Genomic DNA, 144,179 nt, shown 5'->3' with positions numbered 1-144,179 from the left:
GAAAGCCTACCCGGGAATATGCTTGGCATTCTCTTGTTACCAGCTTGTGGTTTGTTCCCTCACCCCACCCCTGCAACCCAAAATAATTTTTCAAAGCCGACTTCTTGCCTGGAGTGCTGACGGAGTGGTGGGCCCTGGAAAGAGCCAGTTGTGTGGGAAGACCTATGCATGACCCCATCCTTGGTTCTTTGGACAGCCTGAGCCTTTCCTTCGGTGAATTCATTTAGGGCTGAACTTTCTGTGAACCGGAGCTCAAGGGGAAGAGGAGCTAGCAGGGCAAAGCAGACAGAAGAGTGAAGCTCTAGGCAAACCTATCAACCTGAGTAAATATTGAACAAGCCCAAGTGAGAGGTAGAGCTTGAAAATGGAGCTGTCAGACCAGTGTACAAACTGAGGAAGGGACAGGTAAGCAGCAAAGGGGCCATCTATTCATTCAAAAAGAATGGGGGCTACAGCTAGAACCTACATGAGAGTTATTTCCTCCTTCCCCCCCCCCCCCACAGACACACACATCTGTGTATCAGGAATGAACAGAGATTATCTTGATAATAACGGCAGTAGCAACAAACAAAACAGCTTGAAAATGTTGCTTATTTAGAGCACCACTTTTAGACCCTAGCCATCATAGGCTATGTTTTCTGGAGGATTCAGGGAATAGTTAGGAGGGGGGAGGAGAATAACATAAAAGATACAATCCAACATCCCCTCAACAGAAATATGATATGCCAGGACTACACAATCTCCTGCAGAATACCAACATTGTGTAACACATGTCACTGACCTAGTGCCATTGTGAAATGCATAAATGCAGTGCACAATGTGCAACCACAATACACTACATTGATGTAGGGACAGCTCCACTTCTGCCACTGTCAGCAGAATATGTCCCTTATAGTATTCTGAATAATTAATCCCACATGCATAATGTGACTTATGCTGCATTATGAAGCCAGCATGGTGTAGTTGTTTGAGCTACAACTCTAGAGATCAGGGTTTGATTCCATGCTCAGCCATGAAAATCCACTGAGTGACTTTAGGCAAGTCACTCACTCTCTGCTCCAGCAAACCACGTCATAGTTTCACCTTAGGATTGCCATTAGTTGGAAATGACTTGAACACACATAACAATAAAATCACCAACAGGATGCCAGCTACTGTCATTTTCCTGCAATGTTTCTGAAGTCAGAGGTACAAGGGCCAAAGCATGTCTAAATGCCACCCAGAAGCCAGGCCCAGCTCTTCTAGTTGGCAGAGTGATGGCAGATGGGTGGGGGGATTGGTGGAAATGTCTTGGAGGAAGACATTTGGCACATCCCACACTAGAACTGGGGTATACCAAGGTTAAAACAAGAGTAAAAAAATCTTATCTGTTGCTCCTGATTTTATAGCAAGATCTGGAGCCCTCTGTTTCTGCGCCACCTTGGTTGTCTGTGTGGGGGTCCCATTGAACCACCCAGTATATCTGCCACCACCAAGGGTTTCTTGTTCTGATGTCAGAACAAGGTTTCCAACATGTGACTATTGCTGAGTACCTCATTCTGACCTCAGAAGTGAGTGATCTGCAGTCATGGCAGACACTCTGATCAGCTCAACAGGACGTACATGCAGACAGCTGTCATGGCACAGATATGGAGGCAAAGGTAATGGGGTTAGCATGGGACACTGTGGGGCCAGGATACTCTGGGCTGCCCCTGGAGCATCCTGGTCCATGCAGACAAGGCCTCAGTCAACAGAATGTCTTGGGTGAGCCTCCCTAGGAATTTATCCCTCTAATTCTATGTGAAATACACTCTCCAAATGCCTACTTTTTAGTACTAAACTTTGGAAATGAAACCTAGGGCAGAAGTGCATAAATACATATGGTTAGAGAAGCTTTAGAGGAAACAGTTGTGCTGTGGAGATAAAATAATGACCAATTTTTCTTTTTTAATCAAGAAATATGTGACAACAGAAAAAGGATTAATAAAATAAAACATGAACCACATATTCCTTCCACTAGGGTTTTGTTATTGTGTGCCTTCAAGTCATTTCTAACTTATGGCAACCCTAAGGTACCATAACGTTTTTTCTTAGCAAGTGTCTTCAGAGGGGGTTTGCCATTAGTGTAATCCAAGGCAGAGAGTATGTGACTTGTTCAAGGTTACCCAGTGGGTTTCCATGGCTGAGCTGGGATTCAGACCCTGGTCTCCAGAGTCATATTCTCATGCTCAAGCTACTACATCACACAGGGTAAATTTCCAATAAATTATGCTAAATATTCTCAAAATGAGAAAGTGCTACTGCAAAGAGATTTTTTTTTCTTACTAGAGTGGTCCTGACCTTGAGTGGAATGGCAAGGGCATGTTCATCTTCTTAAAATGTCTTCTTCATCCAAGTGCCTGGGACACCTCGACAACCACATATCCTCCAAGTTTCCCAATTTGGCAGGGACTGTCGTGATTAATCTTGTCATCCCACTTTTTAAACTGCAGTTAAAATGTCTCAGGTTTTTGCTCCTCTCCCACCTTCTCCCTTTGTCCTCAGTTTACATCTTTGCACTTCAAATTCAATTTGCAACAATTCAGTAAAGTGCTTTGCAATTGCAGAGAGAAGAGGAGATGCTGAATCATGCCATTCCCAGTAGGTGTAGACAAAGTAAATTGCTGCAATGTCTCCTAGCTTATGTGTCCTTCTCATTAATTTCTTTTGCCAATACCACTCCAAGTCTCTGTGAGGGGAGGCTGCTGCCCATTTTCCAGTGTTTCCAGGCATTTCTGGCCTTCCATTACTTTGTAATGGCTTTTTCAGCCCATACAAAGAGCTTTTAAAAGAGGAAATGCAATCACTCCCTGGCTTTTTTCAGGGAGGACTAAAAGAAAAGTAAGAGAGGGGATGCAAATGTCCCTCATATCTGTCCATATTCTGGTTTGGTCAGGCCTCACCTGGAATACTGTGTCCAGTTCTGGGCACCACAGTTCAACAAGGATGTTGACAAGTTGGAGAGTGTCCAGAAGAGGGCCATCAAAATGTTGAAGAGTCTGGAAACCATGCTTTATGAGAAAAGACTTAGGGAGCTGAGTATGTTTAGCCTGGAGAAGAGACAGTTAAGATGTGATATGATCATCTGTTTAAGTATTTGAAGGGGTGTCACATTGAGGATTGAGCAAGCTTGTTTTCTGCTGCTCCAGAGACTAGAACATGAAACAATGGATGCAAACTACAGGAAAAGTGATTTCACCTCAACATTAGGAGGAACCTCTTGACAGTAAAAGCTGTTTAACAGTGGAACACATTCCCTCAGAGTGTGGTGGAGTCTCCTTCTTTGGAAGTCTTTAAACAGAGGCTGGATGCTTTGATTGTGAGTTCCTGCATGGGAGGGGGGTTGGACTGGATGGCCGCTGTCGCGGCATAGAGACGCAGAGACAGGAATGGGGGTGCACAAGCTTCCTCAGAAGCTTGCCTCCCAGCCAGGCTTCTGGCTGGGCCTTTTATTGTCATCTTGCTTACTTCCGTCCATTGTCTTCCTTACAATCATTGATGATAGCCTTGCTCCTAGGTCATCTGACTGGCATGACAGGTGCGTGATCAGTGCATGCTTGGTGCATGCTCTTGAGGCAAGGAAGCAGGATATGGAGACCAGCTAAGCCAGCCAAATCAACATGGGCTTATCTATCTAATTATGGATAAAGCATTGTCATCTTGAGAGAGGGTCGAAGTCCTATGGTTTGCCAATAGAACTGCCACGTTTCAATCTTGATGAGCATTGCTATCCTGAGAGAGGGTCGCGACCCCACGGTTTTGCCCATGGGGTTGCCACAGGCCATTGTGGTCTCTTCCAACTCTATGATTCTATGATTCAAAGGACCAGATGTTGAACATCTCCATGTGCCCCTTTTATGTGTGTGCCATTGGGTTTAGAGGCCCAGCATGAGGCAACAGACAAGAGGACCTTCTCAGTCATAGAGTTGCCAGATTGAAAACTGTAGAGGGCTCTTGTCCCTTTAACACAATCAGATAATGAGCAATACCTGCTGAAATTCCTTTTTCTACACAACCATTAAAAGTACAGGAGCTGTTTCCTGTTTTTAATCTGGTAACCTAAGGTGACACTGCAAATAAAATCAGGGAAATATAGAGTTGATCCACTTCATGCCATGCAGGAATCCCCTACCAAGTATCCCTGAGATGTGGGCATCCAAGCCCACCTCCAAACCTCTAGTGAAGAAGAGTCCATCACCTTCCAATGTAGTATATTCCACTGCTGAACAGCCATTACTATCCAGAAGTTATTCCTAATATTTAGTTAGAATCTCTTAATCTCTTTTTTTGTAATTTGAATCCATTGCTTCATATTCAGGAGAAAAGCTTACCCCATCATCCATGTGACAGCTCTTCAGATGGTGAAGATGCCTGCCATACTGTATCAACTTGCTGTCCTCTCTTGCATGGTAGAGGATTCAGTTAGATAGTCCTTGTGGTCCCTTCCAACTGTAATTCTATGGTTCTGTGATTCTTCTACAGACTAAACATACCCAGCTATCTCAATCATCCCTCATAGAGTTTGGCTTCCAGACCTTTTTACCATGTTATTCTCCCAAGATGTGGGACTCCGTATCCAAAGGTCATGTTCCTCATCTTCTACATCCTCACATTCTTTAAACCAGCATTTTACTCTATTGTGACTTAATTTTATGCACTGATGGTCAGTTTTGTCTTTTGTCTTTCCTGATGCATTCACCTTTTATCTACCTTTAGCTTGTTTTAATATATAACCTCCAGCTTGTGTTTTAATGAATCATATAGTTGGAAGAGACCTCAGGGGCCATTACATCAACCTCCTGTCATGCAGGAATACACAATCAAAGCACCCCTGACAGATGGCCATCCAGTCTCTGTTTAAAAACCTCCAGAAAAGAAGACTCCACCACTCTCCAAGGAAGTATGTTCCACTGTCAAACACCATTTACTGTCAGGAAGTTCCTCCTAATGTTGAGATGGAATCTCTTTTCCATTTGTGTCCATTGCTCTTGGTCCTATTCTTTGGAACTGCAGAAAACAAACTTGCTCCATCTTCAGTATGACATCCTTTCAAATATTTAAACAGGGTTATCATATCACCTCTTAACCTTCTCTTCTCCTGGTTAAACATACCCAGCTTCTTAAGTTTCTCAATAGGGCATGATCTCCAGACTAGTTATTGTCTTTATGGTTTTTAGTATTTTATAAGCTGCTTTGAGTGACTCCTTTTATTCAGAAGGTAAAAGCGGTGTATAAATTCCTTAAATAAACATTTTTTTAAAATCTTGAATATAATGCCATGTAGTAAATGCCAAGGAATGCAAATGTATGGAAATAGGAAGAGGCAAGGTTTTTGCCCCAGAAAATGTTGCAACCAAGTAGTTTAGCAGCACTGCAACAGCCAAAAAATGGGGAATGACAGTTTGTTCCCAACCTCTGCCCTGGTAATACTGGTATTATTTTCATTTATAGTCTGTTTTTTCCCGTTAAGGAGACTCAAGGAGGCTCATGACACATTGAAACACAGATTTTTGCATAGATTAAAAAACCATACAAAAATGTTGATAAATAAATGTTATTTTAAAACAATCAATAAATTTTTAAAAACATTAACATTTGTTGTTTTTTTTTAAAAAAAAAACTATACACAAATATTTTTAATAGTAATGGATAGCATTAAAAGCCCATCCCAATCACTTTTTAAAAGCCTGATGCCATAAAAAATATTTTAACTTGTTGGCAGAAAGAGAACAAGGATGGACCATTCCTGGGCCCCCAGTTGAGGGCATCCCAAAGGCTAGAAGAAGCCACCAAGAAGGCCCTCCCCCTTGATCCCTGCAAACAACTAGTTATTTGGAGAGATATTTGTATGTATTGACCCAAATTGTCCCAGATCCAGAGAAATTTAGATACATATCCTATTCATATGGATCCCTGGGTAAAAAGAGTCTTACATCATTTCTGGAAGATTTGTTTTAGAAAAGCCACTAATCAGTTTCAGCTGGTGATTTCTGTGGCTACATCTGCACTGCAGAAATAATCCAGGTCGACACCACTTTAACTGCCGTCACTCAATGCTATGGAATTCTGGGAATGGTAGTTTTATGAGACACTTAGCTTTCTTGGTCAGAGAGGTCTAGTGTCACAACAAATTACAATTTCTAGAATTCCCTAGCATTGAAACGTGGCAGGTAAAGTGGTGTCAACCTGGATTATTTCTGCAGTAATAAACTTCATCAGGGGAGTGGTGAACTTAAAATGAATGATTAAAGGTGATGAACCCAGCTTCCAAAACATGTTCAGCACCACAGATAGTTCTTTTCAAAGTTTATACTAAAATACAGACTGGATTCAGTGCCCCAACTAATATCAGAGCCACCAACTATCCCTGCTGATGGGTCGGGGGGAGTTTTATATATGGTGGGAATATCTAGCAAGCAAACCGCTCTTACGTGTCTTATAATTAAGTTGATGTGTAGATGACTCTATCAAGAAGTCACTCAAGCTATGAGGGTGGGCTGATGATAATTCAATGGTGGAGAAAATGAATTACTTTGTACATGCCCAGAGGCAAGTATATATTTATGTTCCCTCATTATATTTGCTGACCGTCTGATCATTGGTGAATTGCATTAAAACTCTGAAGGGGTTCACTAATGGGGGGGGGGAATACTATTGCTTAAGTGGAGAAAGAAAACAACAAAAAAAATTCATTGCAGTATAGCCTGGGCCTATTATTCAGACAAGCTGCTGCAGATGGCACAAAACCAAAACAAAACCGTAACCTACAAAATGATGAGTCAGTTAGAGGAAAGGTTACAAGGAATTCTAAAGTCTTCTCTTTCTTTCCTTTAAATAGAAAGTGGTTTTTGAAGATCAAAAGAACTCATGTTGTGGGAACAAATGCTTTAAGGTGCAAAGCGAGGGGGGGATCACACCAAGGGGTAAGAACAGATGGCACGGACATTTTTGCCATGGAGCCAAAGGGACTCCTGACTCTATCCCCTCCTTTGCCACCAATTTGTTGCTTTTGATCACAGGCAGAAGATGGGGAGAATTTCTTCAGTGTATCTTCTGAATAAATTCACTTCGAGACCGAGAATGAGCAGTATAATAAATTATTTCAAAGCCCTTCTTCAAAACACTCACTCACTCACACACACTACAAAAAGCTGGGAATTCCCCTTTGTTTGTGATAAGGAATCCCGGCTGATTTCAGAGACTCTAAGAGAGACTGTGGTCTTGATAATTTGCCTGAAGATCTGTGCTGGGTATATGTGGCATAGATATACAGCAGTTACCTACTACAAAGAGCAAGTGAATAGATTAGACAGACCGATATCACTATTGAGCTACATGTCTTGACCACAAAGCAAAGTATAGCAAAATCTACCCAAAACATATTACAGCATTACCTTTGTTAGGCCAACCCAAAGGCACAAAATAGATTATGGAAGTTTTCAAGGCTTGTTTATCAGGCATGAATGTTAAAAGTCATTTCAGTGGGAGAAATGTGACAATGGAGGATCACAAAACTGATTTTTTCCTGAAGAGTTAAAGTTGATTTTTAGATGGTGATGGAGGGAGGTTTGATGAAGATAACGCTCCCACCCTTTGCTTGCCATGAGGTATCTGGTACACAAAAGCAAGGCAAGACTGTAAACTTTCTTTTTCTTTGATAGCAACCAAGGTAATTCCTTTGAGATCTAGACTCATATGTCTGTCTTCTGTCAGGCTACAAGTCACTTTATGGGTGGAATACAGACATACGTGCTCACTTTACCTCCTAGGAAGGAAGGAAAGAAATAGTGAGACATCATGGTGTAAATGGAAGGGAAGAAACAAATGGGAGAGGGAGGACAGGGTAAATCTATGGGTGAAACTGAAGGAATAGTAGGGAAGAAGAACCGTATGAGGAAAGTTGAATAGACATAGGCGCTCCAAGACTTCTTTTCCATCTTTATTTATTTTACTTTAATATTGAAACAGACTAACATTGCTTTCTCGGTCAAAGGTACTACCATGATTTCCTCTGTTTTCTTTTTCTATCTATCTATCTATCTATCTATCTATCTATCTATCTATCTATCATCTATCTATCTATCAATCATCTGTCTATCTATCCATATTTAGACAGGAAAAAAGAAATGCAGAAATATAGGCTGGGGGGACACCTGGCTTCAAAGTAGTTAGTACCTGTGAAAAGGATCTGGGGTCCTTAGTAGACCACAAACTAAATATGAGCCAATTGTGTGATGCAGTGATCAACATAGTCAAGGCAATTCTAGACTGTCCAGACTGAGGGAGGTAGTAGTGCCACTCTGCTCTTCCTTCATCAGACCGCACCTATAATACTGTGTCCAGTTCTGGGCATCAGAGTTTAAGAAGGGTATTGAAAAGCTAGAATGTGTCCAGAGGAAGGTAACCAGGATGGCCAAAGGTCTGGAGGCCAAGTCTTCTGGGGAATGACCCAGGGAGCTGGGTATGTTTAGCCTGGAGAAGAAAACATTGAGAGGTGACATGATAGCCATATTTAAATATCTGAAGGAATGTCATCACATGCAAGATGGAGTGAGTTTGTTTTCAGTTGCTCTAGAGTTTAGAATCTGAACCAATGGACTCGAATTACAAGAAAAGAGATACCAGCTAAACATTAGGAATAAATTATTTACTGTAAGGACTGTTGAACAGTGGAATAGAATGCCTTGGACGGTGATGAACTCATGGGTCTTTAAACAGAGGTTGGGTGGGCATCTTTAAGGGGTCCTTAGTAGTGCATTATTGCACGGCAGGAGATTGGACTTTGGGATCTTTGTAGTCCCTTCCAAATCTGATTCTGCAAATCTATGTGTATCTTCCAGACCTTACTTTCTATTTTTTTTTCTTCAACCAGGTTGCTAGTTTTTCTTTTCTTTTCAACAATGATCATGTTCTTTCTTCATGTTTTAGGACATTCCTCCCTTAAACCCCCCCCTCCATTTTTATAGCAATGCAAACCTTAGTATTACTGCAAGTCTGTAAATAATTCCTTCTTGCATATGGTGGGTGCCATTACTGGCTACTGTTAAGCACAGGAAGATGCAGGGTGTCATAGATAGTGAATTGGCAGGATTAAGTTCAAATTGTTCCTCATCCATGTCTTCTGCTACCCCAGTCATGTGCTGCTCTTAGAATAGCCATTTGCACAGCTAGGAAAACGTTTCTTTTGGACTACATCTCCCAGAATGTCCCAGCTACTGGCCATGGCAACTGGAGGATTATGGGAATTTTACATGCAAAAAAAGATATCCTTTCCCAAGCTCAGGATATTTGGGTTGGGAACCTGAGTTGTAGAGCTCTATTACAGGTCAACCTTCCAGCCCTACTGGAGCCACCCTGACCCTGAGATCAAGTAGAAAAATACAAAGGGAATAAAAAAGGAGCTGCTTGGATCCTGCTGTGTAAGGAACCAAAGGCTTTAGACATGCAGAATAACCAGGAAGCATGAGCTTCACAAGCTTTTCCAGGATCTCCCTTTGAATTTCAGAGGGAGCCCAGAAGAGTTTTTGTTATCTGGACAAGCTGACACAAAAATGACCTTTTCCTGGCCACCTGACTCTATTGGTGTGCATCAGAAGGCACTTTTCCAACACAAGCCTTCCCTTGATGCGATCTCCCCTGAGACCAAACTTGCCAGTCAGTCCTTATCTGTAAAGTAACCTGTAAGTGAAATTCAAACCAAGGATGGGGATCTCCTATGATCAGAAGAGGAACATAATACATGACCAGAAAAAAGAAAGAAAAGGAAAGGTAAACAATACACAGAAGAGCTATATTTAAAAACATGTGAAAGGATGAATGACACATGGAAGAAGAAACTTATGAAGATGAACCCGAGATTTTGGAAAGTGAAGTGAAAACTGCACTAAAACTGGCAGCAAATATGGAAACCAAAGCAGTGACCCAAAATTGGACGCAATCAATACACATTCATAAACAAACACAAAAACAGACACAAAAGATTGCAGCAACTATAGGACCATTGCATTAATTTCCCATACAAGCAAAGTAATGGTCAAAATTCTGCAGCAGACTTCTACCATGTATGGAGAGAGGAATCCCAGAGGTGCAAGTTGGATTCAGGAAAAGAAGAGACACTGGGGATCCCATTGCAAACATACAATGGTTAATGGAGTGCATCAGAGAATTTAAAAAAAAAATCTACTTGTGTTGTATTGGTTACAGCAAAGCCTTTGACTGCATAGATCACAAAAAGCTTTGGATGGCTCTTAAAGAAATGGGAGTGCCACTACATTTGATAATTCTGATGAAGAATCTATACTTAGGACAAGAGACAACTGTTAGAACAAAATATGGAAAAATAGAGTGGTTCCCCATTGACAATGGAGTAAAACAAGGCTGCATTCTATCACCCTATTTGTTCAACATGTATGTAGAAAGTATCATATGAAGAGCAGGTTTAGAATTAGAAGAAGGAGGGGTGCAAATTGGAGGAAAAAAATATTAACAGCCTAAGATATGAAGATGACACCATACTACTAGCAGAAACCAACCAAAATGTGGATCAATTACTGAAGAAGGTCAAGGAGAAAACTGCCATGGTAGGCTTAATTTTGAACATTAAGAAAACAAAAATAATGACCATGGAAGATCTACAAGAATTCATCCTAGATAATGAGAGCATCAAAATAGTCAAAGAGTTCCCATATCTTGGATCAAATATTGATTGGAATGGCAGCTGCAGTCAATAAATAAGAAGAAGACTAGGGAAAGAGAACTATGAAATAACTTAGAGTGTAAAGATATAACTGAACACTAAAGTGAGGCTCGTCCAAGCCATTGTATTCCTCATCACCATGTATGGATGTGAGAGCTGGAAAATGAAGAAAGCTGAGAGAAAGAAAATCAACTAATCTGAGATGTTGTGCTGGAGAAGAGTACTGAGGATACAGTGGATGGCCAAGAAGACAAACAAATTGGTTCCAGGAAGCTGGGATGACTAAATTGAGGCTGTTGTATTTAGGCCATATTATGAGAAGGCATGAATCACTGCAAATGGCAATGATGCTAACAAACTTAGAGGGCAGTAGAAAGAGGGGAAAACCACATGCCAGAAGGTTGGATTCAGTTAGAGAGAGCCTGCAGGACTTGAGCAGGGAGTTGAGGACAGAAGGTCTTGGAGATGTCTCATCCACAGGGCTGCCATGAGCTGAAGTCAACTCAAGGGCAGTTAATAACAAAAACCTGAACATGGAAATGTTACTTTTTGTACAACCGTTTCTAGAATTCCCCATTTACCATATATATCTTGGTGGTTCTGGGAGCTATAGTACCAAAAATATGTTGTTTACAAGCTCTGATAGTAATAGGGATTTCCTGAGATATGTCTTACTAGAGAGAGAAGAATTTGGGGAGAAAAACAGAGAATGGCAGATATGAACGGAGGGAGAACCAGATTACAGTAGAGTCTTGATTATCTGACATTCAGTAATCTGACATTCCAGATTATCCGACGTCGGATAGTCCGTGGGCGTGGCTTGGAGCCCTTACCATGCCCCCAGCCAAAAAGGGCTCCAAGCGCGGCAGTGAGCACCACCAGGCCCCAAGCGCACTTTTTATAGTGATTGCAAGGCTTTTCATAGAGATTGCTAGGGTTTTCATAGTGATTCAAGGCTTTTCATAGTGATTGCTAGGCTTTTCCTATGACCCTCCGGATTATCCAACATTTTTGGCTATCCGACCATGGGACCGCCTGTTTACGTTGGATAATCGAGACTCTACTGTATATAGACCACAGAATTACTACAGGAGACATTTCCTAAACTGTATCAACTGCAGTTGCAGATTGCTGGTCCTCAGGCAAGGGTGGAAATTGTGTGGTTCTCTAGATCTTGTTGAACTTCTGCTCTCAATAGCTCTGGTGATGTATGCTAGAAGAACCACACAATTCTGATTGTGGCATTAGGGGTGGGAAGTCGCTTTTTTGAGGTAGCACAGTAGCAAGTATCAAAGGATGATTCACTCCCTAACAATCTTCCCATATGCAGAGATTTTCATGGCTTTCAGGAGAGTTTCCAAAGTGCTTTCCTTTGATTTGTTGCCAAAAGTAGTACAATCCATGAACAGAGAGACCATTTTGAAGGGCATAGATTTGAATCAATTAAACCATGAAACTTTCCAACACCTTTTCTATTCTTTGAGTTTCTGTTTCATCTGGCCTAATTTTCACAAAAACAAACCTGTGGGACAAAGGTACCAGTTCAGAAGGTAGGTGGAAGTATACACAATGGAATGTTCTTGTGTGTAACAACAAAACCCTAATCATAGAAACCTTGCCTATCAAGGAGAAGGCTCTTTTAAGCATTCCGTGCCCAAGGAATGAAAGAGAGTGGGAGGAAGAGATTATTTTAAATCCAGAAGTTTGGACAATTGTGTGCTAGATCAAAGAAACATATGGTTAAAAAGAGTACAATGTAAGTAGTAAAACAGAAAGACATTTCAGCTTCCTCCTCCAGTTACAGAAGGAAGAAGGCAGAAATCAAACTGCCTTGCCATAAGATGTAAATATTTCTGGTTTGGCAGACTTTCTCTCTATCTCTCTATACCTTCACACACACACACACAGAGTTTATATGAGAATATATATGTGCATATACATATATGTGTGTGTATCTGTTTGCGTATGAGAAATATATGGTGTATGTATACAGTATGTGCATATGAGATGAGTAAATGAGTATATATATATATATTATATATGGGTGAATGTGTGTGTGCATGTATAATGTGTATGTGTGTGTGAGAGAGTGTATACATAGATATAGATATATAAACGATAAGAGTGTATTATATATATGTATATATGTACATATGAGACGAAACATATGCCCTCACTAGTAGTGTGGAATTGGTACAGTCCAACCACTAATTTATCATCTTGGCAAAAAGCAGGGCATGGAAGGGGTGAGTTGGGAGAACTGTCTTTACTTAGGTCAAATTCTGGAAATACATAGTTGTCTAATGTCTTTGATAAGTGGCTGAGTGTCTTGCATTGGTGAAAGTGAAAGACACATTTTCTTTTTCTTCTTTTTAAAGTAATAATGGCTGGTGCATTTTTAATTGGGTTTTGTCTCCTTTACAAGTGCTTATTTCACTTTATTGCTGTTTTTAATGATATGTGGCTGGATCTGGGAAAAGTTGAGCACTTTTGGGTTACATTGATTTCAGTAAGAGGACGAACTGTGTGCTACTCACTTAAATTCATGAGTGTTTAGAAGTGCTTATTTTTGGCTAGACCAAGTGTCTGTATCACAGATGGCATGGTCCTCCATATGTTAAACTGCAATTCCTATCCTCCTTCACCATTCTCTAGCATGATTAGGACTGTTGGGAGTTGTAGTCCAATATCTGGATGGCCACAAATGACCCACCCTTACTTTATGGTTTATTACACCAATTCAGGCCTTAAGATGCTTAGGGGAGGGTTCTCAGTCCCACCACTATTCCTGGTCCATGTTGTAAGGAGGTGTGACAGGGCCTTCTCAGTGGCTGCTCCTAGCTTCTGGAATTCTTCCTGTGGGAGACTAGGCTCTCCTTCTCTCTACTTTCCTTCCACTGGCAGGTAAAGACCTTTTCATTTAAACAAACATTTGGTGAATACCTAGTTGTTTTAGTGGTGTGTGTGTGTGTGTGTGTGTGTGTGTGTGTGTGTGTCGGGGGTTGGTGTTCTGTACTTTTATCCTTTATTTTTTCAAATGATTTTATACTCTTTCCAGTTACTGACATTTTAACATTACAACTAAATTATTATTTTCTAAACTCCTCTATCATCAGGTTTTTGGTTGTGTCTTGTTTTAATCCAGATTACAACAAGTTTAAATAAATAAAATAAATGTTTACTGACCTTCCTTGAGGATATGATGGGCTGGAAAAGTAGGCCAAATTTATTTTTAAGACCCCAACGAAATATTTTAAATAGTCTTGAAAGAAATGCTTGGGAATCTTCAATGTGTCTCTACAGTCCAATTGGCATTATACAGAAAAATGAGGAATGGAACAAGAAAGGAAAAAGAGACCAAGCCACAAGTTACAGAAACTTGGAGGGGGAAACTAAAACTTTATTTAGGCTGAGGTAGTTTTGGTTCAAAGTATAAAGCAGGAGGAAAAGAGAATGTCTCCAGCTTAACATACTAGCTTATTTTCTTAAAATCTAAATAACTATAATAATTAAGAATGATAAAAACAAATTCAACAAAGTTTGCACTTTTAAAAGTTCTGTTCTAGGCTAATCTTCCTGGGAAAGCTTGCACAGTCTATGCCAGGTTGCCCCACTTTTATGGGGAGAAGGAGTTGACCTGTGGGAGAGGAATAATAAATACAATATAGGGGAAATTGTAGGCATAGTTCAGCATGATTGTTTGCTGACCAATTCATTCACTATGCCAATGCAGCCTTAAACACATTCAAATGTCATTTTTTCAATGATTAACTTAAATTCCATGGATTTCAGTGAGTCGAATATGAACCTAATCTAATTCAGTTCATTATGTTTTTTAAAGCAACCTGGAACTGATTTAGATGTAGAGGTTGAACAAGATACTTTGCTGGACTCTAACTTTCAAAATCCTTGAATTAAAGGACAGTAAGGCCTGTCACCCAAAGTAGCTTATCCCATGTAGTATAAATAGGTTGAGAATCCAGGATAGATTGTATTTAGTTGTTTCCAGTGAATTTTAAGCAAAGTTATTGATTCCCCATCCCCAAGTTTAAAACACATCTTATTCAAACATTTGAAATGTTTGGGGATCAAATTTGATCAATACTACAGATACCAATATTCTGCTTCTTAGTTTCATAAACCTTTCTGGCTTGTTCAAATAGGAATGGTCTTCCTGGAGAAGAAAAATCTGGATGTGTCCTAGGCTGCTGCCACATTGCAAAATTAATGTGGTTTGACACCACTTTAACTGTCACGGCTCTATCCTATGGAATCCTGGAATTTGTAGTTTTTTGAGGCACCAGATCTCTTTGACAGGGAAGGCTAAATATCTCACAAAACTAGAAACCCCAGAATTCCATAGCATTTAGCCATGGCAGTTGAAGTGATGCCAAACCATTAATTCTGCAGTGCAGATGCAGCCCTAGAAAACTGTGGGGCTTGCAAGTCTAAATAATATTGTGATATTAATCTAAATCCTTCCTTCCTTTGTTTTTTCACTTTGTTTTATCCTGAAATACAACTTCAAACTAATGCTTTGAAAAGGATTGATGAATTGAAGGGTGGATTAATACACAGCTCAGGCACTTTCAAGATAGCAGCAGCAGCAGCACTACCAGCATCACCACTGTCCTCCTCAGCATCAAGAACTTTGCAATTTTTGCTGTTCTTGGTGACTGAAAATAATTCAATATTGATGTCAAGAACTCAGAAAAGACCTGTCTCCCATGTCTTTAACACAGGAGTGGACAAGCGTGGGAAGTTGGGATAATTTGAGGTGTATATACAGTGCATAGTTATACCTGTTTAATATTATTTCAACTGCCTATGGAATCTTGGGACTTACAGTTTGGTGAAGGATTTGACATTCTCTGTGAGAGAATGCTAGTCCACTACTCCAAACTACAATTCCAAAGGTAATGAGTGTCTATCTACACTACAGAATTAAACTGATGTAATCCTCAGCCTCTCTCTTTGCAGGGTACCTTCTAAATAGCTCACCAAAGGAAAGATCCTAGGATTCTTGAGGATGACGCCATGGCAACTAAAGTGGTATCAAACTGGTATAATTATGCAATGTAGATGCACCCTTTGGAAGGCCACACCCTCCATGAAATTATTTTTGTCCCCAAATGTCTTCTAAAAGTTATGAAGCATAATAACTTTTTAGAGACCCTCACCACCACCTTTTTGTTCCAAGAGAGATCTTTTGTACAACAGGAAGGGACTAGAAGTCTCTTTGTATTCACTTCTTGGTTTGGGAAAAAAGGCCTCTCCATAAGGTGGCAAAAATGTTCCCCAGAGTCTAAAGTCTTTACCAAACTATAAGTCCCAAGGTTCCATAGGCAAAATTGGGACAAAATTGAACCCTGAGGGCACAAAAAATGCAACCCACAGCCCAATCTTTCCTATACTGGCTTTACATATTGCATTTCCACAACCAGAAAGTATATTAACATTAAGCTATAGCTGATCTGTAAAACATTACCCTGCAATGAAACTCTTTGAGGCTAGCAGTAGTTAGCAGGTGGAGAAACTGTTCTCTTCTAGTGGAAAACTGAAGCTGGGAGGAAATGATTCTCCAAGGCCTCTGGTGTTAATAAAACTAAGGGATGTTTCCACTCCAACACATTTGAATATATTATACATTTTAACACACTTTTTTTTTTTACAATCAGCTGTTAAAGTTCCTGCTGAGAATCTAGCAGAAGCAAATGTCCAAAAGCTAAACAAAAAAGCAGCCTAAGAGAAATCCACGCATCATATCTTGTGTCCCAAGTCACTGGAAGAACAGAAAAACCGAAACCCTTCCCGACCCCATTTTCTGGTGTTGAAAGTGCGTCTTTGAGTTTGGGGGAGGGAGAGTAGAAAATGGGCCAAGGAAAATGGTTGTCCCTGAGATAAATTTGTATTGCTAGCATGGTCACCCCAGGAGACAGGCACTGGCAGTTCCTAGGAAATGGGGTGTTCTAAAAGAAGAACAGGAATCAACTCCTTGCCCCCAAGTTGTTGAGATGCAGCTGCCCCCCACAGCATAGACAGTGCTGGCTAGGACTGCTGGGTGGTGCAGTCCAACATTATATGGACAGCTCCATGAGTGTCACCCCAGTTATAAAACAAGGGGCAGTGGGAAAAGAAAGGGGGGGTCATCTCACTGCTGTCCAATTCTTTGGGTCTCAGATCTTTTTGATTCCACGCAATTATAGCACTTTGATACTTCTCTGACTGTAATGGCTCCATCCTGAGCAATCTTGGGATTTGTAGTTTCGCAAGGCATTGAGAATTCTTTGTCAGAAAGCTGCACTACAAACTGCAACTACAAAATGATGTAATCCTGGAGTGCGAAAGAGATGAAAGTTGGTGGGGCTAAGCCCACCAGTGGTGGAAAATTCCCACCCCACTCCCCCAAGGTGGAGGCCCTATGAATTGTATTTCTGCTCCATGGAGTACAAAGTAGTGGTCTAGGCAGTGTATTCAGACTCAGGCAGCCAGGGTTCCAGTCCCAATTCAGCCATGGAAACCTACTGGGTGAGTCATACTGTCTCAGCCTCAGAAGGCTTTTGAGCATGACGAAGCAGCATGAATTTCTATGAGTGCTGTTAGCTTTGATTTGGGAAGGTCCTGCATTTTTCTTGGATGTCCCCAATTTTTCAGTGTATCTACATTTTGCAGGTAGGACATCGGGTCTCCTTGTCTATGGGACTTCTAGGGGGCATTTGGGTTGGAGGAAGAGCTGCTGCCTCTCTGGGGGAGTGGGATGGAAGAAGGGGGTGGTGGGGTAGGGAGAAGGACCCTGTCTGGTCGAGATCCACCTTGCCCTGCCTTTCAAGAAGACACCGACCCAGGAGAAGCATCAGGGGTGGAGGACCCACTGGACCCATCCGAGGCAACCTCGCTGCTGGCTTCCTTCACGGAGTTGTGGGTGCCAAGGGAGGGTCCAGCCAACAGGCCCTCTTTCTCCCGCTTCTTCTGCTTCATCCTCCGGTTCTGGAACCAGATCTTGACCTGGGTCTCGTTGAGTTCCAAGGTGGCCGCGATCTCCACTCGCCTGGCCCGGGTCAGGTATTTGCTGAAGTGGAACTCCTTCTCCAGCTCCGTCAGCTGCTTGGTGGTGAAGTTGGTCCGGATGGCACTGGCGCTGGGCACCGGCAGCCCGTAGTCGGAGAGCTTGGCTGGGGGAAGGAGAGGAGGAGACAACGGGGATCGCGCATTAGTAGGCTTCTCCTTTCTGTCTGCACAGGGATCTTGTCACAGGGACGTATGCCCATAGAGACGCCATACTTGCCCATAGAGAATAATTGGGAAATACTTGCCCACAGCAAGGATTCTCCACTGATTTCCTATGGGCAAGTATGGTTTCTCTATGGGGAAGTATTCTCCAATGATTCCCTATGGGCAAGTATTCTCCAATTATTCTCTATGGGCAAGTATTCTCCAGTGATTTCCTATGGGCAAGGGTTCCCCAATTAAGGCGAAAGGTGTTGTTGTTGTTTTGTTGTTGTTATACTAATTTGTATCTAACTTCTCTCCCCCGCCCCCCCCCCGCGAACTGGGACCCAAAGCGACTGACAGTCTAAAAACACAGTCCAATTAAAAAAACTTACAAAAGTGACAATTAAAATGGAGTTAAGCCATTGCAATATTAAAATAGACCATTTGTTATTCGTCGCAGAAGCCTTCCTAGACTTGGTCCACTTCGTCTGATTGCATGACCGCTGGGCATCTGTCCACTCCATGCATCTGAGGAAGTAGGCTGCATCCACACTGCAGAAATCATCCGGTTTGACATCGCTTTAACTGCCAAGGCTCAAAGCTCTGGAATTCTGGGAACTGCAGTTTGTTGTGGCACCAGAGCTTTGCAGTTCCCAGAATTCCAGAGCATTGAGCCATGGCAGTTAAAGCGGTGTCAAACCAGATGATAGCTTTGCTCGGGTGCCAGTCCGCTCTGGGCCACACAACAAATTCCAGCTCCCAGAATTCCATAGCCTTGAACCAGGGCAGTTAAAGCGGTGCCGTTACTTCTCCAGTGTGGATGCAGCCTCGGACACAAAGCAGAACTTGGAAAAAGTGCTGGCATTGCAGGAAGAAAGACTTGGAGAAGCGTTCCCAGGTAGAGAGAGAGCTCTGATATTTGCTGGGTTCGCATTCCCCTCTTGATCACTTTGTATATGTTTCTTTGCATATGTAAAGGACCTCTCTTAGCTGCTCGAGATTTTAAAATCACTGCAGTGCTAGAAATCTGGGGACTGAAGGAATACTTCATGGGGGTGTCAGAAATGCTTATTTGGAAGGGCCATGCTGCACCTCTAGTTTGCTTGGGAAACCCACTCCCCTTCCCTTTCTTTCTTAACCCAAAATCCCTGCAAGGTTGTGTTGAAGCTATTACACTTACCAGGATCCTTGCCATCGCCCTCTGACCGTAATCCCTCCCATCCCTCTTTGTGTGCTCCGCCTTTCATCCCTACCAAGATCACAAAAGGCAAGTTACATTGGCCTAAAACCGATTGTTAATCCCAAACGGAACAGATTGGCTCAGCGAACAGAGAAACTGGGTGAATCGACACATAGGTAGGTTCCACTAATTCAGTCGGTCTTCTCTAAGTGGAACAAACAATCGGACTTGCCTTATTAACAAATCTCCCTAATAGTTTCATGTCCTGCCACAGTTTGATGTTAACACCACAAATCCGTGCCTGGCCTTGCGTGTTTTGTTGCATAAATAGGCGATTCGCCCTTTGGATTAAGTTATAACCAAATAAACAAGTTGATATGGTAAGGAAACAAAATCTGCGACTAGCACTGGATGAACTCAGTTTGGGCTCGGACACATCCTGATGAGGAGACCTTCTCTCCCCATAGAAACATCCCAGGCAATGCTAATATTACAGAAGAGGATACATTGAGATTCTAACTTCAGACCTGTTTGGAAACATCAGACTATATTGGGGAAATTTTGCTCCATGATCCGTGTATTTAGTGGTGAGGGAAATACACTCTGCACCCGCTTAGAGGCATCTTTTACTTTCCTTCAATCTTCAGTTTCACCTTTTAATTCCTTCAGTCTTCCATTACTTTCTCCTGTTTGCCTGATGAAGAAGCCAGTGTGGTTTCGAAAGCTTGCAGCATGTAATTGTGCATTTTGGTTGGCCCAATAAAAATATCATTGTTCGGATGTCATTGGGCTTTTCCTTACAGAGTTACAGTATACCTTCATCTCCTTATAGAGTTATAGTATACCTTCCGGGACTGAAGCTTGGCATTAGAAAGGGGTCCAATGAATCGGACCTGAGCTCAGTGAAACCTTAACATTTAGTCCTACTTCTCCAGTTTAAATTAGTTTCCCACTCAGTCAATACCAGGGACCTTCTTGTCCTTAACCTAACCCTACATTTCTTAATTCAGGGTGCCTCCCAACCATAAGTGTGATTGCAAATCCTTCTTCCCCGTATTGGAAGTGAGTGTTGTTTGTTCTGTGTAGAGTTTAAATAAAGCCAGAAGTTTAAGTCCTTTCAGTTGCTAATCCCAACTAGAGTAGATCCATTGAATCAAAGCGATTGATTTAAATGCCATCGTCTGTCTAGGAGGAGCAACTGAACTGAAACTAGAAAGTTGGGTCCAACTGAAAGACATGGCAAGGCCTGAGAACATTATTAGGCTACAGTTGAAGTGACGTTGTCCTTCCTAAATCCCAGCCAGTCCCCATCGAAAGAGCTGCGCAAGAAGGGCAAGAGAGAGAAATCAGTATGCAAAGGGATCTTGTAGCACCTTTGAGACGAACTAAATAAAAAGAGTTCAAAGATATAGCCCTGTTAGTCTGTATAATCAGTACGTAGAGAGATCTTGCAGCACCTTTGAGACTCATTGAAAGAAAGAAATTGGCATCATGTGCTTTCCTAGACTTCAGTCTACGCAGTGCATCTGAGGAAGTAGACTGAAGTCTAGGAAAGCTCGTGCTAGTATTCCAAAACTCATGCTACCAATGTCTTTCTTTCAGTTCGTCTCAAAGGTGGTGCAAGATCCCTCTGTAGAGAAAAACTGGGCAAAGTAGCATCCAGGGACTCAGGGGGCATTTGCCCAAATATGAAACTCGCTCCCTCTGCCCCATATTCAGGATCGCGTTGAAAGTAGAAACACTTAAAAGAGAAAAACCAGCGCTGGAACCGACCTTCCTTTAAAGTCAGGGCTTCCTACTTAAGGAAAGCCAGAAATAGAAATCTGGGATATGTTTGTGGGAGGTGTTTGTTGGTGTTCCATTTATGGACCTTGAATTGATTGTAGCAAAAGTAAGGCTCTTTTAGGATTGGGGCCACTCAGAGCTGGAAAACTTTGTTCTTCTGAACTCCAACTATTTTGCCTGGCTGGGGATTCTGGGATCCCTAGTCTGAAAAGTAACTTCCCTGGGCTCTCAGCTCCATATATACCATCGTGCCCATCCTTTTATTACTCTGGACTCGTGAATGACTTGTTGGAGACACAATAACATCTAAAGTCCACAAAACAGGGACACCTTTATGGGACCAACTAAAATATACAAAAAAAGAAACGTTTCAAAGTTCCACTTTGTGGATTTTGGAAGTGATGGTTCTTTGCTATATGGCCAACAGGGCTACCCTTGGATATGTTTTCTGTAAAAGATCGTTCTGATTCCTTAGAGATGGAAGTAACACCATTTCAACTCCTTCACCTTAGCTCACCTCAGACCGAACAATACACCCATGGACTCCATTATCAGGAGTGAGGAAAAGGCTGAGCCGAACCACAGAATGAGGGAAATTCTGGTCTTGGTCCTGGTGGGAGCTGTGGGGGAAAGAGAGCCCTACTTTTCCTCTAAGAGCCAACTCCTGTCTCATGCTTTGATTGATGTGAGAGCTTTCTTTTCCGTTTGTTTGAAGAGGGAGCTCTCTCCATCAAGCGCAAGAAAGACGATACATACTGTACATAATAAATACTGTAAAAGATACTTTGTGGAACTAAACTTGCTTACGCCCCCCCCCCCCCCCCGTTCCGAGGCTACATTGCTTTTCTTCTGAGATGAACCCTATTTTCTGGCCTGTTTCATCCCCACCCTCCTTTCCTGCCATTTGATCCCTTTGCCTCTGATCCTCCTATCCCAAGAATGTGAGGGAAAGGATGCTGGTTCTCTCTCTTCCTTCTGCCATTCTTGGAAACTGGGCAGCATCCTCACCATCCCACCCTCTCTTCTACTCAATCCCTACTCGCAGCCCAACTTCTTACCTTAAAGCAGTTGTGCTGACAAAGGGAGAGTAGGGAAGACTCTTATACACTGGACACAGAACTAGTCTTGGAAGTCCATCTAAGCAGGGAAGCTTACTTTTGGAGAAAGGGGGATTGTTGTTGTTTGTGGTGGTGGTGGTGGTGCCTTCAAATCGTTTCCAACTTAGGGCGACTCTAATGCCCCACCTGGCATGGTTATTCTGAGGGTGAGAGTCTGTGACAGGCCCAAGGTCACCCAGTGTGTTTCCAGGGCCCAGCTAGGATTCGAACCCTGGGCCCTCCTCGTCCAATGCTCGAATCACCAGGCTGGACTCCTCAGATCCCCTATTTCAAGGATCTGTACCCTGCCTTTCTCCCACAATAGGGTTCCAGGCGGGTTACAATGAAGTGTTGTGTAGTCCAAAAGAAAGAACCTCCCCAAGCTCCCTTCACACCAGTCCAACAAAAGCCAGATAGACAGATGCTTTTCCTGGGAGGCTCAGAGACAGGACATCTGGAGATGGCTTCCGAAAGCCACGTGAACCCTAAGCTTCTTTCCTTTTCCTCCTTGGAAAGGTCATGCTGGGAATAGCAAGAGCACTTCCATTGCTACACCGCTTTCTAGTGCTGAGCATCAGGGATTCCCAAACTGTGGTTCTCCAGATGTTTTGAACTTCAGCCCCCAATATCCCTGACTGTTGGCCAAGCTGGCTGGGGCTTCTGGGAGCTGAAGTCCAAAACTCCTGGAGGAGAACCAAGGTCTGGGAATTATTACAAACGTGTTAACCATGGAAGCCAAGGGTGGCGGGGGCTTTACCTGTTTTCGGGGGATTCCTTTTCACTTTCATCCAGTCGAAAGTGGGGCTCCCAGCGTTGGTACCGACCGCCTCGGTGGGGCATCGCTGGCCCAAGGAGACTGCCCTGGGGTCTTTGTTCTCAGGCAAAGGTGGGGACAGGTTGCCAAAAGCCCCTTGCAGATAGCCACCCTGTTCAGGTCCATAGAGGTGGGAGGGCTGGAAGTGTCCCGTGGGGCCACAGAAGCCTTCAGGTAGACTTCCCAGGCTGGAAGAAGAAGGAGGAGACGATGAAGCTGGGGCGGCCAGAGCCACCGCTGCTGCTGCCGAGCTGGCTGGGTAGGCCGAAGGCTGGGAGAAGTAGGCACCATCCGTCTCTGGGGGGCTGAGATAGAACTGCTGGGGGAGGAAGCTGGGGGAGATGGTGGAGGAGAAGCCACCACCACTACCACCACCTCCTTCTTCTGGATGAGAAGACCCTGAGAAGGAGATGCCAAGGCCAGCTGGGTGGGATGGAGGATGCTGAGGATGCTGGTGATAGCTCTGTGGGTCCTGCTGGGGATGGGGATGATGGGGATGCTGGTGGGCGTTGGGCTCAGCAGCAGGGGCCCCATAGCGTCCATCTGAAGGGTAGCTGTCACAGCCAGGAGTGGTCCCTGAGCTAGCTGGGAAAGAAGTGGCTCCTGGGTCGAATTGCTGCTGATGGTGGTGGTGATGGTGGTGATGAAGAAACTCCTTGGGCGCGTAGACGTTGGTCCCTCGGTTACAAATTGCATAGTCTAAGAAGAAGTTCATTCTAGGTATTGTTCCTTTGCCAATGATGGAAGAGGGGCGCCCTGTTTTACGGGGATTTCTTCTGCCCTACAACCTTTCGGTAGTATGTCAAAGTTAAACGGGGGGGAAGAGAGAGAGAGAAGAAGAGAGGGAGAGAGAGGGACCCTTCCCATCTATGGACCTCTTGCCCAGGAGCCCCCATCTCCCCACCCCTCCTTCCCAGGGCCTTCAGAATGGGACTTGGGGGTGGGGTGGGGGAATAGAGTGGGGGGGGGAATAGGGTGGAAGGGGGTCCGGACCACGTGGTGGCTTTGGAGCCCAATGAGCAAAGGCCTCCCGAAGTTGGTCAGATATCTACCATCATCCATCAAGCCCTTGACATTTGCATGACAAAGGAACTTCAATCAAACTTTTCCCCATCGATCTGATTAACAACACCGAGGTGTCAAAGGGGGGGCAGAGAGAGAGAAAGAGTTCTTCTCCCCTTCCCCCTTCTCAAAGCCTTTGGAAGCAAAAGAAGAAGAAGGAGAGAAAAGGAAGTGAGAGAAGAAGGCCAGGGAAAGGGAAAGGGAGGGCGGAAAAAAATAGAGTCCAACGAGGAGAAAAGTTAGCACTATCCAAGGTTTATTTCTAGTTCTTTCTTTCAAGGATCTCTCTCCCGCCTTTCATTGTGGGAGTCGAGGCTGGTTATAACGATTTCAAAAGGACAGAACTAAAACATGGATTACAAACGTTAAAAAATATAATTAAATATTTGCCAACATGAAAGCATATCAGTTCAAAACAGCCTAGTAAAAACAAGCAAAAACCATGATGCATCTGAGGAAGAAGAGTTTAGTCTAGGAAAGCTCCTGCTGCCCACTTCTTTCTTTCAGGGAGTCTCAAGTATGCTACAAGAGCTCTCTAAATAATAATAATAATAATAATAATAATAATAATAATAATACCAAATGCATCTGAGGAAGTAGACTAAAGTCTAGGAAAGCTCATGCTGCCCATTTCTTTCTTTCAGTGAGTGTCAAAGTTGCTGCAAGATCTCCCTAGATACTGATTTCTGCAGACGAACAGGGCTAAATCCAAAGATATAACCCTGTTAGCCTGCAGAATCAGTATGTAGAGAGATCTTGTAGTCTCTTTTGAGACTCACTGAGAGAAAGCATTAAGACAGCACACCACTGACACAAGGAAAATCCACCCACCAAATGCCTGCCTAAATAAAAATTTTAAAAATGTCTTCAGCTGTGAAAATGTGTTAAAAAGTCGTTTCTTCCCTCCCCCCCCCCCGCTTCCAATTCATCAGAAAGTGGCAAAAATCATCCCAAAATTCCCATCCTTTCTTGGGGGGGGGGAGAAGGCAAAGAGGAGATCTGGGCCCCTTCCCAGCTTTAGGCGACCCATAAAAGGCAGAGGAGAGGACTCGAGTGGCTGCTCTTCCTCCTCTCGTTACAAGAAATTAATCACCGAACGATAACGTTTTTTATGGAGTTTGCTTAAAAGCGCTTCTTGCTGTCCCTTCAAGGGAGAAAATAATAATAATAATAATAATAATAATAATAATACCACCAGAAGCCAGTCCTCCGAATAGATTCTTCGCCTTTGTGTCTGGGAGCGGAGTGCTTAAGAGCCATTTAATTCAATCAGCATTCTAATGAGTTGTGAAATAAAGTTAGAAAGGCAATTTGCCTTTTTTTGGAGGAAAGCGGGGGGGAGGGGAGGGAGGCCCACGTGAAATTGAAACGCGATCTGCCCTATCCATCTCGCCATGCTTTTGGGGCTGGGGGCTCGAGTTAGTACCGCGATCCCTCTTCTGTTTCCCTCCTTCTTATTTTTCACATCTTTATGGCTTTCATTGTGCTTCCTCTTCTCATCAGAAGCGATTGCGACTTTTGGTTTTTCGCCTGCCGTTGGAGCTGGGAGGCTGTGAATCGGTGCAAAACGTGCTTTAAATGGAAATTTGACTGCATCCCGTTTTGGCACTGATTTAACTCTTTGTCTGGCTCAAGGCTATGGAATTCTGGGAGTTGGAGTTTGTTGTGGGCCCAGAGCGGAGAGGCAAAGAGTTAAATCAGTGCCAAAACGGGTTATTGTTCCAGTGTGAATGCAGGCAAAGAGGATCAAGGAAACTAGCCAACCAAAGAACCAACGAAGGCCACTGGATCAGTCCTGGGAGAGCTCACTTTGCAAAAGCAGAGCTCAAAGAGCCCTGTGATTTAAAACCCACATGTCGGGGATACGCAAAAAGGATGCTTTCGTTCCTTTGCGCCGGTTGGTTTTGTCGCCTTTCCTTTTGCCTCCCTAGCAAATGTTCCTCAGAGCCAAACTGGCTGAGCTGGAGAGAAACTCCTCCTCAGAAGAAGAAGGAAACCCAAACAAAACAGCATTCCCCCTGTGAACTTTTGGCCTGCTTCCACCCTCCGCTTGCTCTCTCCGTGGGCTGAGCGGCCAGTAAATATCCTGACAAGTAACAAATGACCGTGGGCGTCGGGTTGGAAGTTACTCTTGTCCTGGGCCGGCTAACAAGTAAATAAATGTTGCTGGCCTGCTTCTCCCTTCTGTTTAGGGCCAGCCTGGTGGGCTCTAGTCGCCTTTTGACAAGAGGCATACAGGAGCGGGAAGGGAAGGGAGGAGAGGAGGTAGTCTGCTATTTAGAGAGGACTGAACCCCAAACTGAAGTCTTGAGATTTGGAAGATGCTAGCCCTTGGAGGACTGAACCCCAAAGAAGGACAAGAGAGAGAGAGAGAGAGAGAGGCAGGACTGAAAACGAATATGGTCCCCCTGCAGGAATTTAAAGAGGTCGTCTGGCACCAAAAGAGGGAGTGGACCAAAATCCAAAGACAAAACACATGCACCTGAGGAAGTGAACTTAAGTCTACCAAAGCTCATGTGGCCAACTTCTTTCTTTCAGTTAGTCTCAAAGATGCTACAGGATCGGCTTAACATACCGATTTTATGGACTCTAATAGGGCTATATCTTTGAATTCGACCATTCAGAATCATAGAAGCACAGAGTTGAAAGAGACTACAAGGGTCATAAAGTCAGCCTTCTGCCATGCAGAAAGACACAATCAAATACACTTCCTTCTCTCTCCCTCTCCCTCTCCCTCTCCCACTCCCCCCCCCTCTCTCTCTCCCTCTTGAGATTTGGAAGAGACTCAACCCAACCCAATCCACCGATTTGCTATCCGATATGGAGTCTGCCCAGGATGCTAAACCAAGAAGAAGAAGGAAGGAGGCTGAACAGGCAGAGAACTGCTGCTGGCAGTTTATACCTGAGATGTAAATGATTTGGAGTAGCTGGGGGGGGGGGACTCTTGTGGGATAAGGAGGGGGGAAATAAAGTGATGGACAGAAAGAACAAAAGGGGGAAAAGAAGAGGAAGGGGGAGGGAAGACGAATTAAGAAAGGGGAAAAGAAGAAAGGAAAAGTTAGGTCGTTCCCATTGGGGCATATATTTATTACTGGCGTTGAATAAGGGACTGGGTTTCTTTCGATTCCTTCCAATATTGTGGATATTCTATGGGGTTTGCTTGACAATTTTCATCAAAGGGGGGTTACATAGCTGTAAAAAATATTCTGAATATTTGAGTAGGAGGCAGGGCCTTAGAGATCCCCTGGGGATTGTGGCAGCTGGACACGCATGTTGGAAAACACAGGTTTCCCCGTTTCCATGTGTTATTTTTGTTTAGGTCCACAGCTAAGTCGATGCCTTTAAAAACCCTAGCCCAGGACCCATAGAGAACCCCCTTTTGATGAAATGATGGGTCAATCTCCCCTCAGACTTTTTAATACCTTTAGGTACCCTTGACCTTAATGGTTAGGATCTAAAAATGGATTAAATTGGTTAGGAAGAAGTTTAGCAGGCTTAGTTTAGGGCTGGCTCAAGTCCAGAAGACTTTCTATATTCTTCAATTCTCTCTATTATGAGGTTCCTGGGTTTAAAGGGTGGAGAGAATAATGGACTTTTTAAAAATGTCCTAAATAAAAAGCTCTTCTAAAGAAGAATCCAGGTTAGAGAAGGCTTCCTCGTTTTCTTCCTTTCCACGTTGGGGATGAATTTGCCTTGTTAAGAAGAGACATCAAAGTGTAGTCTAATAAGGACTAATAAATAACAAGGACTAATAAATAACTCTCCCAGCTTAGAGCCCCAATGAACAACAAGGAGAACAACCCGATGGTATTCATCAAGTCCAATCAATGCTTCTGACTTTGAGGAGGAAAGAGAGGCTGAACAGGGAGATGTGGCAGTCTTCAGAAATATTTGTCAAAGGCTTGTTAGGGAAGGCTGAGGCTTACCAAGAAAAGTCACCAGGATCTAGAAGGGAAAAGTACAACCCCAAAAACACAGCCCTGTTTAATACATGGATGGGAGACCACCAAGCAGAGAATAGCTGGAAAGAGAAACTGTAATATGAAAACGAAAATGCTTCAAATATGCACCCCATCGTTTAAGTAACCAATATGGGAGGGATTTTCTCATTGAAACTTTGGCTATGTTTCCCCTGCTCCAAAGCAGGCACATCTCTCCATGTCCTGGCAAGCATCAGGTCCTCTCAATTCAACTCTCATAGCGCCTTGACTACTTCATACTGGTGATATTTTATAAGCATCTATATTTTGGTTTATTTTGAGGTGCTATCTCTCTGTGGCCTTCAGTTCTCTCTGAACTTGGCACCTTTCTATTTGACTACAATCCTCATCTTCAGAGGTGTGGCTACAGTAAAGGCAAAATGAGGCCTCCCAAATAGGAATTCTGATCCCCATAAACGAAATGTTCCTCCAGTGCCCAAACTTCTAGCAGTGCAGAAACTTCACTCACTGACAATATCATTCTTTTATTATAAGACTTCAATCAGGCCACTCCAAAAGGCAGAAAAGGCCATGCATTTTAAAGGCAGTATTTAAATACAGCTAGAGTATACCCACTTAATCAGCATAATGTATATATAAGTAATGTTGAGCTGTAGTTTGGCCTAGAAATTTAGGTCTACCATCTAAATGTCTCTATTGGTGAATTTTTCTACAAACCTTATTTTATTTTTTGATGATTACATACATTTACAGATACACACAAAACATTTATACATGTATAAATACATGTATTTTTTTTTAGTTAATGGCTTTTTAGAAGGAAAGGCACCCGATCCTGTTTGATCTTGGAAGCTAAGCAAGGTCAGCCCTGTTTAGTATAGGGATGGGAGGCCCGCAATGAAATTCAGGTGCTGTAGGCTATATTTCAGAAGGAACTGGCAAAACCCCTTCTGAGTATTCCTTGCCTAAAAACACCCTATGAAATTCATGGGGTCACCATAAGTTGACAGGCGACTTGAAGGCACACACACTGGAGAAATGGCTTCCTGCCAGATTGTCTTTTTTTGCATTCCTCTTTGGAACTCATTGGCCGCTCACCATCTGCTCTTCAATGGAGATGACTTACAGGAGGATGCATTGCCCACACTCCCCGCCCAGCCCCTTTGCCTTGCAAAAGATTTTCTCTCACCAGAAGATTGGTGTCTCTCTGCGTATATGACTGCCTATGAATGTGCCAGAATGAACAAGAGAGATCTAATTGCTTCTCAAGGGAAGGTTTAAAGCCCCCTAGTAAGGCTATAGTTCTATAAGGGCATAGAACTCTTGTAGAGCAGAATGATATTGATGTGCCCATTCTGCACCCATTTGATGATATATTAAAATATTTTTACCCCTCCCTCTATGGTGGGATTGCTGGGAGATACACAAAAATTTAAAACACTCCCAGATGAAAACAAATAAATAGCTTAAACAGGTTTGAAGAATAGTAAACATGGCAACAAGTTAAAACAGCTTCAAAAGTTACACCAATTAAAACCAAGTCGTTGTTGTAGTTGTGTGCCTTCAAGTTGTTTCCCACTTATGGCAACCCTAAAGTAAACCTATCACTGGGGTATACTTGGAAATATTCATTCAGATGAGGTTTGTCATTGCCTTCCTCTGAGGCAGAGAGCATGGCAAACTAGGTAAATGTATTTTTAAAGCAGTTAAGAGAAGTCTCAAATGTTTTAATAAAAAATAGTGTCTTGACTTGGTACCAGAAAATTGGCAGCAATTGGCAGCAATCAGACCTCCAGTTGTAACAGCGAAGAAGGCCATCGCTCATACTTCCACCCAATCTTACCTCCACTGCTGGGACACAGAGGAGGGCTCCTCCTGTAGATATCAAATCTTGGGCAGATATACATGTATATAGGGAGAGGTGCTCCTTCCATTATCAAGGATCCAAGCCATTTAACACCTCTTTTGAAAAGTGTCTATTGAAACTGAGATTTGAGCAATGGGGGGGGAGTGGGATTATGCCCCCACCCCAGAAGAATGGAATTGTATAGCAACTAGATCCTATATGCAATTAGAGCTAAATAAAGTTATTTTTGGATCACAACTCCCAGAATCCCCCCTCCAGTATGACACATTGACATATTGGAGGGGGGATTCTGGGATCATATCATATAAAGTATCAATGTGCCATTTTTACCATATTTTTTAATCCTTGGCCTTCAAAGCCGGTAAAATAACTGTATGTATATCTGAGTATTAAGAGAGTAATCAATGTGAGGATTGGCAAGACAACTTTATTTAGGAGATGTTGCTTCCAAGCTGGTAAAAAAGCCAAGAGGCCATGATTGCAAATGGCAAGGAGGTGAAGAGTGTAATCCTATACACAGCTGCTCAAAGGTTCAATGAATTCAATGTGGCTTACTCCCAGATAAATGACTATAGGATTTTAGTTTTAATGCTAAAACTAGGGGCAATGTTAGAAAAAGCTTGCTAGTTTGTGTAGCTTCCTCCATGCAACCAGCTGCAGAGGAAGGGTATTTCTCCCCACCTCCCCATGCCCTATTGACTTTTTGCCATCATAAAGGGCAATTTGAGTCACAGTATGATGGATTTTATTAGCCTTCTCCAACGTGGTGCCTTTCTGGTATTTTAGATCAGTGCTACTCAAACTGATAGTCCACAGATTGATGCTGGTCCACAAGCCATTGGCTGCCAGTCCCTGGTGAGTTTCCAGGGCAGAAAGAAACAATTATAGCCAATGGACGCAAATACAATGCTAATCCCTGGTACAGTGTGTGTGTGTGTGTGTGTGTGTGTGTGTGTGTGTGTGTGTGTGTGTGAATAATTTCTGATCCGTCACATCAGGTAGGTTGGCTGCAACATGCTCTAAATTACAAGTCCAGTTTTGTCTGATCATTAGCCATTTCATCTGGGACTGTAGTTCACAAAAAGCTTGGAGGCATACTCCAAACAGGTCCAGCCAAGTACAGTATTTTGCTCTCCTTTCCCCTCCCAGTCCCAAGTACATAAATAAACTGGTCTGGTGGTTTAATCTTGGGAACAGGACTGCTTTTTTCATCACAAAACAACCTTTTATTAAGGTGGGGCACTGAAAGTGATACCAAAGAGCTCCACCTTTGGTATCACTTTCAGTCCTCTATCATTTACTGCCCAAGGATGTTGTTCTCACTTTCTGTAACAGTAGGGCTGACCTTTAGTCCTAAATATCTGGAGGGCATCATGATGGAGAAGACGGGTTTACTGCCCAGCTGTTTGCAAGGGTTAACCTTTCCCATCCCTTAAATGTGAAGAAAGAGCCCCCTTAAGGGTGGGAGACAGTTATGGGTTTAGCAAGCCCAACAATGTCCCATGGAGTAGTCCATGTGGAGAATGTGCTCCTGTTGCTTTATAGCTGCAGTGTTTCTAAATTGAGACTTGGAGTTCAAGCCTACATGAAAGCTACCTTCTACTAAGATGAAATCATTTCCTGCCTATGAAAGCTTGGGCAATGATGCATTGGTTTGTCTTCAAAGGGGTCAGGAGACTCTTTAATTTGCTTTTTAAAAAATCTCATCACTTGGCATTCCAGATAATTATGGGGAGAAATCTAGAATTCCACAGTTATGATGAAAAACAACTTGTATGATTTTATAAGCATTTCCTTCTTTGGCTGTGACCTTAGCACAGTGGCAGAGGACCTACTTTACAGCAGAAAGTTCCAGGTAAATCTCCCTTTCTTTCTATGTAGGACTGAAAGGAAACCCCAGGATAAACCAACAATGATTTAGTACATATATACCAGATTGTGGATAGTGACTTCCATGTCTGTGAGGCAGTAAATTCATCCTGTTTTGTTTGTTTTTTAATCTGAATGATAAAGAAAATCTATACTGTGCTGAATCTGTCGGGAAGGGTAGGGATCAAAACTTGGAAGGCTCATTTGAAGTTCAGATTGAAACCTGGAATATGTTCACCAGTCCATTGACATAGAAGCCACCAAATGCCTCTGCTAGGCACCTTCTGATGCATCCAAATGCATCAGAAGCTGCAAAATCCAAGCTTTCCAGATTGTGTTCTAGAGCTGGTTCTGAATGAACCCTTTAGCATCTATTTACACCTGCACTTATTGGTGGCTTGCAACTAGTGTTGTTTGTGTCTCCTAATAAGGAAGGAAATATGTTTTGAGTCCCTTCCCCCAGGGGATTAGCTGCTTTCCCTGATACTGGATTCATCCTGAGGGAGTGCTGTGGGAACAGCATTCTGAAAATGTTATGAAAGTAGCCCAGTCCAGACAGCAGGAGTTGCTCACAACTGGACCTTCATTTCTGGACCAGACCACTTTCTTGCTCAGCACACCATGCCCTCACCAAGCTCTATACATCTGCAAAAAACTCCAGCCATCATTTCTCTCTTTCTCCCTCTCTCCCAGATGCTGGTTCAGCAGCCTCCCACAGCTTGGCACCCCCCAGATGTGTTAGAAAATAGCTTCCATCATCTCCAGCCAGCTTATTCATTAGTCATGCTGGCCAAGTAGTATGACTGTTCATAGCATTTATCCTCACTGTATGAAATGAAATGGTTGTTATTAGCCAAGTGCCTGTTAACTGGACATTGATTACATAGAGAGCTGGGTTACACAGTGGCCCTCCCTAACCCAGTGTTGCAGGGATGGTTGCAGGGGTACGGTTGACAGGGAAAGTGAAGGAAAAGAGGTAAAACCAGCTAACTACCTCAGAAGGTTATATTGGTGATGGCAGGACAAGTAGCAATCTGTAGGTGCAACTGTACTGTAGAAATAATGTAGTTTGACACCACTTTAACTGTCATTGTTCCATCCTACAGACTCCTAGAATTCGTAGTTTTGTGAGTCACCAGCACTCTTTGGCAAATCTAAACTTCCATAGGGTACAGCATTTAAAGTGGTATCAAGCTGCTGCTCCTCCTGAGCTACTCTGTAATCTTAAACTGGCCTGGGACCCTCAGATGTGGTGGACCCTCAGTTGTGTATGCCCTTGCTGGTATTCAACAGGCAGTCCAATTCATTCCCCTTTGTAGAATGGAGGAGGGAGCACCATCTTGTTCTTCAAACAGCAAAACATCTTGGCTGTTCTTGGCAGACACAATGGTTTCCTCTTCCTCCAAGATCTTTGTTGCCATTGCTTCTGGGGCAGTGAGGGCAGAGCAGTGGACTTTCGCCTCTTTTGCTAATTCTGTCCCAACACCAAAGCCTGAAGGAAGGGGAGGCAATCCATGCAGACACACATTGCTTATTCTGCAGCATGCAGAGAAACATTTCCTCCCACAGTTACCATGAAGCACAGAAATAAACATTACATCCTCCAATTCCATGGTTGTGGCAGATCTTCCATTGTATCTCTGCTACTCTGGAAGGGCCACAATGGAGAGGAATCAGATACTGGGAATCCATGTTGCTGTTGTTGCTGTGAGCCTTCAATTTGTTTCCAACTTATGGTGACCCTACCATGGGGTTTTCTGGACAAGTTTATTCAGAGGGGGTTTGCCATCCCTTCCTCTGAGGCTGAAAGAGTGTAACTTGCCCAAGATCACCCAGTGAGTTTCCATGGCCAAGCCCGGAGTTGAACCATGGTCTCCCAGAGTCATAGCCCAACACTCAAACCACTACACCACGTTGGCTCTCACAGGAATCTATATATACCTTATTAATATCATCTTCTTTTTTGTGTCTACCCTGCATCCCCAGAGCATCGCCATGCGTTTCAATAAAGCTCTTTAGCAAGAAGAGACAGAGTTGCCGCGACACAGTTGGTGTCACCCTTGCTTTATATTTCTTTCAGTCTTTCAAATTAGCAATTTTCTTTTTGGCTAGTGTACACAACAAAATCTTCAAGGTTCCTAAAAACAAAATAATAATGGGATCCCATCAGGGTACTGCAATTAAAAGAGATGGCAAATTCCATCAAGTATCAGGGTGGGTTTTTTTTTCCTTGCTTCCTAAAAAATATTTAATTAGACATTAGCCTTTAATTATATTTACTGCTTCATTTTCACTTGTGTATTTAGAGAGGCGATAGTGTCACTAATTATTCTTATCCCCTAAAGCGCAACCGATAAAAGCTTCTCTCTTTAATACTCACTTCGACTTGATGAGGCTTTCCCTCCCTTCCCTATCCCCAGTTTTATTCTGAAGAAAAGCAATCAGAGGGACATTTTTATTATTAGTGGTGTAACACTCTGGAACAGTCTCTCTGGAAAAGTTGTGGGAGCAAAGAATCTCACCAGGTTTAAGACACGTAGGAAGATTATCTTGCATTATCTCCTGTTTGCGCTTCAATAACTTGTGTGACCAAGGAAAATATACTTCCATGTAATCTAAGATTTTATTCCCCTTCATATTTCATGAGGAGACCCCTGGTATTCCTGACAAACAGTGAGCAGAGGTTCATCATATCTGCATTGTTACTGTTGTTATTTGCCATCAAGATGACTTTGTCTTATGCTGACCTGCTGAGTGAGAGGCTTCCAAGATCCCCAGTCATCATCTGCCTTGCTCCTTTAATCTCAGGGCTGAGCCTTCCTCGATTTAATCAATCCACCTGTAATGCAATCTTGCCCTTTCTCCTAATGCTTCCCACTTTACCAAATATAATCATCTTTTCCAATGAGTACTGTCTTCTCATGATCCTTAAGAAGCAGAACCCTCCCTCCACTCCATCTGCTTTGTGCCAGGCCTCAGAATGAGCGAAGAACTGCTGGACCTGATCCCCTTCCCCACCACCATTCCCTTCTCCTTTTGTGTCATGTCTTTTTAGATTGTAAGCCTGAGGGCAGGGAACCGTCTTATTAAAAATAATAATTGTAAGCTGCTCTGATAGCCTTTAGGACTGAAGAGTGAGGTATAAATACTATAATAAAATTAAAAAATAAAATAAAATGATACGCTCAAAGTACAACAACTTTGGTTTAATCATTTGGCTTCTAGTGAGAGTTCAGACCTGGTTTGTGCTAGGACTCATTCATTTGCCTTTTTAGCAGGCCATGATACCCATATAACTCTCCTCCAAGATCACAGTTCAGCTTTTTGTCAGCTTTCTGCATCACCCAGCTCTCAAAACCATACATAGAAGTTGGAAATACAATAGCATGGATGATTCTGACTTTGGTGTTTAATTATATATCTTTACACTTGAACGTCTTCCATAGTTCTTTCATAGCTGCCCTCCCAAATCTTAATCTTCTTCTGATTTCTTGATTGCAGCTTCCACTGTGAGTAATGACTGAGCCAAAGTACAGAAAACTATTTTTCTTTCACTGTGTCAATATCTTTATTACCCACTTATGTATGTAGTTATAATAAACTATCTGTGGTCATTTGTAAGCTTGTTTTTACACTTTCTCAGTTTTCACATTTGCATATCTTATTGAAATCTGTGGAAGCAAAAGAGTATTAGCATGCTTCTCATTTGGAAAGATGCATACTATTGTGGTGGGTTTGAATGCATACTATCTGGATGGATGAATTATAAGTGGTTTCTTGCATTTACTAAATGGAGGCCATCCTAATGTTGTTGATGGAGTTAAGTAAAGCTGAGAGATAATACCCTGCTCAAATGACAGGTTGGCTGTGCTAAGATTTCAAATAGAAGTTCAGAACATGTTGCGCATGTTTTTTACCATGACAGCAACCAAAAGACATCTGAGAGGCCAGCTCTACTATTAAACAGGGTGAAATGGCTGCCTCAGGGAACAGATTTAGGAGGTCGTGAAATGACAATAAATTGTTGGGTATTCAATTTGTTATTGTATTTTTATTGACAGGAATGAGGAAAAGTTATTTGTGGGAGTATCTCCATGGCTGGGTTTGTACATCATGCACATTGACTTGAATGGATGATTTGTTGTTGTTACTGTTGTGTCTCAAATGGCAACAAAATAATTTGGGCTACCTATGAAAGGGAGTTCAAGTGAGAAAGCAGAAGTAACTTTAAGAGGACTCCTAAACTTTAACCTTAGAATCACAGAATCATAGAGTTGGAAGAGATCACAAGGGCCATCCAACCCAAACTCCTGTCATGCTGGAAGACACTCTTGAGTACTCTTGATAGATGTCCATCCAGCCTCTGTTTAAAAACCTCCAAAGAAGGAGATTCCACCACATTCCAAGCCAATGTGTTTCATTGTCAAACAGCTTTTATGGTCAAGAAGTGCTTCCTAATGTTTAAATGGAATCTCTTTTCCTGTAGTGTGAATCCATTCTTCCATGTCCTATCTAGTCTCTGGAGCAGTAGAAAACAAGCTTCCTCCATCTTTAATATGACATCCTTATTGAACTATTCATTCATGTGAATGTTACCAGAATCACACCCCTGTTCTCTACCTTTCCAGGGTTCCTTTAGCCCTAATAGAGAAAAGAACTCCTTTCTACCAAGGAGGTGAATGCTTGGGTGTTTTCCCATGTGTTCATTAAAGACAAATCAGGGAGATGCCCCCCCCCCCCGCCAATCTTCTTCTTCACGGCCAGTTTTCAAAGTCAGGGGTTTTGACTCAAGAGAATTATTTCAGGTCATGAAAGGGACAATTCTCCAATCATGATGAAGCCAAATCTTACAGGAGGGGTGAAAAAGGCATTTTGTGAATGACTTGAAAGCACACTACTACTACTACTACTACTACTACTACAGCAACTGGGAACTTGTACAATACAGTTGATGGAAGGGATTCAAATCTTTGAAAAGGAAGGCTGGGGGGAAAGGAGATAACCTTCTCTTTCAAGAAACACTAGAATTTTATCAACTTCTTTTTGGTTCCACACTACATCACAGTACTTATTCACATGGTTATCCACTCACCTTGGCTTTAGGCAACATCTTCCCTGCTGTCTTGTCCCCCAACAACCATTGTTGAAACTGAACTTGCCACCTAATCTCCACACCCACAAAGTTTTGCATTCCTGTGGGCATTCCCATACACAGACTGCTTATATAGGCCTGTCCCTGGACTTTCCACTCTACCCATGCATCTGAAGAAGTAGTCTCAAGCCTACAAAAGCTCATGCTACTAAATTCTTTCTTTCAGTTACTCTCAAAGATGCTATAAGATCCCTCTGCATACCCACTTACATGTAGACATTCCCAAAACATGTAGCAATATCATTTTTGAGCTAATCCTCCACCTTCTCCCTGACTCCATTTTGGGTGAGATCCTCAGCTTTTTCAGTGACACAAGAACTGTAAATCATGCTGTTTTTCAAATTGTGATATAGCTAGCAGATCCACAGGAGTATATCTGCACTACCCAGTTATAGAACTTGCTGCTACTTTGATGCCATGGTTTCACCCTATGGAATCGTGGGGTCTGTACTTTGATGAGCTACTTGGGATTTCAGGACTCTAGCAGAACATTCTATGTCCCACAGCAAACTACAAATCCTAAGATTCCAGTAAATGAAGCCATGGCAGTTAAAGTGGAATCAAAGTGCTATTATTCTGCGTATAACTCTACATTCTTGGTCTGGCAAGGCAAAGATTGCTTTGATGACTTTATAGCACATATGATTGCCTTGTTTGTATTTGCAGTTCATAATCTCCATTCTCAAGCAGACACAATGATTGGATGCTTAATGTATGCCCTCCAGTTGTTAAGAATGTCGGGTGAAAGCTTTTGAAAAGGTGATGTGTTTCCTCTGGCATTTGACGTTTTGAAGAAAGTAAAGAATGGGCTGAACAAATAGTGGGATCTTTCAGTCATTCAATAATTTAGATTTTATTGAATATGCTCCCTTCTTTCATCTGACACTTGGGTCTTGCTAATTAGGACAAATAAGAAGGGTTTGCTGTGAGCAAGGATAATAACTGGCAAGGAACACCCCTCCTTCCTGCATTTATTAAGTCACTTTCTGTGGGTGGAGAATTGATTGGTGCTGGTGAGTGGCATGCAGACTGGACCTGCAGTGACTTGGAAGAGTCATTATGATCTGCAGAAGGGCCCTAGCTAGAGATTTGTATTGATAAGGTGTCAGTTGTTTTGCATTGGTCTTGTAGAATTAAACCTTCTTGCTTTTTCTCTCTACCCAGAATTGAGTTATCCCCTCCCCCACCAGTGCTGGCTGCTGGCTCCCAAGTCAATAGGGCTGTGAATCCATTCCAAGGTGTAATCCAGGCTTTAAAAGAAGGTCTCCAAGGTACTGAATCCTGGATAGCTCCTCCAACCTGGAATGGCATCAGGGAAGCCACCAGACACCACTGCCACCCTTAGGTCCTATTTTCAGGGATAAATCAACACCATGAAAACCATACATTCCTACACAAAGTGCAGATCTTGGAAAAATTGAGATCATGGGATGGGCGCGAGGTGGGCTTATGAATGACAGAATCCTTCATGTTATCTTGGGAGTTTCCAAGCTCTGCAAGGGGCTGCAGTCCAAATGTTATCCGATTGACATTACCATAGTGTCAACAATAGACTGAACATAGTCTGAATGCTAATCAATTCTAGACAGAGAATGTTTTCATCATAAAGAAATGACATTAGTAGTGTGGTCATGGAGTCATGACTCAGAGGTTCAAACAACCAGGATTTTTTTTAATTAGTAAAGATGACGGTATCATCTGTTAACTCCACCCCACTCAATTTAACTTCAGACCTCACAGTAGCTAAGTGGATCTCTATAACCAGCTCCATTCAGCAGCCTGGCCACAGCATTTTGGAGCTACTGAAGTTTCCAAACAGTTTTCAAAGGTAGCCCCACACAGAGTATGTTACAGTAATCCAAACAGGATGTAATCAAGGCACATGTCACCAAAGTTAGATCTGATTTCTTGAAGAACAGGCACAGCTGGCACACTGGTTTTAACTTGAAATTCACTCTTGGCTGCATCAAAACCATACCATCCTGGCTCAGGTATGAGTCTAGCAAACCACTGAAGCTCCAAATCTGAGATTTCAGGGAGATTGTAATTCCACCCATCTCAGGCTAAATGTTTGTTCTCTGATGACTGACCAGAATCATCTTTGACTTGTCTGGATGAAGTTTCATTTTGTTCACCTTCAGTCCATTGCTAACAACAGGCAGAAATTTAGCACAGAATCAGCTTCCTTGGAATTAGATGGGAAGGAGAGATAGAGTTGAGTGTCATCAGCATATTGCTGACACTGAACCCCAAAACTCTGGATTGCCTCTACCAGCAGTACCAAGCCCTGAGGTACACCACAAGTCAACGGTCAAGGTGTTGAACAAGCATCTTCCAGTACAAGGAGGATACCCCTCAAAGATGAACTCAAACCACTGTAGAACAGTGCCCCCAAGTACCATCCCAAAAGGATACTGTGGTTGATGGTATTGAACACTGCTGAGAAGTCCAGCAGAACCAACAGGGACACACTCCTCTGTGCACTTTCCAGCATAGGTTATGTAGGCAGCTAACCATAACCAGTCCTGAAGCCAGATTAAAATGGATCTAGATAATCCATTTCATCCAGGAAACCATGGGAGCAAGGGAGGCTACTGCATGCTCTAGAAATTGCAGAAGAAATGGATATTAGAGATTGGTCAATAATTGTCAAGTATGATGGAATTCAGGATTTTTCCCCCCAGTAATGACCTCAGTACACCCTGAAGATGCCAGCCACAGATGCTGGCGAAAGATCAGGAAGAAACTCTGCTAGAACATGGCCATTTAGCCTGAAAGCCCCACAAAAAAACTATGGATGCCGGCCATGAAAGCCTTCGACTTTGCCAAGTCTACTGACTTGCACTGTACTGTCAGAGAATATTTTTTTTCACTGCCACCACAACAATGACATAGGCTTTTTAGTGAGCTCTAGGCCACATTTGGTCAGACTTCCTCCAAGTCTCCTACCATCATAACTCTAGTCCCTGTCCCACTCAATTCATCACTGCCAGTTCCCTAGAAAATCAGGGGGCTCACTTGTCTCCACACTGTAAAAGGGGACACCCAAGGGCAATCATATCCACTGCCCTGGCAAGAGAAAACTCCCCAAGATCCATCAGGAATTCATTCAGATTCATAAGCTGCTTAAGGTAAATTATCTTAATTGATTCCCCACCCCTGCAGAGGCGCCAAGTCCCAACTGTTAACTATAAAACACTATAACACTTAGGTCCAGGCTATCAGAAGAATTTATCTCCCCTGAGCTTGCTCAGGGACAATGGACCCAAACAGACAGGGCAAAATAAAGCTGCTTTGGGTCACTTTGGAGGTATGCTGTTTAAATGACACACGCATCTTAGGAGGCCAGAAGCTGCGCCAAAGCAGCGCTCCAGTCTTTAGGACTGGAGCGTGGCTTTGGCATGACTTCCAGCCTCTTAGGACACATGTATTATTTAAACAGCATACCTCCAACGTAACCCAAAGCAGCTTTATTTTGGCCTGTCTGTTTGGGCCCTAAGAAATTCAAGGGAGGCCACTTTTCAGTCCCACCGACTTCTTATACTGTATTCATTTGGTGGAGACATGAGAGCGGATTTCTTGGTGTTTGGCTCCCAGGCTTTGAACTTCCTCTCTAGGGAGGCTCCTTTTTGGCATTTCATCAGCAAGTAAAAACTTTTCTGTTCTGACAGGCTCTCTAGGAATTGACTGTGAGGGCTTTTAATAGTGTGCTGATTATGGTGTGTTCTGTTGATTTTTATCTTTTGTCTCGTAATGTCTCTGTTTTACAGAGTTCTAATTCTAGGTATGGTTTAACTGTTTTTTAATAATAATTGCTATACATTTTTGCTTCCCCTTTTGCCACAGTTGTAACTATATGTGCTTTCCCTATCTAAGGAAAATATGAGAAATAAATGAATTGGTGGTGGTGGTGGCAGTGGCAGTGGCAGGCTTGTTATTCCACTGCTGGTACCAGCAGATCAAAACTATGTGTCTAGTTCTAAAATCTAGTCTAACTCAGACTTCACTGTCCTTTCAATGATGTCAATGCTTCATGAAATGAATCTGTTTCTTGTCAGATGACCTGTTGGACAAGGAAAAATAGGTGCCACATATCAAATCCTTGAACTTCAAACTGGAATGAAAGGACATGAATTGGATGGGGGGAGATGGGGCTAAATGGTGGGACGTTGGCATAGTATGTCACTAGCTATACACAGAAAACCACCATGTCTGCTCAGTTAGCAATAACCTGGAGGTGTAGAACCTATTTTAGGTTCTTGTTTAGGGATTGGGTTAAGAATCTTGGATAGCTCCTTTCAAGTGGAGATGAAAACCCAGAGCAGATTCCTTGCCGCACTGACATCTGAGCCACTAGGCGCCACTGTCAAAATGCTTCCCTCTGAATATTATGTATCCTTATTACCTTGATTGAGGTCTAGAAATTCTGTGTGACCCACACATGAGCTGTGTATTGGCTCACAAAGAGTTTCAAGTTCATTTCTGTGGCCTGGTAATGTGGACTGTGTTTATCAGAGTCAGGCAGCCTATTCTGAGATACAGAAGAATTTTGATTGCTCAGCAGCCTTTCCCCCACCCTCACATAACTATCAGAGACGAGGGCTTTCAATATTATTATAATGATGCTTAGGACATTATTTAGTCATCTCAGGGCCACAGAACCATCAGTCCTGAACAAAATTAAGGAGATCCCCATATATCTAGGACTGGAGGACCCAGAAATCATCACTGAGTCTGCTCTACAGCTCATCCAGATTGCATACAAATGTGGGTAACAATGCTCTGGGTTTCTCCCCCATTGTTCCTGTTGTTGTTTTATTTTTTAATGAAAAGCAACCTTGGGAGGGTGCTATGTTGATTCGAACACTGGTGTGGGGAGGGAGTGCTTCATCCTTTCCCCACTGGCCCTTTTCCCACTCCAAATCATCCCCTCACAGCTGCCTCCAGCCCCCATGGGAGTAGCAGATGGGTGTTTATGCTTGCCTCTTAACAATGTTACTTAGCTTAACAAGGAATCTGGCAAGGGCCGACAAAAATGCTCCTCTCTGGCATCCTGCCTATAATTTTATTTAATTTTTTTGAATTTCTTCCACTGCAATAAATGTATTTCTCTTTCGAGTAGCACTCATCTCTTCCCAGGATAGTCTCTCTTGGGGTCAGTCATGTCCAAAGTACCAAGGAAAGCTATTCATTATCCACAATTTTATTTAATATTACTGACTTCTGGAATATGCTCAAGTATGGCAGAGAAATGCCAGACACTGTCCAGAAATAAGCTATTTATTCATATGTGTCTGTAGCCTTGCAGAGGGGAAAAGAGAACGATATACTTATTTCAGCTCTTGTGGCACGCTGATATTTCTTTCCTGCCTAAACCTACTCTCCAATATACTGTGAGAAAATTAAGGCCATGTCTGCTGAAGAGTGCTCTGTTTTTTTGTAGAGAATAGAACCTATGTGATCCAAACCTTGACCAAAAATCATGGGTTTTATTATCTAATATTTAAAAAACTGAAATGCTGATCCTTAAGCAGAGCTTGAGAAAGTTACTTTGCAGGACTGTAACTCCCAGAATCCCCATGGCTAAGGGATTCTGGGTGTCATAATCTAAAATGTAACTTTTTGAAGCTTTTCCCTCAAGGCTGCCAGGAAACTACGGTTCCCAATCTACATATCTTTGCCTTGAATTCAACATATGTACATACATGTCAGATGTAAATACAAGCTGGTAATAACCCTGCGCACATTTTTAAAGATATGTCCACATGTCCAAGTTCTACACTCTACACAGTACAGAGGAGTTCCAGGTTTTAGCACTTCTGAGCGTTCTCTTATGGGGCTCAAATTTTTTAAAATTGCTTCCTTTTTCTGGGACACCGGAGACTCCATGATTAGATACAGGCAGTAATATTGTTGTTCTGTGAAATTTCTTGTGCATGAATTTTGGTTTATGCTCAGGGTCTAACTCAGCCTTCCCAAAATGTGTTGGACTCCCATCAGTGTGTTTTGGGGCTTGTTGCCACCCAACACGTCTGGAAGGAGTGTTTACCATGTTTGATGAGGCTGGTTTAATGTCACTGCATTTGAGATTAAGAAGAAAAACCTCTCATCTGTTCAACAAAATTGGCTGATGAGATCGGGAATGGCTTGATGAATCTGGTTTTCTGCTGGAAGCACATGATGGTCGGATGGAGTCTGTGTGAGAGGGAACATGGCCTCTGGAACTGTTTTAAAGGTTGGGGATGGCTCAAGACTGGCAGGTAATTATGTATTTTTTGTAGTTCCATGTATGTTTTAACAGAACAGTAAAACGATGATGATGATGATGATGATGATGATGATGATGATGATGATGATGATGATGATGGTGATGGTGATATAATACCAGCTAGAGGAATGAATGATGTGACTTTTATGAAGGCAATGACAAAATGATATGTGAAATATTATAAAATTGCTTAAGGCATAAAAATAATATTAATAAATCAACAAAAGGGGGAAAGGAAGGAAGGAAGGAAGGAAGGAAGGAAGGAAGGAAGGAAGGAGATATAAAGTGTGGTAGATTCTACCTTAATTTAGACAAAGGAGTTGCCAGTCTGAGAGTTTTCAAAGGCAATTGGCTTATACCAAGCCACACAGTGTTCATTTAGCCAAGTATTGCCTACTGGCACTGGCAGTATTGCTCACACATGAAGTGTTTCCTGTTATCTAGTTACTGACCCTGTTAACTGGAGATGTTAGGTATTGCACCTAAAAAATTATCCCTTTTCTCCCAAGTAAGTGGGCATGACATCTCAGCCCAAATAAATGACTAAAGTCAATAAAATTCTCCATGTGCCAGCACATGGAATTGTATGAGGTGGGCCATCCTCATCATACAGTTTCAGATTTATATGAATTCAGGACACAAAGTGAGTGTGGCATAAGGATCAGAAGGGCATGGGATACTTCAAGGGAAGTTCATCTTAGGGTCTCCATGTACCTTCATTAGGATTGCCAACTAAGGGTGGGTGTTCCTCACACTTTGCTATGTTGGGGAGAGCTGGTATAGTCCAACAACATTTGGAGGGCCATACATTGCTCCTCCTGCTTTAACAACCAGGGGCAGAAATCAGCGGGCTACTGTTGCTGCTGCTGTTGTTTTGCAAGCTGGAGATAAAACATAGTCATTCAGTTATTGTTGATAGATGAAGTTGCTGTTAATAGAACACAAGGATCAGAAGTTGCATAAATTATAGATAAAAGATGGATGGATGGATGGATGGATGGATGGATGGATGGATGGATGGATGGATGGAGAGATAGCCCACTTATGAGCCCATAACAGCTCTAAGCTCATCTGGAGAGGCCCTTCTCCCTGTCCCATCAACTTCCCAGGATCCTCTGGTGGAAAAAGGGAGAAGGCCTTTTGGGGTGGGATCTCTCAGACTTCAAAACTCTCTTCCAAGAGAGGCCTGGATGGCCCCTTCATTGCCTTCCTTCAGTCAGCAAGATAAGACACTTTTAATCCATCAAGCTTTTGGAAACTGACTGGGGTGGGCTTTTAATGCTGTGTGGATTTAGCACGTACACTGAACACAGGCTTCTGAACTTAAGTCTTATTTTAAGCCCTTGAAAGAGTTGTCTTCTTAAATGCTATAGACTGATATAGACAGATAGGAGTCATTATGTATTATCAGGGATCAGCTTGAGCCAAGTTGACCAGACAATAGTCTATGCACTGTTTCCAATGCCAGGGCAAAGTGAATAGTATGATGCTGCAAGAAACTTAAAATACAGTATTATGCATGGCTACTCTGAAGTACCTCCTGCAAAATTGTATGGGCCGTATTCCCAAGTATTTACACTGTATGTTAACTGCCCTAGGAATTTAAATAAAGGTAATGTAAGGAATAATTAATAAGTACACAGACACACAGATAAATGCATAAGACTAGAGGCTAAGTCTGATTTATTATTAAGTCCTATTGAGCGCAATAGAGTGTTTACTCTTGAGGACATATACATGAGAACAGACTGCATGGGTCACAATACTATATGTAATATATCTGATTTTTGGGTGCCCACTGTATGTCACATGTAGAGCTCTATACTGTCTGAAGGGGAATCCTGTGTTTTTAAAGCCATGGGAAGTGTGATGGGCTGCAGCATAATATGCCACCTCAGTATATATATCAAGATAGGTCTGGAGGCCTCCTCTTCCTTGCAAATACTGTATCACCTATCATGCAACAAATAGCTGGGAAAGGTACCCCTAAACGATAGTGGTTGCTTTTGAGGAACCTTGGGAAAGTTACTTTTGGGGCTCTCTGAGCCAGCAGTGGCCATTAGCTTTACAAAAGACCTGCTCCTGACAATGATGGAAACTACAACAATTGGCTTGTAGAAATTGATTATTTATTTATTTATTTATTTATTTATTTATTTATTTATTTAGGTATTTATATCCCGCCCTTCAGCCCTAATGGCTCTCAGGGCGGCTTACAATTATTATTTTTAATCAGACAGTTCCCTGCCCTCAGGCTTACAATCTAAAAGACACGAAACAAAAGGAGAAGGGAATGGTGGAGGGAAAGGGGATGAAGTCCAGTGATTCTTCTCTCCCTCTGAGGCCTGGACCAAGCCTCATGGATTAACATGGCCTTTTGCAATTTTTGGGCTCCCTTTGAGGGCATGTCTATAGGGACTCACTGTAGTAGATCATCATTGCCTGAATCAGGAAAAAAAATATTTAAAATGTATTAATAAGTGTATGCATTCTCTGCATGGGATTTACTAAACCGAGAGACAAATGGTTCATTGAAGAAAAAAAGAAAAAGAAAAAAATGAGAACATTTACATTTGTTCTCATCTTGCCAAAAATATTACTTTGACTAGCATGTGATTAATTAGTATGGCGAGGAATGTGGAACGAATGAATAAAAAAATTCTGCAATCCTGTGTAACTTTACTCAAAAGTAAATCCCATTGTGCTCAATGGGATATATGTTCCATAGTATTGCAGCTTCACCCGCATAATCCCATGCATGTTTACTCACTGGTAAGTTTCCCTTGTGTTCCATGAGGTTTACTCCCATTAATTTGGCACATAATTACAACCTCATGTGCAAGGCTGTGCAAGCCTGCTCAGAAAGAAGCTCCAGTGATGTAAATGGGCCTTCCTCCTTGGTAAATGCACTATATTAACTATATTTTATATGATTTTTATATTACATTTTATAAAATATATTTTATGCGATTTTTTTATATAGATGTTTTAAATGTTCGAATTTTATAATAATGTTAAAGGCTTTATCTGTGAGCCACCGTGGGTCTCACTGGGATATAAATGAAATAAATGAATAAATAAATAGAGGACTGCAGCCTAAATAGATATATATTTGCTGGATTTCTTGTCTGCAGATTTCTGTTTTATTGCATGGAAGCTTGGCTTCCCTGTAGTCTGTGGATTTCCAAAAATAAAATCCCCTCCTCTGTGTGTGTCTTGGAGTGCCTTTAACAATATGGAGTACATTCAACCATGTCTGTGTGTGCTGGGAGTGTCTTTCACAATATCTTTATGGGAGGAAGGTATCAATACGCAAGAGGAGCCTTTTGGACCAGAAACACACCTGGTTTGTTTTCTTTCTTCCGTAAGGATGGATCCTTCTGCAGCATCCTGAGTTCCTTCCATCCTTCTAGGAGGTGATTCTTTCAAGCAAGGAGTGGGGGGAATAAGGGAAAGAAACACAGTGTGTGTGTGTGGGTGTGTGTTTCTGGGAGGGGGGCTTGCATCAGTCAGTCTGCCAATGCCTTTCATAAAAGATCCCTCGGATGAAGGGCGCATCAAGAGAATTGTCAGTTCTTGCTGGATTCAGATCTGACTCTGAGAGGCTGGGGGGCTTTCAGGAGCCTTTTCAGGAGGAGAGGCAGCATTCCGCCAGCCTACGCTCGCCCCTCTTCCCCACCCACTCGCCCCCAGGAAGAATAGAAGGGTTTCTTCCATCTATAATGGCTGCCTGGCCTGCATTCCCCCCCTCCGGCTTGTGCAGTCTTTGCTCCCTGCGCCATTTTGAACTTCTTCTCTCCTCTCCCCCCCAACCTTATCCACAATCTTCCAAGCTCCAGATCCCCCCCCCCATCCTGCCCTCCCTGTTGTTCTTTTGGCCCTCTCTAATGCGAATTGAAACCCTCCCCAAATCCTGCCATGTTGGGGGGGGGGACCAGTGATTTAGCAAAGATGGAATATGATTCATTTGTGTGCCTTGCCGGTGTGAACATTGTGGATTGTCACCTCGCCCCTGATCCCTTTCTCTGACCATTTCCCGGTCCCCTCTCTTCATTTTCCACCTCTGGACACAAACCTAAGTGAAAAAATCTGTCTGGATCTTATGATTATTGTTTTTAAAATAATAAATAGGAGTGCTGGGTGAAAAGGCATCAGTGTATTAGACTTGTTCATTATGATATTATTCGTTCACCCCAGCCTCCTCTGAGCCTCCAAAGAGAGAAAGAGAGAGAGAGAGAGAGGAGACAACGAAAACATCTTCTTCCATCTTATATTTCGCCTGTTTGTTGCCTAGATCGGAAGGTTGAAGATTATCGTCTAGAGATGGAAAGCTGCCCCTGAGTTCTCCTTGTCTTTTCCGTCTTAAAATGCTCCCTCCTTTGCCTATATTTGCCCCTAATTTGGAGAGTCGCTTTTTTTTTCCAGATCGTTGAGATTTTGAGATAAGTGACTTTTGTTTTCCCTATGAGACTGTCTTCTACATTATTTTAATCTCTGGAAAGAGAAATAAATTCTGAAGTCTCTAATGTAGCCTCCTAACAATAAGATAGAATAAACACCTTTAAAAAAATCCTGCCTCTATCCTTCCTTCCTTGCTTGCTTCCTTCCTGTCTTTTTCTCTCTCTCTCTCTCTCTCTCTCCCTCCTTCCTCCCTTCCTTTGTTCTTATTAGTCGTTATTCTCAGCCATTATGGATACTTCAATAAAGTGAGAGTTTTATACGAAAACAAATTAAAATTCTTCCTTCTCATAATGACGTTTCTCCTTGTACCTTTTTTTCTTTTTCGTTCAGATTTACCCAGAATTTTGTCTCTCTTATTCAGATATTTTGGTGATCCGACTCTGCTTTCCGTGGGAAAGGAGGGAAGTGTTAAAAACGATTCCAACCCGAGAAGTCACCAGCATTTTAAAAAGGTCTCTATTTTGTTTTAAATAGGCAGAATTCACTGATAGTGATATAGTAAAATATTATTTGAAAATAGCCGGCAAATAAAATGATGGCATAATATATTCCAGTTCGGTAAATCCTTCGGCGGCGGCAACGATCCTTTCTTTTCCCTGGGAAAGATGTTTAATAGGAACAAAACCTCCGTGAGTTTTGAACGGAACACAATGGAATTAGACTTTTTAAAAAGAGAGAGAAATGCATACCAAACGGGTGTAGCATTTTAGGACTATAATGCCATTTATTTAATCTATGAAAATAATGTACAATAAATAAATTTGCATTTGACTATGAAAGCATTTAAATAAATAATCTACCTCTAAAACATTCAAGGAAGGGGCAAAACCTCCGGTATTTTTTATTATTATTTTTCCATTTTGTTTTTAAATTAAGAAATCTAAAGGTCTTGTTGGGCTTCCTGAGAAATTCACTTTATTAAAAAAAATCGCAGTTTTTTTGTCTGAAAAATTTTGGAGTTAGAATCTTGGTCCCAAAGATACTGAGAAATCCAGGCGGTTTCTTTCCTTCATCGAAGAACTATCTCCTGGTTCCAATTTTTTATATCATTAAAAGCTGGTCTCCAGAAGGCATCCACTTCCTTCTTATGGAATACAAAACAAACGGGGGTAGAAATCCCTGAATTGAATGGACACATGGATTCCTTTTAAAATGTGACAAAACACTTTAAAGGGATGGGTCCACTAAATTAAAATGAATAAAAATAAACACACAGATTTTCCCCTCTCTCTCTCTCTATGTATGTGTAGGGGAAGGAAAAGGAGGACTAGAATGGGATGGAGATAACTCTGGGTGGAAATGGCTTGGTGGGACTTGATGGACTTGTGGGTCTGTGTGTGGTTCTTGTGTGCCTTCAGGTCCTTCTCGACTTATGTCGACCCTAAAGCGAAGCTATCATGGGGGTTTCTGGGCAAGACTTGTCCACAGGAAGTTTGTCGTTGCCTTCCCTTGAGGCTGAGAGAGTGTGGCTTGCCCAAAGTCACCCAGTGAGTTTTGATGCTCAAGCGGGGGAGTGAACCCTGATCTCTAAATTGTTGTCCAGCCATCCCAGGCAAGCTCTCTGCCATTCCTAAGGATCCCTTTCAACTCATAGGAAGGCCATTGGGGGGGGGGGGGGGGCGCTTGCTGCCTACTGGAAATTCAAAGGCGGCAGGTCGAGGGTGCAGAGGGTGCTGGTGAAGAAGTCCAAGTCTTCCACGGAGAAGCTGAGGGGGCTGTCTAAGAAGCCCTGGAGGCTGGGAGAGAGCCTCCCTGGACTCTGGGGCTCGGAATCCACCGAGAAGAGGCTCAGGTCTGGAGGCAACCAAGGAGGCTTCTGGCTTTCCAGGATGGCATTGTCCGGGGAGGAAGAGGAAGAGGAGGAAGAGGAAGAGCGAGCACCAGCTGTTCCATTGGGAGCCCCCTCGGGCCCTCCTTCATCTGTGGGAGTCAAGTAACCAGAGGGGATCCTGCCAGCTGGGAAAGGAGGGCAAGGCAGCGCCAGGGGGTCCCCAAATGGGGAACGGAGGGTCTTCTCCTCCTCCTCCTCCTCTTCATCATCATCATCCTCTTCCTCCTCCTCTTCTTCCTCCTCCTCTTCCTCTTCCCCCACCATCTCTTCGCTGCCTTCGCGGTCCAAGCCGGCGTCCCCTCCGTCGGGGATTTCTTTGTGCTGGGTTTGCCGCTTGTGCTTCATGCGACGGTTCTGGAACCAGACCTTGACTTGCCTTTCCGTCAGCTCCAGCAAAGCCGCGATCTCCACCCGACGGGGCCGGCAGAGGTACTTGTTGAAGTGGAACTCCTTCTCCAGCTCCAGTAGCTGCGTGTTGGTGTAAGCCGTCCTCAGGCGCCGGGAGCCGCTCCCGCTGCTACTGTCCAGGACAGCCTGGGCGTCTTGGGGAAAAGGAGACAAACAACAATAAATAAAATAAAGTAAGCACAAGAACAACAAGGATGCAAAGCTGGGGTAAATTCAGCCAGCAGCCCTGAACTGTGGTCTCCTTTCTCTTTTTATCTGGAGGGAGGGAATGGGATGGGGATCCCTTAGAATGTTTGAGAAAACTTTGGCAAGTTTTAGAATCCAAAGATATAGTCTGTGGAATCAGTATGGAAAGAGATCTTGCAGCACCTTTGGGACTCACTGAATGAAAGAAATTGGCAGCAAGAGCTTTCCTAGACTTTAAGCATGTTTCCTCAAATCCAAACGCATCTGAGGAAGTAGACATAAGTCTCGGAAAGCTCGTGCTGCCAACTTCTTTCTGCAAGAGCTCTCTCTGCTTTGCAAAGTTTTGTGCCTCTCTGGTGCGCCTCACGGAGTGGAGATCTCTCTCTCTCACACACACACACACACACACACACACACACTGAAGCTTTCTGGTGTCCCTACAAGGAGAAGGGCAAGACAAATCTGTTTCTAAATATTTGCCAGGTGTGTACAGGGTCTGAGTTTAGAGAAGGCCTCCTAGGAAGGCAGAGGGCCCGGCTGTGTTCTCATTTTGTTTGGATGCCACCAGCTAAAGGAAGCCCAAGCGATCCAAGCATCTCCTCTTGGATTTTCAAGACAGGAGGCCAGCTTGGCCTTCTGGATCTTACCCTTAGCCTCCTCTGCTCAAGTCTCCTTCTCGGATGCCTGTTTGGAAATAAAGAGTCTGTCTCATAATAGCTAAGTGGCAAAGCCAGGCAGAAGAAGAAAGAGGAGATGATATAGGGAGGGGAGGAAGAGAAATACACAGTTGTAGGTGTCTCTAGGGTTGGCAAAGCGTGGTCAAAGTTGGGGGGGTCATCAAAAGAATGGCCACCCTTTCCTCTCGCTTTCTCCGTCCTCCTTTTAGAAATCTAAGCCCTTTCAAAGACTTTCCTGGGGTGGAGGAGGAAAAAGGGCACGGAAAATAAGGAAAGGAACCCCTTTCCTTTCTCTCATCACACCGATGTTCCTAGAGAATGGAAGACCCTCTCAGCCCAAGGACAGAAGGCTCTAAGAAACTACTTCTTTGGAAAAGGGGTGTGTGGTTGTTTCCCCCTGTTCCTCCACCCGCTCTCTACTAACCCTGAAATAAAAGCACCCCGTTTACAAAACACACCACAGAAATCTCCATTCTTCCTTGTGCAAAAATCGCCGAATTGTCTTTTCTTCCTGATTGTCCTCTGAGATGAAATAAGCCAAGCGCAAAGACAACCGCAAAAGAGTTGCGACGGAGGTGCTTTATGCGACAGGGCCAGAAATGAATGCAAGAGGACGAGGTTTATTCTTATTCTGATTAAAGGGTGATGAAAAGCAAAGAAAGAAAGAAGGGAGGCAGGAGGGAAGGAAGGAAGGAAGGAAGGAAGGAAGGAAGGAAGGAAGGAAGGAAGGAAGGAAAACCCAACCTGTCCCTTTCCAGTTGTTTATTTTGCTTAGAGCTGAGTTAGAAATGAGAACCAGGAAAGGCTCTCACCCCCTTTTTCAAGAGATAATAGGTTTCAAAGAGCAGAATTTGGGGAGGGGGCTTCTCAAATGAGAACCCTTCAGGGCTCTCACCCCTTTTCTCAATAGGTTTTTAAATAGAAGAATTAGGGGAAGGGGATCCCCAAAGGAGTGCCATGAAAAGCTCTCCCCCCGCCCCTTCTCAGGAGTTAGTAGGTTTTAAAGAGCACAATTTGGAGAGGGGGATTCCCAAGTAAGGGCCATTCAAGGCTCTCGCCCTCTTTCTCAGGAGTGAGTAGGTTTTAAATAGGATTTAGGGAGGCGGCTTCCCAAAGAAGAGCCATTCAAGACTCTCAGCCCCTTTCTCGGGAGATTTTAAACAGCAGAATTTGGGGAGGGGATCCCCAAATGAGAGCCATGAAAGGCTCTCTCGCCCTCTTCCTCAGAAGGTAGTAGCTTTGAAAGAGCAGAATTTGAGGAAATTGAGAGCCCTTCAAGATTCTCTCCCTCCTTTCTCAGGAATAAATAGGTTTGAAAGAGCAAAATTTGGGGAGGGGGTCCCCAAGTGAGACCCATTCGAGCCCCCCCCCCTTTTCTCAAGAGTGAGTAGCTTTGAAAGAGCAAAATTGGGGAAACTGAGAGCCCTTCAAGGCTCTCACTCTCAGGAGCAAGTCGGTTTGAAAGAAAAGAATTTGGGGGAACTAGGAACCCTTCAAGGCTCTCTTCCTCCTTTCTTAGGACTAAGTAGGTTTGAAAGAGCAGAATTTGAGAGGAGGGTCCCCAAGTGAGACCCATTCGAGGCTTTCAAACCCCCTCCTTTTTTTTGTCAAGAGTTAGTGGGTTTGAAAGAGCAGAATTTGGGGAAACTGAAAGTGGGCTCCCCTCCCCCCCCCCGTTTCCATCCCATGAATGCCATACAGACCTGCAGGAGAACCTGCGTTGGATCCCGGCAGGGAGGCAGGGAAGGCGACGGGGGAAGCGGAGGCCGGGGCCGGGCTGCCTTTCTTGGAGCCTTTCTTCTCCTTCATCCAAGGGAACTCTCCGGCCAGGGTCGAGGCCGGGGGCTGGGGCTGGGGGGGCCCGGTTCTCTGGGCCGGGCCATGCCTCCGTCTCTTTTGGCTCCTGGGCACAGGCTGGCTGCTGCTGTTGCTGCTGTTGCTGTTGCTGTTGCTGCTGGAGGAGGAACGAGGATCCGAGCCGAGAAGGCTTTGCTCCGAAGGAGGAGGAATTAACGTCGGGGGCTCCTTGATTGATGAAGTTTGAAATGTCTCCAGGACAGCGGGAAGGGACGTCAGACACTCCGCTAGCGAGGGCTGGCTGTTGATGAAGCCGATCTCCCTCTCAAATTCAAAATTCATGGCTTTTTCCAGGGGGGCCCAGTGCAGAAAGGGAGGGAGGGGGATGAATGAATGAATGAATGAATGGGGGGGAGGAAGAGAGAGAAATGCGGGTGGGTGGGTGGGGAAGGCAGGCAGGCCGGCTTGATCCTGAAGGCCCTTCCAATATTTTATGTCGCCTGAGCATTAATATTATCTTTGCCGTCTCCTCCCTTCTCCCCCCCCCCCCCCGCAATAAAATAAAATAAAACTCTTATTTTGCAGATAATGCAAGCGTATGGGGACCTTGCTCTATTAAAGTGACGTGCGGGGATAAACTGCAGACAATTCCTGGCCACGTGGCCTGGCTGGCCCAATCGCAGGGCCAGTCTGGTTGGAAACAGGAGGTTTGTTTTTCAGGGAATGAAATAATAATAATAATAATAATAATAATAATAATAATGGCAGTAGTAGTAGCTTTTGGAGAACCCTGGTAAATATAGTGTTCTCTTGCTTACATAGGCTGGGCTCTAAGGAAAATGGGAAGGAAAGGCTGAGCAAGGAGGTAGGATGGTGATGGTTGGATGGATGGAGTTTGCCTTGTTCACTTCTCTCTCGTGGGGACTGAAAGGCTGATCTTAGCCTCAGTTCCCAGGAGGGAGCAACTGGGACAGAAGGAAACCCAGTTCCTGTCCCAAAGGACAAGAGACAACTGAAGAGGACATCTCCCAGGTAGAAGCAAAGAACTTCAGGTTGACAACCAACCCTACTTGAAACCTAAGGGGGAAAAACACCAAAGGGAGCAGCTAGCTTGAACCTATTTGGATCTGAAGGTTGTTATTTTGCTTTATTTATTGCATGCAGGTCAGTATGAAAAAGGCATTGCAAAAAAACAAAAACAAAAAAAAACAAAACTCAACAACAACAACTTTTGTTATGAGTTGCCCTATTCTAGACCTTTTTGTGATCAGCTGAAGTGACCAAAATCATTTGAACAACAAGTCTTGAGGCGACTCACCAAAGCTCAGGTTTTCTTTTAAGGTTTTCCTTAGAAGTATTAGAAGAAAAATATGTAGTAGCATCTCCACACACACATGGGAAGAACATTGGGGAGGGGGTCATCAAACCGATTTTACATGTTCATTTTATGCTATAGGTTCATAAGAGGTATTCAAGAATGTTTCCAGGCCTTTAAAAAAAGTTCTACACAGAGTGAGAGAGAGAGCAAAGAGTGAGGGGGAGAGAGGGAAAGCCAGAGAGAAGCCATCAATCTTTTCTCACCAAAGACTTCTGACAGGCCTGCCTTTGCTAACATCCTAAAGAATTTGGAGGTTCCTCAGAATTCCTAAGAGAAGTTCCTTTTTTCCCCTTCAGAGATTGGGAAGCAAAAGTACAAAATACAACCTTTGGGAGGAGAAAAACCAAGAGAAAGGGAAATAAAAACAAATAAAAAAAGAAATTCTAAAAATCTAGGATGCTTTTTCCGAGGCTCCATTTATCCCACAAACCTACTAAAAGACATAAGGAAGGGCTGGGGACATTCACTTAGAAACTTTTCTGAGTTGGAACATTCGTGTGGGTGGCATTGAATAAAAATCCTACATCTGTAGAGGACAGATGCTTTGGAAGTGGAAAGAAATTGTTCTCAAAGTCCACGTAGATTCAAGTGTAATATTGTTACCACCACTACTACTAGTAGTAGTTTACTATTACTGTGCTGTTAACAGTAACTACTTCCTAGGATTTTTTTTTTAACAGTGTTCTATTCTGCAAAAAAGAAAGTTATATTAAGAGATGCTGCAAAATGAGTTTTTAAAACCTTATGTTTTTCTGTTTGTTTGGTAGTATTTGTATGCTTTTTACTTTTTAGTAATGCACCTAGTGGGGTGAGCAGTACTCCCCATGAAACTGTTAACCACTATTTGATAATTTAAGCAAAGACGTGGGCCATGATTCAGCCAAAGTTTTTTGCTTATGGACTTCCATTGATTTCAGTGGGCGAATCCAACACTAATCCTTCCCAGCTGAAATGGATGGTTCTTGAAAAGCAGGGGATGAGTCTGGGATTTTAATTTCGTTTGGTGTCCTTTCCTCTTCCTACTCCCTGATGCACTGTCAGCCTTTGTGACTCTGCATTGTTAAAAATGGATACAGAGGTAGGTTCATCCCACCATTGCAGTTGCTATGCATCTGACCCAATTGCTTCCTCTATGACCATGTGGATAGAAAAAGGTAGTTTAAAAACTTCTCATCCAGAACTCCTAAGAGCACAGTCAAGCAGGTCCCAAGCCAGCATTCTTGGATGAGTTGAATTACATCTCCCATCATCCTCAGAAAGCATGACATGTATCTAATAGAAGTACAACATGTTTGGAGACCACCAGGCTGGAGAAGGCTACCATAGGACTATAATAATAATATGTTATAAGGTTCTGTAACTGTGCTAATTTTAGTCTACATCTGTAAATCTTTCATATTCTTTTCTAATTTTAGTGATTTCAAAAAGTAGAGAGTGAAAATAATATGAAGCAAAGGCAAAAAGAAAAAGGAATTGTGAATGTTGCCACCTATGTTAGCTTACAAGAAGGTAGGGGCAGGCTGAAATAACATAGAGAGAGCTGAGACAGATTGTTTGAAATGCAGTTATTTTTGAATGTCTGAGCAAAGTTTGGACAACTTACTTTTTTTGGCCATGCTGGCAGTCCAAAAATGCAGCTTTTTTAAACCTCTGGTTAGTCTCAATTCCATACTCAGTTCCACTTTCAGCCCATGAACATTTCAGATTTCATTGGGCTGCCTTTCTACTACTAATCCTCCAACCCTATCATTTTTTAAAATTTCATTTAAAGACCTTTAATACATGGTTCATGGTTCACCCTTAATGACACTGCATAATAGGTTTTGTAGTCTTAAACTTATGTAAATTGATGTAAGACTAAATCCATGGCTGTCACAGACATGATCATAATGGTTTGGCATAAAATATAAACACTTGGTCTTTGAACTTATCAGTCTTCTGAATAAGTATGAGCATTATTTTGGGGTAAAGGTTTGATTGTCAAAGCTGTTTTTTAAAGTACAAATAATGAATGATATCAATAACTTGGCTTAGAAAAACTGACCTATCATGAGCGTAAAGATATTGGCTGCAACAATAAAGAATGTGGGTTCATAAAGTGGATTTGCTAAAAGTATCTCAGATTCTGGAGGTTGTCATATTATTATTATTATTATTATTATTATTATTGTTATAACTATTTGGATTGGGATAGAAAAGGAGAGAAATAGAACTTTCAGACTGAATTCTATCACAACCCAGAGGTCACATTTCAGTGACTTTGGTTTAAGAAACATGGGTCCCATTGTTTACAAATGATGTGGATTTTGATCTGCTATTCAGTGGAGCTCACAGTCCATCTGCAGACTGTGTTGGAAAGCATGTGAGATGGGAGAGAGGGAGGACTTTTCAATTTGCACAAATATTGCTGAAAGGTGAAGTATTGGATGTGTGTGTTTGTGTGTGTGTGTGTGTGTGTGTGTGTGAGAGAGAGAGAGAGAGAGAGAGAGAGAGAGAGGCTTGTTGGAAGTTGGTAATCTGTACTTACTTGGGAATAAGCTCCAGTGAACTGAATGGGACTTAAATGTTGGGCCTAGGATCTCACTGTTAAAGAGTAATTTGCAACCATTCAAAACAAGGGGGAAAAAATCCATATTTGACATGTTTCCCATGCCAAATGGCTCTAAAGAACATGAGATCACCCAAATAAAGGCATGGAAGAATTTAAGGCAGAGACAGTCCCTAGACTTACATTAGATACTGAATGCATGAAAACCAGATCAAACTGATTTTAGTGGGATACTTTTTATTCAGTCATGGTGGCCGCACCACTGCTATGGGCTAAAGACCTTGACTGTATTATGTCTCTATGAGATTTATTTATGACATTGGCATGAAAGGAACTGGACCTTTTGACTGGTATTATATTAACTTGTTTGAGGAAATCTTTTCACACAGGTCTGAACAGCATGGTGGCGACTTTTCAGTTCAATCATATCATCCATAAAATCATAATCTGGGAAACGGTAGCAGCGTTACATTCTTGAATATTGTTGTTTGATCAGATCCCAATCAAAGTTTCCACGCTCGTATGCTTTTAAATTATAGCTTCACAGAATATAAAATTACTTCTTGCATGGATGAGCATAACCCAGCTACATTAATGGACACAGGGGAAAGGGTGCTTCAGGTTTTGTGTTTTTTTAATGTTATTTATGATTATGGGAAGGCTGTAATTATCAATGGAATTTAATATACCAAACCAAACCAAACCAAATCAAATATAAAGCAAAATTAAAATAATATTTCTTGCAAAGCCCTCTAGCCTGAAGTGCTTGTGTATCTGTGGATACAATCTATTTCCCCTGCTCTTCCATTAATTAAAGACAGGGCCAAAGACCAGCACGGCTATTGCATGGACAAGTCTTTAAGGCAAGGAGAATATACATTGCATTTATGCCACGTTCCCCATTCTCCATTTCCTCTGAAGAAAATTCTATTAAAGTCAATGAAACTCCACAGGAATTAGTTGATTGCAGATTATGATCACAATGCAATTCACTTATAGAAGACTACAGCAACAACTTACAATAGATAGCTGTGGAGATAGAACAGATTTGGAAGCTTTTTCAGAGACATCAATCCAAGGACAATAAGGCCAATGTAGTCTTATAGACTTCTGTGAGTAGTTTATAAATTGTAGCCAGTCTATACAATGTTATGTACATTACATGATACATATATTATTTTCACACTGTGGATCTAGTCCCATGTGGCATAAACCATATACTCAATGAAAAAGAGACCTGAAAGCAGCTAGTGGTCAAATGCACACTTATATGAGTATCCCATGCATGTCTCATCTTAAATAAACAAACTCACTATGTGAGTTGACCCATTCTCATGTAAACCAAATGTGTCAGAAATTGGTGATAATGCTAAATATGAACTGACAGGCTCACACGAAAGGTACAGTTATATCTGATGGCATACATCTGCTTACATGGACAAACATTTTACCCATGGCCACCATAACATCTGTTTCCATTCTGTGTAAAGACAAACCATGTGATCTAAACCAGTGACTTGCCTCCTTCCCACAGTGATGACACTGGCCTCCAGGAAAAGGTGATACAACATTTTAAAGAACCACAACATTCATCCTGCCCAGATGGTTCCATCTTATAGTCATTACCTCAGTGAGAAAAGGATACACAGAAATCAGCTCCTGTTCTGCAGTGATAACACTGAGATGACATTTATGTCCAGATCTGGGAAAGTTACTTTTTTGGATGCCATCTCACAGAATCTCCCAGACAATATGACCACTAGCAATGCCATAACTTTTTCCAAGCTCTGTCCACCATATGGCTCAGAGTAGCCGTAGCTCATATTAAATTTTGTACATTGCATTTCTGATAGCAGAGGGTTGGGAAAAACCCTCCCCTGTGATGTTTAGAGCAATATTCTCTGCCAGGTAGTAAGGAAAGCCATGCTGGATCATGTCTAGTCTGGCATCCTGTTTCCCACAGTGGCTGACCAGATGACCGTGAGAAGCCCATTTGCAGGAAATGAGAGCAATCACCCTGTTGTTTCAGCAACTGGTATTCAGAGACATACTGCCTCTGATCCTGGAGGTAAGCCTATAGCCATCATGGTAACAACACTCTGTACCTGGTTTGTGAGTTCCAGGTATATTCTTCATCTCTTATACTGAACAAGCCTACCATTTGGTTGAAACCTGCTGCCTTGGCTTGAAGAATCCATTACATTTTCCTTATGCTTTAAGATGTTAATTACATGAGATTGTTTAAAAACAGTGGAAACATCCTACAGAGGCCAACCCAAAATATTTTGCTGCCTGAGGCAGAATAGCCAAAAGCAACCTATCTCATCTACCCAGGACAAGGCATGTTATATCCAAAATCAGTAGCATTAAAATACCCCAACCACCTCTTGCTACCCTTGGAAACAAAAAGAGAAGCATCACTAATTAAATAGTTAATACACAGCAGTCCATTCATGGCATCCCACATCTACTGCCTGAAGCAGCTGCCACATTCTTCCTATTGGTAGAGCCAGCCCTGCAAATAAAAAGTCTTGTTCATGGCAAGTATCATTACTTGTCCTAGCCATATCTTATAACAGAAGCACTGATTTGCTGGTGTGCTTCTGGAATAAAAGGTAAAACAAACGGTTAGCTAGCTAGATCACTACAATAAATTCTGAACAATGAGGGCTGCAAAAAGTTGTTGGTTTTTGCATTCTGAAACCCTCATTTTGCCCATACTTGGGAAAGAAAGAAAGACATTTCAGCCCCAAAAAGGGCCCCACAATTGCAACAACAACATCCCCAGGGAAGAAATAAATATGCTTTTTCCTTGGGAGGGGGAAGTAAGGAAAGAAATTATGTTTCTTTTCTATAACAAGGGGCTGATGTAGAGGAAGTAGGTATTCTGAATGCTGACTGGCAACAATGGCTCTCCAGGATTTCAAAAAGTATTTCTTTCCTAGCGCTGCCTGGAGATCCCTGGTATTCTCTGGTCTCCTCCTTCCAAATACTAATTCACACTGACCCTGCTTAGCTTCAAAAACCAGGTGCTTTGTAGGTGGTGTTCTAGTATGTACATTAAGATAAATCCAGGGCTGGCCTTTGGATATAAGAAAAGGCCCTGGGTGAATGAGGAGCAATGTTGGGTGTCCCCCTCCTCAAATTCAGCTGTGTATTTTGCTTTCTTGCCAAATTCTGGGGTCTGTGCAGAACTGCAAACTGGAGCAAAACAAAGATGCATCCTGCTGGTGTTTATTTAAAAGAGGGATGGACAATCAGAGGCCCTCCAGATGTTGTTGGGCTGCACCTCCCATCTGCCCCCACCAGTATAACCAATGGTGAGGGATGGTGCCAGCTGCAGTGTGACAAGGTTAAGCTCTACACACCCATATGTTGCCCACCACCAACTGAAAAGTGCAGGACAGCAAACTGGAAACTGAAAAGATGCATACTATAAATGTCGTTGACTGGATGCTTGTTTTTATAGCTGGTCCTCAAACAAGCTGCCCAACTTGGAAAATAAAGGTGTTTATTATCTCATTCCTCATCTCATAATTTACAGCAGCCTTTACACACAAAGGCCTAAAGCAGGTTTGGGAGTCATGTGGCCTTTCAAATGGATAACAACTCCCACCAGCCCTAGCTAATGTAGCCAATGATAAGGAATGTTGAGAGTTGTGGTCCTAAAAAACATTAGGAAGGTCATACTAGGAAGGTGTGGGAGTTCCCTTGGCCTAAATCAATTGAAAAGGCCAAATAGAATAGATCCATCAAACATAGCAAGTCAACACACATGCAAGTTCCATTGATTCAATAGATCTACTCTAGTTGGTAGGCTGTAGTGGTTTGAGGGTTGGACAAGATTTCTGGGTTCCAATTCCTGTTCAGCCTAGAAACCCATTGGGTGACTCTGGCCAAGTCACCCATTCTCAGCCTTAGTAAAAGGCAATAGGAAACCTGAATACATCTTGCCAAGAAAATCCCTGTGATTGGATTGCCATAACCAGGAGTTGACTCAAAGGCACATAGCAATAAGACAACCTCTAGCTGAGGCTAGGAACTGGACCTAGGCCAAGAAACACAGACCTACCAAGCCTGCTAGGTGCCTTTCAGCTTGATGCTTGGAGGAAGCCAACCCTTTGCCTAGATCTAACTCTGGATCAACTGCAAAGGAAGGGAGAATTCAAAGACATGTGAGCCTGGATTAGTATACCAGGGGATCTTGTAGCACCTTTGAGACTGAGAGAGAGAAAAAAGCCAGTAGCATAAATTTTCCTAGACTTAGAAGCGCTGCTGCCTTCAAAAAGCTTGCAACAAGTATATTGTGCATTTCAGTTGGCCAATAAAGGTATCACTGTTTGATGAGGGGAGAGGGTGCTTGAATTTACTAAATGGCCAAGACAGCTATCCCTGCATGTTTCCTAGACTTTGGGCCCAAGCAGACAGGCCAAAATAAAGGTGCTTCAGGTCACTTTGGAGGTATGCTGTTTAAATGACACATGCATCTTAAGAGTCCAAAGCTGCGCTCCAGTCCTTATCTTTAGTGTGGCTTTTGGGCTCTTAGGACACATGCATCATTTAAACAGCACACCTCCAAAGTGACCCTAAGCAGTTTTATTTTGCCCTGTCTGTTTGGGCCCTTAAATTTACTTCTTCAGATGCAGGGGTGAGGAAGAAAAAGACCATAAGAAAGAGGAGGGGAAGGGGTGGTGAGACAGACTGCAACATTTGGCTTGTGTTTAGCACCCAAGAAAGATTGCAACGACTGAGTAACAAGGCCTGGTGGTGTTCATAGTGGTGGCGTTAGCAGCAGAATGGAAGGGATTGCTCGTTGTGAGCCTTCAAGACCTATGACGACCCTATCATGGAGTTTCCTTGTCAAGACCGATTCAGAGGGGTTTTGCCTTTGCCTTTCTAGGGCTTGTAGGAGCAGCAGGACTTCGGGGAGGCACATCTTTCCCCAGGCAGAATGGCAGAGCGAATCCATCCCCATCAGGAGCTCTTTCTCCAAAGCTTGGCATGTCTCCGGGAAGAAGAAGAATCCCTTTTCTCCTCCAGCCCTGACGATCTAAAACTGACAGGCCCTTCACGTTGGGTTCCGACATCATAAAACATTTTTTATGGAAAAGCGCTACTTGTTAAAAATGAAGAGTCGGGGGGGAGGAGAGAAAAGTTTTAAGGTTGGGAAGCCTCAGAGACAAAACGAGCAGAGCCTTTCTTCTGTCTGGCTCTTCCCACTCCCCCGCCCCAACTTTCCCCAGCCTCCCAGCATCTGTCTTCCACTCCTTTCTTGTTTTATTTAGTGATTTAATTTTACCATCGGTTCTCTTCCTCCTCCCCCCCCCAAAAAAAAAACCCTCCATCATTCTGTGCCCAACCTCTTAATTCCACCAAGAAAGCCCCGTGTGCCTTTTGTTATGATTAATCATTTTTCCTTTGTTTTCATTTTTGACCCAATGGCTGGATCGTCTGGGCGGCACGTGATTCCCCCCCCCCTTTCTTTGTCTTCCCCCCGAAAATGAGGGGTAAATTTTAATTGGCGTGAGACTATTTAGAAGAAGATTTTTCCAAGTGGAAGGGAAGGAGGAGGAGGGGGACTGTTGGAAAGGAAGGAGGAGGAGGAGGAGGAATGAAACCCTTCGCGACTGACTTTTGGAGTCAACCCAGTCGGCTAAAGGAAGTCTATTTTATCTTATTTTATTTTATTTTATTATTTTATTTTATTTTATAAGGCTGTAAAAGGAAAGCCACGACAGCCATAAAACCAAAGGGATAAAACGGAAGAGAACGTGATTCAATGCCTTCCTCGTTAATGTCGGAAGAGAAGAGGGACCCCCGGTCGTGCGACTTTCGTTTTTTAAGTCCTCCCCCTCCCGATCATTTGACTGCTGCCCCCCCCCCAAAGATCCCCTTCCTCCCCCCCAACCAGTCAGTTTTCAAAATGGACCAATGGGACGAGAGCGAATTAAGAACAAAAAAGTTTATTCCAGAATTGTTCCACAGACAACTCTTCGGCAAAGAAATCAAACTGCCTACTGTAAAGAACAAAGAAAGATGAGTCCAAAATAAAAGAAAGAAAGAAAGAAAGAAAGAAAGAAAGGAGGAGGAAGAAGAAGAGAGAGGGAAGTGGTAGGAGAAGAGGAAGAGGAGGAGAAGAAAGAGGGCTGGGGAGGGATTTCACTAGTTCTTCTAACTGAGGACTATACAATTACAGCCTGGCTCTGATTTCATGCCTCCAGTAGAACTAAACACATCATTATTTTATTTTTAAATACGAAGGTAACTACTGGATTTTCCCCTAAATTACAATAACTAAAAAGAAAAGAAAGAAAAGAAAAAAGAAGAGGAAGAGAAAAAGAAAAGCTGGTTGTACATTGACAAGGCGAAACACCATATTCCTTTATAACAAGTAAATACTAAAAAAAAAAAAAAGTACATTTTCCCCCTTATAAATACATATATGTTGGGATAAATAATACAAAAATCAACCAAAGGGAAAAAATAGTTTAAAACTGGCTATAACCAATAAATATATAATATATATATATATATTTATATATATATGAATGTTCACCGGAACACAGCACGCTCCCATTGAAAGACTTCTCCAATGGGTTGTCCTTCAAAAGTTGGTATATATACCCATTAAAATGTAAACTCTAAGTGCAAGGACGATGTCAGGCCAAAGAAGAGGCGGTCAGGACATATGGCCCTCCCTCCTTCCTATAAGGGCCATCAGCTTCCGCTTCCGTTTTGGAAAGACATCACAGTTTCTGTTCAAATATACCCTGTTTTCACGTTCAAGAGAGGAAGAGATGCAAACAAGCGCAAGGCGCCTTAGATTTGAGACTCCCCCCCAAAAGAGGAACCCTCTTTCTTTTTTACAAAAGAAAGAAAGAGGGTGAGGCAGTCACTTCTCCAGAAAGAGGGGGGTGTCTCCTATGTTTCTTCTTAATGGTGGACCCTGGTTCCTTTTGTAAAGTAGTTTTTTAAAGAGTTTTGCAGAAGAAAGTAATATTTAAAGGGGCTTCTCAGTTTTCTCCCCTTCCCCAGCACTTAGGGAAAAAATCAAACGGGTAGTGCCTTGAAATTTGGGTGGGGATGAAGCAGAAAATACACTTTTTGCCTTTTCAGACAATGGGGTTGGAGAGCAGATAGTGGAAATGGGATGGAAAGGAACCATTTAGAAGGGACAGGTTTTGAGATGGCGGGAAAGAGGAGAAACCACAGGACTTCCAGTCCTAGAAGCCAAGAGTTGGAAGGGACCTCAAGGGTCATGTAGCCCAACCCCTGACACTTAATACCGGGTTTATTTGTGACCCTTGTCCACACTTTGGAATGCATGATTTATGTTATTTTTATGGTCCCCAACCCTTATTTAAAACAACAACAATAAACGGATTGTATCATTGGATTCCTCGACTTTTTCTCTTTTTATAAAAGGAAAAAACACACACTTTTAAAACGTTCCAGACATTTGTGTCGAAACCTCCTCTGGACAAAGAGAAAGGGCTAAATGCAAATTGGCAAAGGATTGCTCCGCCATGAATTGATAGTTAACTCATCTGTCAGATTATCAAAAGGGGTTTTAGAAGGATCTGAAATTCATTTAGGGAGCCCTCTTCCCCTTCCCTTCCCCTCTGTGTTCCTTGTTCTAAGCCAACTGTACTTGGTTGAGGAAAAGGGTGACAAGCCCTACTGAATGGACCTATTTTTGAATAAGGGGGTTGCATTATGACCAATGTCTGTGTGTTAGAACCTGATTGTCTCTAAACACCTGGGAAGTCTTCTCCAATTGTAAACATGATATTTGTTAACCATACATACACTCTATTGGGGGGAAAAATAACTTGCACCTAGACTTTGGACAGTATGAGAGCAAGATCCACTGCTGTTCCACAAAGCCAGATCCACTGAAGGGAATGGCTACTGCACTTCCATCTGGATTGTGTCCATCACCACACTTCAACAATTCTAGTATCTCTTAATCCCAAGTAAGAGTGCTGAAAACTGGAGAGAATCTTGGATCAGTCTGAGGGAAACTGCAATCCTATCCTGATCCACAGAGTGGTAAATCCCATTGTTTTCAATGGGATTTCCTCCTAGAATAAATATGTTTCACATCAAAAGGGGAATGCCAGATCCAAAGAGGTTGTTTTGCCAGTGTTATGGTTCTTGCAGGGCATACAGGCCACAATGTTTTGTCCCAAAATGAAGGACAAACCAGTCAAGCACACCTTGTGATCAGAAAAGTGATCTGGGATCCTTCCTGGGAATCCTGGCTATGTATCCCTACTGTACTTTCTCTGAGGGGTTGGTTTGGGGGAGCGGTTTGCAACTTTGGCTACAACCTTGGAAACAAAACCAGGGGGAAAAGCTTGGAAGGAAGCCTGACAGTTCCCAGTGGAACTGCTTTCTAGCAGAGAACCCTTAACACAGATTTACTGGGTAATAATGGCAGATTACACAGAAGAAGGCAAGATAGAGAGTCATTCCAGTTCTTGGGTTCTACAGCTTTTGACTACCTGTAAGGAACTGCACTTTTAAAAATGAAATCTTCTCAGGTTTAGGAAATACATACTCCCTACATGTAGCAAACCAGTGCATCAGGAATATATGCTACTTATCTGCACTCAGGATTTTGTTCTGAATTTTTTTTATGGTACAGTCTAGAATGCTACCACTTCTGTCTCTCATGTACATTTCTGGGGCATGTTTAGGGCTGCATTTCAGACAATAAGATTTTAAAACAGAAAAAGGAAAAAGAAAAACAGAAGAGGATTCCTACAATGAAGCCAAGAAATCTTATTGACTTCCCTGCTTCACCTATTCGGTTTAAGGCTTAAACCCAAACTAAGCCCTGATTAATTAAATCATCACTTGAGCTGCCTAGATGGCTAGACCACTACCTAAATGGCAAACGTTCTTGGAGCATTAACTCTCAGGATCCCTAACCATCAGCCATACTGACTGGGGATGCTGGGAGCTGAAGTATCACTATCTAGAGAACCTGAAGTGAGAACTGCTTCCATAAGGAGCGGTCTTATGATCACAGGGGATTGTTTTAAATCAGGGTCCTCTAAGGACCAGACCTGAGTCCTGTAATTGATGTCAGGGCTCCTCTGAAATATGCAAATGACATTGTGCTGTGAGCATGTGCAGAGGGCATTTGGGAAGTTTCTCTCGCAGTTATGAAGGCTGGGATTAGCAGAAAGGCTTTCTAGTGAAAGGACTTGATTACCAGGCAGGTTAGATCCTCCATACTTCTTTCCCTGCCCTCATCTACCTCAGTTCCTTTCTGCTGGTGCAAGGGGGCCATCGTGGGGTAGGGGGTTGAGGTGGATGAGTGGTGATGGTGGCAAAAAACAACAACAATAGGACTTGACCCAGTTAGCATCAATATTAAAAAACACAAAAAAGAACTTGTGGGGTAGCCTTCTTCAGTCACCCTTGAGACACGGTGGACCACAACTCCCACCATCCCCAGGCAGCATAGACAAGCTATCTGGTGCTGATGGGCATTGCATCCCAATACATGGGGGGGAGATCTAAACAATTTGTAAAGGCGTTTCAACACAAATGTCGCTATTGTTGCTAACCTTTTCCAAAAAAGATCCCACCAAAACTTCAGCACGACCACCAACCCACCAAAGAAACCCGACCAGACAATGCCCCTATCCGCCCACCCCCATCCCCACCCTTTGCCCGAGCCTTCCTCCACCAAGCCTCCCCACCCCACCCCACCCCACCCCCCTGAAGTCTCTCCTGCCCCTCATCACAGGTGGGTCAACTTGGGTGCCTCTTGGATTCTACCCTGAGTAGAAGCGTGGTGGGTGGAAAGGTCTGTGTAGGTCGGGTGGGACTCGCAAGGTCCATGGTGCTGGTTGGGGCCCATCGGAGGGCCCCCGTTGTACTCCATGTTGGGAGGCTGGTGGTGCTGGAGGGGGTTCAGCCCATAAAGCGAGGGGGCCGAGTTGGGCAGAGAATCCACGTAGTTGCCGCCCACGTAGACGGGGCTGCCCTGCATATTGGGGGGGCCATAGCCGCCCCCTCCTCCTCCTCCTCCTCCCCCACCGCCCCCTCCCCCTCCATTACCCTGTAAGATGTGGGGGTCGTACTCAGGGGCCGTGTTGGCATACTTCTGCTGGCCCGGGCAGCCCTTGATGGGGTTTTGGTAGGCCGTGGGCATGGCGTAGGCATTCTGGTGGGGTTTGTTGAAGGAAGGCGGCGAGGGGGCCTCATAGTTCGAAGTCATGGGGTGCAAGGCGTTGAGGAAGCCTGCGCTGGACTGCATGGCTTGGGGTGGGCTGCCAGTCGGGGAAGGGCCCCCCGAGGAAGAGCCCAAGCCTTTGGATTTCTGGTCCTTCTTGTACTTCATCCTCCGGTTCTGGAACCAGATCTTGATCTGCCGCTCGCTGAGGTTCAAGAGGTTGGCCATCTCCACCCGACGGGGCCGGCAAAGGTACCGGTTGAAGTGGAACTCCTTCTCCAGCTCGACCAACTGGGCGCTGGTGTAAGCGGTGCGAGCCCTCTTGGAAGCCGAGGAAGAGGAGGAAGAGGAAGAGGACCCCGGAGGGCTCTTCTCGCCGCTGCAGCTTTCTGGGGAAAGGAGGTCGGGGGAAATGAAATCAAAGATAATTACTTACATGCAGAAAATTGAATGCACAGGCCTCTTAATAAATCCTCCAACAGGCGAGAAGGCTTCAGTCCTCCCCCCTCCTTCTCCGCCTTCTCCTCCAGTCCTCACTCCATAATCATGTCATTTATTAAGAGTTCTGTTCTCCGAAGCTGCCCCTTCGCTTTATGAAAATTTGATCATGTCATGCAGAAAAGGAATCCAGGGCTATTTATTTGGGAGTCGATTATTTTTTGAAACAGACCCTTTCAAAGGAAATTACGCCTGGCAAGTGGGCAGTGTTTGGAAAGCAAAATTAATCACACGCTCACACAGAGAGAGGCCTGCAGCGTCAGTAACTTTGGTCCGACATACGCACACAAGGCAGAATTAATCCAGTTTGAGAGCGCTTTAGCGGCCCAGTTGCCAATGCTAGGGGATTCTGGTAGTTTCGTGAGACACTGAGCCTTCTCTTCTGGTGCCACAACAAACTACAAGTCCCAGGATCCCATTAGGATGGAGCTATGACAAGTTAAACTACTGAGTCAGGGCAGTGAAAGCGGTCGCAAACTGGATTATTTCTGCAGTGTATTTTGGGCCTTTGATGACCTGCAAGGGGCCTGCAAAAGCACACACAGGGATGGACAGGTGTGTGTAGCATGCAGTGGGTAACTCTCTCTCTCTCTCTCTCTCTCTCTCTCTCTCTCATTCACTTACTCCTTCACACACAGAGAGAGAGAATTTACTGGAAGCACCAGGTAATAGAAAGTTCTCCTTTTCATCATCAGCAAAAATCATTTCAGTGAGTGAAGACCTGCTCACAAGAACTTTATACAAACTTGTGTCCCAAGTAGTCCTGTCATTCACTGTGAATTCACATAAATGAGCAGAAGGATGGGTGAGTGGATAAAATAGCCCCTCAATATACACTTGATAACATCCAAATTTAATCCTGATCCTCAGTGCAATACATGCATTAAATAAGCTGTGAATTTGCAAGAGGAGGTTCTCACAAAGACAACACAGCCTAGAGCAAGGATAAGGAAGGTGTAGCCTTCCAGATGATGTTGGACTACAGCTCCCATCATCCTTCACCACTGGCTAGGGCTGATGAGAGTTGCAGTCCCAAAATCATCTATGGAGCCAGGTAATCCACTCCTGCACTGACCTTTTCACAAGCCTAAATCATGATTCAAACATCTTAGCTGCCTGCAGCTTTAATTCAAATTTGAGGTGAATGTTGGGCTGGGGATGAATTTGGGATTAATATTTCAATATTCAGTGAAGCATGCAGTAGTGCACTCAGGTTGTTGTTATTATGTGCATTCAAGTCATTTCCTACTTATGGTGGCCCTAAGGCAGATCTCTGTTCAGAGGAGGCTTCCTTGCCCAAAGTCACCAACTTGATTTCCATGGCTCTAGAAGGGACTTGAACCCCAGTCTCCCAGAGTCCTAGTCCAACACTCAGACCATTATATCACTCTGGCCCAGTTGCCAAGTGACACAAACTATATGGCCAGATTGCACAGTAGGGAGTGCACATCTTTCATGAGAATAGGTGGTAGAAAATCATTCTCTATTGAAAATATACTAGGGTCTAAAACACACTGCAGAAATAATCCAGTTTGAGACCACTAATTGCCATAGCTCAGTGCTAGGGAATCCTGGGAATTGTAGTATATTGTGGCACCAGAGCTCTGTGAAAGAGAAAGCTAAATGTCTCACAAAACTACATTTCCCAGAATTCCCTACCATTGAGCCATGGCAGTTAAAGTGGTCTCAAACTGGATTATTTCTGCAGTGTGTTTTGGACCTATGATAGCCTTACCCCAGGCATCATATGCTTTTGACTTTGAAAGAGGCTATATTATAGGGAGCAGATCTTGAAAAGCCTACTTTTTGGGATGGGGTCCTAGAGTTTTCCAGCCACTTTCCAAAGCTCTGATACTAAGCATCTATTGAAGTTACTCTCATTTATTTTCTTGTGAATCTGCACTAAGAAAGGTACCCAGAATCACTGATATCTGTGACTGTTGTCAGCTTTTATCTCATGCATATTCACTGACTCTTAATCATGCTATGATCTAAATATGAAGCATAAATCTATTTTATATGTACTACATTACTAGCTTATACATGGACAAAATCCATTTTGCCTACAATAATAGGCAAAGATTGTATGACAGCAGCAGAGTTCCTCTGTGCAAGAAATCAGTTACTCTGTGTCTGTTATTAGGGAGCATCCATGCTAAACCAATGGCTTACAAAATGGAGTACAGCACACATCTTGGGACATTGATGAAAACATATTTGACAGATGTAAAAGACAAACAGAGAGAGAGAAAATGAGAGCGAGAGAGATTGGACTGGAATCCTATCAGTAATCCCAGCTAAAAATTAAGGGAAGAATGAATCATGTAAACTCCCTTGATTCAATGTGTTTACTCTAGGTGGTGCCACCAATAATCTGGGAAGTTCCATTTACTATAGCCAGTAGAGTAAGGTCTATCCTTTTACAAGCTAAGATAGGAACCAAGTAACCAGATTTTAATGGTAGAAGAATGGCAAGCATCAATTCAGAGTGGCACTCATGGTTCACTTTTTAAAACGTTTCCTTTGGTAGGCAAGAACAACAATAATAATCCTTCCAGCTAGAAGACAGAAGGAGGTAAAAGCTTTCTCCTCCACCTCATCTGTCATTGCAAGAAAATTCAAACTCGGTTGTTGTTTTTTTTCTGTACATGGGGAGCATTACAAAACAGCACTCTCACCCATTGCCTAGAGTGGTACAATCTACTCTACCACTTCATTCTAGCCTACAGATGGACTTATCCTGTGTCTTTGAGTTGGCACCCATGTAAAGAAGTCTGGCATCAAAGATGAGGGCATTAATCCACAGCCTCAAATTCACTGAACCTCGGATAACATCTGGGCTAGACCAGGGACTACACTCACCCTAAGTAGCTTTCAATATATGGTTGATCAATCACCCCCAAATTCTGATCCTCATTTGAGAAACTGCAGGTCTGATTTTATTATGGCTGGATAAATAGGATGGAAGAAGATGGCAGAAGCAAAATAAGTTTCTCTGCCCTCTTTGTCGCTTTCTTTTGCCCCCTGTCCCCCTGAATACTTCATAACCCACCTAGTATTTTGCCACCTTCAACCTCTGCTTCCACTATGTGGCCATCCTGGCTGGGGATTCTGGGAGTTATGATCCAAAAAGATTACATTTGCAATCCAAGTTTCAGTTTTATCTGGCTGAGCTCTTACCTTTGGAATAAACTCCTCCTATCTTTGTCATCAAGTCATTTTTGTACTGCTCCCCATGTTCAGAAAAAACAAGTTTGATACCACTTTAATTGCCATGGCTCTGTCCTTTAAAATATTGGGATTTGTAGTTTGATGAGGGATTTAGAATTCTTTAGTGCACTCCTTTAAACAGCTGAACTAGAGCTGCCTTGTAGGGAATTCTAAATACCTCAAGACAGTGCAAATCCCAAATATGCCATAGAATGGAGACATCACAGTTAAAGAGGATCAAACTGCTATAATGTAACATGGGCACAACCTTTCATATTTCTCCTACAGCCTAAGCTGGTGCATGTGGATATAGAGCTGGGATCTGTGCACTCTCATTTTAATGTGACTTGTGCAAGGGACTGTCCTGTTGATCTGTGTCCATCCATATCTCCTTTCAGTCCTCCTCCTCTACACCTGTCTCATTTTCCACATAGAGAAGTTTAGGCACTTGACCAGAGATCCCCTCATGAGATTGAGACACCAGTCAACAGAATGAGCAAAAGGTGTAACTCAGGTCTTGATTTCATTTTGCAATACTGACCACCATAGCTACTTTTTATCTCTCCACCCTCTCTTTCCAGAATCCAGAGATTAAGGCTGAGAAAAATCTCTTTCCTTACTTCCAAGACCAATCTACCATGCTCTTTATGAGCCAACCCCAACATTTATTCTGTTCCAGTCCATGGATCTGTAGGCCTGGTCTCCATTACCCCTGGGCCACAAAACAGGACCAGAGTAACAAAAGGTCCCCACATATGCAACAGAGCTGGCTTACCTTGTTGGGAAGTAAGTCCAGAAAAAGCACATTACATAGAGGACATACATCCATGGATAGGGTAGATCTGAGCTTGTAAATTACTTTATAGACTACATGTCCCAGAATCCCCTAGCTCCAGCATGGAACAGGGGATTGTGGGAGTTATCATCCAAACATAATTTATCCCACCTCTGATGAAGACCAGTCTTCAATTATCTAGTCACAACTGGTGGGAAGAAGGACAACTTTCCATCCTGTCTAGTCCTGCTGTGGGTGCATATGGGATGTGGGGACTCGTGGTGCATTATATATGTGTCTGGGGGTGTTCTTATATTCCAAAAGCAGATACCTGAGCTGGGGGAGCTGTTTTTCTGCTTGGAGTTTTGCCTCGACTCTTTCATCCAGGGGAAAATTTGCTTGGTGAGGGCGCTGTTACTTGAACCCAGGCTGGATTTGTTGGAGGCATTTTTGACCCCAGCAGGCTGGTTATGGTTATTGCTGCTACTGCCACCATTGCTGTTACTGCTGCTGTTGGTCGAGGAGGTGGTGATGATAGGATTGGAGGGTGGCGAGATGGGTGGGGGTGGGTGATGCTCCTGAGGCAGACTAGGCCGCATGCAGCTCCCATTCAGGTCTTTCGTTTTTGCCAGGGGGGCAGCGTTGCCAAGAGACTGGAGGGTGCAGGCTGGCCTCTGGTAGTCGTTCTCCACATGAGCTGCAGGCTGGAAAGGCTGAGGTGGGGGTCCTTCGTACCCAAAGCCATTGGCCCCTTGGTAGGAGTAGCCTCCAAAGAGGGTGGAGGTGTCATAGTAGGTTGTTTTCTGCATGGCTGGGGCTCCCCGAGATTCTTGCTCACTGCTACCAGGCTCTGGTTGACCCCCTCATGGAAGGACATTGGCACCCCCCAGGTCACGTGGTGAGGAGGCCTTCCCCGGTGTCTTTTGGAAGCTGACCTGAAAGGTTAGAAGGCACACACAATAATACGAAAAGGCCTATGAATCCATCTTGGCCATTGAAAGGCCTTGTGACATGAATAGCTGGCTACTGAGGAGGAGGAGGATGGGGAACGGATAGCAGATGCTGCTGGCTGGCTGGCTTCCTAACAGATCTCTGCCTGCCTGGTGCTCTTGGACCTCCCTCTGCTCCCTCTATCCAAGGGAGCAGCTTCATCAAGTATATCAATATCAAAATGAGTCCCTGTGTCTGTGTTTGGGTGTGTGTGTGTGTGTGTGTGTGTGTGTGTGTGTGTGTGTATGAGTCTGCTTACTATGCTTTAGTTTGCAAAAATCAATTTCCCAATAGCATTGCCCCATTGTTCTTGTTATAATTCCTATTTAAGAACCATTATCTAGCAATTGGTCCATCAGATAGGGACATAAACCCAGGCCTAGGCAGGATTTCCTGTAGACCACTCAGCCTGACCCTCCCAAGAGTTGTCTGTGTGTTGGTATCTACCCGACCTACTCACATACACAGCATAGATACTACACATTGACACTCAGACAACATATTTTCCTTATGCGCCCATTAAGAAATGATAAAAATTCAATCAAATCCCTTGCTTTCCATGTGATGTTCAACCCCTTCATCTTCTATTTACAGAGATTTAGCTGGGAAGAAACCCCATTTGATAAGTAAACATTTAACCGGAATCTATGGGACTTGGTAACAAGGTAAACAAAGTGGAGATCCGTGATATAAAAATCACTCGATAGGCCTTTCCTTCTGCACCAGCAATAATACCATCTTCACATCTCTTCTTCACACACACACATCACATTGAATTGTTCTAACCTAAATTCATGTTCCAGCATTAGAATTTAATATTCTCTTAATCAGATTTCCCCTGCCTCAAAGGAGTTAGGAGTCCCAGGAAAAAACAACAGCAATACAACTATAGATTAAGGAAGATCATATTTGAACAGTTAGCTTAAAAATAACAAATAAATATTTCAAAGTTTAAATGGAAGTATAACACATCCATTTTTTTTAACTTATAAGGATTAATTTTGTTTTTGAAGTTTTGCTACATTTGCATAGTTCTCCCAGTCTGCTGCAACCAGAAGAGGCTGGGAAATATGATCAGTTTTGGAGGACTGGCCCTTTTGATGTTGTTTTGGAGGAGGGTTTTTTTTTTTTTGGGGGGGGGGGGGGAGGCTGTCCTTTGCAGCTCTAGTTGTAGTTGAGAAAACCTACTAGGGAAACCCCTTTCCCTTCCTGTCAGTTGCCACTCCAAGGTGTGAGTCTTGTCTCTTTCATGCTACTCCTTCTCTTCTTTTGAACAGAACCCTATTTTGTCACTGAACCATTTGGTTGCCTTCATTCCTCCCCTCTTGAAACTTTTATGTTTGGTGTTCCATCTTTTCCCTTAAAGAAGGGGGAACATGCTTTCCCCAGAGGCAAAGAAGAAAAAAAGAAGGAAGGAAGGAAGGAAGGAAGGAAGGAAGGAAGGAGAGAGAGAGAGAGAGAGAGAGAGAATACACTGCTTTCCCCTTCCAAAAAGCAGATTTACTTTCTCCACCTTGTAAGAATGGAAGAAGGTTATAATTATATCAACCAAGAAGAAAATCAGTCCATTGATGCATGACGTGTGCTTATGTTTATCTATGTCCTCTTGCTCTCTGTGTGTCTCTATCAGTATAAACATATGAGGCCTATGTGGTGAAAATCCTGTTTCACTGTGTTCAGCCATTCTGCTTTCCATTTCAAATTGTTATCTCCAATGTTCTGTTTTCTCTTCTGCTTCTTTGCAAGTATTTTTTTTAAAGTATTGTAATCCAACATTGGCTGGTTTGACCATTGGGAATGGCCCTACACTGGGATACAGGACAACTTTTTCCTTCCAGACATCCCTACATTTGTGCAACAAAACCCAAAATAATAAAATAAAATAAAATCAGATCTCACATTTCAACTCCTGTCCTACTTCTCCTTCAATTCAAGCCTCTATGGATCCTATAAAACAGCATCTTGTGATCCTCTCCTAAATCTTCCACGAATTAGGCATAACCATTGGTTTCTAGAAGTAGGCAGTTAAGATATTTCCTGAGCATTAACTGCAGAGGATGATAGTCTCTCTGGTTTGTTTCAGTTTCGAGAGAAGTTTTTTTCCCCCCAGCAGACATAAACTGTCTAATGTTTTCAACCTAACGAATGGATTAAAAAGGGAAAGAGAAGAAAATGCATTTCATTATGAAAGATTGGGTAGAGTGCTAATTTATTAAGGAGTTCAGCCATAAGGAGATTTTACTAGGCCTCGCTGGTTTCTTTTCGGGTTTCCTGGGACCTCTAGAGAGCCTAAGAAGCAGGCCGCAAACGATTTCTTAAAAAATTAAGCAGTGCATTAAAAATTAATCCTCTCCAAAAGGAATCCAAAGTGGTCTGTGTGTTCAGTAGCCAAGATCGGAGTCCCCTTTTGTATCTCATCTTTCAACGCGTCCCAAATGTCGGTCATTTATCTTAGTCGAGGACGGCCCCGGAATCGTAAATGATTTCCTCCAAGGAATTGTTGATTGTTGTGGTTTAAATATAATAATACATTCCTTCCCCCTTAAAAAAATTTCCTTTTCAATAATAATAGTAATAATTAAAAAATCAGAGTGAGCATTTATAATTAGTCCTTGAAATATTAGCTCAGAAGTTGCTTTTTACCGGCTTGGAAGTTGCTGTCTCCTTTTTCTTCTTTTCTTTTCCTTTTTGAAATTCCCGACAACGAAGAATGCAGCTTCATAAGAAACCTTCCTCTCTCCTTCTTGGGAACTTTGGTAAGAGAGAAACGAAGGCTTTTGATCCTGTTTTCGATCTGAATCACGAAGGTGATTGTGAAGAGATGGAACCGAAGGCCGAGTAAATCGAGGGCAAAAAATAGAAAAAGGAGCGATTTCGTTCCTTTTCACCTCCATGTTGGGAAGGAAAAGAATACTCATAGTCTCAGCATTGCTCCTGGATGAAGCTCAAGGCGTTATTTCCCCAACTAGGCCAAAGACGATGGTGGGAAATAATAGTAGTAGTAGTAGTAGGAGCCAAAGAGTGGTGTTCAAAGCAACATCCCAGTATAATAATAATAATAATAATAATAATAATAATAATAATACAAGCCAAAGAGTGGTGTTCAAAGCAACATCCCAGTATAATAATAATAATAATAATAATAATAATAATAGGAGCCAAAGAGTGGGGTTCAAAGCCACATCCCAGTATAATAATAATAATAATAATAATAATAATAATAGGAGCCAAAAAGTGGGGTTCAAAGCAACATCCCAGTATTGTCAGTACATTCAGAGCTTGCAAAGAAACGAAATTGGAAGCCAGCAAAACGAGAAGGAAATAAAAGCGTTCTAGAGGGGGAAAAAGAAGAGAGGAAGGGGAAAGGGGGAGGAAAAGAGGGGTGAGGATAGCAAGGGAGAAAAAGAGGGAGGAAAGGGGGTAGAAGGAAGGGGAGGGAAGGGAAGGGAAGGAGGGGTGGAAGAAGAAGAAGACGAAGAAGAAGAAGAGAGGGAGAGGGAGAGGGAGGCAGAGAGAGAGAGAGAGAGAGAGAGAGAGAGAGGCTGCGTGGAAGGAAGCTTAAAGCTTGTGAACTCTTCATGAACCGCGATGCGAGTCATACAGCTATAAATCATGGAGACACGGTCTCCGCCATTCACAAACTGATAGCCTATTTCGGTCCACCTTACCTTAGCCTCTGACGAGAGCAGCGCGGCGAGCAGACATAATATATTTTCGCAGCCAGCAACCAACGCAATCAATAAGCCAGGAGAGCAACTCCCCCCATTCCTCTCGGGTGGCTCTCTCCCCCCCCCCCCTCTCTCTCTCTTTTGTATGTGTGTGTGCAAATGTTCAAGGAATATCTAGAGAGAGAAATCCGGTCCTAACGCCAAAAGGAGGGGGACATCTCTATAGGAGCTTACGATGAGGGATGCTCGGGTCTACACACACACACATACACTCTCTCTCTTTCTCTCTCTTTCTCTCTCTCTCCGTTTGGGAGGAAGGTGAGGCGAGGTAGAAATCAGAAGATCCTAGACAGCCCTCCCCAAGATGTATAGGGGATCCTGCCTGCCCTATAGTCTCCGTACGCCCTGTTCACGGTTAACAATGGCCTCTGGCATTACAGCAGAAGGCAAGAGAGAGAGAGAGAGAGAGACGGAGGGAGAGAGAGAGAAGGAGGGAGAGAGGGAGAGAGAGAGAGGAAGAGAGAGAGACAGACAGACAGGGGATCGAGGAGGGGAAAGAGAAAGAATCGCTGCCATTAAAAAAGGAGAAGAAACCCTCATCTGGGCAAGGCTGAGGTTTCCAAGGAATAAAATAACCATTATTGCAAGAGCTGTCGCAATGGGATTCAACAAGGAAAGGGGTCGTGGGAGGGGGGGGGGGAGAAGGAGAAAGAGAGGAAGGGGTTTCTTGTCTGGAGATCGGGTCTGCATGTTGGGGGAGAAGGGGGTCTCATGTTCTCCCTCACACACCAGACACACCGACACACACACACTCTGAAAGGCTGAGGCGAACACCGAAGAAAGAGGAGAAAAAATGCAAATCTCATGGTGTTGGATAGACCCAGGCCTAGTAGCAGGGCAGCAAAGGCGGCATTGATTCACGTGCTTCGCGATTAAGGGTCCGGTTATAATAATAAATCGTTGCAAGAGAGGCAGGTTTTCCCCTACTAGAAGCCTTCTTCTTCTTCTTCTTCCTCTCGCTTCCCGGCTGTCATTTCTTCCCTGGGCATCCCTCCAGTTGTGGACTTCTCCACTTAAGACAAGAAAGGATGGATGGATGGTCCACGGATAGGAATCATAGAATCCTAGAGTTCGAAGAGACCCCAAGGGCCATCCATTCCAACCCCATTCTGCCATGCAGGAACTCTCCATCAAAGCATCCCCAATGACAGATGGCCATCCAGCCTCTGCTTAAAGACTTCTAAGGAAGGAGACTCCACCACACTCCGAGGAAGGAGATTATGACAAGCAAAGTGGCCGGAGAAGACCTGAGATATCCAAATACTATTTAAAATGCCAGCCCCCTACCCATACTATTCATAACTGGGTGGCTTTCAAAGTCTTGGGTTTTTGCTTTTAAAAGAAGTTTTAAAAACATTCTGGGTAATAGGAAAAGGGGAAGAAGAGTCAGAGAGTTTTTCCCGAGTTTACCTGTCTTGTTATTGTGTGTGACTCTCTATGCTCTTGGGATACGTGTAGAGTTGCAATATGGATGGACGCAACACATAAGGAAGGAAGGAAGATAGTAGGAAGGGGGGACAAAACCAAGAAATAAAGGTAGGAAGAAGAAAAAAGGAGGGAAAATACATTTATATTTTAAAACTTCTGGCACCCATCATACTCTTTCCAAGCATAAGGAAAAATAAAGTTCGGGGGACTGGGGCTTGATCCTCAACTTTTTATCTAGAAGCAGAGAAGTGAGAAGTCATCTGAATAGAGAAGGTAAAGGGAGGTTAACGCTACATAGGAAGATGGGGGAAAGTCTTTTCAAGTCACTCAAGATTTATGACCCCTGTTCCCTGTTTCACAAGTAGGTTTGCTTGCCAAGCAAAACGTTTGGCATCTTCTGCCGGGGACATCAACGTGGGAGGAAAAAGTTGAGGTGTCTGCACATTTTTTGGGTGTGAATGTGACTCAGAGGGTGGAAGGGCTATTGTCTTCTTTTTGCCAACTCCACTTCTGGGCGGGGGAATGAAGTGCTGAATCCAAGGGAACTGGCATTTAGGAAAGGAAGGATGCCTTTAAGTGGTTCTCCTTTTTCGGTGGTGCTTTGTGATCAGAAGGCTTCTTCTTTTTGCTCTATCACACCGTTGAGGATGCTGTGGGAGCGGCATCTGCAAAGGGCTCCATAGACTACCATTGACCGCTCTTCTTGTTCTCCACCTGGATAACCACCTTCCCCTTTCTTGACCACTCTTCCTCTTCCTGAGCTGAGAAACCAACAGCACAGATCTTTGTGAACTGGTGGGTTGTTTCCTGTTGTGGAACATCATCCTGAGGTGGGACACCAGACTGGGTCATGGCCAGCGGATGGTTTTCAAGAAGAACTTCATTGGCAAAACAAGTTGCTTGGAATTTCCCATGGAGACATCTATAAGTGTGTTCTGGACCACACTTAGCACTTCCTTGGATGGCAAACCAAACTTGCAGGAAGGACAAATTGTGCACTTTTCATATATATATATAACAGGGTTGCAAGGCAGTTTATGTCTCCTTCAAAATTTGAAATTTGTAAGCTTGTGAGAGTAATTGTTGCTATTTTTTATTCTGTATTTCCAGGTCAAATGCTCTTTCAGCCTTTCCAAATAACTAGGGCTGCAGTTCTAGCTTTATTTCTATGGTAATCGGTACTCTTGAACTCAGTGGAGCTTACTTCTGGTTACAACTGGTTACAGTCCTAGGCCTAAATCCAATTGCTAGCCTTAACTACAGTAAACCCTTTAACAACAGAACTAACTTACCTGTTCATTTATCAAGTTCCTATTGATTCAATGGGTCTACTCTAGTTGTGGGCTAGCAGTTCGATTTGGGTCCTAACCACACCTACTGAGAGCAAGACTGCAGTTTGACACCACTTTAACTGCCATGATTTAATGCCATGGGATCCTAGGATTTGTAGTTTGCTGTGGCACCAGAGCTCTCTAACAGAGAAGACTAATGGTCTCACAAAACTACAGTTCCCAGAATTCCATTGTATGGAGCCATGGCAGTTAAAGTGGTCTCAAACTGGATTATTTCTGCAGGTCCCCTAAGCCCTATTGAACTCAGTGGGGTTTGTTTCTTGAATAGAGACGCCAAGGATTATACTTTAAAAGCTTCGGTCCTAGGCCCATTTACCTGGGAGTAAATCTCACTAAATTCAATGAAACGTAATTCTGAGAATATATCTATTGGGATTGCAACCAGCAAGTAAAACAAAACCAGGAGAGAGAAAGTAGATTCTTATCTGCAGGAAACACATTTTATGTTGTTGTTTTAAAAGTTACTGAAGAAACTCTAGAGATCTTTATGATATAATATGAGATGAGATGAGATGGGAGTGTTGCTGAAGAGCTTTAGTATGACCAAGATAGATAGATAGATGGATGGATAGATAGATAGATAGATAGATAGATAGATAGATAGATAGATAGATAGATAGATAATTAAAATTCACCTTAAGTGATTAATGGGGAGAAATGGAATTTAGAAGTGGAGGGGATAAAAGAGAGAAGCGAGGGAAAGGAAAACCTGGAGGAGAAGGTGAAATTAAAAATAGACACTTTTGCTATAGGAGTGGAAGAATTCACTTTGGGTGAACAAAAGTAGTCCCTCCCATCCCTCGTATTAGAATTCAAAGATATAGCCCTGTTAGTCTGTAATATTAGTATGTAAAGGGAACTTGTAGCACCTTTGAGACTGAAAGAAAGAAGCTGGCTTCTGAGGAAGTCTAGAAAAGCTCATGCTGCCAACTTCTTTCTTTCAGTGAGTCTCCAAGGTCTTGCAGAAGTTTATCAAGTTGCCATTTTAAAAAAAATGCTAGTTGCCAACTAACATTTCAGCATTAATTCTTGAGCCAAGCAAAGTTCAAGACTATGCATGGCTATAGACAAGCTCTGTTTTATCGATGCAAACATACGCTTATAAGGCATTTCAGTCTAATTGGCTTCAGACATGATGGACTAGGAAAGGCGCTTTTGGTTAATGAGTGAAAAAATGTTTTGCTACTAGACTGCTAAGTTAGTTGTGTTGCAAGGGTTAGCCATGACTTCTTTCCTCCTCACTGGAGGAAAAATAGTTTGTGAGATAAATTTTCTTATTAGCAGAAGTATGGCCTCCAATACCAATGAAAAAATAAAACAAAAAGGGAGCTGTTTCCAGACCCACCAATGATTTCTTTGCCATTGCAACAGTTTTTATCCCTTGGGTAAAGGACAGAACCTACTGCATTCCTTCCTCAAACGGAAGCCATAAGAATTAAGTCTATTAATCACCTCCCAGATTAATTAACTCCACTTAAACCTCGTTTATTCTCATTCGAGGAAAGGAGACGGATATATATATCCAGAAACTTTCGACAGCCTTCGGGATAGAGTGAAATATAAATTCGGGTGCCCAGTTTCTAATCTACTGGAAGCTTTCAGAGATTTCGACCACCCTGCTTTTGGAGGTATATTAAACGAAGAAAGGGCATTCCCATGAAAATTAACCCTCCCACACACTTTTAGGTAAGCAACAACACTGAAAAAAATTCAAGAAAGAAGGCAGTGTTTCGAAGAATTAAGCAAAACATTGTGGGAAAGGGACTCAAAGATATAGCTGTGTTAGTCTGTAAAATCAGTACGGAAAGAGATCTTGTAGCACCTTTGAGACTAACCAAAAGAAATAAGTTGGCAGCATGAGCTTTCCTCTTCGAGCTGCCAACTTTTTTCTTTCAGTTAATCTCAAAGGTGCTGCAAGATCTCTTTCCATAGTTCCTTGGAAAGCCTGAGAGTTAGGGAACCAGAGAGAAAGAGAGATGGGGGGAGAGTTCATTGTAACATATTTTCGTTTGGGAAAACGGTCCCCTTGCTCTCATAACCCGCCTTTCCGTTCTGAATACTAATATTATTAATCTGTAATAAAAACCTCGGCCAGCCACACACCCACGCGGCATCCCTCCGATGTCACAGAAAGTCGGGGAAATAAATCACAGACCGGGAGTGCCTTTTCTCCACTCCGCGACCAACCTCTAGCAATCCGTTGAGCGTCATTCCTCTTGGTGGTTCCCCTGGTTTCTGGGGGCACCTTTCCATTTGACTATCCCCCAAAGTTAGCACCCAGCCACTTGGATACCCACCCGACCCGAAATTTTCCCTCTACTTTTTAATTACTCCTTCGTTTGGATCATAAATCCATTCGTTCCCTGTTTATTTGGAAAGGGTCCCTAAGCCGTGTTAAGAAATCCACCCGAGGTCATCTGTCTTCCCCACCAAAGCTTCTGGTGAAGAAACCGACTGGAGATCAAAAGAAGCCCAAGCAGATGAAAGAAGGCCGTTGATTAAAACAAACCAAAGAATCCAAAGCCAGGACTGCCGCAGTTCCAAACTGCAGCTCGGCTTTACTGGTTCTGCTGGGAGTCTTCCAGTACGGCCTTGATTTCGTAAGAAAGCACAAGTGTATCGGTGTCGGCCGCCATTAGAAAGCACTTCATCCATTTTCTATTTTATTTATTTATTTATGCATCGATTTTTAAATATATATTTAAAGCTCGGATATTGGCTTCCTGGCAGAGGGGCGGGAAAGCTCCATAGAGATGAATCGGGACCAGTCTTCCCCTCTGCCTCCCTCCCCTCAACCTGGACTTTCCCCATTTTATTTGGACTACAGCTTCCAGGGCACCAGATCCCGCCTGATTTTGGAAGCTAAGCTGGGCCAGCCCTGCTTAGTACTTGAGTGAGAGACCGCCAACGAATACCAGGTGCTGTAGGCTTGGTTTCAGAGGAAGGAGCTGGCAAAGCCACCTCTGAGTATTCCTTCCCAAAGAAAACCCTAAGAAGTCGCCATAAATCGACAGGAGACTTGAAGGCACACACACAACCCTCACCATTCCCACCCAGTTGGAGGAGAGTTGCAGCCCAACACACCTAAACGGGGGGGGGGGGGGGGGGGGAGTCACACATCAGAAATACACAACTAATAATCGGGAATGGACCTTGTGCAGATATAACCTGGTCCAAGTCCAGAAGATTTCAAATCAGTGAAGTTTAAAATACTAGAGGACCATCTTCATGGAAAAACGAGCTCTCTCCTCAGCTCCTAGTTCATTTAAATGCAATTATGTTCTTTATCCACCAACTGGAAACATATAAATGACTGCAGAAGGGAAACAGCACCAGTAGCCTAGACTTCTTCCTTAGCACTTTATGTGTCTCCTCTTCCTTAACCTAAAAAGTAGCTCCTGTTGTCTTCTTCTACATAAGATAAGGCTCAAAAGCAGGAGGACTGAAGTAACTTTTTAAGGCTATTGTTGGCTGTAGTTGCAGGAACCTTCTCTCCTCCTGCTTTCCTATTGCTCTCTCTCAAACACACTTTATATGCTACCATTTTACCCCCCTGTGCCAAAGCTACAACTAGTAACAGCACACTATAGAACAATATTTTAAATGGAGTCCTTTATTGCCCAAAAGGCCTCTTCATTTATTTCTGGTCTGCCTCTCAGCTGTACTGTTACTATAGGGTTGGATCCCGGTTTCAGAACCACTGAAATCAATGGGAATGGACTGACTACAGTAGCAAGACTGCAGTGGGTCTACACTGAAAAGTCTGAATTCAACAGATAGATAGATAGATAGATAGATAGATAGATAGATAGATAGATAGATAGATAGATAGATAGATGCTATTATCAATCCATCTATTATGGATGGATGAATTGATCAATTCATCCATCCATGTGCTGACAGCACTGGTCAGCATAGTGTAGTGGTTTGAGTGCTTTACTATGATTCTGGAGACCAGCATTCAAACTGGAAACCCACTGGATGGCTTAGAGTAAGTCACACTCTCTCAGCCCAAGACTTGGCCAAAAACAACCCCCCTCTAAATAAATCTTGCCAAGAAAATCCCGTAGTTTTAGGGTCGGAAACTACTTGAGGGCACAGAACAACATGGCCCTGGCTCTCATGTTGTGGTATTAGTGGGGAGGGAGAGAAAGAGAGGGAGAGAAGTGGCTAGACTTCCAGTCTGAATTGTTTTGTTTTGTTTTGTTTTACTTGTACTCCAAGATCCAAGTGGTGCAAAAAATATACTATTAACCCATTTTGAACTCATTTATTTTGACTCCCAAAACTCATCTACAGTAAACTTTGCTTCTGGTAGCCCAGGGCTCTTTCCTATCAGCAGTATCTATCTGAGGGGAGCCAGGGAGGAGAGGCCTTTTGTTACTTCTACTAGTAAACAACTAGGAATCAAAAATCTTTGCGGATCTTAATACAAATCCTCCCTCTTGATCTTTACTGTGTCACAAGACTATAAGGCCAACCTCTTCCACAAACAGCAGATCCAGATCAACTTGACCCCACATACACAAACACATATTCCAAAAGGTAACGTTTACTCCTGTACATGAAAACCTGGTCCACTGCAGCCAATGACTGGTTGTTGTTGTTGGGTGCCTTCAAGTCATTTCTGACTAATGGCGAACCTATCACAGGGTTTTCTTGGCAAGTTTCTTTAGAAGGGATTTGCCATTGCTATCTTCTGAGGCTGAGAGAGTGTGACTTGCTCAAGATCACCCAGTGGGTTTCCATGGCTTGAGGCAGGATTGGAACCCTGGTCTCCAGAGTCATAGTCCAATGCTCAAACCACTGGTGGCAGACGTTATATTTCTAGACTACAGCTCCCAGAATCAACCAGTATGGCCAGTTCCAATGCTGGCTGCGGGATTCTGGGAGCTGTCGTCCAAAATGTAACTTCGCCAATCTCTGTAATATATATATCTATATATCGACGACTTTGGTCCTAACCCCTTTCCCTTCTGATTGAAGTGGTTTCATGGCATTCACATCCAGGTAACTGTCCTTTCAAAGACCCTGCCGCCCTTCCTCGTCCCTTCCTCGCAGCAGCACGAAGTCTGTCCAAAAGCCAATCCGGAATGAAACCAACATCTCCCTCGGATTGTTTTCCATGATGGATTGTAACTCCTTCTCCCCCCACGACCTTTGCTTTAGAAGCCTAATAACTCACCGGATTAATGGTCAATCAACGGAAGTAGTTCTGAATTGCCTCCAAAGTCTAAAACATCAACAACAACACTCTCAGAAAGGGAGGGGGAGGGGAGGGGAGGATTTCCCACAATTCCATTTTTATTCATGCCCCTCCCACCCCAAACTCTGGGAAAACCCCAGTTTATCTTATCGGGCTGTGCCATTCTGACTGAGGGTTTTAAGGAAGGGGATGTGCCTGCTTCCACCTCACACAGTCCTACAGACATTTTGAAAGCAGTGAAGTCGGAGGAAGTGACTCTCCTCAGGCCTTTGGCTTGATTTCCAGGAGATCCCATGTCAAAAAAGCTTTGCTTCCAGGGAGATGTTTAGTATCGGGATGTTGGAGTGCTCTTCCCAAGAGCAAGTGCAGCCTGTTTACTCAGATGTAAATACCACCCAGTTCAAAATGGGGTTTACCTCCTCATGAGTTTGCATGGGACTCTGAGTTACAGGGCTCTTGCATTCTCAGTCTTCCAAACCTTAGCATGAAGGGATCCATTATGTCTCCACCTGACCAAACCTTTTCTCCATTTCATATGAAAAACAATTAATAAATGACCATCTTCCATTGCGAATCCACTCACCCCACCATCCTTGGTGCTTCATTCCTATAATACTTGGATTTCTCACAAGACCTCCCCTGTATGTGTGGGTGGGTGTATAACTGTATCTACATAGGAGAAGAGGAGAGAGTAGGGAGATATTTATTTTTGTTTTGTAACACACACACAATGCCTTGTATTCCCTCCATCAAGAGAACAAGGGTGAAACTGAGGGAGGAAGACCTTTGCTTTCCTGAGCCATCTGTCCCCTCTAGCTGCTTCCTCCTCCTCCTCATCCTCTCCTGCTGTGTTCAAAAGTTCAGTGCTAATATCTCGTCTTGGTTGTGACAGCATGCAGAGGCACTTCCTACTTTACTAGAAAGATTACTGTGAGCTGCCACGGAGGAGGCCCAGTTCAACACCCACAGCTCCTTCTCTGAACAAGGGGGACTACAATAAGTACTTTAATTGGAAGAAAATGATGTCTTCCTGGGAGATCCAGTAGCCAGCCTTCCTTCCTTCCTTCCTTCCTTCCTTCCTTCCTTCCTTCCTTCCTTCCTCTTTTCATTTCTACAGATTTTTTTCTGGGAGGAGAGGGATGATAAAACTTCATGAACACTTAACCAACAGTGCAAGCCTAGCCATTCTTCCCAGGTGGTGGTGGTAACTGTGTGCCTTCAAGTCTTATGGTGACCCTAAGGCTATTATAGGGTTTTCTAGGGTGGAAAGTGTGTGACTTGCCCAAGGTCATTTAATAGGGATTTGAACCCTGATCTCAAGAGGTATAGTCTAACACTCAGACCACAATACCATGCTGGCTATAAAACTACCAAATGAATTCAGACAGCCTCACTTTGGAATAAAGGTGTCTAGACATTTGCTATTGACTTTAAAGCCTTGTCTTAGGTAGGCCAGAATTCTGTAGCTTGCTCTCAATTAGAGTTGACCCACTGAATCTTTCATTCAATGGTGAGCCAAAATGTAGGCAAATTGAGTTGATTCAATGGGTCAGTCTAGTTGACAGTAATAACAGGACAAAGGCCATAACCTGTAAGTCAGATAACGTGGACAGAATCCTCAGAGAAGTCAGGTCCACTCTGTGGCTGATTCCTGCCTTTCCTGACTGAGCTACTAGGCAAATGGAGTAGTGAATGCATCTTTGCAACAAGGGAAGTTCCATTGTGCCTAAAAGAGGCATTTGTTTAATGAAAAAAACTCTCTGAATCTCATTGTACTGGATAATTACTGAACTGTCTCCAATATTCCATTTTTGAGTAACATCTTGGAGCATATGGTTGCCTCTCAACTTCAGGCATCCCTGGAGGATATGGATTATGTAGATCCACTTCAGTGTGGCTTAAGGCCTGGTTATGGAAAGAAAACAGTATTGGTCACCTCGATAAGAAGAGGCAAGATGAAAGCAGACTCTGAGAGCAAGATAAGGAGAGTTGTTACTTTTGTGGAGCAGGATTTGCTACCATAGACTATAGTATTCTTCTGACCCCTCTAGGGTTGACTTTAGTTCTCTTTGGAGGTTTGGCTTCAAAAAGTGGTACTGGGGATTCCTGTCAGGAGTCTATTTGAACTCTGTCTTGTTCCTCATGCATGCCATATTTACATGAAACAGTTGAGAGAGATTGTTCAGAGATCTGGTGTTTTGTTCTTCCAATAAGCTCTTGAGACCCAACTCTATTTGTCCTGTTCATCTCCATGGAAGGAAAATATTTTGATTCTCAACCAGTGCCTGGCATTAGACTAGATGAAAGTGAACAAACTGAAGTTTAATCCAGACAAGACAAAGGTATTCCTGGTAATCCAAAAGGTACATCAGGGAATATGAAGATTCAACTTGTAGTGGATAGGGTGACATTTTCCCTAAAGATGCAGGTTTGCAATTTGGATATACTCCTGAATTCAACCCTAAACCTGGATTTCTAGGTTTTTGTGGTGGCTGGGAGTATATTTGGATGATTAAAGTTAGTATGTTTTAATACTAGTAGCCAGCTGTGCCCATTCTTGGAGGTGAGGCCATAGTGACACATGCCTGGCTTATATCCCATTTTGATTTTCGTGTGTGTAAAGCTGCCTTTGAAGAGTATTTGGAAACTACAGATGGTCCAAAATGCTGCATCCTGATCACTGCTGTCTGCTTGCTGCAGAGATCCTATAAGAGCTCTACTGGCTAAACTTTTCCATGTATACTTCAAAGTGCTAGTTATGACCTATCAGACTCTATATGATTTGGGTCCATGTTATCTGAGAGACCTTATACTCCCATATAAGCCTGCCTGGGATTTCAGATCTGGAAGATATATTTTTCTCTTTTCTCAGATGTACTTTTTATGAGGACAGGTAAGAGGGTCTTCTTGATGGCCATTCCCAGATTGAGGAACTACCTTCCAAGGAAAGTTATGGTAGTCCTCTCTCTGTTGTCTTTCAGCTAGGATACAAAGACCTTTCTGTTCATACAGACCTTCAACAAGGGATTGACCAGCCTCTTATAAAGGTTTTAGATATCTATGTTGGATTTTTTAATATTTTAATTTGTATTTATTCTTAGTATGGGGTTTTAAACTAGTCTAAATGAATCAATGTTTTAATAATATGATTACATTAATTTGTATTTTAATATGTGTAAATTGTATTTTCACTTGAAGCCACCCTACATTCCAGGCCTCTGAGAAAGATAAGATATTAAGAAGCAAATAGCTCAATAATACATATCTGTATAACAACGCAGCAGTAAGTTATCATGTGATAATAGTTCTACCAAAGCACATAATTTACAGCTTTCATCCCTTTGCCTTCTGTAGAAGGCAATGGTCCTGACATTAGAAACCAATCTTGTACTGTCATAGGAAAAAAAGTCATACTGTAAGTCTATCAGCACACAACTTTACATTTAAATTCTACTTACTTCTGCCTGGGAAGAAAGATGGTGATTTGATACCAAGGGATAGAATTGCACCTATAGAATGAGAAAAGAAAAGATTTTCAAGGGAAGCAAAGAACTTTAAGTCTGATGTTTTTACTGTAATTTTATATTATAAATTTTCTGTTGGTAGTAAATAAATAAATAAATAAATAAGCAAGTCAGGGGAAGATGGGAATGGAGTTCTATCAAAACTTTTAGAAACTGGAGTCACCCAGTTTCTTCAATTGAACACTGAATGCCTCTCTAACCACTCTAATATTACAACATTTGAATATGACTCTAACATTATAACAACCATGCATATTGTCTGGGTTTAGCTGATAAACAGATACACAAAGAAGTAGATAAAGATCCCCCAAAAGCCATATAATCCATTATCGTTACACCTCACCAATATTTTTTCCTGTTGTTAAAATTAAAGGAGAAATAAAGTTGAGAAGAGAACGGCATTATCCTTAGAGTTTTGTCCTCTACGAAGGATAATGAGGGCCAACAAAATAATCTAGTAATACAGTTTACGACTGTATAACTAACACCCATTGAAAGTTTGTATTGCCAGAGTCTGGACCATATTGGTGTTCTTGAAAGTGCTCAGCACACTATTAAAGATTGTTATCTTGCAGGAGAAGGTGCTTGGATGATAACGAATAGGTTTACAACATTAATTGTTAGAGAAGAGATTAATGTGGTATGAGAGAGAGAAGAGGAAGAATACACAGATATACATACCTGTATATTGCCTATATTTCTAAATTATTGGCCTCCAGTCTCCTAATCTAGAGCAATTATCTCTCAAAGTCCACAGTTCAACTCCTTGCAGTCTGAGAGTCCACCCTAAGCTGGTTTTAAGATGTTACAGGGCTTTAGTTAATCTTTAAGGTTCTGCAAGACTGTTGTTTTTATACTTACAAGTTAGTTTCTTGCTGCCTCCTGCTCTCACTAATGATTCTAGCTACTTACTTGGATGTAAGCTGCACTGAAATCAATGCAGCTTGATTCCAAGGAGATGTGTTCAAGATCGGGATGTCATTCTTTGGTTTGTTTTCTACCTCCAGCAAGATATTTGGTTTCACATTAACCAGCATTTCTGAAACCCCATTTTCCTGATGTACTGAATATCTGCAAGGGTCTTTGATCTACAGAATTCATCAACATACCTAAAGGCTAATTGGGACCTAGGCATCCATAACAGAAGGGTATAGAACTGAAAAGGGGAGTTAATTTTTAATTTCAAAATGAAGGATTGCAGCATGGCCAATGTTTAACAGGCCCTCAAAAGCTGCATTGTGAAGCACAATCCAGGGCTTTGGGTTTAACAGCCATAGTTTGGAGCTTGCTTCAACTCAGGCCTGTTTGTGCATTCAAGGATATTACACATTCAAAGTGCATTTTGCAATTTCCACCTTCATTATGTAATTAAGTCTTCCCTCCAAAGCTTGAAATTAGATCTTTAAAGTGCAAAAGATAGCCCACTCTCTCTCTGCCCTAGCTGATATTAAGTAGGTAATAATGACCACGGATGATTTACATAACTTAAAAGTGGATGAAGATATCACACTACTTAAAGATTTTCTATACCTTGGCTCAGCCATAAATCAGAATGGAGACTGGAATCAAGAAATCAGAAGAATAAGACTTGGAAGGGCAGCTATGAAGGAATTAGACAACTGAACAGATACATCATAGAATACCAAAATCAGGATCATCATTCTATGCTTTAACGTTTCTGGTTTCTGGAAAGGTAGACTATGGAGACACCTGAGAGGAAGAAAACCAACTGATGTGAAATATGGTGCTGGAGAAAAGTCCTACTGATCACAGGGACCATGTAAAAAATACAAAAACATAACCACAAATGGTTCCCAGAGCAAACCAACCCTGAATTCTCAGCAGAAACCAAGCAAGGCTATCTTACTTTGGACACATCATGAGACAACATGGCTCAATAAAATGGAAGATGGTAAGAAAAGAGCAAGAACACACTACAGATGAATTGACTCAACAAAGAAAGCCACAGCCCTCAGGTTGCAAGACTTAAGCTTTTGGAAGTCTGTCATTCATAGGGTCACCAGATATCTATGCTGACTTGACAACTTGATGGCAAATAACAACAAACATGATGTTAGACCAGTTGCCTTCTTCTCTCTGAAAGCAGATATTTCCTATCTAATGGGTTATCAGAGGTTAGTGATGTGGTGCAACGTTAAGATATGGGGACAGCCTAAATGGCCAAAGCTGCACTGAAGTCCTATCTTGGTTCTTCGAAGTGTTCGTGTCTAAACTGTCCCATTTAAGAGCTTCTTCCCTTCTTCTTTTTTCGAAACACAGCTCCCTAGGAAATTGCCCAAATAATGTCACAAGATGTTTTGTCTTCCAGCTGGTGGAAAACAACATCTGAATTAAAGAAGCAGCCACTCCATTAATATCAATTTCCTTCAATGAAAACTTTGGTTCTTCATCAAGTTGATGATTTATGATAAAATCGATTAAATTAGGGTCACTTAAGGGCCTTGTGGTTTCCTCTTGGATTTCATCTGTCAACGCATCAAGCTACTCTCTCTCTCTCTCTCTCTCTCAACTCATTTTTTTTGGTTGTTGTTTAATCAAGTTTAGCTGGAGGCTAGTAAGGAAGATGATTCTGAAGCTGAGGAAATTTAATGCAAAGCCATTTTGAGAGAAGGGAGACTCTGGGAGAGCGAAATTCCTCCTACTCCCTTCTAATATGGCCATACATCGCTGCAGGAAATATTGCACACTGGGGTGGTTTTCTTCGCTGTTTTGTTGTTGCACAAAGGTATTCGCTTATATAGTGAGCACTGGATTATTAACATCAGTGCCACCCTGAACTGTCAATAACCACGGTTTATCTATTTGACGATCCTTTTGCGGGAGCGGGGGTCCTTTCAAATGCAACTTCTGTTTCTAGAAGTCAGGGCGATTCTATAAAGCAAAAGGAGCCAGTTGCTTCCCAACACAGAGAAGAAATCTTATGCCTGGAGGAGGAAATTTAGAGGATCAGGAATTAAAAATGAAGGGTCTCATTGGAGAAGGAGGGGTTGTCTCCTCGCTAGCTGGCCTAGAATCGGGTCTGTGTGTATTTACACACAAACACATACACACAAATCCATACTGGATTTTAGACCGACAAGGCCTCCCAGGATTGCCAGAAGTCTAAAGTCTTATCTGCACTGCGGAAATAACACAGTCTGACATAGCTCAACGCTATGGCATCCTGAGATTTGTAGTTTGATGTGGCGCCACAGCCTTCTGAGAGGGAAGGCTAAATAGCTCACAAAACTACAGCTCCCAGAATTTCATAGCGTTGTGCCAAGAGCGGTGTCAAATTGCATTATTTCTGAAGTGCAGATTAGACCTCAACCGACTTGATTGCGGAACAACGAAGTTGACACTATTGGAGCAGCTGCCTCCTTCTCTCTGAAGGCAGGCCTTTTTGGTGGGTTAGGGAACTGGTGCTACCCTGAGATATGGCCACAATCTAAATCCCAAAACTACTAGCTCTGCTGTGTCCCTGGTGTTCCTTATGAAACTTTGGGCAGTTGATGCTTAAACTGTCCCATTAAGATCTTTGTTCCTCGCAAAGAAACTGGAAATACTGATATTCGACCCTAAGGGAAATGTTTCATTGACTTCTGTGGAATGCGGCCTGAGTCCACCCTTCATCTTGGGATTCTAAAAAGTACCTTACAGGCCATGCTAATTCTCAATATATTTCTTTGGACTGATTCCTGTGAACATCTCGGGAAGTCGCCTTGTCCCTCTAAAAAAGTAAAACTCAGGCGGCAAGATAATGCACAGGGACCTGGGAGTTGATCTTACTCACTCCTGGCGGAGCTTACTTCCAAGTATACAAGTATACTCCCATGCAAATATGGCTTGGCTTCTACATCAAAGTAGAAATCAGTGGGACTTAAGCTGATCAGGGCTTTCTTCTTCCCATTGATTTCTAGAGACTTGCTCTGAAGATGGCCAAGGCTGGGTTCAACTCTCTATATTCACTGAGTGGGCTTGGAGTCCAGGTTCTTGGGGGAAAGACCTCAGCCTCATGGAGACAAAATAGCCCCTGAGTAAATATGGAGGTGCGGGGGAGGAAGAAACCCATTGTTAAATTGTCTCTTGCCTTGGAAGACTACATAGACGCCTACAAAAAGGGATGCAACCACCTTGGCTTCACTTTTCTTGTTCTGTAGAGACCAGCCCATGGTCTCTTCACATCTGAGTAAGATGTTTGTTAACCACAACTCGCAAACACAAAAGAGAACAAGGCGAAAGGGGGTGAGAGGTGAGAGAAAAGAGAGGGAGGGGGCGCAGATTTGGATTTTTACGAGGAGAAAAAAAAAACCCATTCTTGACAGCAGCCTACCTCAAATAAACACAACTTTCTCAAAGCCATAAATCACATCCCTCTGTTTTAACACCCGGCTTCTCTCGCCCATAAAAGAAGCGTTTGTAGTTTTCCCTTTCAAACAACCCAGAGGCGTTAAACCTTTAACAAATGTGGACTCCGGGAGGGGCAGAAAAGATCTTTTGGTCCAAAGAGCCCCTTTCGAAGGAACAACCTGCCGCCCTCCCCATCTTTTTTGGGGGGTAGTGAACTCCCCCTTTCCCAGCATTATCAGGAGGCCGTTAATATTCCTTTTTTAAGGTGGCCCATCTTCCTCTGGTCAGGCTACATACAAGATGAGGATGGCGTGATGTTTTGTTTTGTTTTGTTTTGTTTTCCAAAGGGGGGGAGAAGGCTGTGGCTTAAAAGTAGGAGTCAAGCCGACCAATAGACGTCTTTCCAAGCTTTGTCATGGCTATTAATTAAAACCTCCACGGCCCCGGAATCCCTATGCTAAGGATCAGACGAAGTGGTCTAGCGACCTGGGTTCTTGCGGCTGTGGATTAATTTAATTTAATTTAATTTTAAAAAATGTAAATTAAACTCTCTTACCTGAAGTTATTTCTCAATGGAAGGAGTTCATCCGAAGACACGGAGGAGGAGGAGGAGGAAGAGGATCGAAGAGGTGGAAGCAAAGGAGTTTGGAAAGGCTACCACTGCAAGATTTTTTCGCTGCTGAAAGGTCTCCTCTGGTGCCTTTTTTTTGGGGGGGGCTTGATTTCCACTGCTTTGATATTTGGAGGGGGTGAGTTTGTGGGGTGAGGACCCTCGCTTGGATTCCAACTGGACTGAAAGGGGGGGGCTCCAAAAATTTCCGAAACACCATGAGAAAAGTCTCTCCGTAGCCAAATCGAAGGTACGAAGGATTGTTTTATATATATATGAAGTGGGCAATTTTTTCTTTACCCCACCGCCGCCTTTCTCTTCCTCCTCCTCCGAAAGAGAAGGAAAAGTTCCCCGATCGTCTCTAGCCAAGGCTTTTTCTCTTTATAAAGACTTTTAAAAGGTTACAAGAAGGGGATCCTACTGACTGACAAGAGGTGCCAGATAGAGGGGGACCAAACGGAATCGGGTTTTAAGAGGCCAGCAGGAATTGGCTGGTTTTCAACGTCAAGATACGAAATTGATTCCATATGTCTTTCTTTTCTTTCTCCCTCTCTCTCCCTCTCTCTCCTTTTTTGCCACAGTCTCCTAAAGCGGAGGGGAAAATATCATCAAAGAATTGTGTGTGTTCCAGAGAGACTTGACTCCTGTGTTGTTGCTGCCCTGATACTTTACATAACCAAATCTTACCGGTTTTGTGTTTATTCTGGGGCACCGAGAAAAAGTCCTCCCGAATGGGAACGGCCATAACGCAGTCCTTAAAATCTCCATTGCATGCATTGCTTCTGCTCTCCTTATATATTGCAAAAAAAGGTAGAAACTTTTCTGCTTTAACTCCATCCAATAAATGTACTTTCTTTAATATTCTTAGTCTCCTCCCCCCCTTTTTTATGGTTGCACCAAGATGTTCTCTGTTTAAAAGCAATTGTTGTTGTGTGTCGTCAAGTCGTTTTCGACTTGAAGACGACCCTAAATCGAACCTATCACGGGATTTCTTTGACAGATTTGTTCAAGTCTGAGGCTGAGACTATGTGACTTGCCCAAGGTCATTCAATGGATTTCCATGGCTGAACGGGGATTCGAACCCTGATCTCCAGAGTCATAGTCCAAGGCTCAGAACAACTATACTAGGCATGTCTCCATGTGTGTCCTTCCTTTCTACTTTTCTTTCGCCCCTTGTTCGAATCCTCTCCATTCCATCCGAACTGAGTGCAAAATCCTTCCCTCTTCCTTTTTTACCCTGCACCAGGACTTAATACTTGAAACAGATTCCCTCAGAATTTACTTGGAATTATTGGTTTACAAGGAAGTGCTTTAAAACGGTAGCCCTTGGGCGGCAGAGGGCCAGAAACAAAGGAATAGATTCACAAGAATCTGGAGGCCGGACAGCGGCCCCCGCGGCAGCCCTAGCTATCTATCTACAGCTGCCTACAGCTGGCCCTGGATCCTGTCTGGAGACCCAGAGCTCGAGGAGGATGGCATTTTAAACAAAGAGTAGCTACCCCTTTCCCCAGTTTTTGTAAGGCCAGGTTGCTTTTGCCTTTGGTTTTCCAAATACGGGGCTCATATTGTCCCCATATTTAGAATCCAGCAACTTCTGTTAATAGGGCTCCAGTTCCTTTGATTAGTCAGTAGCTGGTTTAACCTCCTTTGGAAAAAATACCTTCTGGATATCTGGCCTTTCATCCCTAGAAATGAAACACCAACATAGGATCTGATAGATAGATAGATAGATAGATAGATAGATAGATAGATAGATGTGTGTGTGTAAAAATGTCCTATGAAACACTAACATAGGATCAGATAGATAGATAGATGATAGATAGATAGATAGATAGATAGATAGATAGATAGATAGATGGAGTGTGTAAAAAAGGCTCCTATGTTGGTGTTCCATTTCTAGGGGTGAAAGGCCATACACACACACATACAGAGGGATGGAGAAAGGAGACATTTAAATGGATACCAACCTGGTCCCAGAAAGATTTACTGGGATTTACGTTCCTAATAGATTGTGTTAAGGAACCAGGTTCCTAATAGATTATGTTGAGGACCCAGGCTTTAGGAAGCCTCTAAACTGGGTTATATTAGCCAGGCTTGAATTTTGTTGTTGTTTATTCTTAAAGCATCTGCAGAGGATGAGGAAGGAATCACGGATTCCAATCCTTTCCTTCTTCCTTAAAATAAATAAATAAATAGGGAGGAGGCATACCAGGAATCCGCTCTTCTCTTGCCCCCTTCTTTCTTCCTCTGCTTTACTCTTTAAAAATCCTATAGGATTTAACAGGATTTGTAAAATGGAGACCAACCGGCTCCATTGCTGTGACTTACAAAAACATCTTCCGCATTCTAGGAAGGCAGATTTACTATTGCATTTAACAAAAATTAGCATTAAAAATTACAATCCACGGCTTTTGTAAATGTTATGCTAGATCTAGTCATAGTTAGAGGAGATCTCTTAAAACCAGTGGGATTTCAGTTAGTCAGGAGGACGACCTTAAGTCTCATTGATTTCCCCAGGACTGCGCTGAGCATGTCGAAGCTTTATTAGCCCAGAGAGTAAGTTTTATTGATTTCGGTGTGTGCTTTATTTCGCTGAAATGAAAGGGAGCCCTTCATATCTGTGCAATCGTCCTACTGGATTGGGCCCAGCCTACTTAGAAAGGTGGCCTTACATGTCCAATTTGCTACCTTCTTCACTGTTTCCCAATGCCACTAAACACAGCCTTAAATCCTATTGTTAGACCCGACTTGAATCGATGGTTTTCCTATGGTGTTGACTCATCATTTAACCATCGGATCAATCCATTTACTCTAGTTGGGACTCACCAATAGGATTCCTGTCGTAGGGATGCGTTTGGGAGCATACTAAACCTATCTTCTTGATGCAAACTTAATAATAAACATAATTAAAACTGAATAATAATATTTACCATCATAATATATAAAGCAAAAGCATTTTGTTTCTACCTGCCTACGCACCTACCCACACTGGTATTCCCTCATTACTTCTAGAAAATAAAGCAACCTTGAACACACTTTCCTGGGGGGTAACTCCTATGCAATTCAATGGGTCTTACTTCGGAGTAGACCTATAGAGATTTGTGTATTTTCTTATGTATATTAGTATGCTGGAATAGAACTTATTTTCAGCTCTTTCATTCATTCCAATGGGATTTTGCGCAGGAGAACGTCTCACTGTGCAGTGTTTTATGGATTTATGGATGCTATAAGGCAGTGTATACTCTTCTGCTCTACATCAATATTGCATCTATATTAAAGTCATTACAGGGCAGCAAGATCTCCTGAAAGGAATGGGGCTGCATCACTAAAAGTGGGATGTAGGTCCCAGATATCAAATCTGCTTCCTGACTCTTGGAATTAAATTCTATAGCCTTGCTTAGAAGGAAAACCCCTTATTAATATTAAATCATACTCACATCCATACTTTTCCACCACTACCGCCACCCACACCATACACTCACAAATTGAGCTAATCTGGAATATCACTACTACGATGGATTTGGTGGCTGCATCCTAAACAGAATAATACCATATTCTTAGGTACTTAGGTGGGGACTTACATCTGAGCACACACATATATGTATACATTTATGTATTTGGAATCATGTCAAGCGTCAAGGTTGTTTTAATTTGGATTTGGTTTGGTTAAACTTCCCCCCCAAAATTAGTATCTTAGTGCTATTCTGCAAACTAAAATGTTTCAGTGAGTCCCCCACAAGCACCACAACCTCTTTTCTTCCTGATAGTTACATTCAAGATGAACACAAAGAACCTGAGAGTTTATGGAGCCTTAGGTGTCATGCGCGAAGTCCAACCCACCTACTCCCCATCCATCCCCACTCGCCCTTTGTTCCTCCTTGTGCCTTTGACTTTGGAGAACTTGGTCTCTACTGAAGTCATGTTCCTGGATTCTCCCTTTTGTGATGTAGGGCAATCTTGTCGGGATATGGAATGGGACTGTTTTGTCAGGAGGCTCAGGGGTGGAATAGATGGCCTTAAGGTGTCCAAGAGTTTCCACTAGGTTTCAATTTGAATAAAATCACCTGGATTTCAACCTCCTTTTGCTTTCAAATGTCTTTTTTTTAAAAAATCCAACAATTTCAAACTTCTTTGTAAATATTTAGCTACAATAAATGATTCATAGTAGTCAGGGCCAAAATTTTGGTGGTTGAACCAGAAAGGAACCTTTCTTGGTGTGTTTGGAATGGGATTTGGATGGTGGAGACCGGGGTTCAAATTCCACTTAGACTTAGGAATCCACTGACTAATCTTGGGCAAGTCACACTCTCTAAGCCTTAGAGGAAGACAAAAGCAAAAAACTCTTTGAACAAATTTTGCCAGGAAGACCCTGTGATAGGGTCCCTTAGGGTTGCCACAAGTCGAAAATGACTTGAAAGCACACAACAACAACAATTGAGAAATAATAATGGCTTTACTACAGATCTCACTCCTTTTAGGTACTGACTTCCACTTCCTTTTGTTGTTAGACTTAGGTTGTTTGTCTTTGGATAAACTGGATCATCTATACTATACATGATCTTGAAATGTAACCTCGTTTTTTGGCAGAACTCATTAAACTCAAGAGAAATTGCCCATGGAAATCAATGTGCATGCAAGGGGGAAAGGGAATAATGGTAGGTTATCAAATTCTGACCCTGAGAGTTGTTTGGAAGCTATTTATTTGCTTATATTTTAATATCCCACCCTTCCAAGGAAGTCAGGGTGTCATATAAACAACCCACGTTTTTATCCTCAGAATGACCCTATAAGGTAGGTTAGTCTGAAAGGGGATGAGTTGCTCAGGTTCTCTTGGTTAGCTTCAAGGCTAAATGGGGATTTGAACCTGGATATTTTCAGTCTCAGTTCTACCATCTAGTCATTACACACCATTGCCTCTCTTGTAGGATCGGTTCCATGGGTCTGAGCAGAGGACAAGAGGGCTGTCAGAGAAGGATGGTTAGCAAGGATTCTTATTCTTTTGTTTGGTTTATACAGATATATATGATACATAAGATATATTGGCAGTATTTCATAGTTGGAGGTTTGAGGGGAAACCAGTGTGATGCTTCAACCTTCTGAGTTTTGGGGAGCAAATGCATGCAGAACTTAAAGAATAATGAATAAAATAAATACATGCAGAAATTAAAGACTATCTGATAAACTCTATTTGCTTTGATATAATGGGAACAGTACAAAGCTGAGATTCCAAGCACATTTGCACTGCAATCCTATGCATTTTTACTCTGAAGTACAGTCCACAAAGTTCTGTTTTGCTTATTTCCAGGCAAGTTTATATATAGGACTGTAGCCTTACAGGGCATCCCTATCCCGGTCTACTCAGAAATAAACCCCACTGAATATAATGGGGCTTCTTACAAGGTAAGGTATATACAGGTTCACAGCATTACTTGGACAAAAATGGCATTGACATCAAAGAGGCTTACATCCAAATGAAACACATTTAGAATTGGAGGGCCAGGAGCCAATCCAGAAGACAGCCCATCTACATGGGTCCAGATGAGTTTAGGAGACTAAAACCTATTTGAAGGTTAAAAAAAAAAAACCCATGGGGAAATTCTCTTGTAAACTTTAAGATCCCTTAGGTGAAAGTCCCATTTATTTCAATAGTGTTTGCACCACTTTCCCAAGGTTGGTGTCCCCAGGTTTTGGCTTTGGGGGGTGGAAACTAGATGGGAATAGGAAAAATAGGACAGAAACTGCTTTATGTGAGCATGGTTGCTTATCCTATTCTGTTACTGGATTTGAATTCTGCCCCAGTGATCAGGAAAGGAACTGGAAACTAACTCTGTGGAAGTGAATCTATGACCATGTGTTTACATGGGTGGGAGGAGGGTCAATAAAGTGTTTAAAATATTATTTATCTCATTTCTATGTTTATCATCTGTAACAGTTTTGCTAATTTTCTGCGGCATTGAAGAGAGCTACCCAAAGTTAATAAAGAAATATGCACACAACACAAATGAAAACTGTTAACGATTTTACACATTCTGTTTGATCTTGTAGAAAAGTAGCCTAGGAGCATAGTTATTATATTACTCTAATCGATGAATAAACCGATAATGAACACAAATGGGGAAATGTGTTATGATTTAATGAAGCTGGGTGGCTAGCAAATACAAAGACCTATACTGGAGGGGGGGCAAGGAAACGGGGAAAGAGAATGCCCTGACTTGGTCTTCTCTGTGTGGTGATAGTAGGGAGGTGGAAGGCTACAAAGGAAAAAAGGAAGAGGTAAAAAGAAGGAAAGAAAGAGAAAGGGATAGGTGTGGATGAAAAAGGAAAAAAAGAAAAGCAGGGACACTGGTCATCTCCAAGACCCATCTTCATCATTGCTACTAGTACCATCACCACTATTGTTGTTGTCCTCACCAGGATCTCACAAATTTTGCTGGACACTGTCCTTTTTCTCCACTTCTTACACATGGACCAAAACCAGAACACAAGGGTTTGGGTCTTCTCCTCTCAACCCTCACCTCAAATATCCCAGCCCTGTTCTTCTGAGCCAGTCCCATTGTTATGAATAGGACATATTCCAGAGCTCCAGGGGACCCTTTAGCAAACCGCTTCCCTCTATTTGGAAGGAAACCTCACAGACTTGGATCCATACTCACCACAGGGCCATTGAAACCAATGGGACTTAAGTTACTCACTAACTTCAGTTGATTTGGAGTGCGGTTAAGCCTGGACTCAAGCCACTGACATTTTTTAAAGAAGTTCCCTATTAGTAAATGAGTTTCCTCCAGTTTCTCTATCCTGTACAAGTCTCCTGGTTTCTTCCCCCTTCTGCCCAGCACTGATGTTCTGGATGGATCTGGGGATGATCTCCCTCAAGAAGAAGAGAACCCACACTGTCTAACTAACCCTAATTCCCTCCCCACAGGATTTCTCCGATCCTGTCCCAGCCTTTGGCAGCTACATCTGAATCTTTTACAAGGGCTCTGATCTTCTTCAGTGGCTCATTGGAGGAATTAGGCACCTTGACTCTTTACAGTCTTCTACTGGAAGGAAAGTGGAGCCCAAAGGCAAATACTCCATCCGTCCAGAGTCTATAAGGAATCTCAGCCACAACGCATACACACAAAAAAGGGCAGTGCAATGGGGATCACACAAGACAACGCACTTCATTCCAGATGACTCTTCCAGATAAGGTTGCAGGCGCCTTAGTCCCTTTTTCTTTCTTCTTTCCTGGTTTACCCTCTTTTCTTCCTTCCTAGAAAAAAAATCTGTCTCTTTCTCTGTCCCTTCCTTCCTTCCATTCCTCCCTCTTTTCTTTCATACAAGGGTATTTCTTTGGATGGGCAAAAGGGAAAACAAAGGCTTTGTTAAAATCACCCAGAAAAGAAGGACTGGAAGAAGGAGGAGAGGAGGCCACGAAGCGGGCCCAGGCTTGGCTTTCCTGGGGCTCTTTGAACCTCCCTCCTGGTCGCCATTCATATTTAATGAAAGTCGCCGTGTTGGTCTAATTGCACTACATAAAGGTTTACACTAGCAGGCGGCGTAAAATAGCAGCACTCGGGGCGGTGCGAAAACTCCTGCCGGCTGCGCAAGAGGGAGAAGAAAAGGACTCGGTGGATCTTCGGGGCTGGACGGATTCCATTTTCCCCCAGCCCAATTTTTACCTTCTCCCTTTTATCACTTTTGAAGGCTGGCTACCTTCTCGAGTCAACGGGCTACTGGAAATGGAACAGAATAGAACAGCCGCTTTTTAGTCTGAGCCGCTGGACACAGCTTCTTCCTATCTGTGCTCCGACCTTGCATTTTTTTAAAAGAAAGGAGCCCTTAGTCCTGTTTTGTCCTTTTTCCCCCCTCCCAGGGCACCTTCTGCTTTCCCTTTCCCCGAAGAAAGGTCTATCTTGGCCCCTTGTTCCAGGGACTCTGCTGCATCTGAGCAGGGCAACTCTTAAGAGACAGCGATTCTTGAGAATTTGGGGGTAAATGATCCTGCTATCGCCCTCCCTCCCTTTCACCAGTGAGGTTTTTGTTTCCTTTTAATTATCCCGGAATAAAGCCAACAAAAACATCATACATGTTTCAAGAGACCATATCATCCGCAAAGGAGGCCCACAAGGAGAAGCAGAACAGCCATCCGACCTTAGGCATGTCAGCTCAAGAGGAAGCCCTAGTAAGTTCAGTTAGGAAGGTCTTGCTCCTAGGTAATGTATAAGACTGTAGTCAGCTTCAGAATAATCACGGTTTAAGTAATCCCAAGCAATTAAGGGTGCCTGAATTTACGGCCAAAAGGTTCTGGAACTTTTCAGAAGGAAATGTTCTTTGATACTTAATATTTTCTAACAGGAATCCTCCTTGCCTACTGCATCTCTCTCTGCCTATCCATCCTGACATCTAACTTCTGCTTGTCTAATCAAAGCAGCAGACTATCTGTCCCAACCACAATATTCTCTTTAAGGGAACTCATCCCTATAGTGGAAATCCACAACCTGTGCTCTTTTCTCTCCTTAATGTCACTCACCTCCCATGCAAAATGAGAACAAAAAACTTGCAGGCATATTGTTGTTGTGTGGCTTCAAGTTACTTCCAACTCATGGCGACCCTAAGGCAATTCTATCCCTAGGTTTTATTCCCAAGATTTCTTCCGGGTTGCCAGTGCCTTCCTCTAAGGCTGAGCCATTGTGACTTTCCCAGAGCTGGCATTCGAATACCGTACACAAACACACCAACACACCATATAGGTATATACCATACGAGTGTGCATGTGTATGTGTGTGTGTATATAATATGTACCATATATATGTGCATGTGTGTGTGTGTGTGTGTATATATACACATGCACACACATACACACACATATAGACTATGCACATATAGTCTATATACATACACACACACATATAGACTGTGAACATATAGTCTATATATATATATATATACACACACATACATATAGACTATAGTCTCTCTCTCAATATATATATATATATACACACACACACACACACACATACAGAGAGAGACGATAGATAGATAGATAGATAGATAGATAGATAGATAGATAGATAGATAGATAGATAGATAGATAGACAGACAGAGTATATATATATATGGCTGTTTCAGACAAGTCCATTATTATTTGTGAGCTCTGGCGAAAGTGAAGGGGAGGCCCCCAAATAAAAGGTCCCGCTGAGTGTTCTATTGTTCCGTCCTCCTTGGAAATCTACTACAGGTTTTGGAAAGTGACATCTATTGTTCTGCTGTGTCTTCAAGTGAAGAACGCAAAGAAAACACAGAGACACACACCAGCTCGGCTCCTCTCAGACAACCCTGGCCTTTCTGCCTTAGATGCAAATGTCTAAGATATTACTGAACATCTCAACCCTTTCGTCATTCTCCGTCGCAAACTCCACAAACTCCCTACTCCGGATTTTGCGTAGGTGCCTCCGAAAGAGCTTTGGGCTCAGTCCACCGGGAAGTTGCGGTCCTTTAAAAGAAGGAGAAGTTCCCGGTGGATCGGGCTCCTAATCATTGCAGAGTGAAGAGAAAATCCCGTGCAGCCCAAGCCAGAAGCTTCCTCTTGTCTTTCAGAGACTTGGAGAAGAAAGAAAGAAAAAAAGAAAGAGAAAGAAAGAAAAGAAAGAATCGCCGGCTCTCCAAAAATTCCTAGCCGCTACTCTGTCGCGATGTTTTCACGCTCTTCCGGATTGCTCCAAAAATTTATACAAATCTCTCCTTAATTGGTAATCACAGATGCTTTAATTTAAGACCCCCAGCTATACAGTTTTCACATTAGGTTTTGATCTATTACAGTAAATCGTCTTAAATAATCAACTCTAGGGAAAGAGAGCGAGGGAGAGGGAAAGAGGGAGAGGGAAAGAGGGAGAGAGAGTTTTTGAAACATCACACATCATTTTCGTTTGAGAAATGATTTATCTCGGACGGTGCCATAAACAACACAACTCTCTCTCTCTCTCTCCCAAAGACACACAGCCGTACAATGGGAGAAGGTCTGTTGCTGCTGCTGGTGTTGACATGTTTATTGTAATAAATCAAAAAGGAAAGAAAGGAGGAAGAGAAATCATTTGAGGACATATATATATATATGCATGCATACACACGGTACAAACACAAAGATATATATATATATATAGATATATATATATATATATATATATGCACATACACACATGGAATGCTGGATAGGTATAAATATAGGCACCACCACCACCACCGGGTGAAGAGAAATGGGAGAAAATGAAGATGGCTATTTGTCACATTTTACGACAATAACATTAATAACAAACAATAAATTTACATGGACATACAGATTGGGAGGCAAGACAGGATCTCCCGCTACTTACAATAAGTCCAGCCCTCGGCGTGGCTTCTTGCTTCCTGAGAAATGTTTTATTGCCGCTCTCTCCCTCTCTCTCTCTTTTACACACACATACTCTCTCTCTCTCACACACACACACACACACTCACAATCTCCCTCCCTCCCGCCTCTTGGAATAGGCTTATGAGTTTGCCTGTGTGTCCATGAGAGAGAGAAAGAGAGAGAGAGAGAGAGAGAGAGAGAAAGGGTTGGTGGTGGTGTTTTTTTCAAAGGACAGTTGAATTTCACGTCAGACACAAGGAGACCATGTCTGCGATTTTCCTGACGAATACATATCTATTCTGCAACCTCTGCATTAATTATTTAATGAATCACGTGACTTGGGGAGAGGGGGGGTTGGGGGGGTCCTTCTCTTTCTCTCGGTTTCCTATCCATAGAGAGGGCCGTCGTGACCTTCCAGGGGAACACTGGAACCTGTACACACACACACACTTCATGCTATAGATACAGACACAGGTACAGCCATCTTGCACGAATGTCTGCCAGCGATGTAACACAAGGGAGCCACCGTGGAAAGCTTCCTTAGAAAGACATGGGTCAAAAAGGGAATTCATGCACACGTTTTGGGCAGAAAAGGGAAACACACATCCAGATTATTTTTGTTAAGTGGGTGATTTTTCTTCAAGTTCAGAGCTTCCTTACAGAGGTCGCAAATGTTTTCTAAAGCAAAGTGTCGTATTTCCACGTGATCCTCCATTCATTCATTGCTTTGCCTCTTGTCTTTCTCCCCTGTTAGTATCTATCCATCTATCTATCTAGCCATCTCCCTAGCTATTTATCTATCTAACAAAGCAGAAAGCATGCCGTTAGGTTAGTAGCTGTGTTGGTCATGAATCTATCTATCTATCTATCTATCTATCTATCTATCTATCTATCTATCTATCTATCTTCTTTCCTTCCATCTTTCCTTCCTTCTCTCTTTCTTTCCTTCTTTGTTTTATCTTTTCTTTCTTTCTTTCTTTCTTTCTTATATTCATTTATCTCCAGTGCTGTTCTTCTCTCCCACCCTTTCCCCCTCTTTCCCCTTTCTCCTCATTCGATCAACCTTAAGTCTTCTCAGTAGGTTTAGGACCTGATAATGTTAAGACTATAATTAAAGGCAAGCAAAGTTGAGTAGAAAAATAGCAAGGCAGCTCTGAGTCGGATTGCTGGGGCGGTGTAACGGAAACCTGGAAGCACTAAATATTCTGGCATGTAAACAGAGGAACTCCTTCTGCCTCGGAGAGCCTATCTGAGGAAGGAGCTCCAGACAATAGATGGTCAAACACACTTATAGAGGTTTGCGCAAACATGTTCAAACAATGCAGGAGCGGAAAAATCCACGGAAGGTCTGTTTGGAGGCGTGCAATGTAAGGTTACGTTTATTGTTGGGAGGGGAGAAAGGGAAAGGGGGGAGAGTGTTTTCCTCCCCCTTGTCCTTCTTTTCCAGGTGATCAAAAAAGCGGTGGCATCCCGCTTCTGCAAACAATGGGGCTGATAAGGGCCTCGGAGGCAGATGCTTAAACAGACAGTAAAAATCAAATCAAACAATGGCAAGGAGGGATGGATGGAGGCTGAGCTTGGAGCTGAAGGCTGGCTTTTCTCCCGGGAGAAAGTAGGAGAGTGTGATATGTGGGGGTCTGAAACCCACACTTCTACTATGGGGTTCTTCTTTCTCTCTCCTAAGCGTTTTTTGACAAAGGTTTAAAGCTCCAGATTTAATGCTCTGGAAGCACAACCATAGTCCCAGGTTCTTCTCCTTCCCAGGTTTGGGGAACAAAAGGATCGGAGGGTGTGGGGGGGGCGGAGAAGGTCTGCTGAAGCAATCCTTTCCAAACAAACCTTCTGTATTATAACATAAGTGTGCAAAAGGATCTTGTAGCACCTCTGAGGCTAACTGAAAGAAAGATGTTGGTAGCAGGAGCTTTGAATCCTGAGTTTCCAGACTAACGGGGCTATTTTCAATTCTATAACATAAGCACACCATATACTACACAACCCAAAACTGAAGGAAACCCTTTTCCTTCCGTAAATCTTTTTTTCCCCGTAAAAGCAATCTTTTTTTTCCCCAAATGCTAATCCGAATTGCAGCGGGGAAGGAGAAATACAAAACCTATCTGGAGCTCAAAGGCCTTTTACTCTCGAGTAAAGCTGCGACCTTACACTCCCTTCTTTAGGAAAATAGTTTCGGGGCAATCTTGGCAAACACAAAATAAGTATTCAAAAATAAATATTGTTGATACAAACAATACGAGACAAGGCGTTTCGACTTTGGTCAAAACGTACCTCCCAAGAAAAAGCTTCACACACTGGTTTTAACTAACGTTTAGCACCCAATCCTATTAAATCCCTGTATCCTCCGTTGCATCCCGTCCTAAATGCTTGGCTGGAGAAAGAAGGAAGCCCCATTGCAGTCAATGGACTGGTCTTGTAAGGGTTGGAAACCACAACGGAGAGATAACAAAGAACAAAAGATGAACCGGCTGCGAGGAGACACTGCATAAGAAAAGGATGGAGGAGGAGGAGGGGAGAAAGGTGCAGGACTGACTTCTTCAAAAATTACTAATGAAGGGAAATATTGGAAGGAAGGAAGATTAAGATCTCCAGTTTTCAAGCCTCTAGGAGTGTTGAAAGGCATTGTCGTTTTTTTTTTTTTAATTAAAATTAAATTTAAAAAAAGAACGAAGGAAGGAAAGAAAGAACGAACAAACGAAAGAAGGTGAGAAAGAAAGCAAGAGGAAGGAAGAAAAAGGGGGAGGATAAAAGAGGTCTTTCTTGGAGTTTTAAAAAAACAGGAAAAAAGAAAGCAAACGAAAACAGGTCTATAATCCTTTGGTTGTAAAAGAAACAAAAAATCCGTCTGCAGCTCCCTCCCTCCTTTCTTTCTTTCATTCTCTCTCTCTTTAAAAAAAGAGCAACTTTGATTTAAAAAGATGTTTCTGTCTTCTATAGTTCAAAGGAAAGGAAGCGCCTCGCCTCACCCTCGTAGGTGCGAGAAACCGAGAGGGTTTTTCTCCCTCTCAAGATAAAATGAACGTTTATATAGTGGGAAAGGCAGATTGATTTACGAATTTAAACACGCCGGTTTTATTGGGGATCATAAATCTGTCAGGGGGCTACCGATCAAACTGAGAGCGTTCCCAAACTGCGCTCCTCGGCCAGCCGAACCTCCCCGCCTCTTTCTCTGTCGCTGAAAGGGACGTTTGCAGAGGAGAAAAGCAGCAGGATCCTAACACAGAGCCCGGGGTGAAAGGGAGGGATTGAAAGCGTGTGTGCTTTGTGGGGGTAGTTTGGGGGCAAATGTCTCCAAGGCGAAGGGAAGAAAGGGAGAAAGGGAGAGAATGTATATACACTCAAACACTAAAGGCATCAAAAATCTTCTCCCATTTGGATCAGTAAACGGAGACGATGGGAGTTGTAGTTCTACACCTCTCTGAGAAGATCGGGAAAGGATTAAATAAGTCATAGTGAGTGAGGCAGTAAAGAGAACCAGCGTGGTGTAGTGGCTTGAGAGTTAAACTAGGACTCTAGAGACCTGGGTTCCAATCCCGACGCACCAACATTAGTCACACTCTCTCAGCCTCAGGAGAAGGCAATGGCAGACTGCCTTTGAATAACTCTTGCCAAGAAAACCCCGTGACAGGCCCGCCTTAGGGTCACCATAAGTCGGAAACAACTTCAAAGCACATAACAACAACAAAAGACGGGAAAAGAGAGACCTAGCATGTGCAGACTCCCCTTTTTCTCACCAACGGGACACCAACAGGCTCAGCCAGGCGGGCCACAAACCCGGGGAGTTTTCTTCATTTTATTTGGAACCGCCTCGGTTTGTAAGCTTTCAAGGTGACTATTGTTTGTGGCGAGAGCTTTCTTAACCTATTTATTCAGAGGAGGTTTGCCATTGCCTTCCTCTGAGGCTGAGAGCATGTGACTTGTCCACGATCGCCCAGTGGGTCTCTATGGCTGAGTGGGGATTCGAACCCGGGTCTCTTAGAGTCCCAGTCCAACCCTCAAACCACTACACCAGGCTGGCTCACATGTACACTGCTATGTGCATTTCTTTGTAGGGAAGGCAAACATGTATTGTGGCCAGGACAAAAGAAGTGAGCTGCGCAAGGGAGAGAAGATGAAGAGATGCAGAGGGGGACACCAAAGACATATATATATACAATGGTCTATCTCTCCTTGTTCATCTTCCTCCCCCCCAAAAAAAGTGTTTCAGTAGCTGCACATGCATTGATGCCTGCTTTATTTTTGCTATTTTAAAAATAATAAAGTAGAGGAGAAGGGTGAGGGGGGACAATTCTTTACGCCCTGCTTTATCCCAGTCGCCCTCATAACTGGACACTAAACTTTCTTTCTGAATAAAGGACACTTGGAGGACACTGATGGGGTGAAGGGTTGAGGAGGGCTTTGCATCTTTTGGTGGTTGGTATTTGCCAATGTCAAACAGTATAGTGGTTTAAGAGCTGGACTGCACAGGGCTTGAATCTTAGCCTGGCCCATGTAAACCCCCTGGGTGACCTTAGACAAGTCACATACTCTCAGCCTTAGAGGTTGGCAAAAGCAACCCTCCCCCCCCCCCCAACAAATCTTGCCAAGTAAGTCCCGTGACTGAAGGCACGCAACAACAAGAAATAATAATCCTTCAGATGCTTGATTAGAACTAATATTTCCAAAAGAGGCTGTCGTTTGTCCTTTCGGTGCACTCAAAGATCCAGACTGAAAACTGGAGGGGCCTCTTGTACTTCTAATCGTTGTGCAAAAGAGGGAATTTCACAGATATTGCTTGCTACCTGGTTGCATGACAAGCAACATCAACTGAAATCCTCTCTGCTACACAGCCCTTAAAGGTACAGGAGCCCTCTCCAGTTTTCACTTTGGCAACCCTATGGTTAGGCCAGACTAAGTGGATAAAGAACCTCGTTAAACAGCACAGGTTATCCTTTTATATGGGTTGCTGCCCCTGGGGGCCAGCTAGACTGACCTGGAGATGTCCACAAAACCATTCACACTCTCTCAGGATTCAGTCCATGGTCCATTTCAGGTTCATGTTAAATCCCAGATTGGTTTTAAATCACCTTGGGTCTCACTCATCCTCTTACCATATTGCATGCAGGTGGAAAGGTCTGAATGCCCCCCTTTGCCCCATAATGAACCATGGGACACATTATGAAAAGGCCATTGGTCACAAGTCAGGCCCAGTGCCTTAACTCCTTGATTCCAGCTCCTTTATAAAAAGACATCTCCCTGTAAAGAAACTTCATCCAAAGACTGCATTTCCCTTCTAAAGAAACTTTGTGGGCCTGAAGACTCCACTGGGGATGAAGATAGGAGATCTCTGAAAATCAGCACAAAAAACCCTTGACTTCATATATGTGTGTGTGTGTGTGTGTGTGTGTGTGTGTGTGTATGTATATATATAGTATTGAAAACTTATACCAAGAGAAAGGAGGTGGAAGTGGGGGGTGGAGATAACCAAAGGAAGAAGAAGAAACAAAAGAGGGGGAAGATGGCCATTTTAACCAAATAAGGTTTCTTTTAACCAGCTGATAAGTCTTAGACGAGGCATACATGACCACAAGCAGCCCATAATCAATACAAACAACCTATAATCAATACCTTTTCTAATGATACTGGTTTACCCATGTCTAGGTCTTATCAAGAAGAAGGTTTCTAATGCAGACACACATTGGGGGAGAGTCTTGAATGAAATAAAGCCATTCTGGTGTAGAGGTTTGCACCTTGGCCTAGGACTCTGGAGACCAGGGTTCAAATCCCTGCTAGAGCATTAAAAACCCACCTTGGCCAAGTCACGCTCTCTCGACCTCAGAGGAAAACAATGGCAACCCCCTTGTAAAGAGACTTGCCAAGGGAGCCCTATGATAGATTCGCCTTAGTGTCACCATGAGTTAAAAGCAATTTTGAAGCGCACAGCAACAACTTGAATAAAAGGCAAGAGGAGAAGGACGCAGAAAGGGTGGTGGTGATGTGTCATGAATGGATGTCCCATAGCACACCTTCTTCTGCCTGCAAAGCTAGGCGCCCTCTGACTATACCAACTTGCCAAGGATGCTGTCCACCCCACACCTAACTTGAACACCTTCCCAAATGGAAGATGGACGTTGTTCCTCCAGGAAAGAGAGAGAAGGAGAAAAGGGGCTTGGTGGGTTGACTACAGAAAAACCATCCTCAGTACCGCTGCTTCTGCGACTGGTGCTGACAATAAAAGAGCAACATCGATAGCACTTTGTGACACCTGAATCGTGCCTATGATTTAAGCAATGACATCCCAACAGACCAAAGTATGATGGGACCGCCTTTAAATCAGCCAAGCTCTCCATCATCCCAGCCTCCTCTCCCTCTCTCTCTCTCAATCTCTCTCAGTCTCTCTCTCTTTCTTACAGGTCCCAATGCTTTCAATGAGGCCTGCGCAGGAGAACTTCCCCGCTGGACTGGGCCCTAAATCAATCAGAGAACGAACAACAACAAAAAGCCCTCGCGAAAGACCCCTCCAGCCAAAATGAGGAGCAATAAGCCAAGTTACCGGCGCATAGAGCACATGCATGCACAAAGAAAGCCATAGACTGGGTTGGACTGGGATTGGGGTGGGGTGCGGTGGGGGTCGGGGAGGTTCGGTTTTCATGTTTTTGCCCAGTTTTTTCTCTTTTTTTGGCCTGCAGAGTTTGCTTTAGTCACCCCCCTCTCCCTTGCTCCTGTGTGAGCCATACCACACAGCACAATGTCCAGTCTTGAAAAGGTCAAGGGGTTTGGAGGGGTCACTCTGTAGCCGCAATACCAGGCTAATCGCTTAGAAAACGTGTCCCTTGGATGAACTCGGGAGGCTCACTCCGCAGCTCGCCAGGGTCACATTTTAACTCCGTTTCGTTTAATACTAACCCCCCCCCCCTTTTTCCCCACCCTGAAATGCAGATAGACAGAGAGAGAGAGAAAGAGAGAGAAAGAAAGAGAATGAGAATCGGTCACTCACACCTCTGTTGACGAACCTTCAAAAATCCACACTCCGACCCGCCCGACAGGCGAATTTTTACCACAAATTCACTAGCCACACCTCCTCTTTTTCTATCTACCGTTATGAAATACATCACATTATCCTTACACTATCCCTTGGGATAAAGAGTTCGAGAACAACGCCGAGGTTTCACAATTCATGCAGAAAGAAAGGCAGAAACTCTCTTTTTTAAAGCGAATATCCTATTAATTCCGAAGCTCTAAGTCTTATCCTCAGCAACAGCCGCATCGTCTTAAGACAAAGGAAATTTAACCGCATTTAAATACAAAAACAAAACATCGAAGTTCTGATTTCTTCAATTATTTTCTTTCTTTCTTTCTTTCTTTCTTTCTTTCTTTCCTTCCCTCCTTCTCTGCCCGCTTGGAAACATTCTTGAAGATAAAAAATACTGCCCACTGAAAACCCAGCTAAGGCTTATAAAACTAGATAAAACTTCCTTGAGAGTAAAACAACTGAACTCAGTGCGATTCACTTCCAGTAAATAAATAAACAAAGAGTAAATAAACGTGTTGTCAAGAATTGGGTTTCCCAGGGATCGATTCTGAGAGCAGATTTTTGTCCCCACCTTCTTCTTTATTTTAAAAAGGGAAGCAATATACAATTTCAAAACCGTTATTTTAAAACAAATGTGGTTTTTTACCTTTTTTGTTTCCCATGATTTCTCTCCAAGCGATTAAAGGCGGTGCTCATATTTGAAGCAGAGTCTTCCATTAAAAAGAAGAAGAAAAGAAAAGTGTTCGACTTTGCATGTGTGAACGGACACATAAATATATATGTCTGTGAGAAATCGACATATACATATATATTTATAGACACACACATACACACATCCCTTGAAGAAATCTTGCAAAATTCAAGGCTCCCGGGCACTCTCTTTTTTTTTCTCCCAACAGAAGGTCTGCGGAGGTTTGCTGTTGAATAACAATAGGAAAAAGGATAAGTATTTGAAGAAAAGAAATGATTAATGATTTTTTTCGGTATAATTCTCACATTTTTCTCAGCCCCTGACTGCTTTTAAACGCTTGTGAACTTTTGGGGGTCTATAGAAATCTCCTTCCTAAATGCTATTCATGCTCTCCAGCTTTGATTCGCTTCTATAGAAGCCACATTCTTACCAGTATCTGCTTTTAAAGTTTTGTTCGGGTGAGTAAGAGAGGGAATGTCTTGGTGTATCCCTGAAAAGACTGGGGCAACGTTCTCCATGGGAGAGGCCCCAGTGTTTGCAAAATCCAAACTTCTCTCTAAAAGCATTTCCCAGCCTTATCCCAGATCTGACATTACTAGATAATATAAAAACAGATGCATGCTCCTCCATTTACTCACATACCTTCTTCTAGCCTTTGTTGTCAAGCGTCTTTTGTAACTAAAACCCCATACCAAACACTTTAATCCACGTTTCCTCAAATATTGAACAATCAAAGGTAACCATACACATGTTAGAGGAGTCTAAGTTCATTTCTTCTTCCCAGCTAGTTTAATCCCATATGAATGTCTAAGAATTTGATTAAAAAATCAACAACTTTGTAAATTCCATAGTTTCAGTGGGTTTACTCTAATTAGGAATGACCCAATTTAGGCTATTATCACAACTGTCTTATGTGATACCTACATGTATATATACAAGGCCCTTATTGTTCCAGGGCATCTTCAAAGCATTGTGTGTACTTATAGTTCAGACCTATTAATTTCCATTTACTTGCAGGAAAGTGTACTTCCAAGAAAGGTTCACATGGCTGTAGCTGCTTCTGATTTATTCTGCACCACTCTAATACAAACATTTTATAGATTAAGTGGGGATTGGATTGTGGCCAGCATTTGCAATTCAGAGCACACTTGCTATACATTTTCTCCTGGTTTACAAGGATGGTTGCTCAAAAATGGGTCATCAATAGCAGGATGGCTACAGAAGACATAGGTTAGGAAAAAAACTTCAGTAGCCATACATATATTTTTCTACTTGTCTGTCATTCATCTATTAAGAAGACACTATACAATAATAATAATAATAATAATAATAATAATAATAATATGTAATTCTTTCCTTTCTATCCTCAAGGCTCCTCAAGGCTAAAAGCAGATACACACAGTATACAAACACATTAGTTTGGATCCAGAATTCCCCATGCTTAGAAATTAATCATGTCTAGTGTAGCTTAAATATCCTAGAGGCATCTTCTGATTTTGGAAGCTAAGCAGGGTCAGCTCTGGTTAGGACTTGGATGGGAGATCACCAAGGAACTATAGACTATATTTCAGAGGAAGGAACTGGCAAAAACCACCTCTAGGTATTCTTCACCTAAGAAAATCCTATAAAATGGGAAGGGTATATTTAAAAAGAAAGAAAGAAATGTACAGGGTCACCATAAAGACAGGGGGCTTGAAGGGAATATACATCGTGTGATCGTGACTAATCTAGGCCTCATTTATTTCAGTGGGCCATGGATGTACTCCAGGAATCACTAGCTCTTAATCTAACCATTAAAAATAAAGTCTGTAGTGAAATTTGTGGGTTGGGCTACAAAAAGGGAGGAAGAGAACGAAGTAAAACAATACACAGTATTTGAATAATGAATAGATCCTGGCTTACAAGCAAGTTACTACAATATTTATCCCTCATTATAAACTTTCTCCTTTTTTTGGGGGGGGGGGGAGAGAAGGGAGGTCTTCCAAGGAGAATTTGAAATGAATTTGACCTCCATTTCTGAGGAACTAGTGTGGGAGAACTTCCCATTGGATTTTGCCCAAGTCAGAATCCGTATTAGGATCGTATCAGGGAATGGAGGGGTTTTAAAAAGAAGAAGAGAGAGAAAATAATGGTTTTCTTTGTATGGTCTCAGATCCCCCCCCCCCCTCCATATAATTTGTAACTTAGAAGTGGAATGCTATTTCGTCCTAAACAGTATTTTCGATACTTTGTATGAGAAAGAAAATGAAAATTAATACAAGAGCTATGGAGCACAAAAGAAGTCATTTGTCTTCTTGATTATCTATTTGCTTGTCAGAGTTTGAGCTATTGCAGTGGCTGGCTCCTTTGTAATATAAAAATACACAGAAAACCTGCAAACACCAAGGAACATCTGTGCAAAAATTATGGTCATTAAACGTATTAAATACCTAGAAGACGGTACCTTTTTTGGGGTGGGGAGGGTGGAGGAAAGGAAAAGGAAGAGGGGGAAACATACCTTGGAGAACATACTGGTGCATTATATATTCCATCAAGCTCGGTTTTTAAGGATAAAATAAAATAAGTAACTACTATTTTAGTATTTGAACCAGTCTGGAAAGCAAAAATGTAACCACACTGATGCATGTTCAGAGGAAATAAATCATCCCTTATAAGGCTTAGCAGTAGTTAAGGAGGATATACCCCATGGTCAAACATCTTTTGTTTCCATTAGACTTAGAAATTGACAACAATAAAAATCTGGTCGCATCTTTAAACAAAAAAAAAAGGGGGGGGGAGGGAAGGCTTGTGCAAACGATCAGAACAAAGGAAAAGTGTCTCTGCTGCGAAGAGAGATTTTGAAGAACACAGAAAGCCACGTTCACAATAAATGTTTTATTTTGAGGTTGTGGGGGGGGGTCTTTTTAACCCCCTTTTCCATTTTGGTTCACTATGTACACATATGTTCTTATACACAAAACAACAAGAGGTAATTATACAGAACTATAGGAAAGGAGGGGTTCCTTCCTCCCTCCCCCTTCCTCCAAGTTCTCTGGAATCACACCATTTCGGAATGTCATATATATATATATATATATATATATATATATATATATATATGCGAATAGGGAGGGGAGAGGCAGGGAAGGAGGGAGTATAGAAAACACATATTTCTTCCCTCGCCCCTGACTTCCCAGGGGAATTCCCTGGGGAAAAAAACCCCATCTTTATGCACACATCCCCAGCTCGGAAAAGGGACAAGAGGAGCATCCTTGTTTGCAAAGGAGCTCCCCTCCCTTCCTTTTTAATAGGAACCCAGATGGCCTTGTGTTATAATCAACTTTATAGACTGAGATGCACAGTCTTCTCCTCGCTTCCCAGGTCTTCCAGGTTAGGTAATTAACCTGAAGAATTTACTCCTCCTCCTTTTCCTCCTCTTCCTTTTAATTGCTTTGGTTGCTTCTCTTGTCAATCCCTGGCTCTCCCAATCTTTTTGGTTGCCCTTCTCCCTCTCCGGGTCCCTCTTTCCCCTGATTTGGAATATGCACCATCCAATGACATCTTTAGAGGGCTTGGAGGATTTTTATGACTATTGTTGTTGTTGTTGTTGTTATTTCCCCCCTTCCAGCCCTTCTACTTTCCATTGCTGAGTGAAACACACCTTTAACTAAAGGTCTGGCTTAAAAGTAGGATTTGTTGGGATGGGAGGAGGGAAGAAGGGGGACAAATGAGGTTTGAAAGAGGGAGGAGTGTGTGTGTGTGTGTGAGAGAGAGAGAGAGAGAGAGAGACAGGGTCCAGTTCTCCTTAGGTGAAACCGGGCCTCATTTATTAAAGATGACTCTGCCTGTCGAGCTAATGGCTGGCATAAGGTCCTTCGTTTGTACGCGAGAGTAAACATGACAAATGGGCCCGAGTTTGGCTTGATTAAGGATGAAAAAGGGATCCATCTTAGCCAGATCCAAAACAAAAAACCCACCCTCCTCTATCTCCTATAGAACAGAGAAGCTAACACCCCCCCCCCAAGACAATCCTGCTTTCCGGCCAAAGGAATAACCCCCCTCCCCAATCCTCCTTTGTTTCCTCTCCCATCATATAAATAGTGCTCCCACCTCCCCATTCTCCCCCTCCCCCAGAGCCCCCCTGTTTCTTCCTCAAGGGAGCAGAGAAGCCTCAGCAACTCCCTCCCTCCCTTTCATAACCAGTCCTTAGCACACACATCCACACAGACCCACACACACACACACACAAAGACCACGCTCAATAGAGGGTTATAGGTTGGTGGTGGGGGTGGGGGTGGGTCCATTGGTTCGGTCCTGGGGGCCTGCTCCTCCTCCTCCTCCTCCCCCGCCTTGCACCGGGAGGCTGGGGGCAGAACTGGACCGGATCTTAGTATTGGGCAACTTGTGGTCTTTTTTCCACTTCATCCTCCGGTTTTGGAACCAAATCTTGATCTGGCGCTCGGAGAGGCAAAGGGAGTGGGCGATCTCCACCCTCCGCCGCCGGGTGAGGTAACGGTTGTAGTGGAACTCCTTCTCCAGCTCCAGGACTTGCTGCCTGGTGTAGGCGGTCCGGGAGCGCTTCGGTTCCCCTCCCGTGTAGTTGGGGTTGACTGAGGGAAGGAAGAACAAAAGGAAGGAGAAGGAGAGGAGGGGAAAGAGAGCAAGACAGAAGAAGGGGAGGGAGAGGAGAGTGGGCAACGTTACTCTTCGGGCCCAAGAAACAACAACAACAACAACAACAAGGCAAGGCAGCAAAGGAAAACAAGGACCTCCATGCTTGACAAAACGGAAGGAAAACGTGACAGCCCAGTTACAAAGCATAACAAACCCCAAACCACCATCCTCCCCCTCCCTCTAAGACTCAAACAAACAGGATCTCACTCGGGAAGGAAGCCCCGCTGAGATTAAGCGGACTTTCCCCAGTGTAAATCGGTGCAGAACTTCAGCCAAAGCATCCAATCTCTATTGATCTACCCTGTTGCGTTTGGTGTAGCTTCCTTGGGAGTAGACACGTGTAAGACTGGGTTGTCCCAACGCCTCCCTTCTTGGGGATGGATCCATCCCAAGGGCCACTTCATTTCTAGCTGTTGTGGGGTTGGTAATACGTGTTTATTGTGTACTCCTTCACTTACTGTTCAGTTTTGCCAGAGTTTCCAGAAGCAACCCGCAGAATCTAACCTCCCTTCTTGCTCACACACAGCTGAGCCTGGCCTCCCGGTAATAACAAAAATAAATAAAGCCAGAACCATGTCCTTGGCCCCAAAGTCTCCAGGAGCTGTGCTTAAAAGTCCACCTAGAGTTAATTCCGTGGGTTTATTTGAGGGTACTTCAAAGGTGACATGGTTTGGGGATCTCTAGGTTGGGAAAGAAGGACACAGACATCGAGGAACGCATTAAGCTCTGGAGTCCAACCAACGTCATAAACCTTGCTCTCCAGTTTTTAAAACATCCAAGCATGAATTACTAGCTTGTGGGTAAGTGCAAGAAGGATGTAGGCAAAACGGGCCCAAAGCACAGTCCCTAGGAATCCCCCAAAACATTGGGCGTCAAACCGGTCTGCACCAACGGATAGACAACCCTGCTAAACCCAAGTCTTTGAACTGAAACCAGTCCAAAAACCAGTCCAAATCGCGGTTGCTAAAGAGCTATAAATTCAAATATTGCAACTTAATAGCCTCTTGGATAGCAATAGCAGATGAACGGAGATCGGACCACGTGTATCTGAAGAGTTTACTGTACACCCCGAACTTCTATAAAAGTTTTACCCTGCATGTAAGCCAACTCCCCTCGATCCTAGACACGCTTTGCTTGGAACTCATCTCACCAGATCCCCTTTTAAGTAAACTGGTCTAAAGAGAGGGTTAAAACAAAAAAGCACACAAATCCCTGGAATAGAGACATTTTAAGAATTTGGCTTCAGCTGACCAGTTCAATGGGATTAACAAAAAGGAAAGCTCCCCCATCCCTCCTCCAAACTTTTCCTGGGGAACATTCTCTAAAGAAAGTAAGAAAACAAGGAAGGAAGGGGGAAAAGAAAGGAAGAAAGAAACTGGAGGAGGATGTTAACAGGGACTTCAAAGGCAGTTGGCCAAGAAGAGCCATAAAAATTTATGGAGGATGTAATTATAGCGCTCTGCAAACAGGGAGACCATAAATCTCCAAGGGGAATGGTTCTTTTTACAACAGGGGCAATAAGCTTTCTTTTTCTCTCTTCCCCACCCCCCCACCCCCTTCTTCTTCATCTTCCCAACAAGACTTTGAGGTGCAGACTAGTATAAAGCGAACGGCACTTTTAAGGTTCACTTACCCGTGCTAACGTGAACCTTCTTCATCCAGGGATAAACTACCGGCTCTTTGCAAGCGGCCGGGCTTTGGTTGAGAGAGTTTTGGCTACAGGAAGGCGGTGGGCTTGGCGTGATGGATTCGCAAGTGTGGTTTGGTTCGGACAGATGGTTCGGAAGTCCAGCTGGAGCAAGGACATGCTGGCTCCGGCGGGGAGATAGGACGGCGGGTTGGTGCCCAGAGCCCTGGCAAGGAGGGTAGGATGGTTGGTTACAGGCGGACCGCGCTGGGTACAACGCCTCGTGTCGGAAAGAGTTCTCCTCTCGCCTCTGGCCGCTGAAATATTCCGGAGAATGACTGGGAAGGTAATCGTGCTGGGAATATTCTTCGCATGGTGGGAATTTGGGGTCCACATAGTTGGAGTTGATCAAGAAGGAACTCATGGCCATTAATATAATCTTTTTTTTTCCTTTTTGGAAATTGCAAAGGGCGCGCGCGCACCCTCTCGCTCACTCACACCGCACGCACACCCCCCAAAAATATACTAAAATTTATTCCTATTTCTCTCGAGCCCCCCCTCCCCTTTCTCCCCCACCCCCCTTTCTCCCTTCCTTCCCCTCCCCTTCTCCCTCGTTTTTCCTGTTTCGGAGAGCCCTCCTACTTTCGCCGTCAACTGAACAAAGTTAGAGCTCCACGTGATGCCAAGGACCAATGGAGAGGTTGCCTGGGATTCCCGGATAAGGAAATAATCAAGGAGGGCAATGGAGGAGGAGGGGGGATCTTTTCCGTTGCCTCCTTGCAGCCAACTTGGGTAGATGTTGCATTCAAGGGAATTTGGATTTATTTTGCACTTAGATGCATTCAGGTCTTAGGTGGGACTCTGCCTGACCGTCAAGGCTCTTCATTTTTCCCAGCCTTTTCTTTGGTCACTCTGTCAGGATTTACATAATTTCATATCTTAAACAAATCTCTCCACGATCAAGAAACCACAACATGTCTACTGTTAAAAAGTGTCAGCCCTAACATACACAACCCCTGCCCCGGCAAGGTCCGGTTCAAAGTAAGAACAAAGAAGAAGAAAAAGTGTGTGTGTGTGTGTGTGTGTGTGTGTGTGTGTATATATATATATTTTATATATCAATTCATTTCAGCTGAAGAAATCGGTGGTGACTGGGAGGCGCTTTCTCTTAGCTTTATTTTGCATTGATCCTCTGGTTCCTGTTTAAGTTTTGGTGATGGAGTGGAGCCAGTGGCAAAGATAGATAGAGCTCGTTTGAGATCGATAGAAATGTCATTAACTAATTCGGATTACCCATCCCTTAAAAAGACAGCTTCTGCCCCCATCCCGGAATATATATATATATATATATATATATATATATGCAAAAACTCTGAGAGGTCGGTTAGAACTACCAGAGTAATTAAAAAAATATTTATTGGAAATGTTGTAAAGTCTTGGAGATAGGAGGCAGATACATTTTCTCTCTTGTTCTCCATCCACCATCTATCTTCCTGCTAATTGTTATCTGTAGGAGGCACTATACAAAGCCGCTTTGCAACCCTTCGGGGCAGAGACCCATTTCTTCTGTGATCTGAGGGGCACCTAGTGAACAAATATTCTTCTCTAGCCTCACTTTACAGAAACATACGATTTTACAATAGTTTTTGCAAATATAAGAAGACAGGATGTTCTTTCCCCTCTCTTAAAATTTTCTGTGTTATGAAAAATTGTCAAAAAATATATAACGTCCAAGTCGGGTGTTGTCAAGTCAGAAAACACGCAAGAGATGTGTCTTTTTTGCCAAAACGGCATGCCATAGACACATACCATCAGCATCATCACCAACAATCTCCAGAGCTACAGCAACCACAACGCACAACAAAAATGACAATCTTTTTAGACACATTCCCAGACTATTACATTTCTCCTTTTCCACCCTCCCTTTCCCCTCTTCACCTTCTTCTTTTTCTTCTTCTTTTTATGCTGCAATCCGTAGCGTTTGTGTCAACTACATATTCCCCTAGACGCGAATTTGTGACGCAGTTTCTTTTACACAAATTCGGATCTACAGGGTACATACAGAAGACAGAGAGACATTCTGCTGGGGCTAAAACGTCTTCTGCCTGGGTTATTGCCAGGAAAGAAAAAATTGGTTGGCAAGGCGGTACCGATGGTAGGGAGGAACCCAACCAATTTCCAAGCGAAAGTATGCCCTGGAAAGATTTATTTTCAACACCTGAGCCAAAAGTCCAGGGAGTGTTAACCTGAATCCGTAGCAAAATCCATTGCTCCATCATCCCTCCCCTCCTCAAAATAAATACTGTTGCAATAATAGAGTCTAGAAACTTAGTGGGCGAGGAAACCAAAGTGAAGTAGGTAATTAGGTAGTTAGATAGGCTAGTGGACCAACAAGAACATTAAGCGGTAAGAAATTCACTCTCAATCCAGTTCAGCAAGATTTATTCTTTAATTAGAACGAAAATTGCTTTGTTTTTTAACGAAAATAGCCCTTGTTTTCGTTGCATTAAGAAATAACTCCATGCTACTGAGAGGCTTTTAGGAATCTTTGGCTAATTTACTTGTCTTAAGATAGGTAAGACAGACGGGTGAGTGAAGAGTGGGAGATCTAAAAACCAACTAGAAAGGTAGAGAGGAAGGCGTGTTTGCTAGGGTAATTCGTTTTCACACCAGGGGAGGGGAAGAAGAGGAAAGGATCAAAGGGATTTTATTTCCTTTCCTTTCCTTTCCCTCAAAAAGAGGAGATATAAAGCAATAAAATATGCATATTGTGGAAACCATGAGCCTTAGAAAAGGGAGAACAGAGCGGTTTCCTCCCGACATCTGTTCATGTGTGCTGTTTGCATAAATAAGATGTCCTAGCTTTAGGATTTTAAAGATACAAGGGCCAGCACTGTTTTAGGGTGCAAACATATGCATATTTACCTGGAAATAACTGTCACCGAAACTCAGTGGGGTTAAGTTCCCTATAAACATATTTAGGAGCCAAGTAGTCCTAAGGCGACATTTCAATGATAGGGTTCTTCATCAGGTAAAAGAGATGGTTAGTTTCCCTTAGCAACTGGGGCTGAGCAACTATCCCCTCCTGTACGAAATTGTTTCCGATTATTCAAATCACTCAGAAGTAACCTGCTCTGAATTCACTGAGGCTTGTTCCCAGGTAAGCAGCCTCACTTAAGAAAGGAAGGGATTATTAGAAATGCACCTGCATCCCAAACAAGAGACGTGGGCACAGTAATAGTCACCTTACATAGGGGTTTTTTGTCTGTCTGTTTGTTTGTTTGTTTGTTTGTTTTAAAATCTATTATCTGAAGAAGCAAATATGGCACTTAAACGTTTTGGTTTTCCTCCTTCCGCCATCCTTCATCCCGAACCAATTTATGGCTTGAATGTTGCAATACTGGGTGCCCTTGTAACTCATTTCTCTACCTACAGACAGACGATAGTTAGATAGACGACCTTGAGGGTTGCGTATTTCCACTTCACATCTGGAATTAAGTACTATCAGAATCCAAAGAGCGAGGGATCACACCGACCAGACTGTCACCCCACATCTATATGGATTTACTTGGAAGTAAGAACTGCTGGTTTCAGTGGGGATTACTTTCAAGTAAAGGGGTTAACCCAGGTCCCAAACATTTAATCCGACTCCGTCTTTAGTTGTACTGAACCTTTACAGTTCTTGATAATATAACTTATACCACTATTCAGAACGTCTCTGTCCTAGACATTGTGAAGTAGATGCTAAAAGGAGTTCCTACCGAGAATAGAAACACATTTGGTTCAAGCCTTACCCAAATTCCTAAGAATTTACTGCCCTGAGGCTTGCTTCCGAGGAAATGTGTTTAGGCCAGGCGACCTTCGCCTTTATGGAATTTCAGGCGAACTTTAGTACTCAAAGGGGGAAAAGGAAAAAGATGTTTCCTTCCAAGAGATCACTCCCCGAGTAGGAAAGTCTACCAGCTACACCTTTGAGATACCCTCCTCTCCTGTTCTTCTTGGACTGGAGCCCTTTTATATTCTATCGGTCCTGGCCAAATCTCATGGCTGGAACCGAATATTTGGGCCCATTCCTTCCCTTGTTCCTTTAAAATACTCTTCATGGTTTGTAAACATCCCTTGCACAAACAGACGATCGCGGGGTTCATCCCGGTATCACCAGCACCCCTAGCGTCTAGGAGAAATTCCCGATTCTTGTTTTGCTGTCTCAAAAAATAAATAAAAATGCACACACTTACACACACTTGCGGCCCTGAAATTGAAAGGGAAGGGAAGCCCCCTCCCCATCCCTTTCGCCCATAGACCCTTCCTCCTCCTCCTCCTCCTCCTCCTCCTCCGCCCCCTCCCTCTTCCAAACCATCGCTTTTCTTTTTTTCGACACTTTCGATTGCTCTCATAAAAACGTCTCAACTTTTTAGCGGAAGTTTGGAAAGACAAATTCTCTTTCTCCCCCTCCCTCTCTGCATATCAAAGAGAGAAGTTAATGAAGCCCTCCAACCATAGAGTGTGATAGCAGAAGGGAACCACAGGATCCTGTGCCTTAAGAGCAGATCGCCATAAAAGTTATAAGCTAGAGACGAAGAAGGCGGTTGGGCAATAGTTGCCCCCCCCCAAAAAAAAAAAAAGCATCCACACCTTTTGTGCTCAAGGTAAAAGTGGAAAGGTGGGGCTTTCCAGAGAAGTCCCCACCACACACACACACATATCCAGAGAAAGAGACAGAAACAAGCTCAAACGCACACCAGGGCGAAGCACCTGCCAGGAACTCATTAGTACTGTGTTGAAAGACTGTAAGATAACCAAACTGTCAGGTTCTTTTCCAACTCTCTATGGAGTTCTATCAATGCGCCCAATCCGCTTCATTTTTAGCAGGGTCTTGGGGAGGAGAACTTCCCCAGGCATGGGGCTTTCGCCCCCCCTTTCTTCCCCCCCCCTTGTCTTATTTCAGGGCTTTGCTTGTACAAGCACTGCCCTTGCGGCCATGGGAACCTGCCATTTGAACCTGCCATTCTGCGGCTCCTCGATCTAACCATGAGCTCTAAAGGAGTACAATAAGCTTACTCCCGAGTCTTTTTAACTCTCCTTTCTCTACGTTGAGACCAAAGAACCAGGAGTGGGGGGGGGGGTCCCTTCTCCTTCCACCCCTTCTCCACAATTCCTCCTCCTCTTCCCTGCTTCATTTTCCCGGATCCCAAGGTAGAGACACGTCTGAAATGGTCCCCATCCCTCACCCCAAGTTGAACCCTCCGTGAAAAGCCATTGACTTTTCCAAGACAACACAACAACTGCCTTTCCCAGACCATCCAGACACAACCGACAACCCGCAATACCAACCAGAAAGCTGGACTCTTCCGTCGCCTCTTCCCTTCCTCCATGTCCAAGTCTTAGTTTGTTTTCCCCGATAGGAAATCTCTTTCTCTTCCCTCTCTCGCTTTCTTTTCTTTTTTTATTTTCTTCCTTTCTCTCTCTCTCTCTCTCTTTCTTTCTTTTTTTTACCCCAAGCGTAGTCTCTTTAAAGTCTAGGGCTGGCTACCGGCTTGTTGGGAGTCGTAGGCCTAACTGAGCTTTTTCGGTTCGGATCCTCGCAAGTTTTCGTATTAATCTCCATACTTTGTCAGTCTTTGTTAAACAGCTAGGCGTGTCCCGAGCGCCTCCAACATTTTAATATTTGTTAGACGCGCTGACCTGAGTTTCACCCCACTCCGGGCCTCTCCCCCTTGCATTTGCTATAATACGCTTGCATAGTTCGCTCGGTCATATTGAATTTTACCCAGGTCATTACTTTGGACAGGGGTGGGGGCGGGAGTGTGGGGTGGGGGGAGAGATGCCACGGCCAGGGATTGTAATGTAGGCTTTTGCTTCCATAGTGCCAGCGACTTTTTGTCCATTCCCTCCTAAACCTCCCTCTATCTCCGATGTATTGAGGCTAAAAAGAGGTTTACCCGTACAAAGAAGTACACAGCTTTACCCCTACAAAGAGTCAGAAGTCCTCGAATGTGTATATCTGTGTTTCTGTTTGTGCTTCCTACCCTACATAAAAAATGAGTGCATGTATGTCAATGTGTGTGTACCTTGCACACATCTCCCTCCCTCTTTCTTTCTTTCTTTCTTTCTTTCTTTCTCTTTCTCACAGACACAAAGCTGATATGTCACTTGGGTGGCAATTTTTTTAAAATTACATTTATGTCACAGGTCTAGACCGAGGGAAACAGGAACTACTGTAGTAAGAAATAAAAAGTAGAGGAAAGAGGCTTCTTCCTGCTATAAATAAAAAAGTAATGTGGTTTATCAGAAAGAAGGATGAAAAGGGGAAAGAAAGGGAGGGAAGGAGGAAAGGAGGGAGGAAATAAAGAAGAAGGAAAGAAGGAGGGAAGGGAGTAGGAAAGAAGGAAGGGCATTGGTTTAAATTTTCCGGCATTTTTCTTCTTGGGGAAAGAGTGCAATATAGAGGTTTCAGACGAACCTTAGCTAACTTTAACTCACATTCCCCCCCATCCCCCCACCCCCGTCCAATGATTTAATTAGAAGGAAATGTGTTGGAGGGACAGATTGCTTGGGTTGGAGGAAGGAAGGGATGGTGACAATTTGAGCTTTCAAGGCCTGTGACGACTATTGTTCGGCTGTCTTTATAATGCTCCTTCCTACTACAACACATACATAAACGTCCCCACCGTGACACTGTAACACGTGAGACAGGTAAAGCATGGCAGGTCGCTAAAGGAAGACCAATTGGCATGAAATGATAGTTACCGGCCCCTCATTACCCTGCAGAAATAACGAATCCTTTGGCTTCGCATTGGACTTCAAGATCCGTTCAGTAGCCTGGGACCTAGTGGTTCCTCACCCTTTCTTCCCTACTTTCTTCTTCCTCTTAAGGCTGGACTTTGAGAGCAAATAAAAAGGTAGATTGAAGGGTTCGGAGGAGACAGGTTGGGTTAGTAGCTAGGTTAGCGGCTTCCTCCTAGCCATAAAATTTGTACCTGGAAAATAGCAGCCTTGAAACGAAATGGTTATCCACCCTTCTCTGCCCTCTATTATCATTATTATTATTATTATTATTATTATTATTACACAAACCTGGAGTGGTGAGGACAGCGCTTCAGGGATAAGCTGAGTAATTAAAAGCGCCTGGGATGGATTGCTTAAGTTATTCCTAAACGGTAGACAGTTTAGAGAGATATTTTATAAATACCACGCAAGGCGCTAAAAACGAGCCTTTATCGCTTCCTGCACACCTTAATACCCAGATGCGCCTGTGGGGCACGTTAAAACATTTCCTTGCCTTTCAGCAACCCAGTGGGAATATTGGAGGCACATTTCGGGGAAATTTCCAACTATTTTTAAACTCTAAGCACATCAATTATGGAAGTGGATGTTAAAGAGCTACCGGGTCGGATTAGGAACTGGTTATTAGCCTTTGCATACTCCTCTCGCAGTTTGATTTAAGACCAACCCAGTTCCCAGTTACACACATCTGTATACAATCCTAACCACCGTGGTTTGGATTCAGTCAAGAATTTATCAAAACGAGTGACCTAAGAAGGCGTCATCGCCCTAAATCGAGATTATGGCCGGTATCCAGTTGATTAGATTTATCCAACCAGTTCTTGACTGGGTGAGTCAACATTTAGGCAAATCCTTTTGACTGAATGGGTCTACTCTAGTCAAAACGAACAACAGAATTTAGGTCTATACATGCCTTAGGGCTGGAGCTTTTATTGGTCTTTAATGCGGCTTAGCATCCCGATTCCGGAGCAAGCTTCTTTGTAAGCCGATGCCCTTCGCAATTAAATTTGCTTCCAAGTAAATGACTTTAGGAACTTGAGGTCAATAAATTGGCCTCTACCCAGCCTGGTTTATCTTATTCTGGTTCATCTTATTCTGTCTTAGTTTAGGTTCTCCCTACTCATATTGCATATGGGGGGATAGAAAGTGGGATTCCAGTTTAAGAGGCATTAAATCGGTTAAACCCCATCGGTTAGCATTGAAGGCGGGTGGGTTGTAAGGAACCTAGGGTGATTTTGTATACCTTTGCTTTTAAAAAAAGGAAATTAAAAAGGTGAATGTGTATACAATTTCCCTCCTCGCTGTTCTATTAGCCTGTCTTCGGAATGGCGAGACCATTCTTTCATTCGAAATGAAAGTGTATTTTATGACCTCCGACGTTAATCTCGCCTACTTTATTCCTCATTTTTGCGAGTGTATTAAGTAGCAATATTTCTAATGAGGAGATATTCTTCCCCAACCCACGCAGGCATAAATCCAAAGGGCTGTTTGTCAAAGAGTGATGAGTTACCTAGCCATTTAAAAAAGGGGATGGGGATGATGGAATCCACTCCTTCTCGCTCACAATGGTTTAAAATATTTCAACCAATCGAATATTAGATTCTCTGCTATCTAACTAAGTAATTTATTAATTAGTCGATTACACTCAAATACCAATATTTTGTAATCCCTTAAAGAAGTGGACAATCCTTCCCCATTTTTGAGTCTGGAGTATGAGATATCTTAGAACTGCATTTTTTAAGGTGCATCTCTTTATCAAAAGAAAAAGCAAACGTATAATATTTATTGATCCTATTTTCTGAACAGTCTTTCTATGAGGAGAGAGAGAGAAAGCTTGTTTGCAGGATACAAGTTACGTAAATAAATTAATGACACCAAATAATTCAAAAATTCTTCACAATCAAGAATCAGGCTGTGGACCATCAGAAAAAGTGATTAATAATACAGGGTTTTGATTAATACAGTCTAGATTGTATTGTTTTGTGATTTTTAGAAAAACGGTATCACAATCATGTCTTTTGTGAAATGCAAAAATCATTTGTTTTATCTGTGAAGCTATAAAAGTTGATCTGCACTTTAGGGAAGGGTCCGCCAGGAAGTTACATAGGAGAACTTCCTCTGGGTTTCCCCCTTTATAGTATAATATTCAGTTTAAGGGGAAAATCTGATGAATATTTCCCATCTACATACTGCTTAAATGAATCGAAAGCGCTGAAAAAAGGGCAATGTAATTTAATTTAATTTCAACAGAATTTTTTAAAACTGAACCTCTAAGGTTTAACTGTGTGGTCCGATATATGGCCATTGAAAAGCAAATTCCATTGAGTTCAATGGGGACTTACTCTCAAGTAGGTTTATATATAAGATTGGAAGGTAAATCCCTTCTCTATTTGAGAAGAGGCTCTTAAAAGTTTTGCCTATAACAATATATTTATCTCCTTTATAAAATTTTATTTGCTGCTATTATTATTATTATTATTATTATTATTATTATTGATCTTCACTATAATATTCGAATATGCGTTTTAAAGTTACTTGATATCCAAAGAGTATGTTTCCAATCCTAGGGCAGACCTTTAACTTAGCTGAAATAATCTTCCCCATGGGAGTGTGTGGGAAGATTACAATGATTATTGCTATTATAATATTATGAGATAAATATTCACTGCGTAACCATACTTTATTACATGACATAATAACAGCAACACATGGCTTCTTATAGTTTCCCTATATTAAAACTGTTTAATGGATGACAGCCAGGCCAATTGTAAAAAAAAAACCTTTCGGAACCATAAACCTGTGTGGAACGGTCTTGATTAACTAATTACAGTCCCGAGGTTACAATCCCACAGTAAATATTAATGTCCACTCGCCATTGCAATGAATGAGAGAGACCCACTATCGGGATCTTGGGCTGCTCCCATTCGTTTCAATGGAGAACTGGACCTTTCGAAGGTGTTCGGAAACTCTGCTTCCAAAAAGAGGGAGCTGAAGAAAGCAGGTGGAGGAGAGGTAGAGGAGGCCAGTGACATTGACAACAGCACTACCATCTTAAAATAGGACCACCTCATTTACTGCCACCTCAGGCTGCATTTAGAAGCCTGATCTTGGAAGCTAAGCAGTGTCGGACCTAGTTAGCACTTGGATGGGAGACCGCCAAAGAATCCTCTCGACTTGTGTTGGCCCCTTGAATTTCATAGTTTTCTTTGGCAAGCAATACTCAGAGGTGGTTTGCCCGGATCCTTTCTCTGGAATATAGGTCCAAAACACACTGCCGGCATAATCCACTTCGAGACAGCTTCAACGGCCATGGCTCAGTGCTAAGGATTCCTGGGGATTGTAGTTTCTTGTGGCACCAGAGCTCTCTGACAGAGAAAGCTACATGTCTCCCAAAACGACAGTGCGTAGAATTCCCTAGCATTGAGCCAGGGCAGTTAAAGAGGTCTCAAACTGGATTATTTCTGCAGTGTGTGTTTGGGACCTTTCAGAGAAAGGATCCGGGCAAACCACCTCTGAGAGTATTGCTTGATAAAGAAAACTCTATGAAATTCAGGGGGTCAACACAAGTCGAGAAGAGAGTTGGAGGCACACAGACACACACTATCCCCCCCCCCCCAGCACCGCCATTTTATAAGGCAGTCCGTGAAAATGCTGTGATTCGCTTCCACACTTCCTAACTCTTACCTCACGACCGTATTCTCTTATCAGTAAACAAGGGAGGTCTCTTCCTTCGCCCCAATCCCCCCTTCCTCCTCCTCCTCCTCCCCTCCAGCCACGCCACCCCTCCCTCCCTCCTCCTCCTCCTCCTCCTCTTTAGCACTGACACCCAGTCTATCAGCCTCAAACACAAGGCTCGCACCGCCTAAACTTTTGACCCTCGCCTTTTTGACCCCTGGAGCTATAATGGCGTGCTAGCCAATCCACCGAAGACCATATCCACCTCCCCAGGCTTCAGGAAAAAAAGCTCTCCAGATCCCTCTCCTTCTCTTTCTTCCTCCCTACATTGCAGCCCAGACTTAGAACCCATCCCGAATCTGCATTTTGCCTTCCCCTTTCCGGCGTCTCCGCATTTAGGGACAGGAGATGCTTTTTATTCTCAGGCATCGAAACCCTGAGAATGATTTCTCCTTCCTTCTGTCCATCTGGATGCAAGGAGCAGGAAGGTTAGCCATTCCAAGCGCTAGCTAGTCTTTCCTCCTAGCTGCATTCCTAGCTATATAGGAAGGCGCATCCTTGCAGGAAAAGGGAGATCTTTTGTTGTTTAAAAACCCGACGGGGAGGATGGGGTCCTCTTTTTCAGGGCGAGGCTTTAGCGGAGGTCAGGGGGACTTTTGCAGAGACCTGGCATGGGGAAAGTACGAGTGGAGAGCTGCGGTGAATTGGTCTGAAGCGAGCTCTACTGGTTATACTGAGTTGTTACAAGCCTTGAGATTTACCGGTTTTACGCATTTTTCCCCACCCCCTCCTTATTCTATGCTGTAAATTTTCATTTCCCGGGAAGTTTTATGTGCTTCGCGTGCAAAACCACAACAAAACCTTTACTCGACCTTGTTTTAATACATTTCAGAAGATTAGGCTTGTTGCCCAAGCCCAAACCACCAGGAAAAGATATCTGTGCAAAGAATTAACCCACCCACCCCAGACAGACTCGAGGTGGTTACACTCCTATGAGCACTTGCTCTGGAGAAATCCCCATCGAATTTAGGAACCAGACTGAATCCCATCGTGAGAGGAAGCTCCCTTTTCGAAGTGCAACCTTTTCGCCTGAAACCAGTGTCATTTTTTAGCATGTGCCTTTGGACTGACTGCAAAAAATAAAACGGGGAAGCAACCTGTAGGCTTAATTTGCAAAATGCCTTTTAAAAAAACCAGTATTAAAGCAATCTCAAGAAAGGTGGAAGGAGGGAGACAGGGAAGTTTGGAGTATAATTTCACAGTTGGACAGGAGGTTATCTGAAGCTATTTGGTTGGGAAGCCTTGGTTTCTTGTGGGACAAAATTCTGTCTTCAAATATTAGCGTTTTCACGGGTCCTAAAGAGCCTAAAGGCAGGAGATCTTTCTGTTCTTGGAAGCTAAGCAGCATCAGCCCCGCTTAGTACTTGGATGGGAGACCACCAAAGAATACTAAGTACTATAGGCTACATATCAGAGAAAGGAACTGGTAAACTCACTTCTGAGTTTTTTTGTGGGTTTTCCGGGCTATGTGACCATGTTCTAGAAGAGAGGAATATATGGATGCCGGCCATGAAAGCCTTTGACTTCACTTCTGAGTATTCCTTGCCTAAGAAAACCCTATGGACCATAAGTGGACAGACACTTGAAGGAACACAAACAAAAATGAGCAAGAAAGCCAGTGTCCTTCCTTCCTTTTCCATCACATTTATATAGAGCCTTTCTCCCTATATGATGTAAATCCCTGTACATCATGATTTACCAAGTTTATCAAGGCTTACAATTTGTCACGATCCAAGAGGAAAGGGGAGCAAGAGAGCAAAGGAAAATCAGCAATTGAAAATGGCTATACGGACAGCCCAAACCCTATTTGCTTGGGTAGATGAACCACAGATTTTAAAAACGCCTATATAAAAATCACTGATAAGAAAAACTAGAGTCAGCATACATTGGTTTGAGAGCTGGACTATGAGTGGGAGGATCAGGATTCAAATCTCTACTCAGCCATAAAAACCTCTTAAGTAACTTTGGGAACCTCACACTCTCTCAGCCTTAGAGGAAAGCAATGGTAAACCTCCTCCAAATAAACCTTGCAAGGAAGGCACTTTAATAATGTCACCTTAAGTCGGAGTGGACTTGAAAGCAGTAAAAACAAAATCAAATAAGGAAAATACGGGGTAAAGTTTTTTATCCCCTCTTTTATTCCCTCCCCCCCAAAAAAATCTACATAGATATCCTCCTTATACCCGGAGGAAGGCAGGATATAAATACATAAAATAATAAAAATAATAATGACAACACCACAGAAAGAGGGAATTCTCTACCTCCTAATCTAATTAGGAATATTATTAATCCTCTTTAGCAATATAAAGAGGTATGGAAATTAGCAATTAATTAGAAATTGACATACAGACTGAAAGTTTAAAAAGGGGGGGGGTTAAAAATGGGAAAGAAGTGACTTTGATGGAATTTGGAAAGAATTTATTGAGGAAGGTATTGAGAAAAGAAGATGGAAGATTACCTCCATGAGAGGAACTGAGATTTTGGATGGAATATAAGGGTGTAAATGGCTCCTGGGAAGGGGAGCACTGAGATGAAATATAAAAGATATTGGGATAATAGAAAGTAGGAAATATACAGATAGATAGATAGATAGATAGATAGATAGATGATAGATAGATTTATGTATTGTATAATATTCATTGTATGAATTTTAATTTTAATTTTTTTAAAAAGGAATATTATCAATCCTCCTTTCCTTCCCCCCCCCCCGCACAAAGTGTTGCTCATATTTAGGTTATCGCCACTATCCTTCCCCCTCTTTTTTCTTCCTAAGGAACTGAGGGACACTAGTGTTGAGTGACAACAGTTTGCCAGAAGGCTGCTCCAGGGAGGAAGGAATCAGAGGTTAGATCCTGATCCAACAGTGTGCCTGGGTCTGGTCTTAGGTTCTTGTCACGCAAACAACATTTCTTTAAAAAAGAACAACTACTACTACATGCCCTTTTGAAAGCACCATTAACAGCAGACGAAGAGGGTTAGGAATTGTGGAAATGTGGAGAGAAGCTTACAAAAGGGAAGGGGGGAAGGGAGAAGGGGTCAAAGACTGGGGAAAGTGACTGTGGACACTCCTGTCCTCCTGGAGGAAGAGTCACCCATTGCATCTTGATTGGGGAGGGGGCGAGGTCCTCTTTCTCCCTGCAAAGATGCCTGCTCTTTACCTCTCTGTCTGCTGACCTGGGAATGATCCCAAGCTCCTATGAATTATTGATGAGCTATAAGAGCCGTCCCCCCTCTTTCTGTATGCAAACCCCATTACACTGTTAAAATGGCGATTTAATCGTTCGGAATAGCTTTGCTTTGCTTCCTTCTCGACCCCTTTCCCCTTCCCCCCCTCCCGCCCCTCAACACAACTCATTTGTGTCTCCTTTTCATTTAATTTTCTTAATTAAAATCCTTTCACAGTTTTTTTAATTCCTCTCTCTTTCTCTCTTTTGGTTCTTGTAAAGGAGAGATTGAGAGAGAGAAAAATAGAGGGGAGGAAACCTTAAACCTATCAAAATCCGGGTTGCTTTTTTAATGATTTTAAAGAAACGTAAACGTGATTATTTCAATTATTTTAAGAATAACAGGACCTACTATTAGGATCCTAGGCCCCATAGGACCTACATTTTGTTTGTATTTTAATTTGTTTTAAAAGAGAAGAGGTTCAAGCACAATACTGTCAGTGGCTGTGAAAATACACCTGTAATATATCTTATAGTAATAGTGTCTGTGAGGTGTGTGATATGGATGGACAGATGTATAGCCTTGGTTGGACAAATATTGTATATGTATGGAAAACCTACCCATCTTCACTCTGAAGTAAGCCATGATGTGTTCAGTGGAACAGGGCTGCAGTTTAAATCCCTTTGGTTTCAATGGTATTTGCCTACATATAAGTTAGGGTTTGAAGGTGTCTGAGTCTAAGGGATCATGACAGTGGACAGTCCTAAACCCATAGTCAAGTATGTTGAGGGGAGAATAAAGGCTCTCTCCTCCTATTCCATCCAAATCACTCTGAAAAGATCCTATGGGCCAAATGCTCAGGATCTCCCTTGGGATCACTATTGTGGAGACTTATTTATATCCAGCACAGGTAGCAGGTAGAAATCTTGGGAGATGCAAATGGTCTATTTGCACTTTTCCATCTATCCCTTGTGCTTTTCAGAGAAACCCAGGGACCATTGTAATACCCCTTCTGTTCCTTATTAAAGGACACTGTCTCACTCACTCTGTCAAAATATTTTTACATCCTTTTGCAAAAACATGCTCCTCGGCCTAGCTTTGCGTGGGAGTTTTACTCCCCAACAGCTGACCTTCAGTCTCTTCTGAAAGCTACATTTCCAGTATTGACCCCACCCCCTCCCAAAATATCCTATAGTTGTTGGTTGTCACCAAAGGCATGCGGGGAAGCTGGGCTAAGTAAACATAAGCTTTTAGGGGTGTGCTCACAGACCAAAAATTTGTGTAAAAGCTTGGAATCCCACTGAATCCAAAGATATGGATCAGCAGGTCCCAATATATGGAGCCACAGATCCAAATCAAGGTACAAATCCAAATAATTATACGAAGTTCCCATCTTGTGGACATATTTCCCAGATAATGCTGGTCCAATTTTGAATTCATGGACATGGTTTCAAAGTAAGATATGAAAAGTCTGAAAATTACAGATTTCTAAGAACACTGTCCAGCTCTTGCCACGAAACAAGAGGAAACAAGAGAAGTAAACTGGTTGTTTGCAATACCATAGTAAATCTTTATAAGAGCAACTAAGCCTGTTTGGCACCTTAAGGATTAACAAATTTATCGTTGGCACAAGCTTTCTGTGTATTACAGCCCACTTCCTAAACAGTTGTATCAAAATAAATATATCTATCTGGGTGGGTTGCACTCATGCATTATGAGTAGATAGCTGCTGGCTGCAAAGAAGGTGTGTGTGTGTGTGCCTTGCATGCGGTGTGAAAGGGGACGTTTTCATACAATGGTTTATCCACACACATGCGCCTCCAATGAATAGGGTGGACTGGTTATCGTGAGGCCAACAGAGTTCAAGGGGAGTTTATCCATTGACTTCAAAGAACATTGGATCTGACCTTTTGTGGTCAAGAAGTCAACTATTGTCGCCTGACAAACGTACTACTTAGAGAGGTGTATATTGGCTGGTCTGGAGCAGATTGTCTCCTCCTCCTTACCACGACCCCCCCTTCTCCCATTTGTATGGATAGATTGGGAAGATTAATAGGAAAAGATTAAAAAAGCAAAGTATAGACTGACCCACTTTTGTTTTGGGAAAGTCTGTAATCATTGGGGAGGGAGGGGCTGGGATACTTAAAAGTGTGCTTGTTATTATTATTATTTGCAATGTCTGGTTAGAGCAATAACCAGACACTGGAATTGAAATAGATTTACTAGGAGGAAAACAAACGTGTCTTTACTACAAATGCAACCCTATGAACAACAGACTTGTGTCTTACTTCCATGTGAATAGGTTAGGAATTGGAGTCTTTAACAGATAGGTAGGCACTGGACCCTCCATCTTCCCATCCAAAGAAGTTAACACTTTTACTATGTGATATTTGTACTGTGAAAAACAGAGCTAAATCTGAGGAGAAACTTAAGAAAGAAAAAGGATAGGTGAATAAGGATTGGGTTTTGTACTTTCATCAATAATAATAATAATAATAATGAAAATACACGATACAGAAATGGCTTGCTGCACGCAAGAAACAGTGCAGTATATATTATGAGTGTTTCCCTTTCCTGTTTACATGGAGTATCAGAGAATTGACTATTGCCTGCCATAATAACACAACATCGGACTACAATAGGGGAAAGGAATTTTGTGTAAAAATCCCAGGTTGTCTGCGCAGAGCAGCCTTCCTGTTTATGCCTCCATAAAGATCTCCTCAAATCCTAGAGGAAAACAGGGATTGGCAAAAGAAGGAAAGGGCTAGAAAGAAGTTTAAAAAAATCTGACCTCTCTCTGTGGCTCCCTAGTCCCTTCATGATACACCCAAAATAAGCTTCCAGAGATAGAATTATGGAGAGCTTGAAACCATCTTCTAAACAGCAATGGCAGCCCCACAAAAAAGACAACGTTTAACTTCCCTAGGAGTGTGGTCAGACTCCTTTGTTTACTACCAAATGTTGTTTGGCCTGGGGGCTTCGTTGTAGGGCTGCAGACTAATTGTACAGATTCTCTGGTTTTTCCCACATTCATTTCTTTTCTAGAAATGTTGGACAGCACAGAACCAAAGAAGGGAGACACCACCTGCTTTTGTTTCGGGCTGGCCTCTCTTGTGCTGCCTTCCAAGAAAAGGGTCTCAAATTGCACGAAGGGGCACAAGATGCAACCAGTCCAAGAGGCAAAGAGGCTGGACTTCACATGGAAGGCTGTTGAGGGGGAAGGGGACCTCACTGGACACAGTTCTTTTGAGTCCTTGCTACAGGTATCATCCGGATGGGGACCTGGTCTTAGATGAGGGTGTGAGTTACGACTAGCTTTGACTTCAGGGTCTGAGCATGTCTCCTCAGGAGTAGGTTCCACCACGTTGAAAAGTGCATTACTTTCAGCTAAGGCAACAATCCTATGCAAGCTTCCCTAGAGGTAAATCCCATTTAAAATAAAATAAAATACAAAGATTTACTTCTCAGCAGGGCATCTAGAATTTCTGTCCTAAGTGGGGAATCTTTTTTCATTACACAGCAGTAGAAAAGTGCAGGTATGTAAGGCACGGAGTAGAGAGGGTTGAAGGTGGGATGGGTTGAACATAGAGCCAGAAAATGAGAAAGAAAACTGGAAAGATGGGGGGGGGGTATATTGGGGAAAGGAGAAATGCTAGGAACGAAGGTGAAAATGCTTTCGGTCATAAGGCTTTCTGTTCTCTCTCTCTCTCTCTCTCTCTCTCTCTCTGTTTTGAAATTAAAACAATATGAACAGAAAACAATGCCATTTATACACATAGTGTCCTTCCTGAGACTTGCTTCTCCCAATTTATAAACAGTGGTCAGGGGGCCGCCAAATACCCTATAAACTTTCACACGCACCCAATCTGGGTTATGATATGTTCTAGTTCCAACAACATTAAACATACAGATTGAAATCCTATACCTATTCATCTGAGAGAGAACGCCACTAAATTCAGTAGGACTTGTATCTGCGTCCAGGTGTGTAAGACTGTGTTCTTAAAGGTCCTGTTTAATTCAACAGGAGATGTTCAGTTTGCTAGTCCCATAAAGCACCATATGGTTTGCTTCTGAGTAAGCCTATATAGAATTCCACTATTAAGGAGTTGCCCTGCTGAAAGCAATAGGGCTTTAAAGTGCTAAACTGTGGCTGGATTATGGCCTGAGGCCTCGCAAAACCAAAGTGGCAGTCTTAGACAAATATTTGAACCAGGTTTTAGAGGACACAATCCCTCTGGCTATCCAAGTGAGACTCTCACACAATCCACCCCTTCCCACCCCTCACCCCATAGACTTTCAGTGCCAAGCAGGTATTCAGGCCAGTAAGGGCGACAGTCTTTCAAAACACCACTGTAGAATGCTCTCAGTGTGGTTAAAGGGAGGGGAAAACGCTAAAATGGTGCCTTTTATGCTACATTGAAATACATGTGTCTACCAAATGTGAAGCAGATGTAAAAAATTCTAAAAGAATGGAAGAGGGAAAAGAAAGAGGGGCCAAAATAATAATTGCAAAGATTGTCTCCACCTCCCACCCCTAAAGCTTAAAACCCCCTCCACCAACCCAGGGAGAGGTTCTCTTGCAGAATATCTGTTTAAATGGATGGTGCTTTTTCCCCCCAAGTCAGGAATGCTTGCAGGATAACCTCTGGCTGCATTGTGTCTCCTAGTTAGTCTCTGAGATATTTACACTGATCCAGTTAAATGAAGTAGGATGTGTGTGTGGGTGTGCGCACGAGCTCAAGGGTTCTGCCCTTTATTTTCCTATTGTTTGTTATGTGACACATTTCCCTTGCCTGGCGAGCATATGTAGTAGAGGACTGCACAGTTCAAGTCTGAAAATGGGACCCACCCACCCACTTACTTTTGAAGTAGAGGAAATGAAGTTGTAAAGTTGAAAGACAAGACTTTCAAATGAGTGAAAACTGCTGGCTTCTTATAGCCTCTGAAAATGAGGATGGTTGATAGGCTAACAGAACTAGGGAAACAGCAGAGGCATCCATATTTACTCCTCAATTGATTTTAAAGTTAATCTTGTTCTAAGCCACTTTAAGCACCACTTTTAACACAAAAAACCCCCCACCAAAATGTAAATATGCTTTTAAAAGACATAAACTTCTACCAGATCTGCTGCTGGCCATGGCAGAAGGAATTGCGATCTACAGTTCTGTCCTATGCTGGTTTACTCGTATGTTGGTTTACTCGTAAGTAATCCCACCATGCTCAAAACAGGGGCTTACTCAATTGAGTGTGCATAGGGCCAGACATATTCATTGACATGTAAGGAATGCAGCTGTCATTTTGCAATCCTAAGCCTAAGGCTACAGCCTTATCTGGATCCTAGATCCTACACAGTCCCTTGCTCCTTCTTGCAAACCCAAATATGAAAACAAAAATAAAGAAAGAGGCTTAAAATTTAACCAGTTCTACTCCGATCTCAGTGAGCTGCAATACCTAAATTTGCTGCCCATCAACAAAAGTAAGCAGAAAAACAAATCACAGCTTCTAAACAGAAATCTTTAAAGTCCAGAGACAAATGGATTCAAGCCCAGCGCTGGATGTTTTTATGGCAAGCCATTCTCAAAAGCAAGAGATTTTAAAAGGCTACCAGCCATTTGCTACCTACTCAACCTCTGGTTAGGCCCCTTCGTGAAAGTGTTTGCCACTTAGCTTTATCATGAATGCTTGTCTATTCAGAGATGAAGACTTGGCACGTATTTTAAAACAGTTTGGGTGCTAAATCTTCCCCCTCCCCTCTCTGTCCTTTGCCTAAAGGCATTGATTTAAATTGTTAAGGCTATCCAAGTGGAGATGATAAGAGTTTTCCCCATGAAACAAAGGCTGATCTCTTTAACCTTCCCCAGCAATCTAACACATCTGTACTCAGAAGTAAATCCCAGTCATTCCAGGTAAACAGGTATAGGACTACAGCCTACCTATCATTCAACCAACTAATCTATGCAGGCCTACATAGCAGTATGTGGCACAGTTTACTGAACTAGGCTTCTGGGAGACAGGGTTTAAGCCATGGAAACCCACTGGCTGCCCTTGTGTAAGTTACAGTATCTCAGCCTTAGGAAAAGGCAGTGGCAAACCTCCTGAAAAAGAAATCTTGCCAAGTAAACTCTAGGATAGGATAGCCATAAGTCCAAGCCAAGGCACATAACAGCAGCAACGAAGTCTCATTGAGCCTTGCGGGGTGATGGTAAGTTTTACTTCAGAGAGAACATAGATTGCAGAGGGCTGTGCAAGGCTTGGAAACGGAAATATATTTCCTTTTCCATAAGGAGTATTGGTGCAACAAGTGGACAACTACAAGTAATGTGGAAGAAGGGAGGAAATATGACATAAATGTGTTTTAAACAGGGAAGGGGGGACTGCATAGGCCAAAATTTCCTGAACCTTGAAATCCATGGGGAAAGGGGCGGTAGGGTGAGGTTTATAATTCACAAAGTCTAAATGCCTAATAACTTATATAGGATCCAAGAATATAGGAGCATCCAAACTCGAATAGGATTTTTAAAAGGCCAGGCACACAGAAGGGGTTTTCTTGAAACCTACATTCAGCTTCACCACCCCTTTCTGCTCAAGTTTGGTTGTAAAAATCACTCCCACCCATTTTGATGGGGCTCTTTCCTAAGTAAGGGTGCATAAACCTTTGACATCTCTAGACTCCCAAGAACTGAAAGCCTCCTCCATGCACTTTATAAGGCTACTGCGCGCGCACACACACCCGCCAACAGAAACATTGGTGCACTCCGCACTGGCATTGCCATTCATTTTTATGGAATACTTTTGAGCTTTTCCTTTCTTCCTCTAATCCTATACTTCCAAGTTCCTTTAAGCTGCACCTATTGGTGCATTGGAGCACACCAATAGGGCCCAAGTTGCCTTAAGACTCTCTACAGAAGAGAGAAGTTGGGAGAGGGGAGGAATAATAGCCCTCCCCTTCATCTCCGCTCCCCCTCACCCAATCTATAACAACCATCTAGCCCTTTAAAAGTCATTTAAGCAGATAGTATTTCAAAAAAGAAACTTACTTTTAAGGTTAGCAGCTTCTAAGTCCTCTTTCGAGTAAACACTGAACCATCAGTGCCGCCTATTCCAGCAAAGGAGAAGCCTTTATCTGCCTGGGAAATGTGCTCTTCCATTCCTGCCCCCTTCCAAGCCAAAGCAAGGCAGTTAAAATGTCACTTAACATTCTGGAGAATGTGAAATATATTGTACATTGTCAACTCCCCAAAACCATAAAACTAACTTTATGGACCTCACGTGACTTTTGAGAGCCAGTGAGGGGGTATCTGGCTGAGGTCTGGGCGATTTTTACGATCTAACTTCTAGATAAAACCCTATCCATTTGACATCTTAATGTCACAGCCACTTTTGGTATACTTACTTACTTTTGCTAGGGGTGAAATATATGTGCCTGTGTGTGTGTGTGTTTCTGTTGTCTGTCTATCTTTGTGTATTCAAGAGAAGGCGAGAAAACGGGTTGTTTGGGGAAATGACAACTCACACATCAGCCTTCTCAAAACCTTTTAAGAAGTAACCAAAGAGTTCGGGGTAAGTTTATAAGACCACTTTTACTTCGGAAGTAGACAGCTCTGAGCTATAACGTAAGGGTAGCTGCAACTACTAATTTCCTTGTTGCGAAAATAAAAAGTGAGAGTTTAATGGTAGCGGTTTGGAGGAGGGTTGGCGGAGGAGGAGGAGGAAAGAAAGGAAAGATGGGTTGTAGATGTGTGCAGTCTGGAAACTACTTAACTTATCTCTTTTGCAAACAGCACGAAAGTTAAGGCAACTGCGATTTTCACTCCTGCTTCGAAGTCTATGTACACACACATGTATACGGCGTTAGTAATGACAATATAATTACAACAGCTAACAGTTTGTCATACTCAGCTGTGCAGTTCAGAAGGCTTTTTGTTTGTTTGTTTGTTTGTTTACAATATGTTGAATTAAGTTCATTTGCAACTCTCCATTATGTTTGGTCTGTGGACTTTCTTGGCAACTTACCTGGAGGCAAAGGCCTTGGGAAGATGTGGGGACTTATTGTCCAGTGCAAGGGGTGGCAGGGTCGGGGTATAAAGGGAGGAAAGAAAGTTTTGAGAACCTCACAACTGGCTTGTTTTCTTTTTCTCTGGGATGTGTTTTCCTGTTCCGCAGCTCCAAGGTCTTGAAAGGGGGGTGATTGTGTGTCCTGTAGCTGGAAATGTTGGGGGAAATGCCCCCGAGGAAGCCTTAGCAGATGGGCCAGGCAATGTTGAGAAGACCCTTTCTGTGAATGTGTGTAGGGTTTTTGTTTTCTCACCCCCTGAGAGTATGTATTTCGCTTAAGAGCAAACTTTTAGGGCCGGGTCTTTTTCCAGCCTCGTGATCTCAAGAAACACAAAGGAGGGTATTTTTCTGGCCAGGAGAAACGTTTATTTGACTTCAAGTTAAGGCTACAAACGGATACGAAAAGCGTCTTGGCGAAGATGGGAACAAGCAGCTAGACATGACAAATGCCATTTGAGACACACAGAACACTGAATCCACCCTGCCCACTAAAACTTCCTATTGAGTCACTGCAGAAATATTTCTAGTATTTACAAACATTTTCGACATACTATATGGTTGGTCCAATCGTATACCCTTTTTAAAGTGAACTTCACTCACATTTAATTATGATTATTATTATTATTATTATTTCTCTCCAAACAAAAAGAACAGAAAAGAAAAAAAGTTTCAGAACTGGCTTTTGGGTCAAAACAAGGCCAGGCAAATATGAACCAAATCACAGACTTGACAATTTCAAAGACAGAAAGGTTACAGGAGCTTATATATAGATAGATATATTGTATTTTTTCCCCTCAAAGGCCAAAAAAATGGTCGTAGTTGATGTCTTCAACTTTTTTTCCTGCCATGGATCTTGCAGGACTTGAGCAGAAGAAGGAAGAAATGATAGGTTTCCCCACCTCCCCAGAGGCACCAACTTTTTAAAGAGCCCATCTTTTCCTTCTCCTCGGCAGTTTATAAATAAGTTATAACATTTAAAGAGCGCACATTAAAAAAAAACAACCCCAAAATTAAAAAAACAAAACATGCCAACGTCTTCCAGAAAGTATCATTTAGCACGGACACAAACATTTAGAACACCTAAAGCATTAAAGAAGCCTCTGGAAACAACATTTATTATTATTATTATTATTATTATTATTTTCACGAATTAATTTAAAGGCGGGAAGGAAGGAAACCTCAGCAAAGGACACAGTCCTGGAATAACAGTACCACGCAAGTTGCTTAATAATAATAATAATAGTAATAATATATTTTTATTTTTAAAAAAAGAGTCAATAGCATGCTGAATGGAAAGTGCTTCACTTTACAGTACTCCAAACTTTAAAACCAAAACCAAAAAATAAAACACCACTGCGGTCGGGTTTGTTTGTTTGTTAGCTTGCTTTTAAACTTTCTTTTTCTCTTTCTTTCTTTCTTTCTTTCTTTCTCCACCAACTCCCACCCTCCCTCTCTCCCCATGCCCTTCCCGACCCACTTCTATTCCTTCATAATTTCCTTCCGGGGTTGAATTTACGGCTGGAAAGCGCTGCCACCGGACGCTAAGCTCATGCTTTTGAGTTTGTTATCTTTCTTCCACTTCATGCGCCGGTTCTGGAACCAGATTTTGATCTGTCTTTCCGAGAGACACAAAGCGTGGGCGATTTCTATTCGCCTTCGGCGGGTGAGGTAGCGGTTAAAGTGAAACTCCTTCTCCAGTTCCAGGGTCTGGTAGCGAGTGTACGCCGTGCGGGCTCTTTTCCCATCCGGTCCAGTCATATCTGGATAGTAATAATAACAATAATAGTAATAATATCACAAGGGCAACATTGGGGGGCTTGTTCGCCTTAAGTCTTTAATGCATTTTATGTCATGCCAGAGACACCCAGAGAGAGAGGTGATCCAGCTCTTTCCTACCCTCCTTTGCAAAATGACACCCCGCCACCGAAGAAGATCTTCCTTGGAGATTCCCTTCCCACCTTTTCGGACTCAGGTCTCCCTCATTTGAAACCTCTGACCCCCTCCCCCAACTTGAATTTTACGTAGTCTTTCTGTGTCTCTCCCTTTGCAACCTGGCCTCCTTCCCTTCTCTCCTGTATCTTTTGCATTGCCATCCCCCCCCCCCCCCCGTGACAAGTTTTGACCGGCGTAGTCTAACCTTCCTTGGAGATTCCCTTCCCACCTTTTCTAAGTCAAATTTCCCTCATTTGAAACCTCTGACCACCCCCCCTCCACCTGAATTTTACGTAGCCATGGGTCTCTCTGTGTGTGTCTCTCTCTGTTTGCAACCTGGCCTCTTGTCTTTTTTCCTCTTGTCTCCTTTGCCTTGCCATTTCCCCCCCTCTGACTCTGTGACAAGTTTTGACCAAGCGTGTTTATTTGGGATGTCCACTCTACTAAGTGCCAGTGCTTCTGACTCCCAAGTCAGGGGACTCAAGGCAGCATTTTTCTTTTCCTCTGATCCTCTCTAACCCTTTGATCTTGGCTCTGCTTCTAGATCGATGCCAACAGATAGAGAGAGGCAGAGCGAAAGGGAGGAAGCAGCTCTCTGGAAATGGGGTCGCATCCTCCCTGTCTCTCTGATCCTCCTCCTCCTGAAATGGCCTCCCCCACCCGATTTTGCCCACCTTCCAAATTCTTGGTGCTTCGAGTTCCCTCACCACCATCAGCCCCAGAGAATTTGGCAGGGACTTGCTAACCTAGTCGATACTCGGCCACTCTTGCCTCCTTCATTGAATTGTCTAGTGTAGGAGGAGGCAAAGACCTGGCCATTCTTGTCACAACCCTTACTACTAATATCTGTGGGAGAATAAGGCGCTGAGAAATGGGGGGGGGGGGGGGGAAGAGAAGGTCGACAGACCCATCTGTGCCCCACACAGCTGTCTTTTGCCCCCCTCACAATCCCTCCACCCATTTCTTTCCTCCAATAATTCACACTTGGACTATTTTAAAAGACGTCCAGTCCATTTCTCTCATTATTATTATTATTATTATTATTATTATTATTATTATTATTGCTGTCACTAACATCCTCATCTTCTAACCTGACCTCTGTCACCCAGCTAACCCATTATTTCTCTTTTTTTAAGAAGGGTGGGGGGACAAACTTCAGAGCCCTCCAGTCCAGTCCATTACTCCCCCCCACTATTATTATTATTATTATTATTATTATTATTGCTATCATCCTCATCTTTTAACTTGGTCTCTGTCGCCCAGCTAACCTATTATTCCCTTTTCTTTAGGGGGGGGTACTTCAGAGCCCTCAAATCCAGTCCATTACTTTAACCATCTTATTATTATTATTATTATTATTATTATTATTATTATTGCTGTCATCCTCATCTTCTAACTTGATGTCTGTCGCCCAGCTAACCTATTGTTCCTTTTTTTATTAAGAAGGGGAGAGAAATTTGAGAGCCCTCCTGTCCATTAGTCTCACCACCATTATTATTATTATTATTATTGCTGTCATTCTCATCTTCTAACTGTCTCCCAACTAACCCACTACCCCCCCCTTTTTTTTTAAAAAAAAGAAGTGGGGAGGGGGACTTCCGATACGAAATAAAGTCATGTCATGCAGGCCGTTTGGAAAGGGAAACAGAAAGGGAAGCCATCAACAAAAAAGGCGAGGATGGTCTGCCCTGGCCATTTCCCATCTCTTCCTCCCACCCCACAATCTGACCTGCCAAGCACACCATCTCCCCCACAGACATACACAACTCCACAATCTGACCTGCCGCCCTCTTTCTCCTGGATCTAGCTCAGCCATTTATAGATAGATAGATATAAGAAGAAGAACGAGGAATAAATCTAAATCAATGGCAAGAAAGGCGCCCGTACCATGGCTAATGTGAAGTTTTCTCATCCAGGGGAAGATCTGGGGGCTCTGCCCTTCTGGGGCCGGCGTGGAGGTGGCATGGGGCTCCGGCGGAGCTCGGGCGCCGTTGCTGTTGACTTGGGAGCCGCTCTCTTCGGCTCCGGAGGACGCGCTGGTCTCGTCTAGCTCCGTGAAGCTGCCGGTGCCCGCCGGGCCGACCGAGGCAGAGGCTGCGGTGGCTACAGCGGCTGCTGCTGCTGCTGCTGCTTGGTCGGCTGGGGAAGACGAGGCTGCTTTGCCTCCATGGCTTTCCCCGTTGTTGTTGTTGCTGGTGGTGGTGGTGGTGCTGCTGCTCCCTCCGCCGCCGTTGTTGTTGTTGCTGCTGCTGTTGTTGTTGCCGGTGCAAGGGAGGGAGTCGGACGCGGACAAGGAGCAGCTGGAGGCTTGTCTGAACCGGCTTTCCGGCGCGGCTTGGGCAGAGAAGGCTCGGGCGGTCTCCCCCACCGCCCCAAAGTGGTTGGAGGACGAGGCTGAACGGCTGATGCTCAGATCCATCCCATTGTAGTTGTATCCGCCGCCGTAAGAGCCGGCGTGCATGTTGCCGGGATCCCTATAAGATCCGTTCATGGAACTGCCGGCGGTCCCATAATTTAGCAGCTGATAGTCTGGGGCATTAGGATAGCGTCCTGAGAACGAGTTTACAAAGTACGAACTCATTTGGGGTGGCTGTATTTTTTGGAGGGCTTGATTTGTGGGGCTTCGTGGTCGTTATAACCCCTGTGCTTGAGGATTTATGATGTATTAATGAATTATAGCGATGCACTGTACTTCGTTTTTGCTATGTATGCGGCCAAATATGGGGGTGGGGTGGGGGTGGGGGGGTGGGGTGGGGGGTGCGTTTGGGAATCACGTGCTTTTGTTGACCAGTCGTAAATTCTCACTGATGACCTCAAGAGGCAATTCATGCTCTATGGTTACAAATAATGACGATCCGAGAATCGTTAGGCCCATGTCAATGCGCGGCTTGCGAAAGGGGGAGGGAAGGGGGAGGAAGGGGGGAGGAAGGCGAGGGAAGAGATGGCGCCTTGTTGGCGGAGCACGCCACCTACTGGGCAAAATGGGAGTTAGCCGGCAGGGAGGCTCGCTCCCCCAAGTTTCTTTTTTTCTAAACAAAAAAAGTAAAGCTCTTTATTTCTTTTCTTGTACAGTCTCCTTTCCAAAGTAAAATAAAAGATTTCCCCTACCTAAAAAAAAGCGTCTCTTCGGCTTCTTTGGTTTCTCTTGCACTTCGAAATCACCATGGCTCCCTGCAGAATTGGGTCCTTTCCTTTCTTTTTTGACATTTCCTTCCCTTTTGTGCAGCAAAATATACCATTTACCGCTACTTCTGGCAATGGTTTTGTTGTTGTTGTTGTTGTAATAGTGCATTATAATTCCAATGCCTTTAGAATTTTGATATTTAGGAAAAAGGTGTCAGAGAAGAGGATTCCTGCTGAGGAAAACTAGTATATATATATTTTTAAAATCCTCCCTCCGTCTTCCTTTCTTCCTTGTTTTCCTTCCCTTTTCTCCCCCTTAAAGCTGCTGATCTTATAGCCACTTCCTTACCTGGAAGTAAGTTCAATTGAACCCAATAGCAATTCCTTCTGAGTAGACAACTATAAGGAATGCACTCGCTAAAAAAAGAATCTGACTTTCAGAATCAGCTTTGTTAGTATGACTTTACACTACAAGACACTTGTCATTATAACCCTTGTTACTACTAGTACCTTGTTACTGCTACTATTAGTACATTCCAGTAGTTTATTGTATAGTTTTAGCAAGGGAAGAAACATGCCCCTTTAAAACTGGGCATCTTCTGTCTTTATTAATATGATTTTTGTAGTATGAGTAGAATAACAACAGGAAAAAAATCTGTTGGAGGAACTGTCGCAAAGGAGAGGTGTCTTCACCCATCATCAAAACTGCAAATAAAGGTTTGGTAGTAATAAATTGTTTTAAAAGGGGGGTGGGCAGATAGAGGAAGCAAACCTTCGTTTTGCCCAACACTGTGGCAATACTTTCCCCATCTTCTTCTTCTTCTTCTTTTTCCGAGACCGTTCAGGAATTTCCAAAAGCCAGCCTGCAAGTCATTGGAAATTATGAGGCATATTGAAAGTGACATA

General features: G+C 43.0%; 5 protein-coding genes across 5 annotated transcripts; all 5 read right to left on the bottom strand.

Moving 5' to 3' along the window:
- Positions 1-17,539: 17,539 nt before the first annotated feature.
- On the bottom strand, positions 17,540-23,517 carry LOC149309073 (homeobox protein Hox-B1-like). The gene is made up of 2 exons (XM_089531158.1): positions 22,746-23,517; positions 17,540-17,886 (listed from the first exon to the last, which is right to left on the bottom strand). Exons 1-2 carry the CDS (start codon positions 23,515-23,517, stop codon positions 17,540-17,542), a joined length of 1,119 nt encoding a protein of 372 aa, XP_089387284.1.
- A 24,707-nt stretch (positions 23,518-48,224) lies between these two features.
- Positions 48,225-52,663, bottom strand: LOC149309072 (homeobox protein Hox-B2-like). The gene is made up of 2 exons (XM_089531157.1): positions 52,228-52,663; positions 48,225-49,795 (listed from the first exon to the last, which is right to left on the bottom strand). Exons 1-2 carry the CDS (start codon positions 52,661-52,663, stop codon positions 49,053-49,055), a joined length of 1,179 nt encoding a protein of 392 aa, XP_089387283.1. The 3' UTR covers positions 48,225-49,052.
- Positions 52,664-65,995: 13,332 nt separating this feature from the next.
- On the bottom strand, positions 65,996-122,388 carry HOXB3 (homeobox B3). The gene is made up of 5 exons (XM_089531732.1): positions 121,812-122,388; positions 110,153-110,423; positions 87,085-87,135; positions 71,254-71,857; positions 65,996-66,828 (listed from the first exon to the last, which is right to left on the bottom strand). The coding sequence occupies exons 4-5, from the start codon at positions 71,729-71,731 to the stop codon at positions 66,005-66,007; spliced, it is 1,302 nt and encodes a 433-aa protein (XP_089387858.1). The 5' UTR covers positions 71,732-71,857; positions 87,085-87,135; positions 110,153-110,423; positions 121,812-122,388; the 3' UTR covers positions 65,996-66,004.
- On the bottom strand, positions 114,328-117,002 carry LOC149309071 (homeobox protein Hox-B4-like). The gene is made up of 2 exons (XM_089531734.1): positions 116,484-117,002; positions 114,328-114,786 (listed from the first exon to the last, which is right to left on the bottom strand). Exons 1-2 carry the CDS (start codon positions 116,905-116,907, stop codon positions 114,446-114,448), a joined length of 765 nt encoding a protein of 254 aa, XP_089387860.1. The 5' UTR covers positions 116,908-117,002; the 3' UTR covers positions 114,328-114,445.
- A 16,187-nt stretch (positions 122,389-138,575) lies between the features above and the next one.
- Positions 138,576-142,773, bottom strand: LOC149309069 (homeobox protein Hox-B5-like). Its single transcript, XM_089531733.1, has 2 exons — positions 142,038-142,773; positions 138,576-139,978 (listed from the first exon to the last, which is right to left on the bottom strand). The coding sequence occupies exons 1-2, from the start codon at positions 142,729-142,731 to the stop codon at positions 139,731-139,733; spliced, it is 942 nt and encodes a 313-aa protein (XP_089387859.1). The 5' UTR covers positions 142,732-142,773; the 3' UTR covers positions 138,576-139,730.
- Between the last annotated feature and the right edge of the window lie 1,406 nt (positions 142,774-144,179).

This window comes from Sceloporus occidentalis, unplaced genomic scaffold (genome assembly GCF_023333645.1).
Source record: "Sceloporus occidentalis isolate IW3139 unplaced genomic scaffold, rSceOcc1.0.p SCAF_7, whole genome shotgun sequence".
Classification (NCBI taxonomy): Eukaryota; Metazoa; Chordata; class Lepidosauria; order Squamata; family Phrynosomatidae; genus Sceloporus; species Sceloporus occidentalis.
The sequence above is the reverse complement of the archived record's forward strand: the minus strand, read 5'-3'. Positions and strand labels throughout refer to the sequence as shown.

Bases quoted from the DNA above. Each gene is read 5' to 3' on its own strand.
- LOC149309073 (XM_089531158.1), bottom strand. From the start codon at position 23,517: ATGAACTTCTTCTTAGACTATGCAATTTGTAACCGAGGGACCAACGTC. The intron at 17,887-22,745 runs GTAAAGCCCCCG...TCCTTCCCCCAG, and splicing joins AAGGAATCCCCCGAAAACAG to CCAAGCTCTCCGACTACGGG.
- LOC149309071 (XM_089531734.1), bottom strand. From the start codon at position 116,907: ATGGCCATGAGTTCCTTCTTGATCAACTCCAACTATGTGGACCCCAAA. The intron at 114,787-116,483 runs GTAAGTGAACCT...TCCTTCCCTCAG, and splicing joins GAAGGTTCACGTTAGCACGG to TCAACCCCAACTACACGGGA.
- LOC149309069 (XM_089531733.1), bottom strand. From the start codon at position 142,731: ATGAGTTCGTACTTTGTAAACTCGTTCTCAGGACGCTATCCTAATGCC. The intron at 139,979-142,037 runs GTACGGGCGCCT...ATTACTATCCAG, and splicing joins AAAACTTCACATTAGCCATG to ATATGACTGGACCGGATGGG.
- HOXB3 (XM_089531732.1), bottom strand. From the start codon at position 71,731: ATGCAGAAAACAACCTACTATGACACCTCCACCCTCTTTGGAGGCTAC. The intron at 66,829-71,253 runs GTATCTGCTTTT...TCCTTTCCCCAG, and splicing joins AAACAGCTCCCCCAGCTCAG to AAAGCTGCAGCGGCGAGAAG.
- LOC149309072 (XM_089531157.1), bottom strand. From the start codon at position 52,663: ATGAATTTTGAATTTGAGAGGGAGATCGGCTTCATCAACAGCCAGCCC. The intron at 49,796-52,227 runs GTCTGTATGGCA...CTTTTCCCCAAG, and splicing joins CAACGCAGGTTCTCCTGCAG to ACGCCCAGGCTGTCCTGGAC.